The sequence below is a fragment of the Anabrus simplex genome, chromosome 2 (assembly GCF_040414725.1).
Source record: "Anabrus simplex isolate iqAnaSimp1 chromosome 2, ASM4041472v1, whole genome shotgun sequence".
In the NCBI taxonomy this organism is placed as follows: domain Eukaryota; kingdom Metazoa; phylum Arthropoda; class Insecta; order Orthoptera; family Tettigoniidae; genus Anabrus; species Anabrus simplex.
Window position 1 is genome coordinate 1,140,417,331 of NC_090266.1, and position 144,179 is coordinate 1,140,561,509.

The window sequence follows — 144,179 nt, forward strand, 5'->3', positions numbered from 1 at the left end:
ATGCTGGGTATGTACCTTAATTGGGGACACGGCCGCTTCCTTCCTATTCCTAGGCCTTTCCTGTCCCATCGTCGCCATAAGACCTATCTGTGTCGGTGCGACGTAAAGCAAATAGCAAAAAAAATATCTGTCTGTGTGGGTGCGACGTAAAGCCACTAGTGGCCTTCTTTGACAAAGCTGATATATATAATAAAATCAAGAAGATAGTCTACGAATTTGTGCATATGAAGTTTACATAAAAGTGTGCCACACGAATAACATGATTTATGATCTAAAAGCAATTTGTAAGTTCACACAGACTTCTCCACATAACTCCCACGCAGCCGCTTTGTATGTGTCCGTTCCTTTCGTAAAGCTGATATTACAAGCATTTTATTCTGCTCACGGAATTCAGATTGTTATCTATATGAACATCCACCAATTCTGAAATAATTTGGTTGTCAAGGAGTTTGAGCGGAATTGTTTTGTAATTTTAAGTTGGGTTTGCTATAATTTCACAAGAATGGAAATCTTTTTTCTTGACATTAACAGCACTAGTGCTCTCCACGAGTTTCATTTCTGAGTCTGTGTAATTAATACGACCCTCGCGTAATAACTTCCACATCATGGACAATAATGTCACAGCTACAAGTTCCGCAAGGGTGGATTTACCCAATTACTTTAGCCTGATGTGTCTCTTGTGTCCATTCCCGTGAATTTCAGCGACTGGCCACTGTATTCCTCCCACCAGACAAGACCATTCCTACGTTTGAGGCAATATTTTATATTGCTTTGTTTGCAATTTAATAGTTGAGATCTATGAGAAGATGTTTGATCGGAACAAAGAAGGTATGGATTGAGGGGTTCAGAACCATGGTGGGCCAAATCTATAGGGAGATATTTGAAGAAAGGAAGTCTTAAAGTTTTTAATAAATAATTAACTCCTTTGAAGTACTAATGTAAATATACTGTGAAAACAATCAATTTATTACTCATGCTTGAAAATTACATATTAATTGTTCTTAACATATAATTAAAACACTATCAGTGTGGATAAATTGGCCTAAAAATTCAAACGATGAATGAGGAGCATAATCATCACCAGAAGCTTCAAAATAATTACTTATTTTCATTTGTTAATTGATTGCTCAAAATTATTTAATATAACAATTCTGTGATATGGGCTTGGTTCAGTATGGCTGTGAATCCTTCACTTTATACTGTGCAACGTATGTGCGTTCTTAAAAAATGAAAATAGTGGATATGCACATTGTTTGACCGAGCTCGATAGCTGCAGTCGCTTAACTGCGGCCAGTATCCAGTAATTGGGTGAGAGTGGGTTCGAACCCCACTGTCGGCAGCCCTGAAGATGGTTTTCCATGGTTTCCCATTTTCACACCAGGCAAATGCTGGGGCTGTACCTTAATTGAGGCCACGGTCACTTCCTTCCAATTCCTAAGCCTATCCCATCGTCGCCATAAGACCTATATGTGTCGGTGCAACGTAAATCAAATACTAAAAAAATCACATTGTTTGCCATGTGTTACACTCTTCATTGCAGAGTTCTGTCGAACACTTTATTTATTATCCCAACTAAATGAGTACTCTTACGTTTGTTCAAGATTCTCTATTGTTATTTTTTCAAATTAGTACATACATACATACATACATTATCATTATAGACTGCTATGCCTTTCAGCGTTCAGTCTGCAAGCCTCTGAGAATTTACTAAACGTCGCCACAATCTCGATTTGCAACTAGTGTTGTGGCCTCATTTAGTTCTATACCTCTTATCTTTAAATCGTTAGAAACCGAGTCTAACCATCGTCGTCTTGGCCTCCCTCTACTTCTCTTACCCTCCGTAACAGAGTCCGTTATTCTCCTAGGTAACCTATCCTCCTCCATTCGTCTCACATGACCCCACCACCGAAGCCGGTTTATGCGTACAGCTTCATCCATCGAGTTCATTCTTAATTAGCCTTTATCTCCTCATTTCGTGTACCCTTCTGCCATTGCTCCCACCTGCTTGTACCAGCAATAATTCTTGTTACTTTCATGTCTGTTACTTCTAACTTATGAATAATATATCTTGAGTCCACCCAGCCTTCGCTCCCGTAAAGGCAAAGTTGGTCTGAAAACAGACCGATGTAAAGATAGTTTCTTCTGGGAGCTGACTTCCTTCTTACAGAATACTGCAGATCGCAACTGCGAGCTCACTGCATTAGCTTTACTACACCTTGATTCAATCTCACTTACTATATTACCATCCTGGGAAAACACACAACCTAAATAATTGAAATTATCGACGTGTTCTAGCTTTGTATCACCCATCTGACATTCAATTCTGTTGAATTTCTTACATACTGACATCAATTTAGTCTTCGAGAGGCTAATTTTCATACCATACTCATTGCACCTATTTTCAAGTTCCAAGATATTAGACTGCAGGCTTTCGGCACAATCTGCCATTAAGACCAAGTCGTCAGCATAGGCCACACTGCTTACTACATTTCCACCTAACTGAATCCCTCCCTGTCATTTTATACCTTTCAGCAGATGATCCATGTAAACTATGAACAGCAAAGGTGAAAGATTACAGCCTTGTCTAACTCCTGTAAGTACCCTGAACCAAGAACTCATTTTACCATCAATTCTCACTGAAGCCCAATTGTCAACATAAATTCCTTTGATTGATTTTAATAATCTACCTTTAATTCCATAGTCCCCCAGTATGGCGAACATATTTTCCCTCGGTACCCTGTCATAAGCTTTGTCTAGATCTACGAAACATAAACACAACTGCCTATTCCTCTCGTAGAATTTTTCAGTTACCTGGCGCATACTGAAAATCTGATCCTGACAGCCTCTCTGTGGTCTGAAACCACACTAGTTTTCATCCAACTTCCTCTCAACGACTGATCGCACCCTCCCTTCCAAGATGCCAGTGAATACTTTGCCTGGTATACTAATCAATGAGATACCTCGATAGTTGTTGCAATCCTTCCTGTTTCCTTGCTTGTAGATAGGTGCAATTACTGCTTTTGTCCAATCTGAAGGTACCTTACCAACACTCCACGCTAATTTTACTACTCTATGAAGCCATTTCATCCCTGCCTTCCCACTATACTTCGCCTTTCATCTGTTCCTGCTGCCTTATGACAATGGAGTTTATTTACTATCATTTCCACTTCCTCAAGCATAATTTCACCCTCATCACTTTCCTCCTCCCCATGAGCTTGGCTGTTTGCAACACCACCATGATGATTTCCTTTTACATTGAGAAGATGTTCAAAATATTCCCTCCACCTCTCTAGTGATTCCCTGGGGTCTACTATTAGTTCACCTGAATTACTCAAAACACAGTTCATTTCCTTTTTCCCACCGTTCCTAAGATTTTTTATTACTGTCCAGAAAGGTTTCCCTGCTGCTTGACCTAGCCTTTCCAGGTTATTACCAAAATCTTCCCACGACTTCATTTTAGTTTCAACAACTATTTGTTTCGCTCTGTTTCTTTCTTCTACGTACCAATCCCTGTATGCCTCGGCCCTTGTTTGGAGCCATTTCTGACAAGCCTTCTTTTTACGTTTACAGGCTGCTCTCACTTCATTATTCCACCAAGATGTTCGCCTTTTCCCATCTTTACACACAGTTGTTCCTAGGCATTCCCTTGCTGTTTCTACTACAGCATCCCTGTATGCCACCCATTCACTTTCTATATCCTGAACCTGCTTACTGTCTACTGTTCGAAACTTCTCACTAATCATATCCATGTACCTCTGTCTAATTTCCTCGTCCTGGAGATTTTCTACCCTTATTCGTTTGTAGACAGATTTCACTTTCTCTACCCTAGGCCTAGAGATACTTAGTTCACTACGGATCAGATAGTGGTCTGTATCATCGAAAAATCCCCGAAAAACTCTGACATTCCTAACAGATTTCCTGAATTCAAAGTCTGTTAAGATATAGTCTATTATGGATCTGGTGCCCCTAGCCTCCCATGTGTAGCGGTGGATAGCCTTATGCTTGAAGAATGTATTCGTAACAGCTAAACCCATACTAGCACAGAAGTCCAGCAAACGCTTCCCATTCCCATTAGCTTCCATAACTTCCCCACATTTACCAATCACCCTTTCGTATCCTTCAGTTCTATTCCCAACTCTCGCATTGAAATCGCCCATTAGCACTATTCTACCCTTGCTGTTGACCCTGACCACGATGTCACTCAATGCTTCATAAAATTTGTCAACTTCATCCTCATCTGCACCCTCACATGGTGAATACACGGACACAATTCTTGTCCTAATTCCTCCCACTGACAAATCTACGCACATCATTCGCTAATTTACGTGACTAACAGAAACTATGTTGCGTGCAATGGTATTCCTGATAAACAGCCCTACCCCAGACTCTGCCCTCCCCTTTCTAACACCAGTCAAGTACACCTTATAATCTCCTATCTCTTCCTCATTATCTCCCCTTACCCGAATATCACTTACTCCTTGCACATCCAGATGCATCCTCTTTGCTGACTCAGCCAGTTCACCTTCTTTCTTCCATAAGCCCCATTAATATTGATAGCTCCCCATCGAATTCCATTTCGTTCGCCAAGTTGTTTCCAAGGATTCCCTCGCCTGTCAAATGGGAGTGGGACTCCATTACTCCCATAGGTCCGAGGCTTGCTTAAAGTGTTCTGATCTCGGTAAATTCATGAAGCAGGATGCTGCCCTACTTGCACATAGTCCAAGTGAGGATCTCTCCTCTAACGGGTTATGGACCACCGGTGAATAGTATAGTCCTAGTCGCCTGAGCACAAGGAGGCCCACGACTCAGAATATGTCCGAGATGCCCACTCCCATTCAATAGCAACTGGTATCCCGACTCTCAGGACCATTTACTAGGCCACTCAGCCGTTGCCCATGGTTCACGAACTAGGACGTGACTACAGTAACCCACAAACATGAACCAGTACGAATATTAAATTTGTTCATTTTTACAGCACCTTCCCTGAAACCCCTATCAAAATATTCCCTCCACCTCTCTAGTGATTCCCTGGGGTCTACTATTAGTTCACCTGAATTACTAAAAACACAGTTCATTTCCTTTTTCCCACCGTTCCTAAGATTTTTTATTACTGTCCAGAAAGGTTTCCCTGCTGCTTGACCTAGCCTTTCCCTCGCCTGTCAAATGGGAGTGGGACTCCATTACTCCCATAGGTCCGAGGCTTGCTTAAAGTGTTCTGAGCTCGGTAAATTCATGAAGCAGGATGCTGCCCTACTTGCACATAGTCCAAGTGAGGATCTCTCCTCTAACGGGTTATGGACCACCGGTGAATAGTATAGTCCTAGTCGCCTGAGCACAAGGAGGCCCACGACTCAGAATATGTCCGAGATGCCCACTCCCATTCAATAGCAACTGGTATCCCGACTCTCAGGACCATTTACTAGGCCACTCAGCCGTTGCCCATGGTTCACGAACTAGGACGTGACTACAGTAACCCACAAACATGAACCAGTACGAATATTAAATTTGTTCATTTTTACAGCACCTTCCCTGAAACCCCTATCAATGTATTTGCTCCGCATATACATTATTTTTAGGCGCTCAATTTCTCGTGTTGTTTCTTCAACATAAAGGTAACTATTATCTTTAAATTAATATATATGAGTTTGTTACATTCCTAAGCTTGACCATAGCATTCTGGAAGCAATAGCTCAGACTCGTAACTTCTTTCCATGTAGTTACTAGCGGTCCATTGTTCGACGCACTAGTGAATGGTCGGCTATCCAAAGTACTTTGTCTTATCGTATTGATAAATAACACCTCCTGAAATTCGGCTAATTGTGTGTGTGTGATTCACTTCGTTCTGCAAATATTGGTGCTTAGTGGTTGATAATAATGGTAATCCACAGCCTGTTTCCAGTGATTGACCGGGTCAGGAATAGAATGAGTGAAGCACCCCCATCTAGCGGCGAGGATAGGAATTGTGCCGGCTGCCGAAGACTGTCACACTCCTCTGGGGCAATGATTAATGAATGACAGATGAAATGAAATGATATTGGAGAGTGTTGCTGGAATGAAAGACGACAGGGAAAACCCGAGTACATGGAAAGAAACTTGATCCTCCTCCGCTTTGTCCAGCACAAATCTTACATGGAGTGACCGGGATTTGAACCACGGATCCCAGTGCTGAGAGGACGGCGAGCTGCTGCCTGGGCCACGGAGGCTACTCTTTAGTGTTTATTAGTAGTACACTAATAAACTGTAGTGATAATCATTTACATTTTACACCAAGTAGTTGGTGTTCGGTTGATTAGGTGCTCTACGTTACGGAGGTTAGGTTTATAGGCCTATTTTCTCTGGTTTCTGTTTCTTTTTACTATTTGCTATATGTCGTGCCGACGCAGATAAGTCGATAGGAAAGTGTTAGTAGTCGGAAGCAAACTATCGCGCCCTTAATCAAGGCAATAGATCTCCAGTATTTATCTGGTGTGAAAATGGGAAACTACCTTCAGGGCAGCTAACGGTGTGTTTTAAACCCACTAGCTCGAGAATGCACGCTCATAACTACGTGATCCAAACTGCGCTGCCACTCGTTCGGTTTACATTGTTTCGATTTTGGATTGGGAGGGGGGATAGGGAATTTTTATCACTTCCTTTTCGAAATGCATATTGGTTTGTAGGTGGAATACTTACAGCTGGGATGAGTGGCGCAGGCATTTGAGGCCCTGGCCTTCTGATCCCAGCTTGTCAGGTTCAATCCTGGCTCAGACCGGTGGTATTTGAGAGGGTTCAAATACGTCAGTCTCGTGTCAGTTGATTTACTGGCACGTAAAAGAACTCCTAGGGGACTAAATGCCGGCACCTTGGCGCCTCCGAAAACCGTAAAAGTAGTTACTGGGACGTAAAGCCAATAGCGTCATTATTAGAATACTAATAAATGCAGATTATTATAAGAAGTTGTAACTTCCGCAACTTTTACAATCGAGCAGGCAATATATTCTATATTTCGTGTGAAATTTCAAAATCCGTTCAAAGTCCGTCTCATCGGTTAAATGGTCATCGTTGATTTCTTAGGTTCAGATGGCCCCGGGTTCAATTTCCGGCCGGGTCGGGGTTTTTAATCGCGTAGGATTACTTCTATTTATTTATTTATTTATTTATTTATTTATTTATTTATTGAAGAAGATGAACAATATAGGCTTTCGCTCAAATTCATGTTCCCATTACAAAACAAAAAATAAATAATAACACTAAGTCTGCTATGTGGTCACTCAAATGTGCGGAAAACCGGGCCACATGTGTCACTTCTATTACTACCATAATTCTAAAATCCTAATTGAATTTTGTAACACCTCACTCAGGCGGAAACCAGACCACATGTGAGATGCCACCCCTATCTACTATGTGGTCACTCACATGGGCGGGAAATCGGGCCACAATTAAGCGCCACCCCTAAACTAGTATTAGTATTAGTATTTTTTGAACATAAAAGCAAGAAATAATATTAATAACAATCAAAGTAGGATAAGCTAACAACCTACTACTACTGTCCGGCCGTCTTATCACCCCTGGTGAGAAGAAGACCGCCCTCCCAGTGTTGACACGACCAGCCCTAATAGGATTACTTGTAGTGATCCGGCGACTGGGGGCTCGTGCTTGTCCCAACAATGTTCTTTTCATATTCAGAATGCACACTGCACTACCAAACACCAAAGGAATACGCAATTGTGATTAGCCTACATCCCTCCATATAGGGTTGGCGTTAGGAAGGGCGTCCGGTCGTAAATCAGGGCCAAATTCCTCTGGTGTGAGACAGTTTACACAAGCGATCCCACAGATGTGGGAAAAGTGGTAGAAGAAGAAAATGATGATACAAGATCCGTTCGAACTCTTACGAAGGTAATCATTCCTTTAATTACATAAGAAGATACGGTAGTAATTTTCTTAAGAAAAGAAGTTCAAGAGAATGCACAATATTTCACTGGCGAAACAGTTAATAGTCTTTGGATTGTTGTCAATTATTTAGCTGCTCTTCGTATTCGAATATTGAACTGTATGCATAATAATAACGTTAACAACTATAACCCAACTGTGCGGTTCGAACACCACAAAGCACGACCAGAAGACGTTAACCTAGAGAGAAAGTAGCTTTATGAACCCGTAATTCATTATTACAAATCCATATACAATATTAAAGACATTGTCAGAGCACGCGGTAGCAAATCCGGACACTTCGCGGACACATGGAAGAGTTTTCAGCTACCCATGGTCGACATTCACGAAATAGTTACGGTAGCTCTCCGGGTTCCCATGAAGCTCCTGAGGCACAACGTATTCAGTGTATAATGTCGTTATTGACAAAGCACTACGGTAATCTATTTTAATGTGTTTTATATTTTCGTAATTACGTATTTCCTGTGTTTATTCCTATGTAATGCCCCTATCACATTTTATCTGCATTACCATGTCATTAATGGCAGCCTTTTATTACAGGAGGTTGGTTTTTAAAATAATAAACCTTTATATAGAGTATATTGACGTATTTAGTGTAACTACACTTTTATATACTTAGCTGCTATTCATATTATTTTATCTCTGTCATTCTTATTATTACATAATTAAGATACGCGTAAGTAGAATTGTTGTGTAGTTATTTCATCAGTTAGTATTGTCCCCTTCAAAAGTGGTAAAAATCATTTACTGGAGAATATTTAATTCTACTGTGTGTTGGAACATTATTTCGTGAACCAGGAAGGGAGTTTTAGCACTTAGAGTCGGCTGAACCAGTCACCAGGTGTACGGAAATCCCAGCCAAGGACGAGCAAGGGGGAGAGAGCAGATACAGCTAGTCAAGTAACCTTCGAATCAGCCGTGAGTGCCACGTGACCAGGCGAAATGTGTGTCAAGTGCTCGATCGATATTAGTGAAGGTTTATGACGTCTGACTATGGCAGCCAATCAAGTGGTCAATTTGGTGAGAAGTTAATGAATTAACCAATCGCTTATAATGAAAAGACGCACCCCTGTCTTAAGACGGTGAATTATGGATTTTCCTAAGGAAATTTTACTCTGAAATTTCTACCTCTGAACGCGACGTGTGGAGGATTACTCTGACTTCAGCTACGGACGTGAGAAGACGCATTTTGCTTACTGGGGAACTTCGTCTTATTTAGAGCCTACAACTTGTTGCAACAGCAGTTCAGATATTCACGGATTCTACCTACAATTCACCAGATATTAAAAGATAAGTTACCTTTCCATCTCATCAAACAGCGGTGTGTGTTTTAGACTTGTCTCAGACGTAATTTTCAGTTTCAGCTTTCACAAGAACTTCCACAGAAGAGATCATTGGTTCGAGTGCAAGTCAGGATGCCTGCCTTCTTACGAGATGAATGGTGTGATTTCCAGCGCGCCAGCATGTCCTCGATGTACGAGTAAAATGTAAAGCAGTCCAGACGGGCGTGACCAGGATCGATGGTGCGTAACGTGGTAATTCACTAGGTCATCAGCCCGAGTCCTACGATCGACAGTCACCACCAAGTAATATTTAAACATTGTTATTCTTTCTTTCTATTTATAAATGTAAATTGTAATGATATAGCCTCTACTTATTTGCTTAGAAAAAATTCTATTAGTTAGAATATTTCCACCTCTTCCTTCTTGGTGAAGATAGTTTGGGAATGAGTGTGTATTTGAACCTATTAGCTTGTTTGAGTGAATGCCATCGAGAAGTGTTTCAACTGTCCCGAGTTCACTGTGGCAGGAGAGATAAAAGTAATATGACCTCAACTTTAAACTAGGACTATTTGAATATTTTTTATGCTTGAATTGAGATCAAATGGGACAGTAATTTCGTGGATTCCATTATATCAGAGTTCATTCCTCGATTATACGATGTACGGTTGGATTTCGAGTGCAATAGAGTCATCTGTGATATTGTTGTGCAGTAGCTTCCGCATGTATGATCTTGCGCGGTCAGGGATGATAATAATAATAATAATAAAAATAAATTAACCTAATTATCGCGTAAAAGAACACCTAAGGTCATGAGCATAATATTAATTATTATTGAATAAGGTTGATGTGCGCTCATTTATAGTAATTTAGGCCTGGGAAATGGCAGTATCTGACCGATACATTTTTATATATTTGTGCTGTGCTGTTATAATTATTTGACTGGTAGATGGATATTATTGAATTTAATAGATAAGTTGTGTGTCCATTATTAAGTCAATTTAAGAAAAAAATATGTTACCTGACGTAATTTCTTCGTTGTGAGCGTAGATTAATTGAGAGCCACAATTATGGTGGAGAAGTAAAAATAAATACCGCAGCCCATGAACCGCGTGCCGGAATGTTCATTCTGACCTGTGTTTAAGCAAATTTGACGATGATTTTTGGATGATTTTTGTTCGTAAATTTTCCCTATACATCGTCGTATAACTGAGTTCTTTAATAAAGTGATAATCAGTGCTCTGTCACATTTCAAGTTGATGAGAGGAGGTCCCCACGATATTGTCATCATGAGAATATTTTCCCTAACTTTGACTAAACATGAAAAATAATAATCAAGGGCTAGTATTCGTGTAAATATGTATATAATGTTTCCATGTATCTCTGTGTGAGTGTAGTGTGTGTGATTTGTCTGTATTTTGCTTATTGTAATTTTTCAATCCATATTTATGATGATGCTCTTCGATGTTTCGTGGATTTTTTGGCTGATTTTATGCCAACTTTAATGGTTCATTATTTGATTGAATTTAAACCTTTAGTGAATTTTATTCGTTTTTAAGGAAGAATAGGATCTTATCTAACGAATACACATAAATAAGTATAGGCCATGTCAGTGGATTGAACTCACAAAATCGAAATTGTAAGAGTAATATAACTAATTATTTTCAATCAATGGATAAATGTGGGTTGACATGATGTCAAGTTCCGAGTTATGATGTGAAAATCAATTACTAAATAATTATAAAAGAGAGTTTGTTAACTAATTTAAAGGTCAAGGAAGACGATTTGACCATAATTTCATGAGAGAAAATATTTTATTTAATTTTCAGAAAGGATTGAAAATGATCATTTTCAAACTCGATCTAAGTTAAATCCATTACAGAAGGAAATTTTATTTTCAGATTATTTAATTATTTATGGGAGAGATAATCTCAAATTAATTATTATTAATCACTTCATTAATTTTCAACTAAAAATATAAATATTATATTTACAGATTCAGGCATTTGCTGTTTCGTTTACCGATGGAGTGTCAATGTTGATAACGACATAAAAGAAGACAAGTCAGATAAAAATTTCCTAGATTTTGTAAATTATTGTAGAGTTTGAGAAGAGCAGTAGTTGTAATAAATGTGTAAAACCTATTTAGCTTTCTCTTATTTGCCACTAGTTCATCATCTATCCCTGCACTTTAAAATTTTCGCACAGCCGATAAGCGAACGATCTACCCCCTGGAGAGCCTCGCTCACCGGCCGAGCTGAGCCCGGCATGACGGGTGCAGTATCTAGCTTGACCCTCCGTCGTTCAATTCTTGTGTAGAATACAGTATTTCTTTTCCTCTGATATATATTGTACCGGAAAAAACCGCTACGTGAAAGCAAGTTCGAAGTATGAGAGTTTATTTTCGCGTGAGGTGAAGGATAGGCAAGCCTGCCGAACTCCGCTGACGTACACAGTAGTGACGTGGCTGTCTTGGGCCGGCTTCACGCAGTAAGGCATGACCATATATGGTGATGTTCCGACCCATCTGTAAAGTCTATGTGAAGTTAAGGCACAATTAGTTTTGCAGCACCAACGTTGAGGCCATAATAACAGCTGCAAACTATCAAATTCTTGAGCAAATCTACCATGTACTTTAGGAGTTATAGAGGTGGATAATGTCCACGTTTCGAGATGCTTCATCACCTCCAGGTATAAAAGCAAGGCGAACTAGGCTACATAAAGCAGTAATCCTCCACCGTCTCTTTGATACGGGTGACGGGTGGAGCTCTATAAGTACGGCAGCCCGAACCTATATCCAGTCGGGACTTTGTATTTCAGTGGGACGATGCTCTGACTGTCTAGTGCTCGGCTCCAGTGCAAGTGGAACATAGCATTTGTCTTCAAGTGCCATATTAGGACTTGTGTTTTCCTTAATAACAGTGGTGTTCTAAAGGAACATAGAACATTTTCACGTGTGACAATATCTCCAAGAGTGCAATTTTTCCAAGTGTCATATTGAACTTGTGTTTAAGTAACAAACTGTGGGAACATAGAATATTTCCGAGTGCCACATTTGAAATTGTGATTTCATAACAAACTGTGGGAACATAGAATATTTCCGAGTGCCACGTTTGAACTTGTGTTTCCGTAAAAATCTGTGTGGGAACATAGAATATTAATGCTATATTTGAACTTGTGTTTTCTTCTCGTGAAGTTCTGAGAGAACATAGAATTTTTCTGTGCCACTTTTAAACTTGTAGATTCTTCTTCGTAATAATTATTCACAGACAGTGTTAAATATTCTTCAAGTGCAATTAAACTTGAATAATTATTGACAGACAGTGATGAACAGTCTTTGAGTGCACGTAAGACCAATAATTAGTTACAAACAGTGTAGAACATTCTCCGGGTGCCATTAAACTTGTTTAATTTATAATGAACATGCTAATATGTCATAAACTTGCACGACGAACTCTAAATATTACGTTCAGAGTTGTGTTCCAATCATAAAAATGACGAAGCCAGTCGGTTAGGAACAGCGATAATACAAGTTAAGCGATCTAATATTATATTTCAGACTGTCATGCCAATATAAGGGGACTTGGATCGCGAACATGACATTGTAAATTTGTACATAATTTTTCCAAGTACCAATTCAGCTGACATGCAACGTTTGATCAGTTACTCAATTCAACTGACGTCTTTAAAAGCGTCAATTTCATGAACCTTTGTGTTTCAACGAGGTGTTTGAGTCAAAGATTCAAGTGTCAATTTCATTAACATTTGACGTATTCCACTTATCATGAATCAATGCAGTATTTAATGCAAAAATGCATTTACTCGACAGTGATACAAGTGAGTTGAATACCATACGGGGGACTTGTGTGCTCGTCATGCCTCACCTCTCTGTGTTCTCGTGTGAGATCGACCCCGCAACGTGTGCATCTAGAAATATGAGAACTTCCGGATCCTCCAGAAATTCGATAAATTCACAAACGTCGATAACTTCGCATCAAGGACGGGCGTGGTTCCTGTCCAGGCCGAGCCCAGTAATCATCCCGGAGACCGATTTTTCACCCTGCTATGGCTCATTCCACGTTAAGAAAACAGTATTGCTCTTACGTACCCACAACGAGTGAACATACCCCCTCTGAGACACCCGTAATTCCTTGTGATTAAGGGGTATTAAACTGTACTTTGTAATGTATTGTGGAAGATAGGTAAAAGGGATGAAGCTTTTTTGCCTGTGAGATATTAAAATAATTATATAACATTTTATTTTTCATAACTACATTCGTAGGGAGGAAGTACAATGGCGGGAACAACCATCGCTTCGTTGCCTTGCTTCATTTGCCTTCTATGTTGCTCTAGTACAAGCATCTGTGAACCGCGGGCAGCTCAATTCTGTAGTGAATTCACGTACAATGTTTCTTTACTGCATGTGAGTTTTTGGGATGTAAATCTGTGCGTACTTGTCTTCTGTTGAGTGATAATTATAGGATTCTTTCTTTAACATTAATACTGTGATCCGTTGTAGTCATCTACAGTATTAATTGGCTGTGTCTGTTTTCTAACCTTTGTATCAGTGCGAACTTGCCTTGTGTTGAGTGAGTATTATGTGATTAATTTGCCCACTTGTGTGATTTCTTTTAACATTAATAATGGTTTATCTGAATTATGCGTGAGAACGGCCATAAAATAAGCAGGGAGAGATACTTAGGAAGAAGAAAAAACAAACTGTGCTTAACGTACTTAATTACCTTTCTCGAAAGAATCCAGATAAAAGTCTCAGCTGGGTGGTTAAAGAAATTGCTGAAGCAACAGGCATTTCTGAGAGGACTGTTTTTAAAGCTCGATCAGCAGCCACTACAGGACCTTTGGCTTCTCCAATTAAAACAAGAGAACGTAAAGCACCACAGAAAGACAGCAGGTCAGTCAAGTTCAATTATTTTGTTCGCAGTGGTGTAAGGTGTAAAGTGTAAAGTGCACGAGTTTTTCCTTAAAAACCAACCTCCAACCTTGCAGCAAGTCCTACAGTCTGTGAAGAATGATAAAGACCTTCCCGAGTTCAATAGAACAACTTTGTATCGGTTGTTGAGAGACATGGATTTCCAGTACGAAAGAAAGGGAATTCAGCTCGTTTGACGGAAAGAGAGGACATTATATCTTGGCGTCACAAGTATCTACCAATAGATAAGAAATATCGAGACGAGGTAAGGAACATGTTTTACACTGAAGAGTCATGGGTTAACACAGGGAACGCTGTTGGGAAAGACTGGAGAGATAGGACCATTTCAACTTCATGGGATGCTTTCCTGTTAATACTCTCTTGCGGTCTTAAGTCACCTACAGATTGTGGTCCACAGTTCGCATTAGTCCATGCCGGTAATGAGAATGGGTTCATGCCAGCGGCGAAGTACGTGTTTCAGTGCAAGAAGAATACCGCAGATGCTCAATACGAAATGGATGGTGATTGTTATGAGGAGTACTTTAAAGAACGTCTACTACCGAACTTGCCACCAAACTCGGTAATTGTTCTTGACATTGCCTCGTATCACAACCGCAAGAAAGAAGCTCTGCCTACGAAGGCATGGAAAAAAGAGAACCTGCGGTCGTGGCTTCGAGAACGTGGTGTAGTATATGATGAGGACATGCTGAAAACAGACCTGATGGCTCTCGTAAACAGTGTGCGATGAAAATACGATCGCCACAGGATCGATGAAATGGCAAGAGAAAATGGTGTCACGGCTCTTCGTTTACCACGATACCATTGTGAGCTGAACCCTATTGAACTTGTTTGGGCGCAAGTGAAGCACGATGTTGGTATGAACAACACCACGTTCAAAAACAAGGGAGATTGAAAGACTCATCGATGAAGGCTTTCTATGGGCATCTACTGAAAATTGGGCGAACAACATGAAACACGTGAAAAATATTGAAGCGGACATGTGGAAATCTGATTTCATCGAGAATGAAGTGGAGCCCTTCATCATTGCTGTCGGCAGTGAATCTTCGTCCGATTCAGAATGATAGAGGACTTCAGCCTGCAGCGGCAGGGAAGTAACCTTCGGTGAGTACCGAAAAGTTGTCTAATGGCAGATATTTTACTTTGGGTGTATATTGCATAGTATTTGCGTGTGTTCTATTATTTTCATACTGCACAAATGTTGTTACTGAAGATTTTGATGCTGGTGTGCAGCGATAAGTCATGGCATAACTTGTATGGATACAAAAATTCGTCATGTGTTTTGTTCGTGCTTGGTTTTGTTATTTAGCTGTCCTTTGTTAAGCGCATTTTAATTACCGCTGTTTTCTTTAAGACCGCATTTAATTTTTACTATTGTCTTATGTTAAGTGATATGACAGCACAGTAAAACCCCGCATTGCCTGGTGAAATTTAATAATAATAATAATAATAATAATAATAATAATAATAATAATAATAATAATAATAATAATAATAATAATAATAATAATAATTGCCTTACGTCCCATTAACTACTTTTACGGATTTTGGAGACGCAGTGGTGCCGGGATTTTGTCTCGCAGGAGTTCCCTTACGTGCCAGTAAATCTACCGACAAGAGGCTGAAGTATTTGAGCACCTTCATACAGTACCGGACTGAGCCAGGATCGATCGAACCTGTCAAGTTGGGGTCAGAAGGCCATCGCCTCAACAGTCTGAGTCACTCAGCAGGACTGGGGAAATTTATTTAATGCATCCTTCACCCTTCGAGTCCATAAAAATGTTGTCTTTTTTCTCCACCGATTTACCATACACTTCAATGCTGAGGTTTTTTATGTGCAGTAGTTTACCTCTGTACAAACCAAAAATGGCCCCTGTAAACTCCCCGTCACCTCTAGTTCATACAAATTATTTGCAGCGTAGTTTATTCCGCGTGTTATCTTGAAGTTAAATATTTAATTTCACACATTTATTTGCCGCCGTTTCCCCGTGATTGTGTTGCGCAAAGCCGTTCGATATGGCAACCCTGTTGTCATAAGAGCAATACTGTTTTCTTAACGTAGAATGAACCATACAATGCATCAACTGAACTTGTGTAAAATGTGATATGAATTTGTTTAAAATGAACAATAAAACCAGATTTTCAAAAGAATACAAATTCATTGAACGAATAGCCTCTCTGTACCAACTCCAATGCTTACGTACCACCCCTTAGAAATATTCCATGCTCTTCAAGGTAGTACCTGCGGCTAAATACATTTCTTGCTGGTACAATATATATATATATATATGGCTTATACGTAATCAGCCAACGGCCGCAGCCGTGTTGAAACACCGGATCCCGTAAGATCTCCGAAGTTAAGCAACATTGGGCGTGGTCAAGATTTGGATGGGTTGCCACGTGCTGTTAGTGAGGGTAAACGAATGGAGGAGCGGAAAGGAACTTGCCACCCTACCGTACGTAACATCCGGCTCAGGCACACTGTTGCGGAGGTTCAGACGTGCCTTCGGGCAGAACAAACCCGTTACCTTACCTATACGTAATCACATAACACGCTATTTTATTTCTGTTATTTTCATATGATATCATAGTTCTGTGAAGAAGGTAAAAGAATGTCTGAGGGAGGCAGCTGTTGGCAAACCCATTATCCTTAATTGACTAGGAAAACGTCGCACGGGAACAGTGCGTACATTAATGTCGAAGCTTGATAAACACCCTGTTGCCAGAAGATCAATAAAGATCCATTTCTTCTTCATATCCGCTCTAAATTTGCGAGATTCTAGGACAGAGTTTCGGAAGGCATCGAGCGTACGCAGAAATATTTTTGAAATGAATTTGACACATTAAACACTTACGAGAAGGGGAATGAACAAAATGGGATGCCAAACAATTTGTAAATACCTGTCAAGACAACAAATTAATTTAATTACAAGTGATAAAATGTCAACAGAACCGTGGGAATCATACAGGGAAATAGGTCATAAACATTGCGTGGGGGGAACTTATATTCAAGCGACGCTTAGTCATTTAGGACCTTTCAGAGTAGTGGTAAAATTATGAGACCAGAAAGTTAGTGATCTCCAACTTTGCAAATAGTGTGAACTTCAAAAAAGCTTGCAAAACGAGTCAGATGTCAAAGTCGGCACATACTGCATAATATAGTACCTCCCTAATGTGTTCGCGCCAAAGCACGGGTATTTATAAGCTTGAAGTGGCAGGAGCTGATCATTCTTTCATTCGTGAGACCCTATTCTGGACCCGTGTTACTCGTGGAGCAGAAATTGCGCGTGCCGTAGTTACTCGGCTGGTGATGCTATAAAATATTCAACAAGGGACGGTAGAAACTAAACCTCGGTGTGGGTTAAGGACCCTTTAGGTTTTTAAAATCGAATAAAGTCGGAAAAGTTGTGCTGCGGTGGACTAGCATAATTGTCCAGATCGGAGGAAGAACACGTAGAAATTATGCACATCTCAGTGAATGAACACAACTTTATTTTGAACGTTTGGAGACCAGGCGTGCGATTATATGTGTGGAGGCTGTAAGACGAAAACGGTCGAGAAAGATCCATTGTCGTCGACAAGGAATGTGATATTGGACGCGAGTGCTAACCTGCAAGAAATTAAATATATGCATTGTGGTTGTAAAAATTCAGTGTTAGTGTGTGATAGTAATTAAGATTATGTTAGCAAATAAGTGATGAGCAAGAGGATTTACCTGTGTTACCACAGAGGATTATTATCCTGGAAACCATGTTCTGTAAAATGAAGGGCAAAAGCCACGTGCGGGTCGGCATGCTGCGATGCCCTAAAACATCACTACCATCAGCTACGCAAAAGGTCTGTTCATGAGTTTCTTCATTATTCGAGGGCATATTGCGTTGTCGTGTTAATGTGTACACAACGGCTCAAATTTCTGCCGCTGTTTCTTATGTGAATATATAAATACTCTTATTCATAGGTCAATATGTCGCGTGTGTATACAAAAGGTAATATTGTGTGTAAATGTTTATGTCTAATAATAACAAAGTATAACATGGATGTCATAAAATCTCCTGCGTGTATGGGGTAAAGATTATTCAGATCCCAGGTCAAGTCATTAGAAGCGCCGTGGGTAAAATTCTATGTGTAATAAAAATAAAGATAAAAATGAGTGATGCAGATTTGCATGTGGGTATCGGGTAAATTTCCGTTATGCACAAGTTTAAGTCGAGATCAGCGTAGCTTAGACACGATCGGGCGACGTGGGGGTAATAGTGTTACAAAATGATGATATAACATAATGAAGGTGCTTGTGCGTGTGTGCAAGACTTGTCTTTATATAAGTGAATTATGTTGCTATTCAGATTGCAATAAACTACAAAATCTTATATTCAAATGCAGAAGAACAACAATGCGATCAAGTTACACAAGCTGACAGCGAATATGTTTAGATTATAATCTAAAATCAAACTTTCAAGGCTTCTTAGGAAATAGATTGAACATATCTGTTGCTTCTACAATTATGTCTCTCATTGTTTAATTGGTTTATTATTGATTGCCATATTCCGTTTACTTCACTTTGTAAAATTTTCATGGGGGTTTTTGTAACCCCCAGCAACTACAACTCCTTGGCAACCCCCCTGCTTCGAAAGGACTATATAATATTTCGTTAACGGATATGAAAGCGTCTATTTCAGACTAAGTATACACCTGGAGAGTAAGCTGTATCATAATGCTACTTCTACTTTTATTATTGGAGACTTAGGAAACTAAACGATATAAAAACCGAATAGTAAACGCACACACAAAGTATCTTGTACTCCCGTGCTAAGCGCGCCAAAACAATCAGCTGGTTACAACATGTAATGCGCGTGTGCACTGGACTGACTGAGTTCTCGAATGCTATGCGAAAATCATTGCACCTGTAGGCAAGGGCTGGGCTTTTTGAAAAACGCAGTGCATGCCAAATGATGCAAGAATATTAGTGCAACGTATCGATACCATCACACACCAAATTCACAAAAATGTACTGAGCGAGTTTTGTAATTACGCTCTTCAATTCCCGTATTCTGGAAACTACGATCAGAATCGTAACTCCTGCAACGGCCAGATCCTATTCCTACTATAGCTTTACAGCAGCCATTCCCAATTTGTGGTCCGCAGACCCCTGGGGGGCCGCGACGATAATCCAAGAGGTCTCCAATAATAATGTAAGTTGTAAGCATTTAAAGATCGAAATTTGTCTAGACATGTAATTCATAGAACATTATTCTAAATTAGGAAGTTTGTCTTCACTGTTGTATAACTTACATACAGTATATGTAACTCTTGGCCGAGAAATGGTAGGCCTACATGTTGGCAGTATCTTGTAAAGACCTTGTGACCATGACAGCCTCTATACCCTACAACTTCTAGAAAGGAAATACTGCGTTTAATGCGTTTCGTACCTGTCTGAGTGTACTGTTTCTGCTCTCTCATAAGTAGATACGAAGTACAGAAACGGAACTAATGTTGAGGTTTATCTTCGGTTCGGGTGACTTCGCTTGTAAAACGCTTGGTCTTTGAAAAACAGCACCATTCGTCCCATTGAAACAATAAAAAGTGGATTTTCTCAAGTACGTTTTCCCAAGTCCATACTTTTGTAATTATTAGCCAAGTGTCAGACAAAGGCAAAGTCACCTCCGTACAGGCCATGAAGGACCTTGGAGGAGTGGAAGGTAAAGTCTTCCACCATTGTTAACCGCGGCACGTGATGGGATAGAGTGGTTAGCTCTACGCCCGACCGCCTTTGCCCCCAGGAATTAACCTGGTACTCATTGTTGGTGTAGGCTGAGTGAACCTCAGGGCCATATGCACCTCCGGAAGTGGAAATCTCGTTTCTTAAATATGACGACTTCCTGACGGGGATTCGAACCCACGTCATTCCGGGCGAACCGAGCACGCCTTTACCGCCTCGGTCAGGCAGCCCCTCAAGTGTCAAAAGGTCTTATAATTTCTGTCCATGTACCGTGGGATTCAGCCGCCCCTTCCAATTTACTTTTGTGCAACCTAACTAACGTGCGACATGGTTATAAGGTGGTTATTGACCTTCAGGCGTACTGTATGGTCTTCACGTGCAGTGGGCACATTTTGCACACGATTCTGAACCCTACTAACAGGTTATATCATCCGCTCGCAAAACATGACGCCTTAAAATCATGTAGCGACGTACCTTTGACCATGTAAGTATGTTAATGTGTCCTGCCTCGTGACCGAGTGTAACGAAATGGGGGAATCAATGCATAAAACTAGGCAACGGTACAGTAATTAATGTTTCAAACACTGAACCGGATGGCGTATGTACTTTACTCTCATCATGCTACCAGCATGTTCCCAGCCCTATAGTGTAGCAGATCTGGTTAGGCGTTAACGCAGTAATCGACGGAATGTGCCATTGGCGTTTCGAATCCTGCACCGTTCAATTTTGTTGCGTCGTTATGATGTTTGAATATGTAAAAACAGGCTCACGTTTGCCACATTCAATTAATAGTAGAACACCGGGCGCACTATTTCAATCTTCACGGTTTCATATGCATAAAATGTTCATAACAAAATCTTAGGATTTAAAATACTCTTTTATATTTCAGCTTTATTTTTACGAAATTCATTCGCTAATGCTTCACGATCACTTCCGCTGATATCTCAATATTTACTGGTAAGGCATGTCTCACGTTACTCTATTGATATTTCTCCGGGCGATTTGGCCGTGCAGCTGTGAGCTTGCATCCGGTAGATAGTGGGTTCGAATCCAACTGTCGGCAGCCACGAAGATAGTTCTCCAAGGTTTCCATTTTTACACCAGGAAAATGCTGGGGCGACGTAAAGCAAACAGTAGAACGACGCTGTTATTCATCTTGCACATTTGCTGCGATAAAATGTGTTCAGGGCAGTTGTGTTCCTATTATTTCCGGTCCGTATGTGTCCGGCCTGCTAATTAATCGGCACATCTTAGGGCCACAAACACATTCATTCACACATAATTTGCATGAAAGCGGGTATTGAGCTTACATTACGTGCGGTACGTATAAACGAATATTTAAAAACCTGAAATCTTCGCCCCGGAACAGAACATCCCACTTCATACGTAACCCCTCTTCGCCGCGCCTTCAACAACTACGCTACGGCTCCTAAGAGTACCCTGTGCAGCTTATAGCATGTATTAGGTTTATTGCGTTTACAATATCAATTTATTGCTTCGCCGGCGTGTCACGTTTATATGATCTAGAAGACACACGCATGTCTTCCAGTGTTTAATACGAGTATAATATTACGCCGTCCTATTTTTTTGAGGCGGTAAATAACAACATATCCGGTTGTGTTGTCTGAGCCTACCGGCGGGGCACATGCATTCAGGACTGAATTAATATTACGGGTTGCATAAAACTACATTGGAAGGGGCGGCTGAATCACACACGGTATCTGAAGTATATTTATGAGCTTTAAATGAGGTTACATTTAAAGGAAGGTAAATATTTGCCCTAAATTATACTAAAGCAATCAAAGATATTAACATTACAAACATATGTGCTTTAAGACTGATTTCAGTATTATTCTCTGTGGCGGGGGATCCTTGGACATGAATGCGTTATGCCAAGGGGGCCTCAGACACAAACACCTTGGAAAACCCTGCTTTAGTGTTGCGAACCAACAGACACAAAGCCGGGTTAAAATCTGTAGCAATTGGATGGACGTTAAATAAATATCATTAAAATATTTCGTTATAACAGGACCTCTCAGGGTGCATGTACCAGTGCATTGCGCTGTGCACGGTGCAAAAGAAGACTTCGCTTGGTTGACCAGAGTGCAGACCCCCACTCCTCGATTTGGAGCAATGGTGCTGTCTCGCTATTTTCCCACACATGTCTCGCTCGCTCCACCTGTCTCCCTTTTCCTCACTTGCTCCACAGCGCTCCAAATCCGAGACGAGTTGAGCTGAGCTTAGCCCATTAGTCCAGAGACGAAGAGTTGGTACGAGCCGAGCCGAGTGGGACCGAAGCACTCTGCACAGGAAAGCTGCGCTTCAGTTTGCACGCGTGAGATTTTGGGCGTTTGAGAGGCCCTGCGCTATAATATGAGATGCTTAGGTATTTCATTAACAGCTTTAACTGTGCGATAAAATTGTGAAGACCGATGTCCGAGGAAGGTCAATGATTTGGCGTCCCATGGGCAATAAGCTTGAGTTATTAGGAAGACGATCGTTAATGACTTTGAAAATTCTTGAATGAATCGATAGTAATTAATGGAGAATTCATAAAAGCGTTTAAATCTTGTCAAGATTGGTTCAAGGTATCATGTATGATACTTTGGATCTATAAATTATTTCCATGAAGTGTGAAACACCAAGTGTTTAGGACCTGTAGTATCATATAATTTACAGATACCGCTACTAAACCTCAAGAGCTTGTTGAGATACGGAGCAACAGTAGGTTGCCGCACCCCACTGCATATGGGCGCCAAAAACATTCCCGACATATCTGCAATGACTTAACGTAATTAGTTTGTCCGCTTGTGTATCTTGTTTTCTTTTATATTGGTAGTCATTTATAATGCGTTCTGAAAATGTATGACAACAACCACTCTGAAAAAAGTGAAGTGATGAAGTTGCTACGTGACAAAACACATGGGTATCTTTTGTCATACCTTCGGTCTGTATCAAGACAATTTTGCTTCTTACTGTATACTGAAAGAATGACGCAAAGTTTTATTGTTTTGTTGTCATTAATGCTTTCACGGCCCGTACTTAAAGACATGATACTCTATAGGCTTTTGGGCTTATGCCGTGTCAAGAAAATAAAGTGAAATTCTTAACGTTTCGCAGGGAACTGTGCCCTGCGTCATCAGAAGAAATCTCGACTGTCCACGAGAAAGGCTTCTTAAACAATGACACTTTAAATATGAAACGTTATAACTGAAGTGGAAAATGGTACGTTCATTCGGCACCAGGTGGCCCCCAGGGCGTGACAACGCTAGCGTTCGAAGCGGAAGCTGGCCGAACCATCACAATCAGTCTAAACGGTTCACATAACGTGTTTGCGTAACACATGACATTGGCAGGTGTATGGCATAGTTACAAGCCTGGAATGGAACATCTGGCGACGAGGAACATACGAATTTGGAAAACAGCGAGACGAAATAACAATAGTGAAGGGACCAGGAAGGGAACTACCTACGTAAATTCTAAATGGCTGGCAACCAGGTGTTACTTAATTGATAGAGTTCAGCTTAAGCCACGAAGGAGAGCGGACGCATGAGTAGAGAGCTCGGGAGTGGGAGTAAGGAGTGAGTGCTGAGTGCAGGAAGCTTGTGAGGAGTTTGACAACAATGATTGGAGTAGATCAATACAGGGCGGCTATTGGAGGATGGCAGAGGAGAATCAAGAAAGAAGAAGTAAAATCAGGTGGGTGTAAAGTAGATTTGGTAATCAAAGGAGAAGTAGTGTTAACAGCGGCGGTGGTTATAATGTTGCTACTAATTGGAGGTGTAGAGCCGAACCCAGGCCCGACATCTAGTGGAAATGAGGGATGGGAAGACATAGAAGAATTCAAAAAATGGGTAAAAGAGACGGTGGTAGAAGTGTGCCCCTTTGAGCAAATTAAGAATATGATCCAAGAACAAACCAGGGAGTTTTGGAAAAATGAAGTTATGGCTGCGAGAAATGACGGACGATATAACATCACAAGTGAGAAAGAACGACGAGGAAGTGGCAATATTAAGAGAAATAATAGGACGACTGGAAGAGGAGACGTTGAAATGGAAAGCGGAAGTGAATGCCAATACATTGAATCGCAGGAAGAAGTGCTTATTTATTTATGGGGTGCCTGAGGAGTCGAGAGAAGACAAAGTACGTACAATTTACAAAGTAGTCGACTTAATACAGGGGAAATTGAAACTTAACTTTACCGAACTGGACATAGATGACGTACAGAGAGTGGAAAGAACTAGGGGCAACAGGACTATCAAAGTAGAATTGTTTTCTACGTTGATGGCTGATGCTGTGATAGGCAATGCGACTAACATGCAGAGAGAAAAAATATGGATCAAGAGAGACGTGGGATGGGAGGCTATTAGGAATGAGAAAATACTCAGAAAACACAAGATACGTGCGATAAATCAAGGACTGAGAGCTACTATTAAAGGACAAGAGCTAGTGGTATCAGGCAGAAATTGGAAGAGGAACTGGTCTGTGAATAGACTGCTGGACTTAGAAATGAAGATTAAAAAAGACGAAGAAAAAATGAGCAGTGCAACGAGAGGTGGGGAAGTGAGGAGAGATAACAGTAACAGTGTAATGTGTGAAGTGGGTCAAAGAGAGGCGCCAAGTGAAAATGTAACCATTAACAGTGAAGAAGTTCAGGAAGAGGCGACAAGTGAAAGGGTGACCATAAGCAGTGAGGAAGAAAGGCAGGGGAGTGAAAGCAGTGAAGTAAGGGAAGTGACGGGTAAAAAGGGTGACGTCAGAGGCAACCGGAGGATGTCTCAATAGGAGTTGGGAAAGAGGCAAGGGCAGAAGATTAACGGAGATGATGGGAGCTGAAGGTGGAGGCAAAAGAACACAACGGAGTGAAGATGGTGATGAAGTGGCGGTCAAAAGAGGTGGCAGAGAAACAGGAAAGTATAGAAAACTGACAGAGATGTGGGATTCAGGTAGAAATGGGAAGGGTGTAGTCACTAGGAGTAAAAAGAACAATAGTATAGGGAGTAGTAAAAATAAAGATTGTTAGATGTAGGAATGTAGTGTTACGAGTGGGTGGTATTTGTAGATGTTGAAATGTGGTGTTGGAAGTATGAAGATGTAGTAATGTAATTTGGCTATTTGTAAATTTTGGTTTGGTGGAAGATGGAGTTTTCGGTAGGTAATTATGATGGGTAATAGGATGAGTATGAGTGTATGGTAAAATGAGTATGGTAGATGAGTGTGTGCTAGAGATGAAAGGTGGTGTTGGAAATAGAGGTGGTATATGTTGAATATGTTGAAATGTGGTGTTGGAAAGGTATGAGAAGTAGTGGTGCACTCATGAGTAAGTTGTAAATGAAGGTGGTTTGGTATTCAATGTGATATGAAATTTGGAGATGGAGAAGTGGTGCTACTTTTCAATGGCAGATTTTAAGTGTTGAGATGGACGAGAACTGAGAAGTGGTGTTTGTTTAAGTGTTGAGAGGTATGTGAATAGAGAATTGGTGTTTGTTTATAAACTTTGGTTTGGTGGACGTGATGACAAATGGATGGTGGACGTTTAATTATTGCTATATTATGTGAGTGTTAAGTGATGATGTATTGGTATTAAATTGCAGTAGAGACGGTAATTTATTGCTGAAATGTGGAGATGGAGAAAGGGTGGTATATGTAATAGCAGAATTTAAGTGCTGAGAGGGACGAGAATTGAGAATTGGTGTTTGTTTGTAAACTTTGGTTTGGTGGACGTGATGACAAATTTCAGGTATGGCTTTGTATTTAAATTGATTAAGCATGGCTGACAAGGATAAAGTTGCAACGTGAGCATACGTGAGCATGAATACGCATTGGCAGAATGTAACGTAGGTCTGGGCTCAGCAACCTAGAGTGGGTCAAGTAAAATACGGTAGGAGGAATGGAATGTGCAAGGGTTTGCGTGTCTAGTTAAGAGAGGCATGAAGGTCTTTGACATTCTTAATACTGCTGATTTTATTTCAACTTTATTATGTCCTTTAATTATGTTTATTTAAACTACACATTCTGGGAAGACAACAGGAATATTCAGCAAAGACGTTGGACGTGGCATGAAAGGGCCGAGGATGACTACCGTGGTGACTCTCACTTTGGGGGTTACGTTTCCGGAGTATCTGAGAAATTTCATGGCATGTCCATGGAGTACGTTTGATTTTTTCTTTCTTATTAATAATGTTTTGTTTGCTCATTTTTGTTCTCTGCGTGTTTTATTTTTCTTTTCTTTTTTTCTGTACAGTATGTAGAGTTTGAAAGAGTGAATTTTGGCATGGGCTGAACATGTTATTTTTCTCATTTAAAGGATCAAATGGGTATTATTACTGTAGATCTAGAGAAAAATAATAAAGTATCATATCATATCATATCATATCATATCATATCATATCATATCATATCATATCATATCATATCATATCATATCATATCATATCATATCATATCATATCATATCATATCATATATCATATCATATCATATCATATCATATCATATCATATCATACTTAATTGATAGCGGCAGAGTTTGTCCTGGTGACACTAACATGAACATCGAATAGCCATCAATTAGTCAAAATTCAAGTTTTATATTATCCCAAGCTTATTTACTTCGGAAAGGAAACTCCAAATACTTACGACGAAGATGAATCTGCCAAGAAAAAGCCAAGACCTCCTGCGCCAATAAAAATCTGCTCGTGCCAGAAGAGAGTATGATCTCCGTTTGCCTCAAATTATGAATAATATTCAGATAATGTGACGGCTTGAAGGATGAAGGGATCTAACGTTTGTTCAGTGCGAGACGTGCAATACAGTTCTATGTTTTACTTGACCTGCTTCAGTTCCTTCCATTAAACAAGAAAGTGAGACTGCAAAATGTTGATGTAGAAATGTTACTTTATGTAATTTTTTAAATATTGATTTCAACAGGAAAAATTGATTTCTTAACCATGAAAGTGCAAATAAAATCGATATTCATTACACAGGTCTATTATGAAACACGTGTTATATCATTTATAAGTAATCAAGTACCAGAAAGCATTTGCTGAATATCACGATAGTGAAACACATAGAATATACAAAAAGTATAATGGAAATGGAAATGTCCTAGTTGGGTCCTGAGGTATAATATATGATACCAATATTTCCAAAAGGCGAAAAACAAAATTATTCCAATTTTTAATCGTTTATCATAGACTCAGTACACTCTTGAAAATTAATGTTCTGTGAAAAAGTCAGCCATGTTTATCCTCAGGACTGAAGAGGATACGTGCAGTACAGACGATGTCACATTCAGTTTCCACCTTTGTCCTTATTTATTAACTGTTCTGTGGTGAGAGATCCAGCAATCAGTGAACACGATGCATAATTCCTGACCAACTTTTTCCTGAACGATAACGAACTGTAGCTGCCTTCTTCACCGGGTGGGCAACGAATTAGCAATTAAAAAGGAAGTATTTCGTGATTTAATTTCAGTTTGCACATAGTTCTTTTTACGACATTTTCCCATTATTTCGAGTGGTAAGCGTTGAAGCCTTCGGTTGATTGGGTCCCGGGTTCGATTACCGGCTGCACTTGGTATTTTAAACGCGTCTGGTTAATTCCTCTGACACAGGAACTGGGTGCATATGATTGTCCCCAACACACTCTCATCTTCATGTACACACAATTAAATACACTACGAACCATCACGAAAACGCGCAATAATAAGTACCCCCTCCACACTGGGATTGTAGTCAGGAAGAACATTCGACCGTAAAAATGGGATTAAGTCCACATCTACGACCCAATTCACACCTGTGATCCAACAGGGCACGAGAAAATTGGGGGAAGAATATGATTGAAAATATTATTGATTTTATGTCCTAATAAGAAGGGGCCTACCTTTACGGGATCCGGTGAGACCTAGGTACTGGAATTTTGTCCCACAGGAGTTCCTGTACGTGCCTGTAAATTTACTGACACGGGGATGACTTATTTGAGCATCATCAAATACCACCATACGGGGCCAGGATCGAACCTGCCAACTTGGGCTCAGAAAGTCAAATTAAGATTTGGAGTGTTGAAATGGAGTACATCTATTTCTACATTACACAAACTTTTAATTCTATGTGGCACCAAATTTTACTTTGAAAACACCCTCAATAACTAAAATAAATTATTTTTAAAATGTATTTGTTATTTTTTATCAGCGGCTTAACGTCGGACTAACACATCTAAGGTTTTCGACGACGGGAAGACGGGAAACAGCTAGGATTGGGAAGGTAGTGGACGTGGCATTACTTAAGGTATAGCCTCAGCATTTGCCAGTTGTGAACATGGGACACCACGGAAAACCATCTTCTTGGCTGCCGACGATGCGATTCGAATCCACCATATCCGGAAGGCAATTTCACAGCTACGCGACGTTAACCGTACGACCAACTCTCTCGGTGATAACAGCCTCATTATGACTTTGTATACTTTCGATGCTCCATACTCCCACGATTCAAATAGCCTTATTTTGTTACCATACTTACTGAACGTGTCCTATATTACTTGGTAGACTTTAGTGTAATTTACCTTGCTGACCTTATTGAATAGATTCCAAACTAATATTAGAAAAGAGTTTTCCCTACCTAGAGAGCTGTTCGTGCGGTTAGAGGCGCGCAGCTGTGAGCTCGCATCCAGGAGATAGTGGGTTCCAACCTCACTATCAGCAGCCATGAAGATGGCTTTCGGTGGTTTCCTATTTTCACACCAGGCAAATACTGGGGCTGTCCCTTAATTAAGACCACGGACGCTTCCTTCCCACTGTTAGACCATTCCTATCCCATCGTCACCATAAGATCGTTCTGTGTCGGTGTGACGGAATCAAATTAAAAATAGAATCTCCCCATTTTTAGCATGCAGGCTGTCTGCAGAAAAACGTGCCAAACATTGAAGACTTTTAAGTAAACATAATTCTCACACTAAGTAGGTCAAAAGGAGATTATTACATTCGTCAGCACTCTAAAATATCCTCGGAAAATGTGACGTTATTAAGTTCTGAAATGGGAATTGCAATAAAAATTCCTAATTCCTTGCATTAGCGACATCCGTAAATATTCATCACATACGTCGCCCAGAGAGGGGACAATTACTGAAAGCACATTGACTCTGATATGAACAATAATAATAATGGCTTTACGTGCCACTAACTACTATTTTTACTGTTTTTAGAGATGCCGAAGTGCCGGAATTTAGTCCCACAGGAGTTCATTTACCTGCCAGTAAATCTACCAATACGAGGCTGACGTACTTGAGTACCCTCAAATACCACCGGACTGAGCCAGGACCGAACCTTCCAAGTTGGGGTCAGAATGTCAGCGCCCCAACAGTCCGAGCCACTTAGTCCGACAAATATGAAAATCATTCCCTTGATATGCATACCTACACCTAAGACACCGCCATTCAACACGCTATATTTTCATGTCTGGAAAGCAAAAAAAGTAGTTGAATATTTGTTACTTTTATCAGAACATGAGAGATATGTCGAAGCAACATACATACAGTCGGTTCGGTTTCTATCACCGAGACTTCACTCCAAGCCATTCTTCTCTTTTGAAAGTAAAGCAGACTAGAGCGCTTTAACACTTAAAATATTTATGATGCCAGATTTGCAGTCGTAATTTCACTCAAGTGCCTGAGTGCGTACTATTTTAAGGTACCTGCTCACATGATGTGCTGTAGAATTCGCCTGCCGAGGCTGCACCGGGCGGCTTCCCCCAGATAAACTCCGTAGACTCTTCGATAGAATTCAAAACGGGGTTAATGGATGGCTTGGCACACATCACGAGCTCCAGAATGTGCCATCCCCTTTAATACGATGTCAGCCCTTCGCACTACATAGTAAATAACTTATAAAAACTCCAAATACTTCGCGTCCTTTTAACAGGTACACTAATTTAGTGGAATTTTGCCTGTAAACAGATTCTGTCCCCCACTGTTAATCTGTTAGCTACGAACAACGTAGGTATTGGATCCACGTAATTTTTATTAAGGTTGATTGTCAAGGTGGTTTAGGACAGCTTCATGTTGTTCTGTTTCATGTTTTATTCATAATATACAGCGTACTTCTTCCTCGACTCGAAAGTATTATTACTTTCCTTCTTACATCCCATTTTAAGCCATTAACAGATACTTCAAAGGAGAGCACGCATAAGGGCCAGTCAAATTCATAACAATAATATTTGTTTTTACGTCCCACTAACTACTTTTACGGTATTCATAGACACCGAGGTGCCAAAATTTAGTGCCGAAGGATTTCCTTTGCGTGCCAGTAAATCTACCGAATCGAAGATGACGTATCTGAGCATCTTCAAATACCATTGACTGAGCCACGATCAAACTTGCTAAATTGGGGTCAGAAGGCCAGCGCTTCAACCGTCTGAGCCACTCAGCCTGTCGCCAGTCAAATGAAAACGGATTGCCTGCTAAAAAGCATAGTAGAATATTTCGCACATTTAAAGTAATCACCAGAACGGTCAAGATATTTATCCCACCGGGTAATGAGATGATCAGTCCAATTCTTGAAAAATCTCGCGGGATATCGACGAAAACACATCTATACCCACCAACATACAGTATTTATACCACACACACACGTCGTCATCCGAACGAACGTGTAAGAGATTCATCGGTAGTATTGTTAACTGGAATGAATTATCTTAGTTTGTTGCAAAATTATCGAATGCCACAATTTCAAAGAGAAATGAAGAGAGAGTTTATTTTTCAACAGGATGGTGCACCTCCAGATTGCCATCGCGAGCTTACGTCTTATCTCAATCGCACCGTGACGTGATTTGGAAGTGGTGAAACTATTGATTACCGAGCTCGATAGCTGCATTTGCTTAAGTGCGGTCAATACTCGGTATTCGGGTGATATTGGGTTTGAACCACACTGTCGGCAGCCCTGAAGATGGTTTTCCGTAGTTTTCCATTTTCACGCCAGGCAAATGCTGGGGCTGTACCTTAATTAAGGCCACGGCCACTTCTTTCTCACTCCTAACCCCTCCCTGTCCCATCGTCGCCATAACACCTATCTGTGTCGGCACGACGTAAAGCAACTTGTAAGAAAAAAATGAAACTACAGATTGGCCACCAAGATCATCCGATATGAAGCCCGTGGATTTCTATGTGTGTGGCTACGTTAAAACGCAAGTGCTTCTTCCTGCAAGTCGAAATATACTGCGAGTTCGGATAACAGAAGAAGTAGCAATCGTTGATGTGACATAGCTTGACAAGATATGACATTTTATTCGCAGAATTTCAAATAAAATCACCTACACGTATGTCCTGTTAAAAACTAAACCATATTGATCATTTGTAATACATGTTCGCGAATTTGAAGCTGTTTGAACTGAATGTTTTTTGCATTATTAAATAAATCCGATGTATACTTCCTTTGCAATTGAAGTTTTTTCTTGTATAACTAATTTAGGGACACCGTGAATATCTCAATTTCAGGAACGTTATATTGACAAAGTTGGAGAAAAATAATTCCATCTATTCAAAAAAGGATTAATGAATAGTTTGCATCCAGAAACTGTGGAAGTTTTAACCCTTTCTTTCTTTCTATCTTTTTTTTTTTTTTTTTTTTTTTTGGAAGTTGCTTTGCTTCGCACGGACACAGATACATCTTATGGCGACGATGGGACAGGAAAGGGCTAGGAATGGGAAGGAAGCGTCCATGGCCTTAATTAAGGTACAGCCCCAGCATCTGCCTGGTATGAAAATGGGAAACCACGGAAAACCATCTTCAGGGCTACTGACAGTGGGGTTCGAACCCACTATCTCCCGAATACTGGATACTGGCCGCACTTAAGTGACTGAAGCTATCAAGCACGGTAAGTCTTAACCCGAATCTCCGTAAATCCTAACCTATCGACTGTAATTTATAGTCAAACTTCATCAGAAACGTAACATAAAAGTGCAGTGCTTCCCCAAGATTTATCAAATTCCATGCACATAATAAAACACACTTGAATACGTGCCAAAATTCCCTTCGAATTCAGAGAATAAATAAAACATTGGATACATGTGCTCAATGAAAAATTCACACCAAATTATCTAGGTAGTTCAAATTTAATTAGGTGGTTTTCCGCCCGTGTAAGGTGCCGCCAATTAAGGTAGATTGTAGAGTTATTCATGCATTCATGCATAAACCCACCCATGCATTATTTCACCGACTTGAATGCTCTCTCCTGAGTTGGTGGTTATCCGCGACTGGGAGAGAATAGCTCATTCATCCATGCATGCATGACAATATAATTCAGTCATGGAATCATTCATTATCAACTCATCCATGCATTCATGTAGCCATATGCATAGTGTCTGTGAATATGTAGGAGAACTATGTACAGACGTATACCAAATAAATAAATAAATAAATAAATAAATAAATAAATAAATAAATAAATATTTAATACTGCCTCACTAGGTGTTTACCTTCTACAAGTTGCGTTACGCCGCACCGGCACAGATAGGTCTTATGGTGACGATGGGATAAGAAAGGACTAGTAGTGGGAACGAAACGGTCGTTGCCTTAAGGTACAAGCCCAGCAGATGCCTGGTATGAAAATGGGAAACCACGGGAAACCATCTTAAGGGCTGCCGACAGGTGGGTTTGAACCCACTATCTCCCGAATGCAAGCTCACAGTTGCGCGCCCCTAACCACATGGCCAGCTCGCTCGGTCTCAATAGGTCTGTGCATATAAGCATGCATTGTACTGAATTATACTAAAGCGGATAACTTCGAGAATAACATTGCGTAACATTGTATACAAATGCTAGGATATGAGCGAAATATTTTAATTTATGTTTTCGTACTTTATTTTATATTCGAAGTTTAATTTTCATTGTAAGAGAATTATGAGAAAGGACGGTAATTGATTACGACTTTCGAAGACAGGAGGAAGTGCTTCTCCGGAGATGTATTTGATAGTAGCTGCGATTCTCTTCACGCCAGAGAGGCATACATAACAGCTACACTCAGCTACTCTAGAGGCAAAGCTGTACAGTCGATAATAGAAGCCACAATCGGTTTCGGATATCGAAGATCCCTTTGAGGTTCGTAACATTTACGTAATACGCAGAAGCGCGTCGTTGTTCGCTGCTTGCTACTCCTAATCCTTCATCTCTTTATGTGGCACAATCCATTTGTTCTAAACGAATAATTCAAGAAGAATGTTATTTTTCAACAAAATCAGTTCTAAAGTAAATTTTTCCGTTTGTTAAATGCATTACAGTACTTAGCCCTTCTAATACACACTTCGCCATACAAAGAGGTGAACAATTGAAGAAATGTTACAGATGAGAACAGCCGTTAACCAGCTGGAGCTATTCTTGTCCATTCCTCAATCACAGAGGATCATGAATGAAAAAGCATTTTATTCCAAAAATAGATAAATCGAATCGATATATACATGTCGAGTTTTCAGCCCGAACTTCAATTTGATACTTGTCAGCAGTCAGAAAATGCCCCGGTATCACTAAAGAAGCTATTAGGGCAGTGCTCTCCCTAGGACCTTTTTAATGGGCGCACCACCCTGTCATTTTTACAGACCACCCAGCTAACATAACTTATATATCTGCTAGTTACATAATATAAATACGTATTTGAGTCATTGGGTGTTCGAAATTAAAAAAAATACTGCAAAACTGCTTATTTAAATAATAAACCCTCATTACTGTCGGCATAATTGCTTCACTGTCATTCGATTTGCTTTACGTCGCACCGACACAGGTGTTACGGCGACGATGGGATAGGAAAGGCCTAGGAGCGGGAAGGAAGCATCCGTGGTCTTTATTAAGGTACAACCCAAGCATTTGCCTGGTGTGAAGCTGGGAAACCACCGGAAACCATCGTCAGGGCTGCATGCACTGGGGTTCGATCCCACTATCTCCCGGATGCGAGCTCAAAGCTGCGCACCCCTATCCGCACGGCCAGCTTGTCCGGTATATGTTGTTCGTGATAATAACAAACAAATAGATCAAATATGCCGTTAATATTTACTTGTCTGATATTGTTAACGTCCTGAGGTCAATATAATGAAATGGTATCCTATTTATTTTCTTACGTAGTATTCCCTATCCGGCTCCTCATTTTTACCGCCAAACAAACCAAACCAAACCCCATGGTGCAACAGCCCCAAAGGGCCATGGCCTACAAAGCGACCGCTCCTCAGCCCGAAGGCCTGCAGATTGCGAGGTGTCGTGGGGTCAGCACGACGAATCCTCTTGGCCGTTATTTTTGGCTTTCGAGACCAGGGACGCTATCTCACCGTCAAAGAGCTCCTCAATTCTAATCGTGTAGGCTGAGTGTACCTCGAACCAGCCCTCAGGTCTAGGTAAAAATCACTGTAACTTCCCGGGAATCGAGCCCGGGGCCTCCGGGTAAGAGGCAGGCACGCTACCCCTACACCACGGGGCCGGCTTAATTAAGGTACAGCGGGTTCGGACCCACTATCTCACGGATGTAAGCTCACACCTGCGCGCCCCTAACCGCACGGCCAACCCCCCCCCCCCCCGGTGATATATCAATAGAGTGACGTGAGACATGCCTTACCAGTAAATATTGGGATATCAGCGGAAGTGATCGTGAAGCATTAGTGAATGAATTTCGTAAAAATAAAGCTGAAATAGAAAAGAGTATTTTTAAATCGTAAGATTTTGTTATGAACATTTTATACATATGAAGCCGTGAAGATTGAAATAGTACGGAAAACGATTGTTAATATTTCTAGGAAGTATTTAATTTGTACATGTATTTATTTTTTGAATTTATTTGAATACGTTTATTTGCCTATAACAGATGCTTAAATCGCCCAAAAGATCTAAAATATAATTTTCTGTCGAAGCTACTTACGGTAAATTATTTTATTTTCCTTACTTACTTATCATAATAATAATAATAATAATAATAATAATAATAATAATAATAATTTTCACGTCCCAATAACCACTTTTGAGGTCTTCAGAGTTGCTGAAGTGCTGGAATTTAGTCCCTTACGAATTTTCTTAAGTTCCAGTAAATCTACCCACACAATTCTGACGTATTTGAGCACCTTCAAATACCAGTGGATTGAGCGAGGATTGAACATGCCATTTATTTATTTATTTATTTATTTATTTATTTATTTATTTATTTATTTATTTATTTGGTGGTAGTATTTAGACTCTCGTAACAGGCTGTGTTACCAATGTTGTCAACCAGTTCTAAAGCAAACAGTGAGCACACTTTCCAGTGTCTCATCTCTGAGGCACTCAGTACTGAAATGTTCCAGTGACGGTGCGTGACCCTTATCAACGTGTTAGAACAGAAGTTTTTAGAAACATGGAAAAAACCATTCATGTGTACTAAACATACACAAGTCAATCCTCTCTGTATATCTGCATATATATTTCTTCTTGTAACTGAGTGCTATCCGCCGATTTTTGGCAGCAAAATTGTCTATAACAGAATCATGGAAAACCGGATTGTTCGTACAGCTTTTCAGGAGGTTCTTCTCAATTGAAATTAATTAATATTTTGATCATTTTTATTATTACATGGCTTTTATCCGTTTCATTCCCTATAAAGATCGTTCGACGCAAGCAATAGGAGCAGGAATAATCCAAATTAAAAGAACAGAGTTTGGTTATTTAAGGTAATGCCACATTTAATCCTGAACTTGTTACCGGTATATGTTTATAAAGTTGTAGTTTGTAGGACTTTTTCATCTCTGTTGATTCGCAGTGGGCCGAAAACCCGGTTTAGAGTACCAACACCTTGAAGTAGCTACCATATGATTTAACTTGATACTCGTAGGGCTGAGCAGGGAAAGAGGCAATGTATATTTCAAACAAGTCAAAATAAAAAATATAGGAAGAAATTCTAGCTTATCCTGTAATTCACAGTACAGTCTGAATGGTCAGCGTACTGGCCTTCGGTTTAGAGGTTTAGAGGGTCGGGGGTTCGATTCCAGGCCGGGTCAGGGATTTTTAATCTTTTCTGATTAATTATTCTGGCTCGGGGACTGAGTTTTGTATCCGGCTCAACACTTTCCTCCTCATATTAACACAGCACACTACACTACCAACCATCACAGAAACACACAACAGTGATTGCATCGCTCCATATAGGGTTGGCGTCAGGAAGGGCATCGGGTCGTAAAATAGGGCTAAATCTATATGTGCCACACTGTTCGCACCCGCGACCCCACAGGTGTAGGAAAAGAAGAAGAAGACGACTTTACAATACAGTCTGGCGTATGATTTTTATTTGTCAATTTCCACATCATCACTTTTTAGCATTTTAACTTCAAATTAATTTTCATTTCACGAAACTTATGAATGTTTGTCTGTGCACAGCTTCCAAAACAAACAAAATTTACCACGTTTGTCATTCAGAAATCCCTTTAATACATCGACTTTGAAAGCACAATATTTACGGTCATTAATGTTAGTTAGCTAAATGTTGAATTTGCTTGGCCCCTAAAAGGTAGCTCGTGCTCCACCAGTAAATAAACAGCATCTATTAGACAACTAACTATATACCCGTTTACTTAATTTTTGTTAATATACAGTATTTGTCCCGATTAATTTTGAAGACAAGGATTAGGGATTCCTCTATTCTAGTGCTACTGAACTTCAGTAAAGCTATTTTGGAATTAACATGGTCTACAGACTGTTCATGTCGTTTCTTTAATACATAATAACTGTTAACACCACTAACTCTCTTTGTTGTCCAAACATTCGTATCTGCTGTAAATAAAATGCAAGTTCAGAAATACAAGGAACACGATTTTCTTCAGTCACATAGCCATGTATCATTTGTGTACCAGAAATCATTAAAATGGCACATTCCAATTGATTACTGTTAAGTTAGCCTCTCGCGAGCATAGTTGCCATCATGGTCAGCTCTGTGCAGTGTTTCCGAGTGCATCGAATGCTCAAGCACGCCCCGACTGAATTCAAGCTCCTCATTTTTGCCTCTGAGAAACGGTAAACAGATCGCACTGTCGGCATATCTTTATCATTCGACAGATGCAAAGTTTTCGTTACTTAAAGTGATATTTATGCATAAGAGAATCAGACTCTATCGTTGTTATAATTTATAATATACGGCATTAAATAAACAATCTATATGCCGTAACATTATATAGTCATTCGTTGATCTTTCATTTAGATAGGGTTAGCCCGGCTAACACGGCAAAGGTGGACCCGCTGCGAACGAAATGTGCCCATCTCTGACGTAGATATTACGCCCCATAAAACAGAAATCATCAAGAACATAGGTTCCTGCTGTTTCCTGGTAGTGACCCCCTGTCCCATTACGAGGGGTAAAAGATTCATGGACGATACTTAATGACCAGCTTAAAAAAGGTATTCACCGTATCATTCTAAAATAATATGACATACTTTATAACGTGAATATTTACTAGTTTGCGAACAACAGTTGGTTCTTGATCTTCATTAAAATTATAAGAGGTGGCAACGCGGGATATCATTATTCATTCATTCGCACTCTTCCATATCGTAAACATGAAAAACTGTTTGTCAGATGTTGATACATTACAGTCTTTAAATTAAGTACACAAGCAACTTCAAGGACGAAATCAACGTATCGTCGTTGCCGGGAAAAGACCTCCCACGTGAAATATTTTAGCTTAGAACTTTGGCCGGTAAGGTTCTGTCATCTAAGGTTCAATATTGTGTGAATGTTGTGAAGGTAGTCTTGCTCTTCATAATGTATGTGCTGCGGGTCAGTATATCTCCAAAAATATTATCACATAGGAGGTTTTGGCCCGGCAACGACGATATTCTGACCATGTACGAAGCAATTCAATCCTTTGCCAGACAGGAACAACTGCAAGAGGAGCAACTCTATCATTTTCCCTCTTCGCAATCCCTCCAAAATGGAAAATGAGGACAATGAGTTTCTCTCATCGGTTGGTCGGCAGGCGCGCCCAGCTTATCTGCCTCCTTATTAGAAAACCTCAAGACTGAATTCTTAGAAAATCAATTTGCTGATTTCAAAAACCTGAAAAATTATTTTGACCTTCATATCAATCCTATGCACGTCCAATTTGAAAATATAAGTCTGGATTTGCAGTTCAAACTAATATAAGTCAAAACTGATACGATTTTTAACCACATCTGTCACGGTGAAATTGTCGTAGATGTATTTGGATATCCTTCAGTTGCTAAGCACTGTACATGAAAGTAAGGTTATTTGCAGATCGAATTACGGCTACATTTGCTTATAATAATTTGTTCGAGGAACTGTTTTTACAAATGAACTATGTTTAGTCGAACTACTGACCCGGTTCATTTGACGGCTATCTTTGGCGAAGGTGAAAATGGCTTCAACTGAAATAAATTTAGATTTTACAGAAACAATTGCAAATATAAGAGAAATAAAATAATGCGATTCATTATTTGTTTTCTTAGTCTAAAATACCTATAAACCGAAATCAGTATTTGTCTAAGAGTCAGCAACCATCACTGCAATCATTGTCCGACTGTGTTTCCATCTATCGGTTCCTTCGGAACTATGTGGCGTTTACTGGATATTGCGGGTTGTCCATCAACCGGCTCCGGACATGCTTTGTGAGAACTTATTATGATAGCTTGTAATGTATTTATATTCAGGGAGTGCCAACATGCGCAGTACGGCAAGATTTTCTCTTCGATTCAAATACGCCATTCGACTTTGTTGGAATATAAATCTTAATACACAAAACTTGTTGTATATTTTATTTGAGATGTTTAAAAAGAACAAAATTTGAGAAAAAAACACCCCTTTGTTGTACGGTGCTCCGGATATTTACCCCTGAAACCTTAAAGAGTTTATTTGATACAGCACGTTGACATCTATTAAACTACAGTACAAAGCCGGTAATACGAACTAAGTATGGCTGTGGTCTGTTGAGCTTACCAGGGAAAAGCATGTAGTACTTTATATCGCCGTGGCGCCTCGAAATAACGTCACCGTACATGACAATGTTGTGGGGATTACTACTGACACGCAGCGCATGCATTAGTTACAACGAATATTCCTTGATAATAATATATACAAAACTCAACCGCAGTTGACAGAAACTTTAGGGGAGAAATACTGACGCGCAGCGCATGTATCACGAACGACTATTCCTTGATATTAATCTATACAATACTCAACGTTAGTCGATAGAAATTTTAGGGGAGAAATACTGACCCGCAGCGCATGTATCACTTATACGAATATTCCTTGATGATAGCCCACACAGTACTCAACCGTAGTTGACAGAAACTTTAGGGGAGAAATACTGACCCGCAGCGCATGTATCACTTGTACGAATATTCCTCGATGATAGCCCACACAGTACTCAACCGTAGTTGACAGAAACTTTAGGGGAGAAATACTGACCCGCAGCGCATGTATCACTTGAACGAATGAAAATGAAAACCTACAACCTGTTTTCCAGTCATTGACCTGGTCAGGGATGTAATGAATGAAAGATATATAGGCTGTTATTACAATGGGGTCGCCACTCCCAAGGTGATTTATTAATGAGTGATAAATGCTATGAAATGATAATGGAGAATGTTGCTGGAATGAAAGGTGACAGGGAAAACCGGAGTACCCGGAGAAAAGCCTGACCCGCCTCCGCTTTGTCCAGCACAAATCTCACATGGAGTGACCGGGATTTGAACCACGGTATCCAGCGGTGAGAGGCCAACGCGCTGCCGTCTGAGCCACGGAGGCTCCCTCACTTGAACGAATATTCCTTGATAATAGTCCACACAGTACTCAACATTAGTCGATAGAAACTTTAGGGGAGAAATACTGACCCGCAGCGCACGCATCACTTAGAACGAATATTCCTTGATAATAGTCCATACGGTTCTCAACATTAGTCGATAGAAACTGTAGGGGAGAAATACTGACCCGCAGAGCATGTATCACTTAGAACGAATGAAAATTAAAACCTTCAACCTGTTTTCCAGTCATTGACCGGGTCAAGGATGTAATGAATGAATCATTTATATTCCATAAGGACGTTGCGGTCGCCATTCCCAAAGTGATTTTTATTAATGACTGATAGATGCTACGAAATAAGAATGGAGAGTGTTGCTGGAATGAAAGATGACAGGGAAAACTGGAGTACCCGGAGAAAAATCTATCCCGCCTCCACTTTGTCCAGCACAAATCTCATATGGAGTGACTGGGATTTGAACCACGGTATCCGCACTGAGAACGAATATTCCTTGATAATAGTTCATAGAGTACTCAACCTTAGTTGACAGAAATTTTCTGGTCAGAGTTCCAAGCTGAAATATTATCACATAGTGGTTTTCTCTAGGCACAAAAGCGATATACAGTACACTATATAGTTGCAGCCTTTCAACCACGTGCCAACGTAGGAGGTTTAATTCTTCACGCCAAAAAAAATCACAGATATTTCCCGCGGAGCGAATGTTGCTGTGTTTTTAATTATATATGCAGGTACCTATATAGCGAAGAAAATACTGTAAAGAAGTGCATTACAGAATATAAAGAGAAATGCCGTTTATTATGAAAAAAAAACCTGTTTTGCAACCGCAGAACAGAACACAATACAAAATTGCTCACAACATTTACCATTTCAATTATCAAAACCTGTACTTATATTGGCTACATTGCACTACAATTTAATTAACAATGTGCTGTATTGCCAGTTTATTTTAATTCTATTCCACTGAATGTTAGTTTAAATAATAAATTTGAAGAGCATTACTATGATTAAATCTTTTTTCTTACACTGAATGTGGGATTTAAATGGTTTATCTTCTCTCATGGATTCTGTTGGGAATAACTGAAATTTCAGTTTCATGAGGTTTTGATTACCGGGGATGTACTGTAAGAATATACCAGGTATCTGTCGGAGAAGTTAATACTGTAATATGAAACCTAACTCTAACGTTTCCATGTCCACGCTGCCAAAATCTTTATTTGGCTTATTGATAATGTGAACAGAAAAGCAACAACAACAATTTGGCTGCACTGTTGAAATCCGCGTGTAATATATTCCGTTTAATTTCATATTATTACTGTATTAACTTCTCTGACAGACCCCTAGTCAATTATTGCACTTCAAACCCGGTAATTAAGATTCCACAAAACTGAAATTTCAGTTAGTCCGAACAGAATCACTGCGAGAGGAAAACACATTTAAATCCCACATTCAATATAAGAAGAAAAATTAATCATAGTAATATAATTCAGATTTTTATTATGCTTTCCTTTCTTACGAGTTGTTATATGCCGCACCGACACAGACAGGTCTTATGGTGACGGTGGGACATGAAAGGGCTAGGAGCGGGAACGAAGCAGCCGTGGTCTTCATTTAGGTACAGCTCCAGTATTTGCCTTGTGTGAAAATGGGATACAAGGTAAAACCACCTTCAGGGCTGGCGACAGAGGGTTTCGAACCAATTTATTATTTAAGCTAACATTCAGTGAAATACAATTCAAATAATTATTGAATAATACTCGTATATTCTCAGTCGATATATGAAGATTCGCAATAAAAATCCTCTGTTTTATTAATCAGAAATGAAGGAAAAGAGATCGCTCCAATTTATGTATCCGACTGTTTGTAGTCATAACGATTGTGCGTGCAGGTGCACAAGTCAGTAAACCAAAACCTTGGCACATCGATAGTTATCAAATTGAGAAGTCACTGAATGGGTGGTCGTGTAGCAGAATTCAACGACTGTTATAGAGAGAATATGAAGTGGTCGTCCATCAACACAAGGCGCATTCGTTAATATCATTGATGAAGTTGTAGGGGAGAACAAATATGAAACACAATCAGTTAGAGGAGTTCAAGAAGTCACCAGAAACCTGCCACCGCAATGACAATGGATACAGGAAGATGGAGGTACAGCCCACATCGCGAGGAGTCACTTGCTCTTCTGCGACAACTCTTCGAAGATCGGATAAATACCCGTAACTTTCCCACTCCTCGGAACTCACGCCCCCACTTGCCTACATATGGGGCATGCCGAAAGAATCCGTTTTCTGGTCAGACGAACCAAGTAGGGACGTTCGAAAGTTACCAGAGGATAGGCTACTTTCATTTTTGGGCATATGTGTCATTACGGCAATCTGTGTTCATCAACCTGCTGGACAATCTGCAGGAACGATATGAAAAGTACGCAAGACCTGATGGTGCACATTTTGAACACATTCTGTACCAACGCAGTTAAATACGTGTCGCCGCTTTCACCTTGCAAGTTATGACGACGTATCTTGATGTTCATAACATGTTTGTGATTTCAGCACTAGTTGTCTTGCCACATGCCGAAATTATCGTATGGTATCAGCCACCATGTGCAGGAATTTATATTTAATGCTATCTAGGTGGTTTTCCCGTCAATTTTGACGCGTTCCGTTTTGTCCCACCAGTTTGAAGACGAAACAAAATCTATCTTGGGCGATTTATGACCAAGTTTTTATGAATATTGTCAGGTAAACACCAAATATGTCACCGCAGACAATTTACATGCCGACATCAAAGTCGAATAGACCTTCTTCTAATTTTAAAAAATTCTACTGCCTTTTCCGGTGTTGAACCAACGATCTTGTCACTGAAATGGCCACGGATACAGTAAGATGGAGATACAGCACACATTGTGAAGGGTCGCTTGTCTACATAGTATGAGGCATGCTGAACAAATAAGATTTCCTGTCAGACGAAGAAATTAGGAACGTTCCAAAGTTACCAGTCAATTTTTGTGTCATCACGTCAACCTATGTTCATCAAAATGATGAAGATTACACAGTGATAATAATAATAATATAAGGATACAATCTTTATTAGAGATTTGTGGTAATCAAATTATTTCATTATGTTACTTCCACCTAATTACTTTTGGCCGCCTTCAGGAACTGAGGGCAAGAATCGTTGACGGCATGTGTCTGATATCACCAAGACGATCAGAAAGTTACTTTTATATGATGTGGTCATAGAGTGCACGTTATTTGAATTATATATGTTCCTTAAAATTGTTGGGACTTTGAGATGGAAAGTGTACCTTTTCATATTTTTCTAGGGTTGATGTGAAGAATTTTCATGCTTGTGCTGATGTACTCGTTTTCTGTGTGCAGTAAATGTTTACCAACGCTTCCAAGGAGGTAACCTATCTATCATTCAATCTGCAGTGAAGGCTATACCTTTCATTACTTCATTATAACATAACCGAGATTATGATGAAGAGATGCATACTTGTGATACGTTTCCTCGGATAAATTGAGTGTTTCGCTTGGAAGAGATGACAAATATCAATGATTCTAAAACATTTTAATCACTGGCTGTTGTCATGTTCGCCCTTATTTGAAAGAGAGACTGCTGACACATAAACTTCAAGATTTATAGAACTCTCATCCCATACAGCACCCACCTGATGATAAAAGGCTTTCCTCCCACTCGTAAAACACAAAGTAGTTATTAGGGGAATTGGGATCCATAAGTCCCCTCAGCTGGGAATCGCATCATCCTTTTCCGCTTGCTCTTTTGTGAAATTAGACATCAGATCACGGATATTACTTCTCCAGTTTACCAGGGCTACTGCTTCGTTCTTACCTGTTATTTCCTTGAAACGTTGCCTAGTTATTTTATATTTTGTTGGTTTCCGAGATATGACCAGTACGAAAATTACTATGCAACTAAGCATCCCAAGCTCAGTGTTATGCATTTTGCTATCGAAATAAATATTACGGTGAAGAACTATTTTACATGTATTGATGGATAAATTTGGTTCTAGAGGCCTTCCACACTAAATGCAAGTTCATGAGCCACCGGTTTGTGTAGTAATTACCGGACGATTTGACCGTGTGTTTAGGGCCGCGCAGCTGCGAGCTTGCATCAGGGAGACAGTGGGTTCGAACCCCACTCTCGGCAACCCTGAAGATGGTTTTCGTAGTTTCCCATTTTAACACCCGGAAAATGCTGGGTCTGTACCATAATTAAGGCCACGACCGCTTCCTTTCCAACCCTAGGCTTTTCTTATCCCATCGTCGCCATATGACCTATCTGTGTCGGTGCGACGTAAGGTTAATTGTAAAAAAATTGTGTAGTAATTAATATTGTTTAACTACGTGTCATTATTTACTAAGTATATACACAGTGCTTATTGAATTTCATGGACTCAAGTCGTAAGATATAAAGATAAAAATGTATTACAAAGTAATCAATAATATATCGAGCTGTGAAGTAATATTAATTATACTGTTTATATTCTAGGAAGAAAACAATAATTCTGTTTAGACCAGCAAGCATATATTTAAGAGCTATTATAATGAAAAACTGACCTCACTAATGATGTATCACGTAATTTCAGTGTTAATTTCCTCCATGTCACCGATATATCATACATTTTCACCTTCTTTCCTTCACTGAAAATAGAATCCATAGTTCTAGCCCTTCAAGCAAGAAGATCTTAGGAATATGAGCTACGAATTTTAGGTAAATAAAAAATAGTAAAGTATGAGAATATATTCTTTATTTATTCCTAAAAATCGCAACCCCTCTCTTATTCATCGAATGCAAAACGTACACTATGTGCATGCACGATCTTCACGTTCACTGGAACCCGGTTCACACTGAATCTTATTTGGTCCATTTATAATACATTTTCGTTGCTTCTCCAATTTCCCAAACGCAAAGGACACACTAAACGTTTATTACAATGTGTCGGCATGATGCCATATCCGGTCGATGAGATAAGCAGTTTGCCTTTTTTACCACTACGAGCGCCAATGTGAGTTAATACAGAGTTTCACTTCAGCCCTTTTAACTGCATTCGGTGCGGAAATTTATCCAAAAATGAAATACGCATAAGGGTATTGAACCAAGGACATTACGTAAATAATTATGTAAATATAAGTTAATTTGGCTATAATTAGAATCAAAAGGAAAACCAGTAAAAAAACGATGCTTTTAGGCTGTTTTCCGGAACTGCATTTATATCGGAACTGATTTCCGAAATTTGAAGGAAACTGCTTAATTTTACATTTTTCGTAGTTTGCCTGCTAAGGAATGTTTGCAACATTTAAAAAGGTCGGAAAAAGAGATTTCAGGTACCCAGAAGACTGACAGATATAAAGCCGAATAGGACGTTAGAGGCAGCTACTCCCCAGCTCTTGGTAAAGCCTGCTGAAACGTTACGAACCGCGTGCTGACTCGAGAGGGGCTAATGTGAAAGGAGCAAAGCTCGTTGCAAGGTAAACTGAATGATTGTATGTTTGTACATATGGATGTCTAACTTTTAGTTCCTTTCCCTGACATGCGATTGGGGATTAGGTGAGAAGACATATATAGCACAATGTTACGGCCAGATGCCCTTCCTAACACCAACATCAGTTGAGGAACTAATGAAGATGATATTCATGAGGGTGAATGAAAATGAGTAAGGATCTGGAGGAAGTCGACTGTGGCGTATGAATGGTAACTGTCCCGGCATCTGTCTGGAATTGAAAATGGGAAACCACTGAAAGTCATTCTCAGGACACCCGAGTTTAGATTTCGAAAACACTCGTCACCGAAATGCAGAACATGGCTCCGTAGCCGTAGCACGTTAACACGCACGGCATCCCTGTCCGGTGAGCTGAATGACTGATTTCTTTTATTACCAATCATGGAAATTTTATGAGAAAGGTCGTACATTTCATTGGCCAGTTACCGCAGTGGTTAGCCTTTGTTACCAAGGTTGCTGGATCAAATTTTAGCATAATCTGTCTACATGTACGGATGCATGAATGTATTAGACACATTTAATAGCAGGTTATAGGGCTCTTGGTAGGGTGCATATTTTGCACCACAGGCATCCATCAAAACTACTGCATTATATCCGGGAGACAGTGGGCTCGAACCCCACTGTCGGCAACCCTGAAGATGGTTTCCCGTGGTTTCCCATTTTTACACCAGGTAAATGCTGGGGCTGTACCTTAATTAAGGCCACGGCCGCTTCCTTCCGATTCCTAGGCCTTTCATAATCCTTCGTCGCCATAAGACCTATTGCGTCGGCGCGACGTAAGGCAAATAGCAAAAAAGAAAGAAAACTATTGTCGATTTGAAGGGCTTGAAGAGCATATCATTATGTCACTTTTGAGCACGTAATATATTTCAAAATGTACCAGTTGCTAACTAATTTATATTACTACGTACGACGTTGTGCTTGCCAATGCGAAAGAATTTTCGGGAATTGAAGACTGCATAAAGTTTTAACAGCACTCCATTTTTAGAAGTTTCATCTTTAGAGGAAAATTTTAAAAAATATTACATATAATTGGGACTCTTGAGAAAGATGAATCAGAACAAGAAACGTGTACCAATTTCACTCTGTAGTCTGACTAAAATGTGAATCAAATATTTCACATTCTTTAGTTCATACAAGCGTGATAACAAGTGCCTTTGATGCATCTGTTAGTTTGATCCATCTCTTAACAGCATAATTGCACTAGTATTTACAATTATTTCAAAATATGGACTATATCTCCGGATTCTGAATACTGGGTCATTCCCGCACTTAAAAAAGCCGAGGGAATGGATAAACACCAGAATCAGTGAAATCTGACGATGTCTTGGAATGAACGTCTTAAGATAAGTTGCTGATGTAATAGCTTTGTGTTATTTAATAGACTGAAGATACTATGGTCAATAGCCCTGGGTATTTAGTTCATGATGAGGTAATCTGGTAAACTACAAAAGAGTGCCTGTATATGAGAGTGTGTGTGTGTGTGTGTGTAACGGGTCGATATTAAACTGTAAAAGTAGAAAAACATAGAAAACCACTTTATGGATGGCCGGGAGTGTGACTCTAGACTACTTCTCTTTTACATTGTTCCCAAGAGGACGATTGTGCGCCGTTTCAACCCTCATACTGCAATTTAAGTCCTCTACGGCGCAATTGAGAGTCAAATCTCGCCACAATTAAGGCTTTCCAGATCTACCCCGGAGCGTCTCTTTGTGATATTGTTTTGTTAGTAGGCTCCCTTTATCCGAATAGAGTAAAGAAGGTGATTCAAAAGGTTGCTCCGAGCTCGATAGATGCAGTCGCTTAAGTGCAGCCAGTATCCAGTAATCGGGAGATAGTGGGTTCGAGCCCCACTGTCGGCAGCCCTGAAGATGGTTTTCCGTGGTTTCCCATTTTCCACACCAGGCAAATGCCGGGGCTGTACCTTAATTAAGGCCATGGCCGCTTCCTTCCACTTCCTAGGCCTTTTCTATCCCATCGTCGCCATAAGGCATATCTGTGTCGGTGCGACGTAAAGCAAGTAGCAAAAAAAAAGCAAAAGGTTGCGCAGAAAGAGACGTAGCCCACAGTGGGGCTGAAATACAGTACGACATCATTAATCCGTACTAATTGGGGCTCTAGGTTTTTCGAATTAATAAAAGTACGGATTAAGCAGAATGACTTATTAACTGATTCAATGTACACATTTAAACACCCTGTTCAGTAAAAAGAATGTGTACAGTGCAGAATTATAAATTTTAGAAATACCATGATTATTTAGAATACACGATATAATGCGTTACACTACTAGTCCCTACGAATTACAGAATAAGTAGTGCAGTACAGAATTAGAACAAGGCAATTAAGGCACACCTACACTGACCACGCTTGACACGCTTACTGGTTTGAAGAATCTGCTAATCTCCTGTTGACTTACTTTGACTTTAATTTCTTTAATAATCATCTCACGCAGATGCCTCAATTTTTCGTAATATTCAGATATGTTTTCATAGTAGCCATTTTCAACGTATTTAATGACAATATTTACGTGGTCTTTAATTTCATTAAGTTTTTGATTAGGGTTATTAATATCTCCTGTTTCATCCTGGTCATATTAATTTATAGACGTTATGCCTAAGGCGTTCATATTAACCCGTTAAATTCGCCGGCTGTCAGATACTAAAATAGCAGAAATATACGCTAATAACGCACTACTTAACGTACTATGAGTCATGCTGTATTTAAGCAAATTTAAATGCCAACTGTTATACATAAACTTGATTCCATAATCTGAAGCAGAGGGGAATAACACCCATCCAATTACGCTACTCATTGGGTCACTAATATATTTGATTACTTATTAATTAAACTTCATTAAATAGGTAAACATAAGCACAGCTACCTTTGCAGTACACAACCCTAAGGCCCCGAAATTATACTTTTTAAATGTTTGTACTATATTCGTAAAAAATAAAGCACAGGCGTTTTACCTATGATTCAGTCTCTATAACTAATTGGCATTGGAATTGGATGAGTTTTATTTGAATAAACTTATGAAAATAATTATTCTTGTCAACATTATGTTCTTGCTCGAAAAAATTGTACTCCTCTTGGAAAAGTACTACAGTTTGCAGCTGACGCCAAAGGTAAAATTTCCATTTAAATTACACCAGGTGAAAATGAATTAACAACTTTATTTCAATATTGGAAGAAGCTTCTTTCTAGCGCTGCAATAACACCACCCCCTTACTTACAGGCTACTACTACCAGTCGTGGCGCATTACGCGGTTAACAGCTGCAAGTTTTCAATCTCCAACCGGTGATTACATAACCAGTATTGTTTTCAAAGATGAAACTTCATTTCATTCATCCCACTAATGTCCAAGTATTTAATAACATGTTAACAAGAATGTCCTGCGTACAAGTGTAGTAGGTGAATAATAATAATAATAATAATAATAATAATAATAATAATAATAATAATAATAATAATCCGCCTTTGTGATGTAGTGATTAGTGTGATTAGCTGCCACTCCAGAAAACCGGGTTCGATTCCCGGCTCTGCCACGAAATTTTAAAAATGGTACCAGGGCTAAAACGGGTTCTACTCAGCCTCGAGGAGTCAAATGAGTACAGGGGGTTAGATTCCCACCTCATCCATCCTCGAAGTGGTTTTCTATGATTTCACACTTCCCCTCCAGGCAAATACCGGGATGGTACTCAACTTAAGGCCACGACCTCTTCCTTGTCTATCTTTTTCCGATCTTCCCATCGCCCCACAAGGCCACTGTTCAGCATAGCCTGGGAGAGGTACTGGTCCTCCTCCCCAATTTTATCCCTGATCCAAAGTCTCACGCTCCAGGAGACTGCCCTTGATGCGGTAGAGGTGGGATCCCTCTCTGAGTCCGAGGAAAAGTCAACCTTGAAGAGTAACGGATTAAGAAAGAAATAATAATATTAATAATAATAATAATAATAATAATAATAATAATAATAATAATAATAATTTCGTGTTACTGTTGGTAATATGGTGCAGGCTTTGTAAGGCAGACTCTTTGACGAGTGTGGGTGGTATCTGCCATATATAGGAAACAACGCGTTATTGTGGTGGAGGATAGTGTTGTGTATGAGTTGCAGTGATGTTGGGAACAGCGCAAACATGCCGTCCCCGAACCACGGGAATTAAGCATTTAAGGTTAAATTTCCGACCCGGCCGGGAATCGAACCCGGGTCCCTCAAAGACGAAAGGCACTACGATGAAAATTTAGACAAGGAGGAGCAGGTAAGTACGCCTTATTTATTAACATTTCCGATGTTTGAAATTCTGTATCCTATTTTATTGTTGCAACCGGAAGATATACTATATGAGGTCTTTAGAGGATAAGAGTGAGGGACTGTGATACTACGTCACCTGTTTACTAAAAAGTTCAAACTATTCACTTCAGTTCGCTGGTTGTCAGACACTAAGGTGGGAGAATTCATTACTGAAGAAGGATTCTTTAACTTCCTGGATGTTATGTTGTATTTAAGCAAATGCCTCTGATTATTGAGAAACTTGATCCTCCCCCGATCTGAAGCAGAGGGGACTAACACCAAACAATACGCTACTCATCGGTTCACTGATTCTTTTCTTTTTTAATTTTTAATGAATATATATTAATGTGAGCTAGGAATGAAAAGGAAGGTTCCACTGTCCAAGAAAGGACTTCATTTGAGAAGTCATCAAAATATGACAAGATTACAATGGTAAGTATAATTCAAAGCTCACCGATAGTTATTCTGAAACCCACTTATATTCCAAGTCAAGAACCTTGTTACAATGGTGTATGTTCGACCAAAAAGACATTCATCACAATCATGTTTATATAGGAAAACTTACAATCGGAAAGTTAAACATTTTCATCAAAACAAACCCCATGGTGTAGGAATCTAGAAGGGTCATTGCCTACCAAGTGTAGCCTGAATGCCTGTAGATTATTAGGTGTCGTGTTGTCAGTACGACGAATCCTCTCGGTCGTTATTCTTAGCTCTGTAGATCGGGGCCTCAATTTCACCATCAGATAGCTCCTCAATTGTAATCACGTAGGCTGAGTGGACCTAGAACCAAACCTCAGATCCAGGTAAACATCCCTGACCTGTCCGAGAATCGGACCTGGGGCGTCCGGATAAGAGGCAGGCACGCTACCCCAACACCGCGGGGTTGGCAAGCATTCTCATCACAAAGCAATTAATCACATTTAAGCGCACGGATATTTCACGATATTTCGGAAGACTGTAAATTTATGTTTCTACGAAAGCAAACATACTTTTCAACGAAAATTTCTTAAGGAAGGTAAAAAGACTCAGTTTTCAAATTATTTGCACGACCTTTTATTTGATATCTTTAATGTATATGTGAACACTAGATGCTTCTGAAAGATGTGAAAAATTGCCATATTAATACTGGTGAATAAATAAATAGTCCTCCTCTGTGGTGTAGGTTCTAGTATGGACAGCTGCCACCTCCGGAGGCCCGAGTTCGATTCCCGTCTATGCCAAGAAATTTGAACAGTGGTACGAGGGCTGTAACGGGGTCCACACAGCCTCGGGAGGTCAACTATGCAGAGGAGGGGGTGTGTACGAATCCAACCTCAGCCATCCTTTGAAGTGGTTTTCCTTGGTTTCCTTACTTACCTTCCAGGAAAATGCTGGGATAGTATTTAACTTAATGCCACGAACTCTTCCTTGTCTATCGCTTCCAGTATTCCCATCCCCCTTGTTCATCATAGGAGGTGAGGCCACCTGGACGAGGTGCTGGTCCCGACCCAAGTCTCACGCTCCAGGATATTGCTCTTGAGACGGTAGACTGAGTCCGAGGGAAAAAAACAACCCTGGAGGTAAATGGATTTAAAAAGGTAGAATAAGAATAAATAAATGGAGAGCTGAAAAGGAAGCCTCTGAAATAGGGTGTTACAGACTAATATTGAAGGTAATGTAGGTAGATCAGATCACAACTGAAGAGATACTGAATAAAGTTCGGGAGAGGGGAAAATTTAAGCAGGAAAGACTATAGATCGACAGTACATATATTAACGTTTACTCACATATGCCTACGCGTGTAACAATACAAGAAAACTATGACTCTTTATATGATACTTCTCTCTGAGGCTGCCTCCTCCACGGAAGGGATTAAAGTAGAGGTGAAGATATCGGCCTGATCTAAAGAGGGAAGAGAAAAGAAGAGGGAGGGAGGGAGGGAGATACATTTCATACCACCAGAAGTTTCTGACGTTCACTTCTTTTTTCAAAAGAAACCATTTCTACGGGTACAAAGCCACGGAATTTTAATTAAGTCTGTTTTAGGTTACACGTTCCACTCATGCGTAATTGTGGTTGCATATGAAGCAAGGCGCATTTTGCCAAGTATCGAGTTCTAAAAATGTACGCCTCTAGTATCCAGATAGATGTACCTACAGTAGCCGTCAGTTTATGTAATTAGCCTACTCATTCGTGTATATATATTCATATATATTCTGTAGAAATTCTTCAGCCTTGTGCAAACGGTAGATGATGTTGCCGCGTACGTTTAGTTGTCAATGAAAGTACGTTGCAAAGTGCTTTATAGGCAAAGGTATATAATATGTGGTTGAATATTGAAAACTGTTCGGTAAAATCGAAGTCAGAAGACAAAAACTAAAAGAGAAATAAATCTCTTGTCTCCAAGAACAAAGCAAACATGTCGTCGTTGTGTTATCTAAGTTTCAGTATTGCATGAACTGTATAAAATTTTTGTTCCAAGTGAGACATGTGTTGCGGGTCAGGATTTCTCCCCTCAACATTGTCATATAACGGTATTCCGAGGTGTAACGACGACGTAAGCATGCAGGCTTGTCATATTATCAGACATCATAAGCACACAAGACGGAAAAGCTTAATATTAAATGTGATTCTCCACTCTGTTGAACGTTGACGGCAAATTAGCAAACCTGTAATTGAACCGCTGAGAGCAAGAAGGGAAATATTCCACTAGTCCCTACGTTTTGGAAACCAAGAAAACACTTCACAGGAATCGAACTAAAAGTTGGATAAATATACTTACAACTGCTATGTTATTCATTGTAAGCACAATAGCAATATTCCACTAGCGGTTTGTTCTTCAAATCTTTATATCAGCTCAGATACGTTTTCCAAGTTGGTTCCCTTCTTGGTCTCAACTGAGTAAAATAGTAAGGACAATACACAAACAATTTTTCCACTGTTACTTACAAGACTTTATTGCCCTAAAACACACAAAAGAATCGATTATATAAGTTATAGAGACATACTTAATTTTAAACAGCAATTCTTCACCCTTTGTTCTTTTCAGAATTTCTTAGTCCTTACTGTCACCATCTTCGTGTGACTAGTGGTAGCTAGTGACGGGCAGTCTGAGAATGGATCTCGAGACTTCTCGAGACTAGCGCATGCATTATTTCTCGCGAGAAATTTCGAAAGATCCCGTGAGCGCTGTCCCCTCATTATGTGTCGAGCAGCGTGTCATTGGCCTACAGGTAGTCGCTGCTGAATGTTGTTTGCGCTGAGTATTGGAATAGTCAACCACGTTCCTTCTCCATTCCGAAATAGGTGTCAACAAGCGACAAGGGCGTTCATTTCTACCGAGGTCAATTCGTCGCAGTATAAGATAATTTTAAAGGATTCGCTTTCTTGTATTGTATGCAGCGGTAAGTACACGAATGAGTAGGCTAATTACCTAAACTGACAGCTACTGTAGGTACATATATCTGGATACTAGAGGCGTGCATTTTTAGAACTCGATACTTGGCAAGATACGCCTTGCTTCATATGCAACCACCATTACGGATGAGTGGAACGTGTAATCTAAAATACCCGACTCTGCTCCAATTTTTCGACAGGGTAGTGATACGCAATGCTCGTGAGATACTCCTAAGAAAATGGAAATTGCAACACCATGAACGCATTGGTCGTTTGTGTTTATTTGCAAGATATGGAACGATGCCATGTAGGTTTGTACACGATCAAAGTTTCAGACCCATTGGATTGTTGCTACAGGTCTCCCCACGTGATTGGTCGTGGAGGAATCGTCTCCAGTATACGGACTCTGGTGTAGCGTAGTTGATTTGCAGTCTGTGCAGTGAAGTGTTCCCCGTCAAACATGCCTCGGCGACAGAGAAGAGCACGCTATCAACAACTGTCGTCGTTTGAGAGGGCTCGGATAATTGGGCTGTGTGAGGCTGAATTATCGCTAAGGACTGTCGTTGCACGTGTTGGCCGACAGGCATCTACGGTACGACGTGTATGACAGCAGTGTTCAAATGAAGGTACCCACACTCGTAGACCTGGCACTGGCCCAGCGCGACAGTCAACTGTGAGAGAGGATCGCCGCATCATTAGAATGGCCCGGATGGAACCCCATTTAACAGCAGTGCAAATTCGAGCAGCTGTGGCACCCGACGTTACACAACAAACAGTTGGTAATCGCCTGCGTGCAGCTGGCTTACGAGCCCGTGTCCCTGCAGAAGGTGTTCCATTGACCCCACAACAGCGACGTGTAAGGCTGGCCTGGTGTCGAGAAAGATCGACGTGGGTCGACGAATGGCATAGGGTCGTCTTTAGTGATGAATCGCGCTTCTGTCTTGCCCGCAGTGATCGCCGGATTCATTAACGCCGACGTACCGGAGAGAGGAACCGCCCAGATCTTATTGTCGAGAGGCACACAGGGCCAACACAAAGCATTATGGTCTGGGGAGCTATTGGCTTCAATGTGAAATCACAATTAGTGCTTGTTGAGGGCGCTATGACTGATCGACAGTGCGTTGATAGGGTACTCAATCCAGTGATTGTCCCTTTGATGGCGAACATTGCTAATGGGATGTTTCAGCAGGACAATGCCCGGGTTTACACTGCACGCATCTCCAGAGAAGCTCTCCACGACATCACAAACTTAGAATGGCCCGCCAGATCCCCGGACCTCAGTCCTATTGAGCATGTGTGGGAAATGATAGGTCGACAACTGGCCTACCATCCTCACCCACTCACAACTCTGGAACACCTGACCCGTGCAGTGCAGCAAGGATAGGTCACAATTACTCAGGAAGCGATCCAGGGCCTTATTGACTCCATGCCTCGACGAATTCATCAATGTATTGCACCTCGTGGTGGACACATCCTGTATTGACTGTTGTCTAAACTTGCGGTCAGAGAGACTTGAAAGTGTAATCATCTAATCACAACCGAACACTCGTCCTGCGTGTTCAATTGCAGCAATGTAGCACCACTTCTTCTGGGTGTTGCAATTTCCATTTTCTTCAGTGTTTTTACCGGGTTACTGGTGCATGATTGGTTGAATATTTTCCTTTTTCAGCTTAACAGATGCGTTTTGAAACGAAGAACTACGTGGCTATTTCAGCTCATTATTTTGAAAAAGTGGAACATTTCCTTTCCTGGTCTCACCGACTCATTTATATAATATAATGCGAAAGGATTTCATCGGAATTTGATTATTATCATAACGCTTCTGCATTGTTGTAAGGATTACGTTATTTAGTAAGTCCTAGACATTGTTGTGAAAACGCTGTTTGTTTCAAGAGATGCAACATTTTAAGTGGTATTTGAAATGAATGTGTAAGTTGCGACACATTTAAACCATTTAAAACAGTTGACGTTCAACCGGTATGCAAAGCATGTTGCGAGAATGTCTAGCTGATAGCAAGCCGGTCATTTCACTTTCCAGCTGCGAGATGAACAGCAAGCGGAGGGTTGTATTTTACCTCATATACAGCATATTCCACATGTTTCATGTACAAGTGTTAACTTATATATAAATAAAATTTAATTGAATTTATTCTATTAAGGGTAATAAATTACGTCATATGGGATAAAACGAGCAATCCCATTGACCACCTAATTTAGTTCCAAACAGAACAATACGCCGACTGCTGTATAAAAGAAGGCCCTGCAGACAGTGAAACCTGTCTCGTGATAGTGGACAGTGCTGGAATGTTCGAATCCCACGCAAGTATATGTACAGGATGGTCGGAAACAACGTGAACAGAGCAAATGAGAGTTAGAGCATTGGTCATACTAATAAGTAATTTCAAAAATTACGTCATATCTCGTGCTGTTGTCATTTTATCAGCTGAGATTATCCAATCAGATCGCTTCGCGGGCGAATTTAAATGGAATTTACGAGGCAGTGTTGCTGCTTTTACAGAACAGCGAATATGCCGAAAGGGGTTCTAGAAATGTGTTTACTAGTTTGATAGAGCTAACCAAGACTCACAATTTGAATCCTCTGCGGGTAATTTAGCCCTTCAACTTTCGGCACGATTGAGGAATTTGTATAATTTTATGTTTCCCGCAGAATGAGGACGGCTACTTTGTATGCTAACATATGTTTCAACAGAAAAATACGAGGATTGGGTCAAAAGTCGTGACAACTATTTTTTTCTTGTAGATATTTGAACGGATCACAAACGTATACGTGTCGTGTGGAAGTTCTGCAGGCATAGTGTGTATGCAGTACAACAGATGGCTCTGTGATAGCTGGTAGTAGCGCAGCAAGGGCAGTGATATCAGTCAGTTGGTGAGTGTCGTGCGAGATGGAAGTAACCTGTGTTGAGCAGCGCGCTTACATCAAAATAGGGAGAAATGCGATGGAATGTCACAGTGAATTAGTGGAAGCCCTTGGGAATAACGCCCTACCATGCCGTACAGTAGCATGGTGGGTATGAAAGTTTCAGCAAGGACGTGTGTCAACCAGTGATGAGGAACGTTCGGGACGACCTGTCAGTGTGCGGACTGACGTGGCACGTGCCATCATCGCGCAGCTCCTCGATGAAGACAGACGATGGACGCTACTGGAGTTAGAGAGGGCAAGTGGAAAAACCACATAAAGCAGAGTGTGTAGGGCAGCGACGTTGGGGATGGGAAGAATTGGAGCACCCACCGTACTCTCCCGACATTTCGCCCTCTGACTTTGATCTCATTCGAAGGATTAAGGAACCGCTACGTGGTAGGCGGTTTGCAACACGAGAGGACATTGCTAATGCTGTGCCCCAACAGGTGACTCGATTCACACATGGTGCGGCAAATGCTGAGGCAGATGGTATTCAGTGCCTCCCACATCGTTGGCAGCGTGTGTGTCAGTAGCAGGGGACTACTTTGAGGGTCTTTATGCTCAGATTTGTCATGTCAACTTTATGTGTACAGTGTTGTCATTCTGTTGCACCGGAAAGGCCATATTGCCCTGTATACTACCGTAATGAATTAGTGTGTTACGATATTTCCATGCTATTCATTGTCCACACATGTAGTTAACACCTTGTCCTTTCGTCTGTATATGTCACATTTTCCAACCGGACTGGTATCTTCAAGAAAAACAGTATTTGCCATGACTTTTTCCCCAACCCTCGTATATTCCAAAACACCAGGGATGCTTCTGCAGCTTTTGGAGTACAATTCAATCCACTGTGTGTTATATAAAAGCACGCTGAATCAAACCTCCAAAAATAGAAACTACAGTTACTTGGAAACAAAAAGAGGAGATTGCAATGCATTTGAGGATAAAACTCAGGTTAATGGATGAAATGTCCACATGGATAGAATAGTAATTTGAGCCAAATTGTTTTCGGTTAAAATGTACGGCCTGACCATGTCATTGGACCGAATGTATCGGACGTACTGTCTGTGAATCAATAGAAACACGAAGAACACATAATTATTCCTATTGCCTTTCATTTCGTCATACTGTGATATCACGCCAGTTCTACTACTCATTAATCACTGCTGCCTGACGAGACAGATAGAACTTTCAACCAGTCAGTTTGTTAAGTAGAACTCAGTTATGAAAATGAAAATCCACAGCCTGTTTCCGGTCATTCTACCGGGTCAGGAATGGAATGAATGAAGCCCCCATCTAGCTACGAGGATATGAAAAGTGCCGGCTCCCGAAGCCTGTCGCACTCCTCCGGGGAAATGATAAATGACTGATAGATGAAATGAAATGATATTCGAGTGTGTTGCTGGAATGAAATATGACAGGGAAAACCGGAGTACCCGGAGAAAAACCTGTCCCGCCTCCGCTTTGTCCAGCTCAAGTCTCACATGGAGTAACCGGAATTTGAACCATGGTATCCAGTGGAGAGAGGCCAGCACGCTGCCGCCTGAGCTATGGAGGCTTCTCGGTTATAACGAGATTAAATGGGCTTGAAAAAGTGTGTCGTTATAAACGAGTGTCGCAGTAACCGATATTAGTATTATCAGTCTAGTGAGGTGGAAAATGAAAAATTCAGTAACATAAACTTAATTAGGCTTCATCCACATCGTTCCGTCCAGGTTTTCGTAGCCGCTGAATTTTTGAAACTTTCCGTTCAAATGCAACAACAATTTTATCTTTGTTCATTCAAATCTTTTCGACTGCGGAAATAACAAAGCCAAACTCACGACACGCGTTAGATTTTTAAATTTCATTTTCAATTTGGTGAATCACATTAATGTTTTCTTCCAATATTAAAACATTTCTTTTAGCAGTCATACTGCGTTAAAATGTCTGCACTTAGAGGAAACTTCCAGTCGAAACTGACCGCACGCAGGTACCGATAACACCTCAGGAATTCGGTAGGATTACAATGAGGTGGGGAATCAGCTTGTATTCCCGAGGTGTATGACAAAAGGGGACAGGAAAGAAATTGCCAAGTTGGCAAATTTCAACGAAATATTTCAAAAAACACTTTTGTCCTTAGAAAATCTCATTCCAAACTGAGGTTGAAAATGACGTTATATGCGAAGTAGACACATACACGTTTGTCGTATTAAGCAAGGCTGAAAAACACATTTCTCATGAGGAATATATCTATACCACAGAAAACATGACGTTATAGACGAGTTGTCGTTGATACCGATGTCGTTATAACGAAGTTCAACTGTATTTTAATTCAGCCATTCCAAGATATTTTGTTACATTATGCTTACTGTTACATTACACATATTATTTAATCTGTATTTCAAATTCAAGTTACATTCAATTCTCTCAACTATTACTGCTAGTAAAAAAATAACTGCTTATATTAATTAACCAACGGCATATAAATGATAAAATGCACTGATGTACAGAACGCGTCAACTGTGAACATCGCTAACACAAAATGAGAAAGATTTTTAATTTTAAATCCTTATTCCTATCGTAATCATTGTCATGAGAATGCGAATCACAGGAATGTGAAATTCCATTTCAAAATTTCCGCATAACGTGGCCAGATATCACCAGACCATCATCAAAATATTGCGAGTAATATATTGAATACGTCCGGTCAGTCAAAACCAGAATGGAATACAATGTAATATAGCTAAAGTTTATTTTCTTCACCGTCTCTCAGCCTTTAAAATATCAGCGTATAACGTAACATTTAATCAGTTGGAATAATTTCACAATTATTCATTGTTAAGACAGTGGAAATCTTGTAAATTTTGGTCTAGGAGACCTTAGACTTTACCCTTTTTCTTCTTCTTCTTCCTATTGTTGTTCTCCTTATTCTCCTTCAAGTACAGTAGCCTGTCTCCCAAAAGCAGGTGATGGCCCTGCCGAAAGTACCCCTGTCTTCAGCTGATGTAAAATTTGTTATGGATACTGGTCCCGTCTTTTATGTTTCGTAGGCATGGTCTTTGAACTGAGCAGTTACTCGCCTGTCCATCTATTATCAGTTACAGTGGAGAGCGTTTCCTCCCTCTCTGTACGTGACCTATATAAAACTCCTCCCTGGCTTTGATGACGTCTGTCAGCCCACGTTGTGTTCGTGCTCTTCTTAACACCACGTTATTAGTTACCAGAACGGTGCAATATAGTCTAGGCATCCTTCTATGCAGTCACACTTCGAAGGCTTCTAGATATTATAATCAGGATGAAATTTCGAGAGTACCGATCTTTACACGATATATTGCTAGTGGTTTAACATCGCACTAACATACACTGACTGACAGAGCAAATGCAACACCAAGAAGGAGTGGTTCGAAAGGGATGAAAGTTGGGGAAAAAACAGAGACGGCACGGACGAATAATTGATGTTTATTTCAAACCGATATGCAGGTTACACAATGCGCACGGCATCGACTCAGTAGGATGTACGGCCACCGCGAGTGGCGATGCACGCAGAAACACGTCGAGGTACAGAGTCAATAAGAGTGCGGATGGTGTCCTGAGGGATGGTTCTCCATTCTCTGTCAACCATTTGCCACAGTTGGTCGTCCGTGCGAGGCTGGGGCAGAGTTTGCAAACGGCGTCCAATGAGATCCCACACGTGTTCGATTGGTGAGAGATCCGGAGAGTACGCTGGCCACGGAAGCATCTGTACACCTCGTAGAACTTGTTGGGAGATGCGAGCAGTGTGTGGGCGGGCATTATCCTGCTGAAAAAGAGCATTGGGCAGCCCCTGAAGGTACGGGAGTGCCACCGGCCGCAGCACATGCTGCACGTAGCGGTGGGCATTTAACGTGCCTTGAATACGCACTAGAGGTGACGTGGAATCATACGCAATAGCGCCCCAAACCATGATGCCGCGTTGTCTAGCGGTAGGGCGCTCCACAGTTACTGCCGGATTTGACCTTTCTCCACGCCGACGCCACACTCGTCTGCGGTGACTATCACTGACAGAACAGAAGCGTGACTCATCGGAGAACACGACGTTCCGCCATTCCCTCATCCAAGTCGCTCTAGCCCGGCACCATGCCAGGCGTGCATGTCTATGCTGTGGAGTCAATGGTAGTCTTCTGAGCGGACGCCGGGAATGCAGGCCTCCTTCAACCAATCGACGGGAACGGGAAATTGTTCTGGTCGATATTTGAACAGCCAGGGTGTCTTGCACATGCTGAAGAATGGCGGTTGACGTGGCGTGCGGGGCTGCCACCGCTTGGCGGCGGATGCGCCGATCTTCGCGTGCTGACGTCACTCGGGCTGCGCCTGGACCCCTTGCACGTGCCACATGTCCCTGCGCCAACCATCTTCGCCACAGGCGCTGCACCGTGGACACATCCCTATGGGTATCGGCTGCGATTTGACGAAGCGACCAACCTGCCCTTCTCAGCCCGATCACCATACCCCTCGTAAAGTCGTCTGTCTGCTGGAAATGCCTCCGTTGACGGCGGCCTGGCATTCTTAGCTATACACGTGTCCTGTGGCACACGACAACACGTTCTACAATGACTGTCGGCTGAGAAATCACGGTACGAAGTGGGGGATTCGCCAACGCCGTGTCCCATTTATCATTCGCTACGTGCGCAGCACAGCGGCGCATTTCACATCATGAGCATACCTCAGTGACGTCAGTCTACCCTGCAATTGGCATAAAGTTCCGACCACTCCTTTTTGGTGTTGCATTTGCTCTGTCAGTCAGTGTATTTAATGATTCTGTCGTCGTAAGGATGGGAAAGGGCTAGGAATGGAATAGTAGCTGCCATGGCCTTAATTAAGGTAAAGTAGGTGGTCCATAATTCGTCCCCTTAACAGATCTGGACCTGTAAAAATTCAGGAATATTATGGAAAAGGCTAGATATTGGTATGTATACTACTGAATATATTACCCACTTATAGGCAAATTACAATGAAAATTTTATAACGTATGGTAGTCAATATTTGACATGAACATAAACACTACAAAAACTAAATTACCAAAATGTGTTCGTTATTTCGTCCCCCACCAAATTTATGAGAAGTACAATAAATTTTCCTTTCTACTTTTACCAAACATTTTCCCTATAATAATTACTTGAAGGCCATTTATGGAAAAATGTTTTCTTGGTATTTTTTTAATATACGACCTAGTCCCTCAGCGTTGCTCGTGGGATGTTAAACGATTCACTTGCACGTTTGTAACCCATTATATTGTCCCTCACTGCCTTAATAGCTTATTTCTTAGCCTCCTTATCCCACGGTTTGCGGTTTTCCATCTGAAAATATTAATAAATATCATAAATAACAAATAAAATGAAGGGTGACGAAATTACGAACTTTTCCCGATTTATCATAATGGCCGCTACAGTAACTCGTGCCAACGACGTCACACCACACGATTGAAATGCAGTCCAGTATTTAATACACGTATCAGTGCTCACTCTAGGGATAACAGGCTCTTAATTTGAATGCTGCACTAATTATGCTTAACATGAAAAGTGAATCCTCCTTGTACACGGAAATTCAACGTGGAGCACATAACTAACTCTCACAACACGACAACGGGATGAGGCTACGCGTGTGCACGCGGCTAAACATTGGAACCAACTGTGCAAACTGGAAATCCCTACGGGGATGAAATTAGATGCGGTTACGAAATTTGGCCCCCCTACATTGCAGCCCCAGCATTTGGCCAGTATATAAATTGGAAAGCAGAAATAACAATTTGCGGGGCTGACGACGATGGGGTTCGAACCCGCCATACTCCAGATTAACCAGATTTAGCCCTTCATTATCATTTGACCTTACTTTGAGGAAAATATTATTAGCACAGTAAATTACCCCATTTCAAGAAATGTTCTGGTCTCTGTTTAGCGGTCTAACTTTTCATTATGAAACCTCTAAGTTACAGTGAAGCATGGATGGTTAGAGAAACAAACACACACACACACACACACACACACACACAGAGAGAGAGAGAGAGAGAGAGAGAAAGAGCAAGGCAACGATATTCAGACTCAGTTTCTAATGATCTAAAGACAGACCACGCAGCTAGCTGCCAACAGAAAATGCTAGAGCAAACGCGGGGAAAACGCGGCGCAGGGAGCAGTGCTCCAGTTCAGGCAGGTAAAGGAGCACAGTATACGACCTAACGGAAGGTACAGCCTAGCTGCTGCTTGCACGACTACCACTTACAACTAGTGAAGGGGCGCGTATCTAAAAAGATTTAAATTTTAACTGTTTTGTTGTGCCTAATATCTAATTTTATGCACTGCATTCGATTATGGCGAGGAAACAAAATAATATAGTTTGTATACAAGCATCATGTAATCAGTTACGGATAGTGGAAGCCTTTACTTTCCATCCCTCCAAGGGCCTTCATGGCCTGTGCGGAGATGACTTTGCTTTACTTTTTATCATGTAATCAGTAATCCTCTTCATTCAATTACGTTATATGTAGGAAAATATTGAAGGGGACAGTCTGGAGATGAACATATATTTTTACTTAATGAATGGACCTTTATGGAAATTTGTGGGAATGTCACCTAAATAAAAGGTGGCACATCACGAAAATTTATTTCATATACAATTAATTAACTTTTTCAAAAAAATTGAAGATATCATTTGAAAGTTTTAAGTATAGTATTTGCATGTAATTTGATTAATAAGTTAACGAAATTTTGAAATTAGGAAGATAATACCTCTTAAAAGCCATGAGTATTGATTTTTCTGTACATAATTTATAAAAAGAGATATACAGTACTACAATTTGTGTAATTTTTATAATCTAATATTTTGGATTTAAAGATCCCTTCCACTTGAAAAATTATTTAATACAAAGTTCCATACACAGGCTTCCTAATACAGCTGTGGTTCATATACCGTGCAAATTTTGTTACATTTCGCAGAATATTATCGGAGAAAATGGGAATAATGTGTAAAATTGTAATTCGTGGGAAAATGAAAGCAAAGCAGACGCCACGCCCATTTACGCTGCGTGCAGACTGGCAAAAAAGCATGATTAAAGTGATAAATTATTTGAAGGCAGCGTAACATTCAATTTCAGTTGTAAAAAACTTTTCGTCACTACGACCAAATTATCGAATTTTATCTCCAAACTATCTCCTTAATTATTTTGACATATGATAACTAAATACTCCCTTGAACACTGTCTGTATTAATAGAAATACTGTAGGCAACATAAAAGCTTCTTTATAAATACAGCATAAACTATAAAAAACAAACAAACTGTACGATTGTACTGTGTAAGCATAATATAATCAGCCAGGTACACTGCTGTGGCTTTGCTTGAGTCTTGTCTCCGCATATCGCGATCTATTTTTTTCTTTTACAAGTTGCTTTACGTCTTACCGACACCCAGATAGGCTTCTTATGCTTTACATCGCACTGACACACATAGGTCTTATGACGACGATGTGATAGGAAAGGCTTGGAGTGCGAGGGAAGCGGCCGTGGCCTTAATTAAGGTACAGCCCCACCATTTGTAGAGTATGAAAATTGGAAACCGAATAAAACCATCTTCAGGGGTACCGACAGTAGGGTTCGAACCCACAAACTCCCGAATGCAAGCTTACAGCTGCGCCATCTAGTCTTAACAGCACGAACTTTTACAAGTCAGCTGCTCTCTGCTCTTCTCGCGCTTATGCCGTTAGCTCAAGGAACGGGGCTCCCTCATTGCCCGCCTATGTTGTAGATTAGAAGTCCTCAGCTAGGCACCCATTGAGGCTAGCCCAGTGCGGTCGGGCGAGCCTGACGTAAATGCGGGCAGCTTACGTAGCAAGCATACGTCACAGTGAAGCTTTAAAGATATTCCTGTTTGATTCTTACTGCGTTCGATATGAACAGTCAGTATTATCTAAATGTCCTGACTGACAGATTCATCATCGCCGAGACAAAACTGCTGGACATAAAGAAATAAAATTTTGGGGATACATTAATATTGAAATGTAAGTACTCGCTAAGGGAGGGTTTTAAGATATTCCGTCGATAAAGGGATGAAAAGGGTGGTGAATTGTTTAAATGAATATATCTTTATCTCAAAAACTTAAAGGTATACAGACATAAAAATGGGTATTTGGGTTGTGTAACTTTTATGGAGATACTTATATCTCAAAAACGAAAGATGTTACATTCATGAAAAGTGGTATCTATGATCTCCTTTAAATTAAAGAAACACATATTTATTTGTTTTTGGAAAATCCAATTAATGTGGGGGGAGGTGGAAAATAGGAATGACAATTGGGGTGATTTAAAAAAAAGACAGTATCTACAGTATATCTGAGAAACGTACATGTTACAGACGTGAAAATTGGTATTTAGCATCTCCTGTAAAAGAAAAGAATCATAGTAATTTGTTTTCGAAAAGTCAACTTCAGGCGAACTGAAAAAGGAGGTGAATGTTTAAAATGAGCATATCTACAGTATATCTAATAAATTAACCTGTTACGGGTGTGAATATTGGCATTTTAATGTATTTTAAAAATAAAGAAACCTCAAGTTTTTTCGGAAAAACACTTAAGGGGGGAGTACTGAAAATGGGGTTGAATTACTTTTATTAAGATAGGGGTTTCTCAAAAACTGAAGATGGTGAAGACGTGAAAATTGGTATTTGGTCGCTCCTTTAAAAATAAGGAAATATTTATTACTTGTTTTCGGAAATTCACTTAAGGGAGATGAAAGAATTGAAAAATTAGTTAATTTATATGTATGAATATACATATATCTAAAAACACTAAAGATGTTACAGACGTGAAAATTGGTACTTGGAATCTCCTTTAAAAATAAATACGCATTTAGGGTGGAAAATCAATTTGGGGCTGGGCGGAGGGGGGTAAAAAGAGTTGAATTCTTTTTATGTTGATACATATATCTCAAAAACTGAAAATGTTACAGTTGTGATAATTGGTATTTGGAAGCTCCTTTATAAATAACGAAACACGTACCTTTTGTTTTCGGAAAATCCACTTAAGAGGACAGGATGAATAGAAGTGAAAATAATTCCATTCTTTTTATGGGGATACTTATATCCAAAAACTGAAGGTTGCAGAGGTGAACATTGGTATTTGGAACCTTCTTTAAAAATAAAGAAACACGAATTTATTTGGGGGCAGGGAAATAAACTTAACTGGGCGGCGGGTGAAAAGGCGCTTCAATTCCTTTTATGAGGATACTTATAAGTAAAAAACTGGAGATGTTACAGACATGAATTGTATTTGGAATATTCTTCCAAAGTATCGGAACACGTATTATTTTATTTTCGTAAAATCCACATAAGGGCGGGAGGGGTTTGAATGTATTGAAAAATAAGTTGAATTCTTTGTGTGAGGATACTTATATTTCAAGAACTGAAGACGTTACAGACATGAAAATTGATTTATTGAATATCTTTTAAAAATAAAAAGGCACTTTTTTTCAGAAAATCGACGTAAGGAGTTGAAAAGAATTGGAAAAAGGATGATTTTTAAAATGAGTACCGGTATATCTACAGCATATGTCAAAAATTTAACATGTTACAGACAGCAAACTTGGTATTTGGAGAGTCCCTTTAAAATACAGGAATATGCAGTTCTTGTTGTTTTCGGAAATGGTACTTAACGAGGGTTTAAAGACGTGAAAAAGTTTGAATTTTTGTTATGAGGATACTTATATCTAAAACCTGGAGGTGTTACAGACGTGTAACTTGGTATTCGGAGTCTCCTTTAAATATAAAGGAATATGCACTTTTGGTTTTTGGAAAATCGTCTTAAGTGGGGGTGGGGGGAATCTCCCTTAAAAATAAACATGTATTTTTCTACTTGAGAGAAGATTGTCTCTCACATATACATTTCTGTGCCCAATGGTCATCTTACCCACACAAAAAACACAAACGTTAACAAAGAGTTTCTGGGGTAAATGAAGCTCAAATTTTCGGTGAGTTTTTATACTTTACGACTTATCAAATAATGTCTTAGTACAGTACCGAGGAACGATTACTTTTTCCAATTACGAAATCCGCGGGAGTGAAGCCACGGGTAACTGCTAGTTTCCTTATATTACATTTACACATTTGAAGAAAACTGATACGTCATAACTTTTGTGTTTCGAATTACAAAGATACAGGGTGCAAGCGAACAAGTTACAATTTACAATTACTTGGATGGGAATGACGGTATTTCCATTACAACGTAAAATTCCTGTCGTTCATTCAGCAAAATTTTATATATTTACATAATTCAATATGTTTACTGCTCGATTTTGGACTGTGTTGTAGTGTTATGCGACTTTCCTGATCACTGAATTTCTGAAAATAGTATTTAAAACTTTTCAGGCGTCCTCTAGCCCCTAAATGACGAGGAGTTTCATCACTAGTGAGGAAATAGGTATTAACTGTCCAAGACTAAAGTATAACACAATGTAAATCATCTACCAAATCGATATACAGTATGCCGGCTAATAAATTACCTAATTGGTGTTATTCCCGGTAACCATTATTGAAGTTTTGTTGAGTTTGTCAGATGATTTAAACCCTAACAACCACAAGCCACAGCTTATCCACCTTAACTCCGTATTTTATTAGAAATAATTTTAAAACACCTCTTATAACGTAATATTGAACACTGTAATTCATTACGTACAGTGCAAAAAATATTTGAAGTTGTAACTCTTTATTGCATCTGTTTAAATTATATAAAATTTTGTAAACACACATATATATATATATAATTTCTTACAACGTAAATTGAAAATGATGTGGATTTCTGTTTCCATTAGAAACTCGGGTATCGCAGCAGTGATCGAGACTGACTGGGATAACTCCACCCAAGAACGTCACTCTAGAGGGAAGCATGTGCTACTCGCCTGGCTGCCCGCGGGACGAAATGCTCAGCGTGAGCACCTCTGTTGTAGAGTGGTGCAATTATTTTACAGCGACTTGCAAACTGATCGCTGAAAGGCATAACACTCTACATTGAACATGTTCTCATATGTATAGTGCGAGCCTCAGACATCTCCGTACAGGCCATGAAGGCACTTGGAGGTGTAAAGGCTTCTACTAACCGTAAACTCGTCACTTGATTGGGTAGAGGGTTAACTGTACTCCTGGCCGCATTTGCCCTCAGGAATTAACCTAGTACTTATTTTTGGTGTAATCTGCGTGAACCTCATGGGCATGTGCACCTACGGAAGAGGAAATCTCGTTTCTTAAATTTTTCGACTTCCTGACGGGGATTCGAACCCACGTCCTTCTGGGCGAACGGAGCACGCCTTTACCGTCTCGGCCAGGGAGCCTCTCTCAAAAGTAAATTACTGGATTAATACTTAGCCGGTTTCAGAAGGAAATTCTACACTCAAGGAAATCACAGTTCCGCTATTGTTTACCGAATAGCGTGGAGTGATCACTAGGAAAAATAATTCATTTCACTTTTCACTAAGTTCAGCGGAAGTTTACTACTAAACTCATATTCAAGATTCATAAGCTTTAGACCGGTTCTCACCGGGATGATACACTGGGCTGGTGCATCACCAAGTGAACTTCCTGTAATGCGGTTCTAGATCGCTTTATATAAACCGAATCGGCACACTTCGCTCCCCCTTCACGCACACTAATTTCAGTGGCTTAAAAAAAGTTCAGCGATTGATATTGTTCTTCTGAATAAAGGCCCAAAATGCATTCAGGTTTTTATTTGTATTTAGTGTATGGTTTTAAGTGCCGGGAGTGTCCGAGGAAATGCTCGGCTCAGCAGATCTGCAGCTGCTTTTCCCGGTACATCACATGTGCCGCTGTATTTGATCTTTGTCCGAGGGTGTGGCTGTATTTGTACGGGCTAGGAACGGGGAAGAAGCAGCTGTGGCTTCGAGAAATGTATCATCCCGGTAATGTTTGGGCATTTGAAATGAAAAATCATGGAAAGCAATTTCGAGGATGGCCGACAGGCGTTTCGAAACCACATGCCTAGCAACCATAACTTCAGTCACAACGCAATGAGCTAACCTTCTTTGTAATATATTCAGTAAGGTAACTGCACAAAATATGTATTTCCTATACAGGGTGTACTAGTAAAATGCTCAATTATTTACAGAGGACCAGTTTCGATGTTGACGGCTCCACAGTAAACGGGCCCGTCTCTATGCTGGAGTGTGCGGGACGCACACCGCTGGACGTCGGGCAAAGAGCCCTGCTGTTCTTAGCCTCCGGTATACAGTTTGCCGAGAAACGGCAACCCCTGAGACGGCTGTAAGCTCCGCCGACAATTGTCTTGCAGGTGCACTCCGATTTCGTCGGGCGGTAAAGGCCAGATATCGGTCCTGCTGTGGGGTGGTTACACTTGGTCGACCTGGTACTGACCTACGACTAACATCTGTGTCTCGAAATCATCTCCAAAGCCTGAAAATGACACTTTATGGCACATTCAAGTATACGGTGAATTCGGTCTGTGTCTGGCCTGCTTCCAGGCCGCCGAGTATTCTACTCGGCAAAGCGGGGTCGAGGCTACACTCGCACACTATAAGAGGGCAAACCCGACTGAGGGAATATGGGGCGCAGGCACTGCCTGTGTTTACCTTGCGGTTACGCCGCTAGTCGAAGCAGGGAACACTCCTTTCCTATACAGAGCGAACACGTAAGGTTGGTAGGTGCATATGTCGTGCGATTTGCGGTCTATTTCCTGTTGCCCTGCTTACTCGGAACTTATGCTTAACTTTTGGACACTAGTGTATGTATGGAAAGAAGTTTAAACTTGTACGTGTGCGTTTTGTTCTTGATCCCCCATTTCAAATCACACTCACTCCCACTTGGAATTTTCAATCTTTCCAGGGATTTCTGGTAGCATGTTTCAAGTGACAAAAGTGCCTCAATCATTGATGCCTACTTTCAGTTTTATACGTCCCTTCATAAATCATCATACTACGACTTCCTTTATTGGCATAGAATCAGTGGCGTATTTCGTAGACAGCAGGCACGTCATTGTTCAAATAACATAATATTTTTTTAATAATCCCTCTGAGCGAATAATTGAACTATTCTCATTCTCAGGATCGGAAGATGACTTTGAAGATATTCTCAGGGGTTTATACACACATAATCTAGGATTCCACTTAGTAAATTGCTCCTACATTACTACAAGTTTAAAATAATTAAAACACAAGGAAACGATTATAGAAAATTTGTGTAAATAAGTGTATACGTGTGTTAAGGGTAATTTCCTGTATGATATGAAAATAAATAAAATATTATTGAAAGGTTGGGTGGGTTCATTTTACCCAAATGTGTTGTGAAAAGAACACTGCACAGAATTTTCTGGTCATCTTTATGTGCTCACCGCTTCTAAGATTAATAATCTTACGTCTGCATAATTTGTTGTGTCTACAACATAATTTAGCGTTCACTGGTGGTGATATTTGATGTTTTAATTCACCTTCCTTAATTAGAATGGTATTCATACCTCATTAACTCCTGTGTTGGGAAAATGTATTCTGAAAATAATACGATTTCTCTTTAAGATTAGATCTGAAATTATTTCTTTATTCTTCTCTGTTGAAGGCTTATTAGACGGTAATTATTTATTTAAGCGCGGTTTAAAATAACTTTCATGGCACGTATTATTGATTTTATGAGTAATATTCCCAACTCAGAGTTATTTTCAAATTCCTTTCCACTGATATCTCTACAGGACCTTAGTTAAGGGAAGATAAGGATTAAACATCGAACATTAATTCACAATAATCACAATACATCCATGCTTTTTATACACAGTAACTGTTCCAGAATACATAGGAGGGAAATTGAATCATTCTGAATGAAATACGAGTAACATAAAACTAGACAACTTCACTTCAGAACAAATGGAAGCATACCTATGAGTGTGAACTTACGCACAACAAGAGTTCACTCTGTAATCAATGGGCAGCAGATTACAAGCTCTGAGACACGACCTAGTAGATCAATACAAGGTCAACAGCATACACTGAGTACCCAAGCTCTAATTAACTTAAACTCATATAGGAAGTGAACTTGACAGCTGGGCGTAGTCTCTGTGACAGGAACTTAGAAATTATCGCCAAATAGCTCTGACCGCCTGGCGTCGGTGCAGAGAGAGGTTCCAATCTAGCCTCACTTTCAGTTAACTTTTTGTTCGATCTGATCGGATCGGAAAAATAACCCTCCCCGCTTATTGAAGCTGAAGTCTTTTCAGATATAGTCTCTAACATGATTAGAACAGAGAAGACTTCCTTGGAAGAGAGCCTCACCACATGTAATAAGGATATCAACCGACACGTCAACCTAATGTAATTAAAGTTACAGTTACCTCCGTAGCTTCTCATTATCTATGATATTAGAGTATAATTAAATTGTTGCAGAGAACAATTACATTTACTTCATAGTACATAAATGAATTTGGGTTCATTACTTCGTATTTACAACAGTAACATCTTAAAAAGTGAATTTTGTAGAATCTAAACACTGAAACATTCTCTTTTCTAGCACTGTAGCTCTCAAGGCAGGGAATAAGAAAACCCAGTAGAGCCCAAATTATCCATGTCAAAACAGTTCCGGACCGCATTTTCACACCAGAAAAAGTCGGAACTGTATCTTCATCGAGGCCAGGCTCCCTGCTTTACCGGTTCTAGAGTTCTAGTCCCGTACTTTACCATCGTCGCCATAAAGCGTGGCGTAAAAACCATAACAATGTTTTACGCTGGTAAGATTATAGGAATTCAAACAACCTACACTTGCTTCCAAGAATTAACAGGCGTCCAACTTAGTGGAATAAAATATCCGACTTTAAAAACTAAGGAGAATTTGCTTTACGTCGCACCAACACGCATAGGTCTTATGACGACGATGGGATAGGAAAGGGCTAGGAGTTAGAAGGAAGCGGCCGTGGCCTTAATTAAGGTACAGCCCCAGCATTTGCCTACTGTGAAAATGGGGAACCACGGAAAACCATCTTCAACGTTGCCGACAGTGGGGTTCGAACCCACTATCTCCCGGATGCGAGCTCACAGCTGCGCACCCCTAAACACACGGCCAATTCGCCCGGTTTAAAAACTAAATACTTGAACTTCACACGACTAATTTTTTGTTTTAGAAAAAGAACACTGAAACCCATTTCTGCCAGCCAAACAAATTCATGTCAGATAAATGTTGAATCCAGTTACGGCAGTTCTTATTACTTTCACACCTAAGGAGAGTAACTGATCCGTTAACAGTTCAATACAGTCGAAATAGCTTTCTCTGATACTCATATCAGAAAACATTAAACAAGGAATACACTCTATAAAATAATTGTGAAGTTTCATTTAATAATAATGTTATTCACTGAACGTCCCAGTAAGAGTTGTGATGACAGGGTGTCGCAACCTACGTTACAGAGGCTTGTCACAATTAGCACCCTCAAATGGCATTGACCCCAAATGGAATCGGACCCGGTATCTTCGGAACAAGCGTTCACCGATTAACTGCTTGTGCAATCGGGGTAGGCAGTTTTGCATATAGTTGTAAAAATAACAATACAGTTATTATTATTATTATTATTATTATTATTATTATTATTATTATTATTATTATTCCATTGCATCTAAAGTCTACCGCACAATGGTCAGACATGTGGCCCTTTATAGATCTCAATGCTAGCCTACAATATCTAAGCATGAGAAGCGTTTATTGTCCCTGGCGGCTTAAAGTCCCACTGACACACTGAAGGTTTTCGGCGACGCAAGAACAGAAAAGAGCTAGGGCTGGGAAGGAAGCGACCGTGGTCTTAGTTAAGGTACAACCCCGCATTTTAATGGTGTGAAAATGAGAAACCACGGGAAAATATTCAGGGCTGACGACGGTCGGATTCTAACCCAGTATATCCGGAAGGCAAGCTCACCGTTAGGCGACCATAACCGCGGGGCCAACTCGCCCGGTAGCATGAACAGACACTTCATGCAATGGAAATGAAAATGCTGGGATTGTCCAATGTCTTCCCTTGACTAGACCCGTGATGTGTGGAAGTAATTCAAAGTTGCTTCAATGACAGAGAAAATTTGTGATTCACACCTGCGTTTTTATGGACATATACTTGGTAGAAGTTGAACCTCAGATGCAAAGATTGCCCTGCAACTGAACGTGGAGGATCGCCGACCTCGAGGGTGACTTCAAAAACGCTGTCTGGACCGGGTAAGAGATGACATTCGGTTCACGAAATTTAGCCCCCGGGACGCTATGGATCGATTGACGTGGAGGAAACATTGCAAGAAGGCGGACCCCACGTAATAGGGAAAATGCAAAGATTATTATTATTATTATTATTATTATTATTATTATTATTATTATTATTATTATTATTATTATTATTATTATTATACCGGGAGGTACGCCTCATCTTTGCTCATTCAAAATAAGCGCCTTAATGAACTCCTCTATCGAACAAAAGGTGAAACTGATACAACATGAACTTGGATCTTTAATCAGAAGATGTCACTACTGAAATATTAAGTAATTATGTTATTGTGAAGCATCCTAAACTGATTGAATTTCTCCTTGTTTTGTTTCAATATACATAAAGAAGTTTGTACATTTTTCCACAGATGACACTACGAAAATACTGTGATCATGCACTCTGGTGCAAGGTGGAAGACTTTATAACTTAAAGAAGTTTCGTAGTTCTTGGTTTGCATAACTGTATCTATGTTCATTTATTTCTGGATTGGCTACACTTCTTTTTCGTTCCGCCTGTTTTGAATCTGGCCAATCATGAATTTTTGTAATTAATTTTCAACCAATCCCGCATTTCTTGTTCACTTTGGATTAACCAATACAAATTGAGAGGGTGTGTCCAGATTAGTCTTGGATTCTCTCGAACCTTCCCTGAGGGTATATAAGTTGCGGCTTTTCGAGTTTCATTGCCTATTGATCGTCGTCTTTCTGAGTGTGTGCGTGTGTTAAGGCAGGAGGCGGGGCGCCTCTTTCTTCGGCCGGCAGAACATCTACCAGGTAATGGCCACATAAAATCAATCTTTCTTGCTGTTTCCGCATACTTATCCGAGGGGAAGGTCCGAATTTCTAACTATGTAACCGCTTTAATGTAAACTTCTTCCTTTTAGTATAAAAAAATCATTAAGTCTTATAACTGTAAATCGGGGATGGAGAGTGAGTTACGTCCTCGAGCTCCCCTTCATCTTGGTTTGAGGTGACTACGTTTTCGTAAGTGTTTTCTTCCTGTGATGTATTAAAGTTATTTCCATGCGAGCCACCTTAGTAGTTTGGGACTAGCCCCAGTTTCATCGGCCGAGAGCCCTGTAGGTTGTTAATATTTCATTATCGGGGAGCGCAGTGTACGCCTCCATTCAGTTTGTGTTCGGGCCATTTATTTAACCTGCTCTTTTCCGCAAAGGCCCAGTAGGTTGGGTACTAGATACCCCTGTGTAAAACTATTTCCATTTGTAAATCAGCCCTTGTGAGGCCAGTGAGTGTAATATTTGGATGTGATGTGGCCTTGAGTGGGCTGTAAGAAATCGACAGTATGTTAGCTCTTTTCAAATTTTTGTAATAGTGAAGGGTGCCTCTGGAAGGCTAGATATTGTAATTTTGGGAGCAAGGGCTCTTGAATGAGGGGATTTCTGCCCTTGACTAAATTATTCCTCATTTGGTATAGTAAATGTTGTAAACTTGAGCTCGTTGCTAAGAAACTGTAAATTGAGGACTTCAAGCCCAGACTTGCTAAATTCCCAATTCTTGGAGTGTTTCACCCTTATTTGGCATTGTACCTGAGATATTATTGTTATTTTCAACTAGTGAATATTTATTAAGTGGAAAGTTGTTAAGTTCATTAAGTTGTTGTTTTTGTAGAAATACAACCTTCAATTCAAATTTTAAATTGATTTCGATATTGTAGATAGACCCATTCACCCCAGCACATTCTTTAACCCCTTTCTTCTCCACGGGTATCCCCGTGACAATTATTATTATTATTATTATTATTATTATTATTATTATTATTATTATCATTGCATCTTATCGGCCAAATAAGGACCACGTCATTTCAACTGTTTCCTTTCAGCTTTAATTTTAGTCCAGTATTCCTTCATTCGTAGACGGTGTTGCTCCTTTCGCTTTTTCATCCATGCCTTTCCAGGTTTCACCTTCAACTTTGCTTGGAAACTCTGATATTCCTGGATTTTTTTTCTTAAGTGGGTGACCCTCCTGGATATCTTCAAGTGAGATCCCAATCTCCTGCAGATCATTCTGAACCTCACTGAACCATGCCCCCTTTGCCTTTTACCCTTGGAGGAAAGTGAAAATGCGGTTGGATAACCGTGTTGACTTCATTTGGGCCATGTGTCCATAAAAAGCAATCCTCCTTTTCCGCATCACGTCGGTTATTCTCTCCACACGCGAGTAAAAAACCTGGTTGTGCCGTCTCCTAAACTCTCCACTGTCTTTGGCTGGTCCTAAGATTTTACTCAAATCTTCCTTTCCTCAGCCTCCAATTTATTCATCATGCCTGTTTTGCTCATGGCGAGACATTCAGCAGCATATAGAGCCTCTGGCCGGATGACAGTGAAATAGTGTTTGATTTTTGCATTCATAGATATAGATCTTATGTTATAGAGATTTTTAGTCAGAAGGTAAGCCATTTCTATTTTATTCATGCGTGATGCAAAGGCTTCTTTCCGTACATGCTATGTTCTATCAATTTACCAAGATACTTAAATTTTTCAACCCACATGACTTTTCCGTGAATCCCTTCTAGCTCACTTGGGCCCAGTTTGATATTTGTAATGAACTTAGTTTCCTCAGATGAGATCTGGAGGCCCACCTTTGAAGTTTGGGTTTGAAACTGGTAGATCTATTTCGTAGCCACATCCAAGGAAATCGCAAAAACCGCAAGATCGTCTGCAAATGCTAGACAGTCAACTGAAATGTTCTTGTTTTTGTGGCCAAGTCTGACTCCGCTTTGGTCTCCTTCATAACGCAGTCGAACAACAGAGGTGACAGAACATCTACTGCCTAACTCCTGCTCGTATTTCAAAGGTATCTGAAGTCTCTCCTCCGGACTTCACTTTGAGATCGTGTTGGTGAGAGTCTGTTGGTTGATCGCTATTTTTTTTGCGTCCAAGCCAAATTCCTTCCAGATCTGAATTAAGGTACTTCTGTCAATTGAATCATAGGCCTTCTGAAAGTCAATGGACGTTACTACGAAAGGCTTGCTCCTTAGTCTATGATATGAAAGGACAGATTTCAGATTCATAACCTGCTCCACACATAACAGTTATTTCCTGAAACCTACTTATTAATCACTCAGCTCTGGATCTGTCTGTTCTTCTGCCCTGATCTGAAGATTTTTCGAGAGCATTTTGTAGGTTATGAGAGGGAGGGATATGCCGCGATAGTTGATAACGTCCAACTTGTCGCCTTTCTTATGAAGTGGGTGAATTAGGGCAGATATCCAGTCACGTAGAAGTCTTTCAGTATTCCAGATTTCATGTATGATGTCCCTTAATTTCTCCACTGCATTGTTACTAGCAAACTTCCACAATTCAGCTCTTATCTAATCTTCACCCGGCGCTTTATTGTTCTCCTCAGATTTGATGATATGTATGATTTCCTTTTTCGTGGGTGGGGCTGAAGCTGGGTGGACTTGTGTTTCATCTTCAAATGTGAATCTGGATATAGGGGCGTCGCCGATTATAAGGAGTTCAGAGTATCTTGCAAGGATCCGGCAGTTTTCCTTGTCGTTAGGGGCTAGTTTTCCATTGAAATCTCTGAACTGTGGGCTCGGTGGGTCGTATTTCGTCAAGTTGCTTTTCAATACCGTATTTTATAAAAGTCGCATGTATTGTTCTTCTTGAAATAATGCTCAATTTGAACCAAGTGCTGTTTATCAAGAGCACGTTTAAAGCTGCGGATGGCTTTTGCTCCACACTTTCTCTCATTCATGAAGTTCGTCCATTTGACTTGGTTCTTCAGCGAGTTCCATTTCTGCCAGGCGAACTGTCTTGGCCACATCGCTGCATCGCAGTCGCTGTTCCACCAAGCATGCTCCTGGGCTTAGTAACCTGAACCATCTCTTCAGCTGTTTCGATCAGGGCCTCGCGCAGTCACTCCCAGTTCTCTGCATCCAAGGATTGTTGTTTCTGCGTGAACTCATGTCTTTCAATCGTTTTGGCTCGAACTTTCCGTGTTTTTCTCGGGAGCAGTTTGATTTTTATCTTGGATAGGTAGGTATCTGAGTCCAAGTTTGCACTTCTTATAACTTTCATATTCAGAATTTCTCTTTGAGCCTTCCGTGCGGTCACTACATGATCAATCTGGAATTCACCAAGATGGGTATTCGAGGACTTTCAGGTCTTCTGTTTCGTGGGCAGGTGTTTGAAAGCAGTAGACTTCATTACGAGGTTAAAAGCCTTACACAGCTCTATTAGCATTTCTTCATTACGATTTGCTCTCTGGCGAGCAGGATAGTTTCCAACGATGTTTTGGCACTTCCTTCCTTTTCCCAACATGGGCACTGAAATCTCCAAGCAAGATGATGGTATTTTTGTCTGGAATATTGGATAATATATCCTCCTCAAGTTCTTCCCAAGATCTATTAGTTCCCTCCGGGTCTCTCTTGTTCGCTTGGTTGATCGGCGCATAAACGTTCACAAAGTATACGTTTTGTTTGTGCTTCGAAAGGACAGAGTCTAGGCTCTGCACTTCACAGAGGTGAAACTTGTGATTGAGTCCAGAACCTTTTGTTGACTACAAATCCTGTGCCGAGGTGGGGACAGTTTCTATGACATGCTTACCACATTTACCCTTGAAGATCCTATAATCTACAGATTCAAAGGCTTGCTCATCTGTAAATCTCGTTTCCTGAAATGCTGCCATGAAAATTTGCTGTACAAGTATGATATCTGTGAGTTGTTTCAGTTTTCCAACCTTCTGGCGAGAATTGGCGTTAAAAGTAGCAAATAATTCTTGGCTCTATGTTTAATCTATCGTAGAGTCTTCGATACCTCCAAGAATGTCGGTGCAGGTTCCTCAGAATCCGAAGGCCCGCTAGCGTCGTACAAGATAACGATGGATCGGTTACCACCTGGGGTAGTAGCTTTAGCTGAAATTTCCTCCATGCTTTTCACAGTTTGAAAATTGTAGACTGGGGTTGGTGATGTTTCGCACCAACCGAGGTACTACCAAGGTTATTCTTATTCTTATTCTTATTCTTATTCTTATTCTTATTCTTATTCTTATTTAATCAAAATTGTAATCAAGAAGCACATGAGTGCTATGACTTTGCGGTGAAGAGGAGTTCCTCAATGTACCAGTAAGTCTACCAGCTTGAGATTCTTATACACTGACTGACAGAGCAAATGCAACACCAAGAAGGAGTGGTCAGAACTTTATGCCAATTGCAGGGTAGACTGACGTCACTGAGGTATGCTCATGATGTGAAATGCGCCGCTGTGCTGCGCACGTAGCGAAAGATAAATGGGACACGGCGTTGGCGAATGGCCCACTTCGTACCATGATTTCTCAGCCGACAGTCATTGTAGAACGTGTTGTCGTGTGCCACAGGACACGTGTATAGCTAAGAATGCCAAGCCGCCGTCAACGGAGGCATTTCCAGCAGACAGACGACTTTACGAGGAGTATGGTGATCGGGCTTAGAAGGGCAGGTTGGTCGCTTCGTCAAATCGCAGCCGATATCCATAGGGATGTGTCCACGGTGCAGCGCCTGTGGCGAAGATGGTTGGCGCAGGGACATGTGGCACGTGCGAGGGGTCCAGGCGCAGCCCGAGTGACGTCAGCACGCGAGGATCGGCGCATCCGCCGCCAAGCGGTGGCAGCCCCGCACGCCATGTCAACCGCCATTCTTCAGCATGTGCAAGACACCCTGGCTGTTCCAATATCGACCAGAACAATTTCCCGTCGATTGGTTGAAGAAGGCATGCATTCCCGGCGTCCGCTCAGAAGACTACCATTGACTCCACAGCATAGACGTGCACGCCTGGCATGGTGCCGGGCTAGAGCGACTTGGATGAGGGAATGGTGGAACGTCGTGTTCTCCGATGAGTCCCGCTTCTGTTCTGTCAGTGATAGTCACCGCAGACGAGTGTGGCGTCGGCATGGAGAAAGGTCAAATCCGGCAGTAACTGTGGAGCGCCCTACCGCTAGACAAAGCAGCATCATGGTTTGGGGCGCTATTGCGTATGATTCCACGTCACCTCTAGTGCGTATTCAAGGCACGTTAAATGCCCATCGGTACGTGCAGCATGTGCTGCGGCCGGTGGCACTCCCGTACGTTCAGGGGCTGCCCAATGCTCTGTTTCAGCAGGATAATGCCCGCCCACACACTGCTCGCATCTCCCAACAGGCTCTACGAGGTGTACAGATGCTTCCGTGGCCAGCGTACTCTCCGGATCTCTCACCAATCGAACACGTGTGGGATCTCATTGGACACCGTTTGCAAACTCTGCCCCAGCCTCGTACGGACGACCAACTGTGACAAATGGTTGACAGAGAATGGAGAACCATCCCTCAGGACACCATCCGCACTCTTATTGACTCTGTACCTTGAAGTGTTTCTGCGTGCATCGCCGCTCGCGGTGGTCCTACATCCTACTGAGTCGATGGCGTGCGCATTGTGTAACCTGCATATCGGTTTGAAATAAACATCAATTATTCGTCCGTGCCGTCTCTGTTTTTTCCCCAACTTTCATCCCTTTCGAACCACTCCTTCTTGGTGTTGCATTTGCTCTGTCAGTCAGTGTATTTTAACACAATTAAATACCAGCCGTGTCCAGGATTTTACAACGAAACCCTGAGCATAGGAGGCTATCGTCAAATATACTACCGTGTGCAGCGGTTAGTCCTAATTACGAAATTGTACATTTACGCTTTATTATTTTGCAAGTGGTTTAACGCCGCACGTAATCAAGACAGTTTTACTGGGGACGATGCGGTAGGAAAGGGCTAAGGTAGGGAATGAAGAAGCTGCTGCCTTAATTGAAGTAGAACCCCCGTATATGTCTGATATGAAAATGGGAAACCACGAAAAATCTTCGTCTGTAGGGTTCGAACCCACCATCTCCCGAATACAATCCATGTACTCCTTTCCCTGTTACTACATTAAACACTACAGTTTAACTTACTAACTATTTCAAACCGATTTCTTAATCGTAGTTTTTTCTTTAAAGATTATTTATTTTGTTCTAGACGTTAACAGAATTATGTAGTCTAGGGCAAACAAGTAAACAAGTAACAAGTAACTCACCTCCCTAAGATGTATTAGTACTTACATTTGTGTCGTCAGTCTTTGTAGAATTATCCTACGATTACAACATATACTTTGAATTAATTTAATTTATCGAATGAATGAATTGAATCAAATGAATGTTTTCATTATTCAATCGTGTTCGTGCATAAATGAACGAATAAGCACTCTTCTCATCCAGTCGCGGATAGCCACCAACTGGGGGAGAGCATTCATAATTGAGTGGATGAATGGATGTATGAACTGTATAAAAAAGTCCTCTCTCACAGTCACGGATAATCACCAACTTCGGAGAGAGTTTCATGAATGACCGAATGAATGAATGAATGAATGAATGAATGAATGAATGAATGAATGAATGAATGAATGAATGAATGAATGAACGAATGAATGTGCGCATTCAGTTCACATGCAATCTATATATATATAAAATAACTTGTCCTGACTGACTGACTGATTCATCATTGCCGAGCCAAAACTGCTGGACATACAGAATGAAATTTTGGGAATACGTTCATATTATAAAGTAGGTGCTCGCTAATGGAGGATGTTTGGATATTCAGTCGCTAAGTGGGTGACAAGGGGGGTGAATTATTAAAATGAGTGTATCTATATCTCGAAAACTGAACAGTTTAAAGACATGAAATTTGGTATTTGGAATCTCCTTTAAAAATAAAGAAACACGAGTTTTTAGTTTTCGGAAAATCCCATCGAGAGGGTGAAAAAGGTGGAAAATGGTTTGAACACCTCTATGAGGAGACTTATTCTCAAAAACTGACGATGTTACAAACATAAAAATTGGTATTTGGAATCTTCTTTAAAAATAAAGGAACACGTATTTTTGTTTTTGGAAAATCCAGTTCATGGGGGTTAAACAGGACTGACAAATATGGTGAATTTTTAGACATTTTTAAAATTAGTGTATCTATATCTCAAACTTTAAAAATTTACAGATGTAAAAATTGGTATATAGAATCTCCTTTAAAAATAAAGAAACACGTGTTTTTTGTTTTCGCAAAATCCCATTCAGGGGATGAAAAAAGGGGGGATATTGGTTGAATTCCTTTTATGAGGATACTTATATCTCAAAAACTGAAGATTTTACAGTCATACAAATTGGTAACTGGAATCTCCTTTAAAAATAAAGAAGCACGTATTTCTTTCTATTTGAAAATTCCACTGAACAGGGAGTGAACGGGAATGACAAACGGGTTGGAATTAAAAAATTATATATATATCTAGGCCTACAATATATCTCAGACACTTAAAAGTAAAGAGATATAGATACTTTTTTCGGAAAATACACTTAAGGGGAACAAAAAGAGCGGGTGAATTTTTAGAATGAGCATATCTACTGTGTATCTCGAAAACTTAACATGTTACAGAAGTGAAAATTGGTACTTTTAATGCCTTTCAAAAATAAGAAACATGTATTTTTTTTTCGGGAAAACCACTTGGGGGAGGGGAAGGGGTGAGTAGAAACGACTGGAAAGTAGGTTGAATTCTTTGTATTAGGATACTGATATCTCAAAAACTGGAGAAGTTACAGACGTAAAAATTGGTGATTGGAATCTCATAAAGAAATGCATATTTTTTTGTTTTCGGAAAATCCGCTTAGGCGGGGTGAAAAAATTGAAAAAATAGTTAAATTATTTGTATGAGTCGACATATATCTCAAAAACTATAGATGTTGCAGACATGAAAATTGGTGTTCGGATTCCCATTTAGAAGTACACATATTTCTTTGATTTCGGAAAACCCAATTAAGGGGTGTGAAAGAATTGAAAAATTTACTGAATTATTTGCATGGGGTAGTTATAACTTATGAAAAGTTAAGCTGATGCAGACGTGAAAATTGGTGTTTGGAATCTCCTTTAAAATAAAGAAGCACGCATTTCGGGGGAAATCAATTTAACGGAGGGTGGGGTGAAAAAGGAGTTGAATTATTTTTGTGAAGATACTTATATCTCAAAAAAGAGATGTTACAGACGTAAGAGTTGGTATTTGGAATCTTCTTTAAAATAAAGAAGCACGCCTTCTTTTGTTTCCGGAAATACACTTGGGGGGGGGGAATTGAAATAAACGTTGAATTATTTCTATGAGGATACTTATATCTCTAAAAGACAAGGATGTTACAGAGGTGAAAAATTGGTATTTTGAACATGCTTTAAAAAAAGAAACGTATTTTTTGTTTCCGGAAAGTCTACTTAAAGGGAGAGGGGGTGGAAGAAAGGGAAAAAGAAGTTAAATTCATTTTATGAGGGTACATATATCTCAAAAACTGAAGATGTAACAGACGTGAAATTTGGTACTGTATTTTGAATCTCCTTTAAAAATAAAGAAACACTGACATTTTTGTTTCCGGAAAATCCACTTATGGGGTTGAAAATAATTGAAAAAGTGGGTGATTTTGAACATGAGTACCGGTATAAGAACAGTATATGTCAAGAACGTAATACGTTACAGACATGAAACTTGGTATTTGGAAGGTCTTTTTAAAATACAGGAACACGTATTTTTTTTCCGGAAAAGGCACTTAATGGGGGACGAAAAGAAGTGAAAAAAAGTGATTAATTTTTAACGATGATGCTTATATCTCACAAACTGATGATGTTACAGACGCGAAAATTAGTATTTGGAACCTTCTTTAATAGTAAAGGAACATGTATTTCTTTTTGGTTTTGGAAAATGGGAAAGACTGATAAAGGGGTTAAATTCTTTTTATGGGGATTCTTATAGCCTATCTCAAATAATGGAAATGTTAGGAAATGGAGATAGATATTTGGGATCTACTTTGAAAATAAACATTTCTTTTTCGATTTGAGAGAGGACTGTTTTTACTTTAGGGATTTTCAGATAATGTCTTATTACAGTACCGAGGAACGATTACTTTTATTATTTTACGAAATCCACGCGAGCGAAGCCGCGGGTAACTGCTAGTTTAATAATAAAATATTAATAATTATAATTAGGAAAAAAATAAGGACACTACATTTAGTATTATACTTAAATATACTAGTAATCATATTCATTTTTCTGGTTGCCCCCTCCAAATTCCTTTCTGCACGAGATGTAGTACAGAGTTACATATTCTCTGTTAAACATGTCTTATCCTTCATTATTATCTTTATTGCTTGTTTTACTTTTTCTTGTTTCCTCTTGCCACATACTTTCTGGAATTAAAAAAATGCAGTTCTTCCCGGTGAAATCCATTCGTTATTTAATAATTCTTTCTAGTTTTCCTTTGTATTCTCTTCCTGGATATTTTACTCTAAATTGCTTCCGTCTCTCTAGAAACTCTCAAAAGATGCACCTCATCCATTATTTCCCCACAAAGTAAACAAAAATTCTCATCATGTTTCTCTCTCTGACCCTTGTTTTAATGACTGTTTAAGAGTTCATACAACTGTCGTGGAAGTGAACGTTGTGGTATTCAGATTCCATCTCACTTTTTATATCTAACTGATGCATCTCCCGGAAAGTGCTTGAATTGAAATTTGGAGTGTCCCTTTCTGAGGTCTGATTGTATGAGATGACGAATGGTGTTGGAAAGCTTGGAGGTAAACTGTCAACAAGTCAATGGATGTGAGGAAATTCTATGCCGTTATCACTTCCTGGACGTAAGGAATTGCATGAGTCGCAAAACTAAAGGCCACCACACACAGAAATCTAACCTAAGCTACGCTAATCTAAGCCATTCCAAGTTAAATTTTACACATTACCAAGGAGGCGATTTTCATGTGCAGAATCACTTCTTTTCCCGGCGTCTAGCAGTCATTTCACGTGCGTGGGTTTCGTGAATTACTTCACTACATTAACTATTATATTGCTTAATTGTTTCTGTGCTTGTTAATTATCATGAAAGGCAAAGGATAAAAGAATGATTGAAGAGATAAAAAATATACTTGTCTGTCAAATTATTATTGAAAGGCAACTGTTGGCAAGAAATAAATGAAGCTGTGGAAATTGACTGTACTACCATTTATTGCCTTTACATACATTTATTATTTCGGTGCTTTATATTCGGTTTTTATTAATAGACAGAAGTTCATGAAACTGATCCTGATTTAGATGAAAGATAATTTTATTTCCTCATCATTTCCATTTAATGCTTGAATCAAATACTGGAATTCACCATGAATTACTCTCCCTCCATTTTAACGTATACAGTGTCTTCTCCTCTTTCTGTTCATTTATTTCTCTTGCTTCTTCTTCCTCGACAGCAGTCGATAAAACAAATTTCCTTTTCAAATCATCCGCCATCTTAAAACAGCCGCCTAACATAAATTACCTTAATTTTTTGTACATGACATAGCACAACATAGTTTAGCTTAGCTCCTTATTCGTGACATGGCACAACATAGTTTAGCTTAGCTCTTTATTCGTGACATGGCACAACATAGTTTAGCTTAGCTCTTTATTCGTGACATGGCACAACATAGTTTAGCTTAGCTCCTTATTCGTGACATGGCACAACATAGTTTAGCTTAGCTCTTTATTCGTGACATGGCACAACATAGTTCAGCTTAGCTCTTTATTCGTGACATGGCACAACATAGTTTAGCTTAGCTCTTTATTCGTGACATGGTACAGCATAGTTTAGCTTAGCTTTTTATACGTGATATGATACTATAGAGTTTAGCTTAGCTCTTTATACGTGATATGACACAACATAGTTTAGCTTAGCTATTTATTCGTGACATGGCACAACATAGTTCAGCTTAGCTCTTTATTCGTGACATGGCACAACATAGTTTAGCTTAGCTCTTTATTCGTGACATGGCACAGCATAGTTTAGCTTAGCTTTTTATGCATGATATGACACAACATAGTTTAGCTTAGCTCTTTATACGTGACATGGCACAACATAGTTTAGCTTAGCTCTTTATTCGTGACATGGCACAACATAGTTTAGCTTATTTATTTATTTATTTATTCACGAAGCACAAGATACAGCTAGACTGAGCAAATTTCACTTGCACTGTCAACAGACTATTTAACAAACGTAAACTTTCATAATAAAATGTAACAAACATAACAAAATATGACAAGATCAGGTACACAGCCTACTAATAACAACTGTCCAAATCGAAAACAATGAGAATGTCCATGTTCATAGCCAAGTCGTTGTGGGTCAAGATGATGGTATAATCCCTTCACATCAACTTATCTTTAAGAGACTATTTGCACCCCTCTCGAATATGCTTTTATTTGATGCTGTATCAAGCTCTTGTCTCCTATTAATATTGTTAAAGAGTGTTGGGAGGCGGATTAGGAAAGATCGTTGGTATTGAGTGCTGAGTGTGGGGAATGTGGAGAAGGTCTTTGGTTCTGGTGGAGCGAGAAGGAACACGGAGAGAGAAGAGTGAGACAAGATGTTCCGAGCGGTAATGCCCATTTAAGATTCCGTGGAAGAAACTCAGGTCAGCTACCTGTCGCCTGATATGCAGCGGTGACATATTCACTGCCATTAATACCTGCATACGCGACATGGCACAACATAGTTTAGCTTAGCTCTTTATACGTGATATGACACAACATACACTTAAGAAAATTGAAAATCACCGAGATCGATAGCTGCAGTCACTTAAGTGCGGCCAGTATCCAGTATTCGGGAGATAGTAGGTACGAACCCCACTGTCGGCAGCCCTGAAAATGGTTTTCCGTGGTTTCCCATTTCACACCAGGCAAATGCTGGGGCTGTACCTTAATTAACGCCACGGCCGCTTCCTTCCCACTCCCAGCCCTTTCCCGTCCCATCGTCGCCATAAGACCTATCTGTGTCGGTGCAACGTAAAGCCAATAGCAAAAAAGATGGAAATTCCAACACCAAGAAGGCATTGGTCGTTTGTCAATATATGGAACGATGCCATGTAGGTATGTAAACGATCAAAGATTCAGACCCATTGGATTGATACTACAGGTCTCCACACGTGATTGGTCGCGGAGGAATCAACTCCAGTATACGAACTCTGGTGTAGCGTAGTTGACTTACAGTCTGTGCAGTGAAGTGTTCCCCGTCAAACATGCCTCGACGACAGAGAATAGCACGCTATCAACAACTGTCGCCGTTTGATAGGGCTCGGATAATTGGACTGTGTGAGGCTGGATTATCGCTAAGGACTGTCGCTGCACGCGTTGGCCGACAGGGATCTACGGTACAACGTGTATGGCAGCAGTGCTCAAATGAAGGTACCCACACTCGTAGACCTGGCACAGGCGCAGCGCGACGGACAACTGTGAGAGAGGATCGCCGCATCATTCGGATGGCCCGGATGGAACTCCATGCAACAGCAGTGCAAATTCGAGCAGCTGTGGCACCCCACGTTACGCAACAAACAGTTGGTAATCGCCTGCGTACAGCTGGCTTACGAGCCCGTGTCCCTGCAGAAGGTGTTCCATTGACCCCACAATAGCGACGTGTAAGGCTGGCCTGGTGTCGAGAAAGATCGTCGTGGGTCGACGAATGGCATAGGGTCGTCTTTAGTGATGAATCGTGCTTCTGTCTTGCCCGCAGTGATCGCCGGTATCGTGTACGCCGACGTACCGGGGAGAGGGGCCACCCAGATCTTATTGTCGAGAGGTACACAGGGCCAACACCAAGCATTATGGTCTGGGGAACTATTGGCCTTAATGTGAAATCGCAGTTAATGCTTGTTGAGGGCACGATGACTTGTCGACAGTACGTTAATAAGGTACTCAATCCAGTGGTTGTCCCTATGATGTCGAACATTGCTAATGGGATGTTTCAGCAGGACATTGTCTAGGTTAACACTGCACGCATCTTCAGAGAAGCTCTGTGGGACATGATGTGTGGACAACTGGCCAACCGTCCTCAGCCACCCACAACTCTGGAACAACTGACCCCTGCTGTGCAGCAAGCATGGGCCGCAATTCCTTAGGAAGCGATCCAAGGCCTTATTGACTCCATGGCTCAACGAATTCATCAATGTATTGCAGCTCGTAGTGGGCAGATCCTGTATTGATTGTTGTCCAAACTTGCGGTCAGAGGGATCTGAAAGTGTAATCATCGAATCACAACCAAACACTCGTCCTGCATGTTAAATTGCAGCAATGTAGCACCACTCCTTCTGGGTGTCGCTATTTCCATTTTTTCAGTGTAGTTTAGCTTAGCTCTTTATACGTGATATGACACAAGACAGTTTAGCTTAGCTCTTTATACGTGATATGACACAACACAGTTTAGCTTAGCTCTTTATACGTGTTATGACACAACATAGTTTAGCTTAGCTCTTTATACGTGTTATGACACAACACAGTTTAGCTTAGCTCTTTATACGTGATATGACACAACATAGTTTAGCTTAGCTCTTTACACGTCATATGACACAACACAGTTTAGCTTAGCTCTTTATACGTGATATTACACAACATAGTTTAGCTTAGCTCTTTACACGTGTTATGACACAACATAGTTTAGCTTAGCTCTTTATACGTGATATGACACAACATAGTTTAGCTTAGCTCTTTATTCGTGATATGACACAAGACAGTTTAGCTTAGCTCTTTATACGTGATATGACACAACACAGTTTAGCTTAGCTCTTTATACGTGATATGACACAACATAGTTTAGTTTAGCTCTTTATACGTGTTATGACACAACATAGTTTAGCTTAGCTCTTTATACGTGATATGACACAAGACAGTTTAGCTTAGCTCTTTATACGTGATATGACACAAGACAGTTTAGCTTAGCTCTTTATACGTGATATGACACAACACTGTTTAGCTTAGCTCTTTATACGTGTTATGACACAACATAGTTTAGCTTAGCTCTTTATACGTGTTATGACACAACACAGTTTAGCTTAGCTCTTTATACGTGATATGACACAACACAGTTTAGCTTAGCTCTTTATACGTGATATGACACAACACAGTTTAGCTTAGCTCTTTATACGTGATATGACACAACATAGTTTAGCTTAGCTCTTTATACGTGTTATGCCACAATATAGTTTAGCTTAGCTCTTTATACGTGATATGACACAACATAGTTTAGCTTAGCTCTTTATTCGTGATATGACACAACATAGTTTACCTTAGCTCTTTATACGTGATATGGCACAACACAGTTTAGCTTAGCTCTTTATACGTGATATGACACAACATAGTTTAGCTTAGCTCTTTATACGTGATATGACACAAGACAGTTTAGCTTAGCTCTTTATACGTGCTGTGACACAACACAGTTTAGCTTAGCTCTTTATACGTGTTATGACACAACATAGTTTAGCTTAGCTCTTTATTCGTGATGTGACACAACATAGTTTACCTTAGCTCTTTATACGTGATATGACACAACATAGTTTAGCTTAGCTCTTTATACGTGACATGGCGCAACATAGTTTAGCTTAGCTCTTTATACGCGACATGGTGCAACATAGTTTAGCTTAGCTCTTTATACCTGATATGACACAACATAGTTTAGCTTAGCTTTTTATGTGTGATATGGCACAGTATAGTTTAGCTTAGCTTCTTATTCGTGACAACGGCACAATACAGTTCAGCTTAGCTTTTTATTCGTGACATGACACAACACAATTTAGCTTCTCTTTTTATTCGTGACATGGCACAACACAGTTCAGCTTAGCTTTTTATTCGTGACATGGCACAACATAGTTTAGCTTAGCTTTTTATTCGTGACATGGCACAACACAGTTCAGCTTAGCTTTTTATTCGTGACATGGCACAACATAGTTTAGCTTAGCTTTTTATTCGTGACATGGCACAACACAGTTCAGCTTAGCTTTTTATTCGCGACATGGCACAACATAGTTTAGCTTAGCTTTTTATTCGTGACATGGTACAACACAGTTCAGCTTAGCTTTTTATTCGTGACATGGCACAACACAGTTCAGCTTAGCTTTTTATTCGTGACATGGCACAACACAGTTTAGCTTCTCTTTATATTCGTGACGTAGCAAAACGTAGTTTAGCTTAGCTCTTTTTTCGTGACATGGCACACTATAGTTTGGCATTACTTAGCATAGCGTAGATTAACGTAGCTTATCTTAGCTTTCTCTGTGTGGCTATCTTTATTCTACAGTATAAAGGATGCAGAGCAACCGTCTTCGATTCAGTATGACTCACAGCTACCAAGACCTTACTCCTTAAAAATGCTTAGCGTATGACAAGCAGCGAAATATGTGTCACGTTATAAACTGCCATGTGCTTAACGTACTGCTCGGCAGACTGTGTTGACGACAGGTTGAATGTGGAGAGGACGCGAGACGAGAACACGACGCTATTGCAAGGAAAACTGTCAGGAGCCGCTTTCCTCATCACAAATTCTAGACACAGCACCGGAATTGCTAACAATACAAGCGAGCTACGACGTTGAAGGAATGGTATTGTAATCATCCACAGCATTAATCTGCTGGAATTTAAAGTCATTTCTTTCAGGTTACCCTCTTGCAATTTTCTCTCATCGATACATAAACACAGATAAAGTCTTGCATCCTATACTTAAATGAAAAAAATGCGTGTTCCCTTATGCAGTTTATAGAAACTAAACTACAGAAGTGGTAAAATTTACAAGCATCAAAATTTGAAGTAACTTACAGTATGTACTTGTTTACTGATCATGGAATTTCAGTCAAGTAAGTAATAGAACGGTACTTCGTGGGTGTTGTTAATGTTCATTTATTGTATTTGCTGTATATATGTTAATGAAGTATTCTAATCTTTATAATTAAGCAATTAAATAGTTCAGGTCAGAAGACATTCTGATATTTGTAATCAAGCAATTAAATGCTTCATGTTACAAGTTTTTCTAATCTTTGTAATTAAGCAATTAAATGCTTCATGCCACAACATTTTCGGGTTTTTGTAATTAAGCAATTAAATCCTTCATGTCACAGGACTTTCTGATCTTTGTAATTTAGCAATTAAACGATTCATGCAACATGATTTTCTGCTCTTCGTAATTAAGCGATTAAATCTTTCATGTCACGAGATTTTCCGATATTTGTAATTAAGCAATTAAATCCTTCATGTCACAAAATTTTCTGATCTTTGCAATTAAGCAGTTAAATACTTCATATCACAAGCTGTTATGATCTTTGTAAGTAAGCAGTTAAATGGTTCATATCGCAAGGTTTTCACACTGCACAATTCATAACCTATTTTGTATTTTTTACGTCGTAACGACATAGATAGGTCTTACGGTGACGGTGGGATACGAAAGGGCTAGAGACGGGAGCGAAGAATCCGCGGCCTTATTTAACGTATAGCCCAGTAATTGCCTGGTGTTAAAATGGGAAACCAGGAAAATCCATCTTCAGCGCAGCCAACAGTGGGGTTCAAACCTACTATCTCCCGAAGGCAAGCTGACAGCTATGTGACCCAAATCGCGCAGCCACTTCCTCAGTTATCTAAATTTTAAAGAAATATCTAACTTGAAATTCATCAGTAAGAAAGCAAATATACAACATATGTTACGAAATACTAGGATCTGTGAGTGCAAATGCATCATGCTCATGTGTGAACCTGTCTAGTTAGATGATGCTTTTAGTTCACATAAAAAGAACACTCTGTATCTCAAAGTTTCCCCAAATTGACTTGTATACCAGCTAGCTGAAACATCTTCCTTCATAGAAGACTTGATAAAATCCGACACTAATCCTGCTACTAAAAGGTTCCTGAAAGAACGACTCCAGAAAACTGCAGAAAAAGGCCCAGAATACTCCCACCATGAACAATTATGAACTGAAATCGGCTAATTTTGAGCTGCGTCACCTCTATACGATAAGAGCAATTCAAGGCTTTCATCACCGTATTTGTAATAAGAAAGGTTTACACCACGTATACAGCGACTATGTTTGTGAAATCTGTGGTTCACATTGTTCACTATACCACCTGTTTGATTGCACACAAAAACCACTTCCCCTTTCTCATTATGTGAAAGAAGAAACGTTGTACTTAAAGTGAATTTCTCTGTTTTTAAAACCGTATGTACACATTGCGTTTAATATTAAATGTTTTATGCTTCACATATTACAGCTGGTGTTAGTGAAATTCTGTCATTTCAACTACAGTCATAATAGTGTGCTTCTACTATTTGTAGAGAGGAGAATGGTTGTGTCGGCGTGATGTGAGAGGTATTCTCACTTCCGTCGCACCAAGGCAGCCACGTTTAGAATCCTGGCTAGTGAACGTGGGATTTTTCAAACGAAGAATCACGTCTCTGTTGGTCGGATTCCACGTAGGAATGCTTAACATTTATTAATAAGAGTGTGCTTTACACTTCTGATTTGATTTTGATATTTATATGCATCAAAGTACTTAGCGGGATGTAAAAATAGCATATTATTATTATTATTATTATTATTATTATTATTATTATTATTATTATTATTATTATTATTATTATTATTATTATTATTATTATTATTATTACATTTTCAATGTAGTCTGTGGTCTAACATATGTTGCACTGACACTTTTCAATGAATCTTCTCTCGTAGGCACCTTGAGTGAATATCTATATATATAAAATAACTTGTCCTGACTGACTGACTGACTGACTGACTGACTGACTGACTGACTGACTGACTGACTGACTGATTCATCATCGCCGAGCCAAAACTACTGGACATAAAGAAATGAAATTTTGGGGATATATTCATATTAAGATGTAGGTGCTCGCTAAGAGAGCATTTTGGGATATTCCGTCGCTAAGAGGGTGAAAAAGGGGGTTGAAGTTTTAAAATGAGTGTATCTATATCTCAAAACTTTAAAAGTTTACAGATGTAAAAATTGGTATTTAGAATCCTCTTTAAAAATAAGGAAACATGTATTTTTTTGTTTTCAGAAAATCCCAATAGGAGGGGTGAAAAAGGGTGAAAATGGGGGGAAATGGGTTGAATGCCTTTAATCAGGATACCGGTACTTATATCTCAGAAACTGAAGATATTACAGATCTGAAAATTGCTACTTTTGATCTTTTAAAAATAAAGAACCACGTATTTTTTTGTTTTTGGAAAATCCAACTAATGGGAGGGTGAAAAGGCGGGTGAATTTTTAAAAACAGTGTATCTATATCTCAAAACTTTTAAAGTTTACAGATGTAAAAATAGGTATTTAGAATCTTCATTAAAAAAAAAAGAACACGTATTATTTTGTTTTCGGAAAATCCCAATAGGAGGGGTGAAAAGGGGTGAAAATGGATTGAATGCCTTTAATGAGGATACTTATATCTCAGAAACTGAAGATATTACAGACCTGAAAATTGGTACCTTTGATCTCTTTTAAAAATAAAGAAACACGTATTTTTTTGTTTTTGGAAAATCCAAACAATGGGGGTGAAAAGGGGGGTGAATTTTTAAAATGAGTGTATCTATATCTCAAAACTTTTAAAGTTTATAGATGTAAAATATGGTATTTAGAATCTCCTTTAAAAATAAAGAAACACGTTTTTTTTGTTTTCGGAAAATCCCGATAGGAAGGGTGGAAAAGGTGAAAAAGAGGTTGAATGCCTTTTAATGAGAATACATATATCTCAGAAACTGAATATATTACAGAACTAAAAATTTGTATATTGGATCTCCTTTAAAAATAAAGAAACGCGTATTCTCGGAAAATCCAATGAAAGGGGGGGGGGAGAATTCTAAAATTAATTGACTTAATTGTATGAGAATACATACATCTAATAAAAACTAAAGTTGTTACGGACGTGAAAATTGGTATTCTGATCTCCTTTAAAAACAAAGAAATACGCGTTTTGTGGGGGAAACCATCTTGGGGGGCGGGAGTGGAAAGGAGTTGAATTCCTTTCATGAGGACACATAAATTAAAAACTGAAGAAGTTAGATTCGTGATAATTGCTATTTAGAAGATCCTTTACTATTAAAGAAACAAGTATTTTTTTCCGGAAAATACACTTACGGGGGGGGTGGGTTGAAGTGTGAAAGGAAGTAAAAAAAGCGAATTATTTTTATGGGGATACTTATATCTCAAAACTCAAGGTAATAGACGTGAACATTGGGGTTTGGAATCTCCTTTAAACATAAAGAAACACTCCTTCTTTTAATTTTTTTTTGGGGGGGGGGTTAAATAAACTTAACGGCGGTGGGGTGTAAAAGGAGGTGAGACCAATTGATTTTGCTGTTCATAATGTACTTACAAGGAGCCTCCGTTGCTCAGGCGGTAGCGCGCCGGCCTCTCACAGCTGGGTTCCGTGGTTCAAATCCCGGTCACTCCATGTGACATTCGTGCTGGACAAAACGGAGGCGGGACAGGTTTTTCTCCGGATACTTCGCTTTTCCCTGTCATCATTCATTCCAGCAACACTGTCCAATATTTCATTTCATTTGACATTCATCGATCATTGCCCCAGAGGAGTGCTTCGGCAGCCGGCACAATTCCTACTGTCGCCGCTAGATGGGGCTTTATTCATTCCCATCCTGACCCTGTCGAATGACTGGAGACAGGCTGTATATTTTCGATGTACTTATTCTGATCATGAACCGATCTTTTTAATCTTTCCTGGGTTCGTTTTCAACAGGCAACTTTTCCTTCGGAGAACGTTCTTATATTACAGTAGATTCTCCTGGCATATGAATAAAAATGTAATCACATTTGAAATAAACGATAGGAATGAGATTGACCGTCCAATTGTTCACCTCCATAATAAGGTCAATAATGCACGGAAGTATGTCATTCGTATCGCCAGAAATCCCGCACACATGCCTACGCGCGACAATGGTGCTGGTCACATTCTCAACAATGACAATGGCAGCAGATGTAATTTACCGCCAAGTAGAGGTCTTGCATCTTGCTGTGGGGTCCAGAACATCTATAATAATAATAATAATAATAATAATAATAATAATAATAATAATAATAATAATAATAATGTTCTGGACCGTCGTCAAATGTGCGGACAGCGGTGGAAACGGGTCCTGGACGGGTAATGACTAAGAATGCAGTCTGGCCGCGGGTTCAGTACCGCCAAGGCACCCGAGACGACACCACGCCGGATCTCCTGAAGGATTTGTTCCATATAAAAAATGCTTATAAGAAAAGATGGCAAAGATTTAGGGACCCAACTGACAGGGTGGAATACCTGGACCTAGCCTGGGAAGTACGAAATCGATTGCTGGAAATAAAGATTGAAAAATGGGAGGAAACTTGCCATAATCTATTAGAAAACGAGTCAGATCGGGAATTTTGGCGGATTCTCGCAGAAAACGTTTCAGATCGCGAATTTCGGCTGATTATATATCTAAAACAACATTCAATTATAAATTTCAGTATAATACCGTAGCGAAGCACGGGTATCTTGCTAGTCTATATATATAAAATAACTTGTCCTGACTGACTGACTGACTGACAGATTCATCATCGCCGAGCCAAAACTACTGGACATAAAGAAATGAAATTTTGGGGATACATTCATATTAAGATGTAGGTGCTCGCTAAGAGAGGATTTTTCGATATTACGTCGCTAAGGGGGTGAAAAGGGGGGGTGGATTTTTAAAACAAGTGTATCTATATCTCAAAACTTTAAAAGTTTACAGATGTAAAAATTGGTATTTAGAATCTTCTTTAAAAATAAGGAAACACGTATTTTTATGTTTTCAGAATATCCCAATAGGAGGGGTGAAAAAGGGGTTGAATGCCTTTAATCAGGGTACCGGTACTTATATCTCAGAAACAGAATATATTACAGACCAGAAAATTGGTACGTTTGATCTCTTTTTAAAATTAAGAAACACATATTTTTTGTTTTTGGAAAATCCAATTAATGGAAGGGTGAAAAGGGGGGTGAATTTTTAAAATGAGCGTATATATATCTCAAAAATTTGAAAGATTACAGATGTAAACATTGGTATTTAGAATCTTCATTAAAAATAAAGAAACACGTACTTTTTGTTTTTGGAAAAATCCCAATAGGAGGGGTGAAAAGGGGTGAAGAAATGGTTGAATGCCTTAAATTAGGATACTTATATCCCAGAAACTGAAGATATTACAGACCTGAAAATTGGTGTTTGGAATGTCCTTTAAAAATAAAGAAACACGTATTTTTTTGTTTTTGGAAAATCCAATTAATGGGGGGGTGACAAGGGGTTAATTTTTAAAATGAGTGTATCTATATCTCAAAACTTTTCAAGTTTACAGATGTAAAAATTGGTATTTAGAATCTCCTTAAAAAATAAAGAAACATGCATTTTTTTCGGTAAATCCCAATAGGAGGGGTGAGACAGGGGTTGAATGCCTTTAATTAGGATACTTAAATCTCAGAAAGTGAAGATGTTACAGTCATGAATATTTAAACTTGGAACCTCCTATAAAAATAAAGGAACACATAATTTTTGTTTTTGGAAAATCCAAATAATGGGGAGTGAATTTTTAAAATGAGTGTATCTATATCTCGAAACTGTAAAAGTTTACAGACGTAGACATTGGTATTTAGAATCTCCTTTCAACATAAAGAAACATGTATTTTTTGTTTTCGGAAAATCCCAATAGGACAGGTGAAAAGGAGTGAAAAGTGGGTTGAATGCCTTTAATGAGGATCCTTATATCTCAGAAACTGAAGATATTACAGACCTGAAGATCGATATCTGGGATCTACTTTATAAATAAAGAAACATGTAATTTTTTTTGGGGGGGGGGTAAATCAACTTAACCGCGGTGGGGTGAAAAGGGAGGTGAGACCAATTGATTTTACTGTTCCTAATGTACTTATAAGGAGCCTTCGTCTCTCAGGCGGCGGCGCGCTGGCCACTCACCGCTGGGTTTCGTGGTTCAAATCCCGGTCACTCCATGTGAGATTTGTGCTGGACAAAGCGAAGGCGGGACAGGTATTTCTCCGGGTACTCCGGTTTTCCCCGTCATCATTCATTCCAGCAACACTCTCCAATATCACTTCATTTCATTTGTCATTCATTAATCATTGCCCCAGAGGAGTGCGACAGGCTTCGGCAGCCGGCACATTTCCTACCCACACCGCTAGCTGGGGGCTTATTCATTCCATTCCTGAGCCGGTTGAATGAATGGAAACAGCCTGTGGATTTTCAATGTACTTATTCTGATCATAAACCGATCATTTTTTAATCTTTCCTGGGTTCGTATTCAAGAGCCATATTTTCCTTTGGAGAACCTTCTTAGATTACAGTAGATTCTTTTGGCATATAAATAAAAATTTAAACACATTTGAAATAAACGATAGGTATTAGATTGAACGTGCAATTGTTCACTTCTATAATAAGGTCAATAATACACTCATGTATGTCATTCCTATCGCCAGATGTACTGCGCACTTGTCTACGGGCGACAATGGTGCTGGTCATACTCTCATCTATGACAATGGCAGCAGATGTAATTTACCGCCAAGTAGAGGTCTTGCATCTTGCTGTGGGGTCCAGAACATCAATAATAATAATAATAATAATAATAATATTAATAATAATAATAATAATAATAATATCTAAATTCAACTAATTTCACCCACAATAATAATAATAATAATAATAATAATAATAATAATAATAATAATAATAATAATAATAATAATAATAATAATAATAATAATAATAATTGTACCGGGCGGTACACCTCCACGCCGCTAATTTAAAAATTGCGCCAGGTGAAACTCCTCTGCTGGAGGAAGTCTGAACTTTATCTACGCTGTTAATTCTTTACCTTCTCAGAAGATGTCACCACGAGGAAAATTTTGAGTTTTTGAACTGTGTCATTTTTGATGTGTTTTTGTTTCGCTTGAAGTAAGAAGTGTGAACTTTCTCTTCTAGAGGATACTACTGAAGATCTACAATAGTGCAATCTAGTGCGGAGTCAAAGAACTATTTTTTTTGGAGAAAATTTAATTTCAAGAGTTTGTTCTTTGTTAAATTTCTTTCTGTCATTGTTTAATTTGGCAATATTTACCCCTTTCTTCCCCTTGTTATGAATGTATCCAATCCCGAATTTCTTCTATTAATTTCTGACCAATCTGGTGTATCTTCCCCCAACTTGAATCTGTTGCGGGGTCCTACCCAATAAAGAGTTTGTGGGAGGGTGTTTTCTTTCCCCTAACGCCTAGAACCTTCCACGAGAGGATATAAACTGCTGATTTTTGGGTCTCCGCGCCACTTCTGTTCCATCTTTCAGTGTGTTAAGTACATAGCAGGGGGCGGGAAGCGCCTCTTTCTTCGGCAGCGGTCAACAACAAGGTAATGGCCGATTAATAACTTCTTTCTTTGCTAGCTCAGCAGTTTAACTTTCGGGGCGGGTTCTAAGCGTTCAACCATGTAACCTTTTCCTAAAATGTAACTACTCTTTTCATATATTCTATTTTAAAACGACATATCGGGATAGAGAGTGCTTAACCCTCTCGAGCTCCCACTCACATCATCTTGAGGTGAACTTATTTTTCTCAACCAATTCTTCCGTAATGTAATGTAAATTGCTATTAAGTCACCTCTGTAGTATGGGATTAGCCCTTGTATTAACGGCCTAGTGCCAAGTAGGTCTTAAGCAAAGTGTATTAGGAGTGCAAATTCGCCTCCTCTCAAATTGTATTTTAGAGGTCATGTATTAACTTTCTTGTCATTTAACGGACCTCAGTAGGTTGGGTATTTTACCCCTGTGTATACGTCCTTGGAGGACAGCTTAAAAGTGGAGTTTGGAGTGGCCTATGATAGGCTTGGATTTTAAGGGGAAGCTGCCCTTTCTTGAAAATTGTGTTTCTGCCTCAAGGAGGCTTTTGGGTGTAATTGGAAGCAAATGTTTCTGGCATGTTTGGGGGTTTTCGGCCCCTTTGTTGTATGGTGTTCATTGTAAGGTTGGGCTCATTGCTCAAGAATTATGTTTCTGACTTTTGAAGCCCCAAATGGGGTACCTATGTAAATATATTTGTCAATCGTGTTTCGGCTACTAAGTACCTGTTCTATTTGTTGTTACCTAATTTTGAAAAGAAAATATAACCTTGTTAAATTTTAAAATTAATTTCACTTTAGTAGCTTGAGACCTATTCACCACCCAGCACCTTCTTTCATGCGTAACTACCACCAAAACACGGTAATAATAATAATAATAATAATAATAATAATAATAATAATAATAATAATAATAATAATAATAATAATAATAATAATAATAATAATAATAATAATGTTCTGGACCGTCGTCAAAATGTGCGGACCGTGCTGGAAACGGGTCCTGGACGGGTAATGACTACGATTGCAGTCCGGCCGCGGGTTCAGTACCGCCAAGGCACCCAAGACGACACCACGCCGGATCTCATCAAGGATTTGATCCACATTAAAAATGCTTATAGGAAAACATGGCTAAGATTTAGGGTCCCAACTGACCGGGTGGAATAGCTGGACCTAGCCCGGGAAACGAAATCGATTGCTGGAAAAAGTTTGAAAAATGGGAGGAAAGTTGCCGTAATCTCTCAGAAAACGAGTCAGATCGCGAATAACGGCGGATGATATATAAAACGTTAAGCATTCAATTATAAATTTCAGTATAATACCGTAGCGAAGGACGGGTATCTTGCTAGTTATATATAAAGCAATCCTTTATTTACAGATAAGAATTATTATCAGAATGTTGTGTGAAGACGAAGATGTTCAACTAATGTTATCATCAATTAATACTAAGGCAGTGGGGAATTAGTTTGTCAGTTTTCATTGCTGTGACCAAGTGTGTGGCTACACGGTTTGCTTCAAGTAGCTATCAGTATTCATTCGGGAGATAGTGGGTTCGAATCCCACTGTCGGCAGACCTGACGATGGTTTTCTGCGCTTTTCCGTTTCAACACTAAGCAAATTATGGGGCTGTGACATAATTAAGGCCACGGTCGTTTAATTCCTAGCCCTTTTCTCTACATTATCGCCGTAAGACCTGTCTATGTCGGTGCGACGCAAAACAAATAGTAAAAAATATTGTAGTGTTATCTATACTAGTGTGTGCTGTTGCAACTCCCTAATGACCGGATTTGAGGAAGAAGCACTAGTACTGGAGATGGAAACCAAATCATTTTTCATCGGGAGTGGAAATTAGGCATTTGCAGTGTCATAGCTAGTCTCCGAGACTCAGTTCATCAGATAATGTAATTAGCCAGATTGATGGTCTCTTGTATAAGTTACGGAGTGGGTGAAAGTAAATGTTGGTATAATCTAATCTGAAGAAAAGATGTGAGTTCCTAAATTCATAGTCATTTTCGGATAGACGATATTTTAATTTGTATATCCAATTACTCTGGGTAGGTAATAGTAGCACGGAAATTTGCTGTCCTGACTTATGATGTATTTAATATGAAGGTATCTCTCAGATGGCTTCTAGTCATCTTCTGCCACCTTTCATGCGCCCAGCCAGTGATATGGAATGTAGAATTTAGGATGTCACAAACTGAAGGATATGTTCGAATTTGGCATGTATCAATTTTGGCAGAGAAATTTGAGATTCTGTTGAATGAATCATGGGATCGAATTAATTCTCCCATAGACATAGAAAATTCCTTCTGATTCGCACTGCTAATTTGAGGTGCTGAATGTCATCGATGAGAGGGTTATATGCTAATGAACTCTTCTGGTCTCCCTATAAACTCCTAGTCTATTCAGTGATTTTTAAGTGATACGCATATCGAAACCTGCTCTTGGATGAGTAGACTCTAAATATATTTGTCGTGACGTAATCAATAGTGTAAAATAAAATTGAAAAACTCTTTTGTTCTTGCTATAAACCACCAGTATATTCAATTCTTTTAATTATATGCATATCTAAACGTGCTGCTGGATTAGTAGAATCTAAATATGTAGCCCTTTACCCGTGATGGAGGAACAAACAAACAAACAAACAAACAAACAAAACAACCCGACAGCTAAAAACTTCTGGTAGATCTTGAGTTGACCTAAAGTGGATAAATATAACAAAATATGGTGAAATAAATGACATTAAAGACAGCGAACCCCCTACAACTTTATTTATAAAATTACATTATGTCATATCTTGAATCCCAGAGAAGAGTAACCTAAGTCCATATTTGGCCAAATTTAGATTACTTTTCTGTTTAAATTGGTTTACAGTCATATTTTGCTGTGGGAATAGTGATATAAGTCAAGGTTAATAGCGAAATAACGAAATATTCATAAGAAGTTTTGATATAAGTAATTTTGTTGTGGTTTTGAATGGAGTAAGGAGGTACATCTAAACTTACGTCAATAATCATCGGTAATGCCTTTTATTGCCTTTCCCTGGAGCTCACGATGTTATAATATATTATATTACTGAGCAAATGTATAAATGAGTATGTACGTATGGAGCAATCACAAAACAAACACATACAGCAATATACAGTAATATTAGCTCCACAGTGGTTGGAGGATTTGTTTACAGTTGTTATGTTATTGCGTACTTATGTACATCGTTTGGGATATCATAGTCAACAGCCCCATACTCTTAGTTTGCGTTAAGGCTATCTGATAATTCGTGTATTTGTAACAAATTAACGTTAGGATTGGGAAGGCAATGATCGTGGAAAATGCTATGTTCAATCCTGGTAATCGCATAGAATAGAAGCGAAAACCAAGAAAGGCCACATATGGAACGGCTCAGACCGGCAGTTTAACACATTTATTGCCACAGTTATGTCGCTTAAAACTGAATACTGAACAAAATATTATAAATATAGTGGTTGCGATACCGGTAAAATATCCCAGGCGATCTTAGTCAGCATTCTAAAATGACCAAAAACATGTAAGACTTTTGGACGTTTATTGGAACACTTCAGGATATCTTGCTAGTATCTAGCCCTTTCACTATCATAAAACCGCAGGGTTCATAATATAAAGCAAGAGTAGACAATGAAAGATAGGTTAGAAGGGGTGATAGGGCGGATCCTGGGAGCAAATTGGAAACATTGAGAGACTCAGCTGGTTCCCGTTGACACCACGCTAATCGTTACAATTTTCTACGTCTCAGGCGTTTGGGGGAACTGCTAAAAACTTTTTCTTGCCCTCTACGCGGGGTGCGTTAGCCATGTGGCATGTTTACTCTCTTCTACCGAATGTGATCACAATCCGAATCCTCGTCACTGCATGTGGAATTTTTGAAATTAAAGCCACGTTCCGGTGCTTCAGATTCAACGTACAGCTGGAGATTTCGTGGCTACGAACTTGCTCGTCGTCGTCGTCTTGTGGAGCGGGGGTTAATACGCTCGGCTACATTGATATGTAGGAGAGTGCATACACTAGCTCTTACGTCCCACTAAATTCTTACACCATTCTCTAGTACACCGAGAGGAGGGCTTAGCCTCAGCCTGGTGAGTGTGCAAACAAATTATTATTATTATTATTATTATTATTATTATTATTATTATTATTATTATTATTATTATTATTATTATTATTATTATATAAATCTTTATTATAGACTGGCATGCGTTTCAGCGGTCAGTCTGCAAGCCTCTGTGAATTTACTGAACTCCGCCACAATCCTCTATTTGTAACAAGCGGTGTGGCTTCTTTTAGTTCCATACCCCTTATCCTTATATCATTATACACTTAGTCTAGTTATCGTCGTCTTGGCCTCCCTCTACTTTTCTCATCCTCAATGACCGAGTCCATTATTCTCCTACGTAACCTACTCTCCTCCATTCGCCCCTCTTACCTGACCACCGAAGACGGTTCATGCATACCGCTTCATCAATATCGCTCTTTCCTAACTTAGCCTTTATCTCCTCATTCCGAGTACTCTCCTGCCACTATTCCTACCTGCTTGTAAAAGCGATCATGTTCACTACTTTCATATTTGTTACTTCTAATTAATGAATAAGATATTCTGAGTCCACCAAGATTTCACTCCCGTAAAGCAAAGTTGGTCTGAAAACAGACTTGTGTAAAGAAAAATTCGTCCAGGAGCTGACTTCTTTCTTACAGAATACTTACTGCTGATCGCAACTGCGAAGTCAGTGCATAAGCATTGCGGAACCTTGATGCAATTCCACTTAATATGCCACAATCCTGGGAGAATACACATCCTAAATACTTGAAATGTTCTACCAGTTCCAGCTCTGTATTCCCAACTCAGAGTTTTCTTACCTGCTGATATCTCTTTGGCCTGGGAAAGGGTAATTTTCATATCATACTCATTGCACCTATTTCCAAGTTCCAAGTTATTATACTGCAGACTTTCGGCACAATCTGCCATTAAGGCTAAGTCGTCGTTATAGGCCAAACTGCTTACTACATTTCCACTTAACTGAATTCCTCACTGCCACTTTAAACCTTTCAGTAGGCCTACATGACCCATTTAAATTATGAACAACAAAGGTGAAAGATTACAGCCCTGTCTACCCCTGTATATACACTGAACTAAGAACTCATTCTACCATCAAGTACCTCTGCAGTCCAATTGTAAACATAAATGCCTTTGCTTGCTTTTAACAATCTTCCCTTAATTCCATAATACACCAGTACGCCTAACATCTATCCCTTCGGTACTCTGTCATGTACATTCTCTACATCCGCGAAACAAACATAACTGTCTATCCCTCACGTAGCATTTTTCAATTACCTGGCGCATACTTAAATTCTGATTCTAACAGACCCCTCTATGACCTTAAACTACACTGGTTTTCATCAAACTTACTCTAAACCACTGATCATACCTCCCTTCCAAAATGCTTCTTCTTCTTGTTATTTGCTTTACGTCGCACCGACACAGATAGGTCTTATGGCGACGATGGGACAGGGAAGGGCTAGGAGTGGAAAGGAAGCGGCCGTGGCCTTAATTAAGGTACAGCCCCAGCATTTACCTGGTGTGAAAATGGGAAACCACGGAAAACCATCTTCAGGGCTGCCGACAGTGGGGTTCGAACCCACGATCTCCCGAATACTGGATACTGGCCGCAATTAAGCGACTGCAGCTATCGAGCTCGGTCCTTCCAAAATGCCAATGAACACCTTGCCTGGTACACTGGTCAATGAAATGCCTCGATAGTTGTTGTAATCCTTCCTGTTCCCTTGTTTATAGAAAGGCGAAATTACTTATTTCATCCAATTAGAAGGTATTGATATTCCGTGCTAGTCTTATTACTCTATGAACCCATTTTATTCCAGCCTTCCCACTATATTTCACCATTTCAGGCCTAGTTTCATCTATTTCTGCTGCTTTCTGACAATGGAGTTTATTTACCATCCTTTCCATTTACTCGGGTGTAATTTCACTAATATCATTTTCCTCTTTCCCATGATCTTGGCTGTTCACGACGTGGGGCTGTACGTTATTTAAGGCCACGGCCGCTTCCTTCCCACTCCCAGCAGTTTCCTGTCCCATCGTCGCCATATGACCCAACTGTGTGCAACTTAAAATAAATTAGAAGTAGAGAATTATTATTGATTAATGCATGAAGATTCTGTCCCATTTTTAACATAACAATAAATTGATATTAGTTACTTTATCGAAGCATGATAAATAATAGTGAGATATGGTTAATGACCATCTCAGTGAGAAAAAAATCTTAATGGTCATTGAGGCGTAATGGTTACGTTTCCCGAATCCGCTTGCACTTTATCCCACGCGATAAATAAGCTACGCTAATAATCAATACAAGCAGCAAGTGAAATGAAAGCATACGATAAACCTCACGGTAATTTAGCTGTGTATTTTTTGTGTCATTTGTTTCAGGTGATGCATGCGGGTCCAAGAGTTTATTGATGATTTTGTGTGCTTAATGTGGTTTTTGTGTTGCCCGCTTTAGGAGCTTGTCGTTGTAAATAGTGTATAGAAATGACCCGCGATAACCGCTTTTTGGGACAAGATGGTGGCTAAGACGAATTTAGTAAAGCAATATTATTAACTCTTGGGGTTATTACAACGAAAAATCGCTGAACAGACGGACATTTTTGTTTTATGTTTGTGATGATAAAAGCTGAATTAATTAAATTGCGAAGATTTTAAATACTATATGTTCTAGATTTAAACTTTAAAAAATATATAAAGAAAACAAAATTCATGCTAGTAGACAAAAATAAGCCTACAGGTAGAAAACACTTAAAATTCAATAACACAACGATAGAAAAAGTCACAGAATTCTCCTATTTGGGTAGTTAAATTACCACTGATATCTGATCCCTTTTATACATCAAGAAAAGGATAGTGGTACCAAAACTAGCCTTACAAAATAAGAAAAACTTGTTGCTAAACAATCATCTCACTTCGGAGACCAGAAAATCATTTCTCAAGACCTTTGTTTGGAGTTAGCTACTGTATGGATGCGAAAAGTGGACGTTAGGGAAACAGGAGGAAACAAAACTTGAGACTTCTGAAATGTGATTTTGGAGAAGTATTACAAAAAAAAGTTGGATGGATAAAGAAACAAATGACTTTGTTTTAAATAACGTAAAAGAGTATCGATGTTTATTAGACACAATAATGAAGTGAAAACAAAGTTCCTCAGACACGTACTGAGACATCACTCCCTTTTGCAAACCATCATTGAGGGTAAAATACTGGGGAAGAGACCCAGGAGACGAACAAGTATGTCATACATCAAGAACTCCGTTGGTGAACTGGCAAGTTGTTCATACAGAAACATGAAGAGGCTAGCAGAAGATCGACAGATGTGGCTACAGCGACAAGGCATTGCCTTTAGTAGATTGTGATGATAATGGTATTGTAGTGTGTCTAGCGTCTGTTCACTCGATAGCTTATTCTAATTGAATGAGGTGAATGACATCCAAGCCCATGGACTTCACAGTGTTCAGTAAATGTGTGTTCATTGAATTTTATGTTACTTAGATTTGTGTATCAAAATATGTTATAAATTAATTCGGTCAGTCATGGATAGTGAAATGTGGAAGTCACCTGTGCAAAATGAACTCCGATGGAGATGTTAAGCCGTGAAGTGTCACAGCGGCCGTCTCATGTCAGGGTCTGCATTTGAATGTCCAGAGAAACACTAGAAAGTAGTAATTATATAAATTGCAATAAGGATAATAGGGCCTATGTCTCCCTCGGCAACATGTGTGTTCGTTGTTGTTCTAGTACACTGGATATTTCTATCAGGAGTGCCCCTGCAATTAAAGTAAATACAGTATTCACATTAAAGACAGTTCAGTAATTTTATTTAAGATCAATTACTAGTGGTTAGTGTGATTAGATGCCACCCCCGGAGACCCGGGTTCCATTCCCGGCTCTGCCACGAAATTTGAAAAGTGGTACAAGGGCTGCAACGAGGTCCACTAAACCTCAGAAATTCAACTGAATAGAGGGGGTGTCGATTCCCACCTCAGCCATCCTCGAAATGGTTTTCCGTGGTTTCCCAATTCTCCTCAAGGCAAATGCCGGGATGGTACCAAACTTAAGGTCACGGCTGCTTCCTTCCCTCTTTCTTGTTTATCCCTTCGGATCTTCCCATCCCCCCACAAGGACCCTGCGCATCATAGCAGGTGAGGCCGGCTGGGTGATGTACTGGTCCTCCTCCCATTTGTGTTCCCCAACCCAAAGTCTCACGCTCCAGGACACTGCCTCTGAGGGGGTAGAGATGGGGTCCATCGCTAAGTCACAGGGAAAAACCAACCCTGGAATGTAAACGGATTGAGAAAGAAAGAAAGAAAGTGTGATTTGCATTATTTCTAGTAGTGTAGCTTGTAGAATAGTAGCCCTTATATACCCAAAGAAGATGAATACAACACACGGTCTGCGACCCTGAGGTGAGAGAAGAAACCAAGAACCCAAGATATCACCCACTCGTGCTCATTAAGAGAATTCAAAGGTAACGTATGGACATATCAGGTTAGCATTCTTACCAGAGTTCATGGTTATCTCCGTGCAGTATGGGCGCGGAAGCATTGTGGCACGTGACTGTTTTTCGTAGCCTTTTTTGGTCCATTGGTCTTAGCTCCTCGAACCATGAATGCTGAAGCCACTCAGGCAATATTGGATTATACCATGCCACCAACCTTACTGCAACAATTTGGAACTGGCCGTTTCATTTTCAACATGACAACGCACTCGTTCGAGAAGCGAAGGTCATAACCGAGTGGTTTATCGAAATGATAATTACCTGATCTAAACCAAATTGAACAGTTCTTCGATGAGTTACAGTGCCTCTTGACAGCCAGACTACCTCAAAAAGGCTACGAACTGTTCACCATGCCGAAGGAAGAAAGGAAGAAAATACCAGCAGACATCTACCGAAACTCAGTGGATAGGTGGAGACTCAGGTGGCGATGGTCCGACTCACTGGCCAGTACCGAGGAATTCGGTTCAGAGAGTACCGGGTTCGATTCCCGAGCAGGTCGGGGATTTTAATCGCGTCTGAATAATTCTTCTGGCTAGGGGACGGGGTATTGGTGTTTGTCCCAACACTGTTCTCTTCAGATACAGACCACACACCACACTACCATCCACCACAGGAAGACGCAAGGTTGGCGTCAGGAAGGGCACCTGGCCGTAAAACATGGCCAAATCCGCTTGTGCTGTACAGTTCAGATCCGCGACCCCACAGGTGTGGGTACTTTTTTTTTTTAATTTTGCTACCGTACTTATTTACCCTCGCACTAGAACATCCAATGTTTTCGGCAACGGATGTATGGGAAAGGGCTAGGACTGGGAAGGTAACGGCTTAAATAAGGTACAGCCTTTGCCTAGTGTGAAAATGGGAAATCACGAAAAACCATCTTCACTATCTCCCGAATGCAAGCTCACAGCTTGCGCGACCGTAACCGCACGGCCAACCCGCTTGGTCAGTACTAGTTTAATAGGATTGTAATTTATCATCTCAGCGTTAGCCAGGAACTGAAATTTGCGTTGAGGGGGACATTTTAATACTAGCTGATATAATTTTGAATCGATTTGTTTACAGAATACAGGTGTACTGTCCATGGTGGCTGTCCCGAAAGACTCTAGCAGTTTTTGTACAAGTATCCAAGAGGCAAAGTTTTTCCAACACATGAGCCTCCATTCGATTCCTTGGCACTACAGCCCTTGAAGGGCCTTGGCCTACCAAGCGACCGCTGCTCAGCCCGAAGGCCTGCAGATTACGAGGTGTCGTGTGGTCAGCACGACGAATCCTCTCGGCCGTTATTCTTAGCTTTCGAGACCGGGGCCGATATCTCACCGTCAGAGAGCTCCTCAATTCTAATCATGTAGGCTGAGTGGACCTCCAACCAGCCCTCAGGTCCAGGTAAAAATCCCTGACCTGGCCGGGAATCGAACCCGGGGCCTCTGGTTAAGAGGCAGGCACGCTACCCCTACACCACGGGACCGGCTTTCCTAGCATGAAGGAATATCATAATATTTATCACTTACTCGACCATTTTGTCACAATTTATTCCAGATAACTGTCCGATGATTTGATACCAAGGCGAAGGAATACATTTTTCAAAGTCCAGAATGGCAGTATACCACTGTTAATACAGTATATAAGTCATACTACCTCAAATTATGTTATTCATTTCCCTCAGTAGCCCCAGAAGAAGGCAACAATAAATTTAATCCCTTGTATTTGCTGTATAGAGGATCATCTATCGAATTACCTGTGTGTCTGTGGTGTTTATAGTGGCATCTCAATTTCTAATTCCCTTTTGCTGAAACTAAGTAGGACGCTGCCTGATCTTATACTTTGGTAACATTTATATATTGGTTTAGATCTGATGAGAAGAAATAGTAAATAATATCCCCCGTGGAGACGGACAGCAAGATTCTAATCCACTTTCCTCTCTCATGTTCTCGAGGCCGTATATGCACCGTTCCAAACCTTCCAATTGTGTCTTAAATTAGTAGCATTATCACAAATTGAGTCTCGGAAGAATGTTAAATTTTAAACACAAAGAGAGTTTTAATCAAGCATAGAATGTATGTTATCATGTCCACATGAACATATGATGACGGAACTCATCCCTCAAAATACAGTACGATTCAAGAACTCCCAGGCTGTACTATACAAGTGAATATTTTTACGAGCTGCGGGTTGCATTCTTAAACACTCGTCGTGTATTCTTCCAAAGAAAAAGAAATATGGTTTTGTGATATTTTGATTGAATAGAAATCTGTGAACGACATGAACGTTCTCAGAAAATGTGAGTTTGAGAAGGCTCTTTATGTGCCTGGAAACGTCAAGTGTGATATCTGAAATATACAGTACAATAAAAGGTACAGGCTATCTAGAAAGCAACTATCGAGCAAACTGACCGTGCGGTTAGGAGCTTACACTCGGGAGATGGTGTGTTCGAACCGCACTGCCGTCAGCCCTGAATAAGATTTTCCGTGGTTTCCCATTTCCACACCAGAAAAATGCTGGGGCTGCACCATAATGAAGGCCACGGCCGTTTCCTTCCCACTCCTGGCCATTTCCGATCCCATCGCCGCCAAATTGTAAAAAAAGGTATAAAAGCAACTACTCATGCTCTTCACACACTCATAGCGCAAAGTTGGCTGGTTAATATCTCGTTATAATTTCGCGTGGCTTTTTCTAGCCGGGTGCAGCCCTTGCAAGGAAGACCCTCCGATTAGGGTGGGCGGCATCTGCGATGTGTAGGTAACTGAGTGTTATTGTGGTGTGTGAGTTGCAGGGATGTTGGGAACAGCACGAACACCCTGTCCCAGAGCCAAGGGAATTAACCATTCAAGGTTAAAATGTACAACCGGAATCAGTGACAATTACAAAGGCCATTTAAAACGAAAAAGCCGGAGGCTATAAAATGAAAACCTGTACCGTTATTTTAAAAGATTTGCTCAGCACTGTTGAGACACTTGTCCCAGTACGACACAGGCGGTGAAAGGCCGTCTCCTAAAATTCCTGGAGCTGCGTTGTGAACCAGTTCCGAACGTACTGCTTGACGTCGGTGTCCGAGGTAAATCGTTTGCCTCTCAGAGCCTCCTTTAGCTCACATTGGATTTCACCCTGCATGCTTCCACTGGAGACTTTGTCGTTTTGACTCGGGTTCGAAGTGATGACACCATGTCTCGTCTCCAGCGACAACTCGTGACAGGAACTACTTCCCTTCCTTGGCAAAGCGCAGCAGATGTTCAAGAGAGAGGTCCATTCGAGATGTTTCCTGTGCTGATTGAATTACGTGAGGCACCCATTATGCGCACTTTTAACGAAATTTCAGCCTGTCCTTAATGATGGCGTGAACAATTCCGACACTCACTCCGATCTGTGCGGCAATGGCTGCTACAGAAACTCGCCGGTCTTACATAATGAGGGCATCCACCTGCTAGGCAATGGCATCGGTAATGTGGTGTAGCGTTACAGACCGAGCATCATTGGCCAACGACATCCGTCCTTCCCCGAATTGCTAGTACCTTGCCTTGACCCTTGCAACGGACATGCAGTGGTCTCCGTACACTTGTGCCATACTTCTTCGATGAATTTCAAATGTGTACACGAATTTTAAATTGTGCGATCAAGTAATAAACATTAGTATCTATCTATCTATCTATCTATCTATCTATCTATCTATCTATCTATCTATCTATCTATCAAGAAGTTTTCATTCCCCACACTGAAGGAGTGGGGCGGGCCACAGAGAGGGTTACACTCTACACCCCTTTTCTTTTGAAGCCTCTGTTACACTGTTGTTAGCACGACAGGGTGCAGTGGACAATGAGCGGGTGAGCGTGCTTGCTCTCTATTCAAGTGGTGTGCACCCATGTCTCTCCAGCGGTGAGTTTAGGGCCTCAGCACTGTTATAGGGACCGCACCTTCTTCCGCAGGAAATTGCACTACGAACCTTTTAGTAGTTTCCATTTTATAGCCTCTGATTCATTTCCTTTCGAATGGCCCTCATATTACTGAAAGAAGTCTCCCCCTGTCCCGTTTACCCGCTTGAATGAAATACAACGTCACGCCAAATTCTATAATTTTTGAGCTCTGGTATCGAGTAGAGACATCGTTAGCGATAATAGGTCGATGCAAACTAAGCAATAGTTTGGCTGGTCCTTTCCAATGCCTGAATTCGGAGGCTGACGCTGGCGCTTCAACCATGGTCGTGGACAGGTTATTTCGAGTGTTTAGTTTTAGGATTAGATTACCATTAGAGATATGGCATTTTCAACAATACAGAATCAAGTACAAAGCTGTTCTTTAATATATTTTACTGTATGGGTCGTAAGTTGTATTGAAAGTATTATTTTTAAAAATCAACCATTAAACCGAAAAGAGCCGGGCTGAGTGGCTCAGACGGTTAAGGCGCTGGCCTTCTAACCCCAATTTGGCAGGTTCGATCCTGGCTCAGTCCGGTGGTATTTGAAGGTGCTCAAATACGACAGCCTCGTCTCGGTAGATTTACTGGCACGTAAAAGAACTCGTGCGGGACAAAATTCCGGCACCTCGGCGTCTCCGAAGACCGTAAAAGTAGTTAGTGGGACGTAAAGCAAATAACATTATTATTTATTAACCCCAGAACACTAACCCTATTTCGCCACACATTATTACTAACCCTTCGTAAATTTGACTATTCCAATTTATAATTGTTATATTTTCTAAGTAACAGCTTATGTTTGGCAAGATTTTGGATATTTAGAGTTCCTATAGTGTCGTAAACTTAACATGAATCAAAATACGAAGATATAAAATAATTTTATGTGGTTATTTATTAAATATAGAAAACTTTACACACAAAAAATATTAAATGAACACGTTTTATAAGAAATGAATTTTATAACACAACATATTCAAATAAACCCTTCAAATTATGAATGTGTGTTATTTTCATCACAAAGAAACCAAAACTACCAAGAAAATAAATAAAATAAGTATAAATGTAATAAAAGGCATGAAGACACATTATACTTTTAAGTTCACACTATCACTAACCGTTCGTCAATATGACGACACCCACCCAATTATTACAAGAATGAACAAAGATATCAACAATCGCACATGCCACAGTCAATAACTGCTCGATAAAATCAGCTACACAAAATGGTGGCAGGTACGCATGCGCGGAAGGCAATAAACTATACCGTTGTGCTACCTACCGTCGTCAAATTTACGCAGGGTTAGTGTTCTAGGGTTAAACCGAAAAGAAATTAATCAAATAGCTTTAAGTAAATATGAAATCGTATTTTGCCCAAACAATTTTAATATTTTCAAACAGTGGAATTTGAATTTCAAATGTTGTGTACAGGAATTTTAAATTATGCAATCACGTAATAAATATTAGTAAATTTCTATCTATCTATCAAGAAGTTTTTATTCTTCACCCCACCGGGCGAGTTGGCCGTGCGCGTAGAGGCGCGCGGCTGTGAGCTTGCATCCGGGAGATAGTAGGTTCGAATCCCACTATCGGCAGCCCTGAAAATGGTTTTCCGTGGTTTCCCATTTTCACACCAGGCAAATGCTGGGGCTGTACCTTAATTAAGGCCACGGCCGCTTCCTTCTAACTCCTAGGCCTTTCCTATCCCATCGTCGCCATAAGACCTATCTGTGTCGGTGCGACGTAAAGCCCCTAGCAAAAAAAAAGATTCTTCACCCTGAATGTGTGGGGAGGGCCACATAGATGGTTACGCCCTCTCTCTGACAAATATTACTTAGACCACAGTAAAGGAATATAAAACAATACATTTATCTCCCAATGGTACTCAGTGCACGTTTTGGAGGCATATACCAACAGTTCGACCCGTGTTGACCTAAGAAAACACTGCAGCCACGTTAGTTATGAAATAACGTGTCCACAACTGAGAAGGAAGCGGGTGCACTGTTCCACTACAGAGGGCAGGTGAGGCTACGTTTGATTACAGCGAGCTACCATCGCTGATGATGCATGTTCATGAGCACTGGACGCAAATGAGCAAATCTCAATATGAGAGACTGTACATTACAAATACAACAGTTCCGAACCTTTATATTCCGCAGAGTTCACAGTTGAAGTGGGATGAAATGAAAATGTTTGAGGCAAGAACGAAGTCCAGTGTCAATAAACGACCACAGCGGTATATACTAATAACTTACTACCGAGCTCGATAGCTGCAGTCGCTTAATTGCGGCCAGTATCCAGTATTCGGGAGATCGTGCGTTCGAACCCCACTGTCGGCAGCCCTGAAGATGGTTTTCCGTGGTTTCCCATTTTCACACAAGGCAAATGCTGGGGCTGTACCTTAATTAAGGCCACGGCCGCTTCCTTCCCACTGCTAGCCCCTTCCTGCCTCATCGTCGCCATAAGACCTATCTGTGTCGGTGTGACGTAAAGCAAATAACAAAATAATAATAATAATAATATACTGACTTTCACTTCCAGTGAGGTATACCAATAATATGCCCCTAGCAATAATTTATTTCTAAATAATGTGTCAATTGCCTAGCTTTCCAGACTGATTAACGATTGGACATTCTTTGGAGCTCGAATTCGCTAACTCCCGAACGCAAGTTGATCTAAACCACGCAGCCACTTGCTCGGTCGATATTCTTGGAAGAGAACTTAAGTAACAGACATTCTCTGAAGATCGCTTTAGTGTGCTAAAAAATTAATATTAATGAAATTGATAGTGGAACCCGTGCAAGCCCCGCAGTGTACAAGTAGGAAATTTCCGTAAACACGTTTTTAGAGTTTTTCTCAGCATAATGGTATAGAGTGCCTCACAATGAAAGCTTTAAGACCTCCCGAAGATAATCTTCAATAATTTTTCTGGGGTGCGCAAGCAAGTGACCAAAGAAACAATTGTGAAGGTCGGCCTTTCGCAATCACCCGCTACACGTCAAGGCTCGATTGCAATGAGCCATTTACTAGCTACCAGCAGGCGAATTCACTAGTTGCTAGTAAACTCACCCAGTGCAATCATGTTCAGAAGGTAACTGGCAGAATGTAAACTATCCGCAAGAAATGTTGAAAGCCGGGCTACTTTATTCGTTACTTGCTGGCGTGTGGGTGTGTTAGCTAGTAAGCTAGACGTGTATTACCACAGTTGCTAGTGGACTAGCTGGGAGTATCATGGTGGTTCCTGGTTTCAGTGTCTTCAAAATTATTTTGAGACTAGACTGTACCCATTCTGATGATTTACTGCAGATGGTACTCGTAGATGGAATGCTAGAAAAAGTCCTAGTATTTTATATTCCAAAACACAGGGTACTGATGATAGTCGTTAAGAAATTCCACAATATTATTTACGTTCCACTTCATTTTTAACGCAAGAACATCCAAAAAAGTTCAGCAAATGAAGGAAGAAACAACAACAAACTCGCTAGCTAGTTGGCTATTGAGCAAGTGGGAAGTTTTGCGTGTCATCATCACTATCACACTAGCTTCTAAACTCGCCGCCTAATAGCTAGTAAACTCATTCAATGTAATCGACCCTTTAAACAAGGTTTAGGATACTAGGGCTTGTGACTGTAATGCTTCTAAACTCGCCGCCTAATAGCTAGTAAACTCGCTCAATGTAATCGACCCTTTAAACAAGGTTTATGATACTAGGGCGTGTGACTGTAATGCTTCTAAACTCGCCGCCTAATAGCTAATAAACTCGCTCAATGTAATTGACCCTTTAAACAAGGTTTATGATACTAGGGCGTGTGACTGTAATGCATACAATAACAACGTGTAACACATTATACCTGAGGGTGACGTCATTATGTGTATACCTGGCTGGTATCATGCCTTTTATACATCAGTGACTTTTGCTTCAGCAGTCTGATTCAGGGTGTGGGCTTGTTACTATGCCAACGAATACTGCCTGTAAAATACCTGTGTACTATATTTAGTAAAATGACTTGTAACCCTCGTGCTGTGATACAGATATTGTTGAATGAGGTGATGAAGAACTACCAAGGGGACAACACGCCTACAACATACATCGATAGGCGTATAATCTACTGTAACGACATGTCCGTATGGCGAAGCTATCATGTGGGAAAGACAGACATTGCGGTATGATAGTTATGGAACGTCAGACACTTTATTTGAAAATAGTGATATCTCCGGGATTCTAGCACACAATGTGACAACCAGTTCCAGTTTCTATCAACCAACGTCTCCAGAATAAAGCGGAAAATTATTCGTGAACGGTTTTCTGAAAGGAAAATGCAAAGTGTTTATGACAGTGTCAAGATTGCAGGGAGAATCATTGAAGCAACTGGCTAAAAATTCGAAACATCGCCAGAAAGATTGAGGTAAATAATAAAGGCTCAAATTCGCGAACATACGTACGCCAAATTTCAGAGTACGTGCAACATAGGATACGCAATTCACTACTGGAATTGAAGGAAGTTGGCGAAAAAAGCAGTCATCTTACAGGACATTCACACTTGTTAATGCCACCAATTCAAATGCCGTTATAAAATAACATTATGCTAGATCCCAACGATTGTTACTAGGCGCGATGATACTGTTGACACCACTGTGAGTATTGGAGTTTCTGCGCAAAGATGCACCTATCATTTCTTCTAATGCAACCGATGCCGACATGGTGATCAATTCGGACGAAAGTCGATTTAAGCATGAATTCACGTCAAATACGACACTGCCAATGACAGTGCTGTTCAATGCGTTGCATGTACTGAACTCTCCCACTCCATTCAAGGGCGTATTTCCATATCATGACGCTTCTCAAAGAAACGGTACATCTGCTTTCAGGAAGCGAGTGGTAAATTCGGCAGAAGTGTTCCCAACCCACTACAGAGTAACGAAGTGCTAAATAGAGAATGAAACTCAGCACCAGTGGTAAGATGTCAACAGCTCTCGTGGTGTCCTGTATCCTTAAAATACCTCTTTCATTGGAAATTTGATTTACGTCGCGCCGACACAGATAGGTCATATGGTGACGGTGGGACAGGAAAGTCCTATGACTGGGAACGATGGGGTCGTGGTCTTAATTAAGGTACAGCCCCAGCATTTTCCTGGTGTGAAAATGGGAAACCACGGAAAACCATCTTCACGTGTGTCGACAGTGGGAGTTGAACCGACGATCTCCGAATACAAGCTCACAACTGCGCGCCGCTAATTGCATGGCCATTTCACTCGGTGCGTTAAGTACCGAACCGGAACAAAACGTGAATTGCTCCTCGTGATGAATTCGTGGTCTGATCAAACCGACACAAATTTGCTTACGCGACTCCAGTCACATAGCTGTGACCTTGCAGTAGGGGCTAATGTGTTCGAGCCCCACTGTCGGCAGCCCTGAAAATGGTTTTCCGTTTTTTCCAACTTTTACACCAGACAAATGCCGAGGCTGTGACTTAATTAAGGTGATGGTCCCTTCTTCCTCAGTCCTAGCCATCATCACCATAAGATCTGTCTGAGTTGGCGGGATGTAAAACTATTCTTAACAAAAGTAATAGTCAAAATAATATTCATGAAATGAAAGAGATTGGCGTTAAGGGATTTTAAACTAACGTATTTCGATCCAAATGACGTGCTACAACAGTAAAATATTTCAATATCCACTTCCTGTTAAAATCCTTCCACAGTGTGCTCATAAGACCCGCTGATTAATATCCGAATTAAAAATCTTAAATATGCGTTTTCCATTCCAATGATTACGATGAAAGGAAACACCTTCAGAATACATCAAATTATAAATCAACGGAGAATACATTTTATATGAAGGTGATTTGTTAATGTAGACTTCAGATTTTCAGATGAGTTTGTTCAATTAACACTTGCGTCCTAGGAAATGTCCTCTGGCTGTGATTGCGTGAAGCTAGAACACCGGATGGCACGCTCCACCCAGCACTTGGCTAATGAGGTAGACACCGACCAGCTTGAACCTCTTGAGGGCGTGGCGTGCTGTCACCACCTCTTACAAAATCCAGAACTAGGCCCTGACTTCAGTTACACTTGAAGTAAAAAAACCAATATTTGATCAACTATGGAGCGCATCACGGAGGATCACTTGTGATGGACGCTGAAAATTGTGAAGTTGCTCCTATTATGTCATTAATCACAATAACTGCTCTCAAAAACAGTAAACAAGAACTCACATCAGAAGTTTACTGAGTTCCCTCATGTAGCTCTAGTGGGACTTAGTTGTTTAATTTTGATAATATGTGGTTCCTATGAGAACAATGGACTTGACCTGATTTCAATCTGACTTTGCTCTATGGAAGAGAATGCACCTTGGACCTACGCTATTGTGTTCGTAAGTTGGAAGTAATAAATATGAATTTAATGAGGATAATATAATATGGTAGTAATTTGAGGGGGGGAAGTGGTAGGAGGATTTTCGGAAAAGAGGAGATAAAGTCTTATTTTTAATTATCTCTTTGAAGGTGGGCTCATGTGCATCGAATAAAGAAGAATAAATGACTTAGGAAAAAAACTGACCAGACCATGGAGGGCAAGAGAACTAGATGGAGATCAAGAAGATGATTTTTGGTCAGTTTCTTATGATTTAATGATAAGAGCAATAGAACTTGTGAAGAAGCCATAAAATCAGTTTGTTGAGTTTGGTAGACATCGCTTTTTAGTCATAGGGGCGTATAGCTTATCACTCAGGGAAATAACGTTGTCATTGGTGGATGGTGTTCCTGTTACAGAAAGAGAACACAAAGGATGTTTGAACGAGATTGTAATGATGGAAATGGAGTGTTGATCCATTTTGTATGTCTTATACGTCTGATAAACATAACTTATCGTTTGAAATTAATACGATTGCTTAAAATAATTTCATGGTTTTGGGGGTATTTACGAACTGCAGTATATTTGAGTAGCCTGGGGAAAGCCGACCACATAACTCATTATGTAAATATACAGAGTGAAGCGAAATTCGTGCACTCGGGCGTCGCAGAGCGATTCCTCACATCCCAGCAATAAAAAAATGTCTCTCACAAAAGTTCGTCCTGCGAGTATATCCGGCAGAAAAAGGATGTTGAAAAGTGGCAATCTGACAACACTGTAACCATATGTAGGGTAACTACCTCTGTCAGCACACGGTAGTCGTGCCGTACGGCTGGTGCCGTGGATGGAGTTTTGGGTTAGCATGCAGGAGGTCGAGGGTTCGATCCTGGGTTGAGGCGCATTTTCTTACTAATTTCCATCGGACATTACATACTGTAATACAGTAAGACACCGTTTCTTAGGTCACATGTATCCTGCATTTACAAAATTTTGGAACGCTGAACACGTTGTAACGCATCTGGTAGATGAAGTGGTGCGAATTAATTCACGCCCACGACGTGGAAAGGGCGTCTTTCAAAGCTGACCAGTGAAAAAGATTGTTCGTCCATTTCTAGGATCGTAGTATGTAAGTGCAAATGGTTCCTAGAGGACCCGCTGCAATCGCTGTTGACAATTAAGATGCCAGATACCATACCACCTGGACTACATTTACGAAATAGAAAAACATACTCCTCAACCCAGGATCGACCCCTCGACCTTCTGCATGCTAATTCAAAACTCTGCCCACTGCACCAACGATACCGTACGACTAGTATATGCTGACAAAGGTAGTTACCCTACATGTGGTTACAGTATTGCCAGATTGACACTCTTCAACTTCCTTTTTCTGCCGGATATACTCGCAGGACTAACATTTGTGAGATACATTTTTTATTGCTAGCATGTTGGGAATCGCGCTGCGACGCCCGAGTGCTCGAATTTCGCTTCATCCTGTATAGTGTATAGTAGAGTCGAGTGCACGAAATCTTGACTCCATAGAAACAGTCATTTATGTAGGTAATGGAATCTTACTACGCCTCTTCTCCGCCAACACCAGGCCCTTACCTGGTTCTAACAGTTCCCTTGTGTTCGCTGGCAGCCTACCCTTACCCTTGGTTCGCAGCATCTATCGAGATGAAGATGGCTAAACGAAAAAGGCAGTCCGTTTCAACCCCTCAGGTTCACATTTTATTCACACATTCCCTTTTATTTCTCACTTAGAGCTCACCTTGTTCGTGAGTTAGTGTTTGTTTGCCGGACCAACAACGGGCTGGCTAACAAAGGTGTTGGTGTGGCCAACAAATGATAAGAAAATTCTGATATCAATGGGTAAGTAAGTAAAGTCGTGTCCTCATCCTGGGGTGGTGCAGCTCTTTTCTGGCACACCCCCAATGGAGGTGAGCTGCATGTACCATTTCAACCACACACCAGCCCTCCTGCAAGTTTTCTAAATTTCTGACAGTACCGGGAATCGAATCCGGGCCCGCGAGGACAGCAGCCGTTACGCTACGGAGGCGGACATCGCTTAAGAGAAAACACTAAAGAAAACCAGATGCGTCGATAACTTTCCATGCTCTGGACTGTACGTTCGTAGCTTGTGTCAACGAACTTGTTACGACCGACAGCTAACTAAAAAATTCACATTATCGTCCGCGAAACATCCCATCCTTAGGCATTATCCTAAAATAAAAACATATTCCAAAAATCACTTTGTTATTACATAGAAGAATCGTGGTTTGTGGAGCAAGTACAGAAGTACAGGGAACTGATGAAATTCGCTAAGGCTTTTAGCAACTTCACAAGAAGTGATTTCACATGACAGACGATACTCCGGCATGAGGTCATCTTTAACATTCTTCGTTACTTTTTAACGTCATTTCATAGTGTGTCCTTGAACTACTTCCTACAAATGGCAACAGGTGTTGTCAGCAGATAGGAATTAGACGGAACATTCCTTAGTATTGTTTACTGTATGAAGAGGATTTGTCTCCAAATAAATAATAATAATAATAATAATAATAATAATAATAATAATAATAATAATAATAATAATAATAATAATTTTACCGGGCGGTACACCTCTACGACGCAAGTTCAAATCTTGCGCCAATTGAAACTCCTCTACAGGAGAAACTCTGAACTTTAAAAACGGAATCAACTCAACTGTTTATCAGAAGATGTCACTGGGTGTGTTTGAATTGCTTTTGTTGATCAAGAAGTGTGGACATTCTCTAACAGATGTCTCTACTAAAAAAACTATGATCATGCACCCTGGTGCGAAGGGAAGAAACTTTTTGAAGAAATTTTGTTTTCGAAAGTTTGGCTTTAATAAATTTTGTTCTTTCATTTTTTGTGTTGGCAATATTAATCTTTCTTTCCGCCAGTTTTGAACTCAGCCCATCCCGAATTTCTTTAATTGATTTTTGACCAATAGTGTCTTTCTTCTTCGATGTTGATGTATAACTTATTACTACCCAATAAAGTTGAGTGGGTGTGCCTTAATTATTCATAAAAGGTCTCCAAGCTTCCACGAGGGTTTAAAAACTGCTGATTTTCTCGGCTCTTCGCCACTTCAATAACATCTAGCTTAGCGTGTGGATATGTAGCAGGGGGCGGGAAGCGCCTCTTTCTTCGGGCAACAGATCTTCAACAAGGTAATGGCCATTTAAAATCTTTTCTTGCTAGCTCAACAGTTTAACTCGCGGGGAAGGTTCGAAACCTTGAATATGTAACCCATCTGTTTAAAATGTAAATCCCATTTCTGTCTATGTAAAAACTACAAATCTCTTTAACTGTAAAACGGGGATAGAGTGTGCCTTAACCTCTCGAGCTCCCCTTCATTTTGAAGTTGAGGTGACTACGTTTTCATAACCGTTTCTTCTCTTCCTTAATGTGTTAAAGTATTCTCATACGAGTCACCTCCCTAACTTGGGATTAGCCCCTGTGTAATCGGCCGAGCGCCACTTATGTTTTAAAATGTGTATTTAGGAGTGCAAGTTCACGCCTTCAGTCCTCACTGTACTTTGGGCCAGTAACTTAACCTGTTGTTTTTCTGTCATGCGAAGGCCCTGCAGGTTGGGTACAAGGTACCCCTGTTTCTTTGTAAGTGTGCCTTGAGGGCAGTTAGAAGTAAAGCTTATTGTGGCCTTTGATAGGCTTGTAAAATTGAGAGCGGGTCTGCTCTTTCTGGTATTTTGAAAGGTGCCTCGGGGAGGCGTAACATTTTGATTGCTGGGAGCTAGTGCTCCATGTAATTAGGGGCGTTCTGCCCTTTGGTATTTTGTGGTTGTGAGCTGAGAGCTCAAGGATTGACGAATTTGGGCTCGGAGCCCAGAATTTGCAAAGACCCCTTAACTTGTGCTTTCTTTTGTAAAGTTGCATTGCACCTGATTTTCTTTGTTATTTCACGTAGTGAAAATTGTTAAATGTTGTTATCTGTTGAAAATATAACCTTTATTTAAATTTTAAATTCATCTTTAAGGCTTGTTGTTAGACCCATTCCAGCCCGCACCTTCTTTCAACTCTGCCTTCCACGGATAACTCCGTAATAATAATAATAATAATAATAATAATAATAATAATAATAATAATAATAATAATAATAATAATAATAATAATAATAATAATAATAATGTCCTCCTCTGTGGTGGTTAGTGGGATTAGCTGCCATCCCCGGAGGCCCGGGTTCGATTCCCGGCTCTGCCACGAAATTTGAAAAGTGGTACGAGGGCTAGAACGCGGTCCACTCAGCCTCGGGTGGTCAACTGAGTAGAGTGGGTTCGATTCCCACCTCAGCCATCCTGGAAGTGGTTTTCCGTGGTTTCTCACTTCTCCTCCAGGCAAATGCCGAGATGGTACCTAACTTACGGCCACGGCCGCTTCCTTCCCTGTTCCTTGTATATTCCTTCCAATCTTCCCATCTCCTCGCAAGGCACCTGTTCAGAATAGCAGGTGAGGACGCCTGGGCGAGGTACTGGTCATCCTCCCCAGTTGTATGCCCGACCCCATGTCTGAAGCTCCAGGACACTGCCCTTGAGGCGGTAGAGGTGGGATCCCTCGCTGAGTCCGAGGGAAAACCGACCCTAGAGGGTAAACAGATTAAGAGAAGAAGAGAGAAGAGAGAAGAGAGAAGAGATAATAATAATAATAATAATAATAATAATAATAATAATAATAATAATACGTAACCGTACATGAATAGAACCGCTAACCCAAGGAGCACATCAAATATTGTAATAAACATAAAAATAATCAATATGTAAATTGTATAGACTAGTTATAGGACGACACTGGTAATATATTCAGCGAATAATAATTACATGATGGTTGTACTCGTATAATATTTTAAGGTTTAAGTCTGCAACCGGTGCTGTCATAAGGAAAGTCTGTTGAAACACAAATGAGACGGTTGGAGAAATCTTAGGACATTCAGCTCAGTACCGGGAGAGAGCCCGAACAAACACGCATGGGATGTAGAACAATCAACGGAAACACTAAACTGTGATATACCGTACGTTTTTTCAACCATTTGCTTGACCAATTAGGGCCAAGAAATATCTGCATATTTAAATTAACAAGCAATGAACCGACAAAGCCTGTTCAACGGTTGGTACATACGGACTTTCCTCTAAGCCAACGTGGTGTGTACGGCCTCTATTTAAGGACGCACAGTCTTACCTAGATAGTGAGCAGATGTAGACGTGCTGAGGCGGGTATGCCGGTAAAGTGGGAGTGGAGTGCGAGCGGTGTGTGGAAGTAGGAAGACGAGAGTGAAGAGGAGGATGATTGGTGTAGATCAATATCGGGCAGTTATCGGAAGTTGGCAGGGGCGAGGGAAGAAGGAAACAGTCAGGAATGAAGGAGGTGAAGTGGAATCAAGATTCAAGGACGAGATGCAATAGCTACTTGCTTTACGTCGCACCGACACAGATAGGTTTTATGGCGACGATGGGATGGGAAAGGCCTAGGAGTTGGAAGGAAGCGGCCGTGGCCTTAATTAAGGTACAGCCCCAGCATTTGCCTGGTGTGAAAATGGGAAACCACGGAAAACCATTTTCAGGGCTGCCGACAGTGGGACTCGAACCCAAGATCTCCCGGATGCAAGCTCACAGCCGCGCGCCTCTATGCGCACGGCCAACTCGCCCGGTAAGGACGAGATGGTAATGGTGGCAACGGTGATTATGCTATTGTTAGTCATAGGGGGTGTGGAAGTAAACCCCGGACCGAATCCCAATGGCAACATGAGCTGGGAAGATGTGGAGGTAATAAGGAGGGTGGTTAGGGAGGTGGTGGAAGAAGTATGCCCATTTGAACAAATTAAAAATGTGATGAAGGAACAAGTGAATGAATTTGAGAATATGAGGCGATGGATACAAGGAAAAAACTGATGAAACAAGGACTAAAGTAGGAATCAACGAGAGAGAAATTGCATCATTTATGGAGAAAATAAGGGACATGGAGGAAGAGGTGGTGAAGCTGAAGGCTGAAATAGAAAGCAGCTGCCACGAACGAAGGAAGAAATGCTTATTTATATATGGAGTGCCGGACGAAAAAGGAGAGGACAAAGTTTTGACGATCTACAAGGTTGTAGAACTCTTCCAAAAAAAGGAAGAAAATCAACTTCAGTGAAGTCGATATAGGCGATGTAGAAAGGATAGGCAAAGCACGGGGCAACAGGCCGATAACAGTGAAGTTGCTTTCCGCCCTGATGGCGGAAATAGTGATAAGAGGCGTGGATAATCTACGGAGCACGAAAATCTGGATCAAAAGAGACATGGAAAGAGAAGGGATGAGGAATAATAAATATGTTTAAAAAATACCCCCCAAAAAATTAAGAACGCGCACACGTGTAGCATTATTCTCAGTAAGATTCGAACAGATTAATTTTGAGATATTCAGATTCTTATTATTCTTGCTCATCGTGCTCACTGTCTTCACGTTTTTCTTCTCGCTCTTTGCACGTGATTCAACGTCGCACTAACATATTGAAGATTTCTGACGACGCAAGGGATAGGACTGGGAAGGAAGCCGTTGCTTTTTGTTTAAAGGGGCCTAACATCTAGGTCATTTTAATAACAACAGACCTGCCGTAACAAGAATTGCTGATTATGAGGTTGTCAGTGCTTTGAGTATTTGGGATCTATTGTCACAAATACGGGAAACTGTGAACCTGAGATCCGTAAGTGTATTGCGATTGCGAGAAACTCAACAGCAAAACTTACTCGCATCTGGAAGGAGACCTCCATCACTTCCTTTTTTTTCTTTTTCTAGTTGCTTTACCTCGCACCGACACAGACAGGTCTTATGGCGACGGTGGAACAGGGAAGGGCTGGGAGTGGGAAGGAAGCGGCCGTGGCCTTAATTAAGGTACAACCCCAGCATTTGCCTGGTGTGAAAATGGGAAACCACGGAAAACCATCTTCAGGGCTGCCGACAGTGGGGTTCGAACCTACTATCTCCCGAATACTGGATACTGGCTGCACTTAAGCGACTGCAGCTATCGAGCTCGGTCCATCCATCACTTCCAAGACAAAGCTCACCCTCATTCGAAATCTGATCTTCCATATCGCGAACTATAAAGCAGAAACTTGGATGATGAAGATAGCGAATCGCCGCAGGATTGATGCTCTAGAAATGTGCTGCTATAGGAGATTACTGCGAATACCATGGATAGCACACCGTACTAATGAATCGATCCTGCAACAGCTCGGCATCAGAAAAAGATTGTCGACCCTTATCACCCCAAAACAACTCGGATATTTTGGTCATATTGCCAGAAGGAAGGAGGCAATGGAAATATTTATCACAGAGGGAATAGTCGACGGCCGAAGACCTACAGGGCGTTCACCGTTACGATGGATGGAAACGATCAATGGCTTGACCACGATGAGCTAACAGCAAGCAAGTCACCATGCCCAAAGCAGAGACCCCTGGAGGCAGATCACCAAAAGTGTTGTCGCGTGATACCACTACACCCTTACGAAGCATTGGACTCAAAGAGAGAGAATATCTAGGTCATCAGCGCTGGGAAGAAAGCGGCCGTGGTCTTAACAATGGTACAGCTACAGCGTTTGCCTTGTGTAAATATGGGAAACCACGGAGAACCATCTTCAGGGCTCCCGACGGCAACTGCCTTATCTGACTACCGTCCTGTTGTAAGAGTCACGCATCATCTCTTCGGTTGAGATACAGCTGTACGTGCAATATTAATACAATATATGTCCGACATAAACATAAATCTTCATAAAAACATTCCAAATATTATACATGATTGTTTAGTGCAACAAGTGTGAGTTCTACAATAAAGTATCGTACATTCAAGTAGACACCAATTCATTATATCGGTTTACATTAAGGATATAATGAGGTAGTCTAATTAACGCGAATGCCAAATAACGTGTGTTAACAGAGACAGTTACATGAGTCGCTGTTATGGGATGGATATAAATTAGACAACGAACGTTAGGAGTATGCCATTTATGTATTAAATACCATCGTGTGTAAATACTGTCAATATATTCTGTGGATATGTGTAATTGCGTGGAGCGAGACAACAACCGAGGACCAACGGGTGCAGGAAGATCAAATACAGAGGATGATAGTGTTATGATAGAGTATCTAAGCAAATGGAACACATCTAGTAAATATCAGGAGGGTCATGATACATAACTAATAAGGTATGATACTATCAAAGCAATGTGTACACGGAAGCTATGTAGATTAGAGGGAATACAGCAAAATGGTATGTAATATCTATATATGTGTGTGAGTTTATTTATGTTTTTAGAGTATTTGATTCAAGTTAATTTATTATCGTAATAGGATGTTAAACCTCGGTATGATATTCCCAGTTTATTTAAATTATTTCAGCAGGTAAGGTCATTAAGTTTGGATATCGTCAGCCCATGATCCACCCCTGAGAGTTAAACAGAGATCATGCTAAATTATAGTAGTATTTATTATGTAACTCAGTTACATTGGCGCCCACACAAATTTTCTTTATTGTGATATTTCAACGATCCGTATCTCCAGTTTGATAGATATTGTTTGTAAATTAATTTAGTTCGGTGTAATGTGTTGGGGGATCAATACATTCCAATATTATGATATTTATTCATTTCGAAAAAATATGGTCAAAATAATTGTGCAATTAACTTCAGTTTCAATAATAATTAACGATCACATATGACAATAATAATAATAATAATAATAATAATAATAATAATAATAATAATAATAATAATAATAAATGAGAATAATAATAATAATCAATAATAAATAATTATTAATAAATTATTATTATTATTATTATTATTATTATTATTATTATTAATTCTTCAAATAGGATTCTTCTTTGTTTCTTATTTCTTAAAACTTACTTTCTCAGGGCTTGAACCCGAATATATTCTTCAAAATACTCAGAAAATTGTGTTTAATCCAATTCGGTGAAGTAACCACAATGAGTAATTCCGACTTCCGGTATGCTTTCCTCTGCGGAGACATCGCTTAAGCGCAATAATGACACAACTGAAATAGATGACGTTCTGAGTTATATTAGTTCAAAACTTAGCTCAGTACTAAAATGCAGAAATCATACGATTAATTTACGGAATAAAATATAAGCGGTACTAAACGGTTCGCAGGGGTGTAGCTAGTAATAAATGTTATAAAAATTGACCCCTCATCTTCCTAGCCATGACTTGAATGTTTTGAGATGTGCCACTATTGCCACAATGCCCTTTTTTATAAATTACTAGCAAAACCCGACAGACGTTGTCCTGCCTGTGTACATTTATTTACATCAGCATATACGAAACTAATATCGGTCGTTTTCGATTACTTTTACATTTCAACCTCTCCCCTTGGGCTGGGAGGGGTGTCCTGCCCCACACTATTTGACAAAAGCAGAAATAAGTTTTAAGGAACACATCATAATCTTCACATACTGTTGGGTAGGCAACCCGCTGATCGGACTTGTCTTGCGGTTTGCTTATCTTCACCTATTTTATTTTTCACCCCTTAGTGCCGAACTACCAATCAGATTTCGTTCAAACTACTTCATTATCCCTCTCAGATATAATAAGAACAAACTGTGAAAATTTCGGCGAAATCGGTCCAGTAGTTTTTGAGTCTATTAGCTTCAAACATACCGACATCCAATTTTATACCGGTATATATAGATTTTGGACAGTCTCGGAATATCGTGGCTTGTAATAATGAGACAACTTACAGACAGTTATCAAGAATTACACATTCGTATTTTGTAGATGTGGCACTGTTGCAGTCCAAGAGCGATAAATAAACACTCGTTTGAAGTAAATGCAATTAACTACAGATATGACTGAACGATTTATGGGACCTATCTTACGAAACCATAATACATAACAAAATCAATAGTAACACATGTATAATAATGACGGCTCTATTTGCTTGGTACTTTTCTTAGTATTTGTTTCACGTCGCACCGACACAGATAGGTTTTATGACGATAATGGGGTAGGAAAGACCTAGGAGTGGGAGGGAATCGGCCGTGTCCTTAATTGAGGTACCGCCTCAGCATTTGCCTGGTGTGAAAATGGGAAAGCAAGAAAAACAATCTGCAGGGCTGCCGACAGTGGGAAACAACAAAGTAGCAAGGTAGGCAAATACCTCTTGCCGACTGTGCTGTTTGTTTCACCAATGGGTGAGGGATGTACTGATGCCAGTATTTCTCGGATCTGAAAAATGGTGCGGATGAAAATTAATATGAAGCCAATTTGAAAGGGAGGTGAAATATACCGTGGAAGAATGAAATAATGATCAATTTTTCTATCTTTTCTTTTTCTTGTGCCAGATTCATCGAAGTTTCGCGGTCATAATGGCAAATTTTGTTTTCTTGGTTGCAATGAGGAGGAATTGAAGCCGTACTCAAACCGTACCAGTACCTGAATATCAACATCCAGGAAGTTCATATTCGATCAGATCTGCACTGGCCCTCTATCTTACCCTGCATCACTAGTTTCAGAAACATCTACATATTTCCGTAATATTTCGAAATATTCGAGTTTTAGATTTTTTTGACGGAAATCCGCACCTCGGTTTTCTTCTGCTTCCTTTCGAGAATCCCGAAGGGAAGACTTCCATACCATCGCAGTTCCGTTTATCAGCTTTTACGTCGCACCGACACAGATACCTCTTATGGCGACGATGGGATAGGAAAGGCCTAGGAATTGGAAGGAAGCGGCCGTGGCCTTAATTAAGGTACAGCCTCGGCATTTGCCTGGTGTAAAATGGGAAACCACGGAAAACCATCTTCAGGGCTGCCGACAGTGGGGCTCGAACCCACTATCTCCCGATTACTGGATACTGGCCGCACTTAAGCGACTGCAGCTATCCAGCTCGGTGTTCCGTTTATCACTCTTAACTTATCTGCCTCTCCATTTCCAACTAAGCTCAAAATTTCTCCAGATTTACTTCGAGCAAGTCGTAGAGGGAAACAATAAGGGTTGGGTGAAGTCAAGCGTTGGAAATTTCATGGAAGGAAACACACTCTCCCGATATGCTGTAATGGATCAGATTTCCTGCACACAAGTGTACATATCCGCCTTTCCTGCAGGATGTCATGTTCCATGCTTGGTATAGAAAAACATACGTGGAAAAGAATAGAAAATACAGCCAGAGATGATGATAACAGGATGTACCATTCGATTTCCTTTTTTTACAATTGGCTTTATGTCGCACCAACACAGTTAGATCATATGGCGACGAATTCGAATTTGTTCCAAAACAGCATGGAAGATGAAATAAAGTCAACTTACGGCTGGGAGGTGGGGAAAACAAAATTGAACTCCGCTCGGACGTGTTAATATAACTTGAAATACTAATTTCCTATTTTCGTTTACAATGTGAGGCAATGTTCTCACTTGGCATGATCCCAGACTGCTCGCAGTTCTTGTGCTCGTAAGGCATTCCTTGTCCAGACACAGAACAAATAAACTACTGTACTGCAACAAGCTTCTAAGAGCGTGTGATGCCAACTTAAGTGAAAACCAGTGCAGGACGAACACGATGAAGTCATGGACAGGAAATGGGGCCTGCTCCCCCGTCTCACTTCAGATAGCAAGTTCGCAAGCGAGACAAGGGGTTGTTTCTCCACCCTGTCGTGTGTACACAAGGAACGCCATTTCTTCTCGACCAAGTTTCTTTCTTCTTTCTTGCCCATATACTCTAAATATACTCTGAATATATTTTGTGGACTTCCCTTGTGTTATTGTATTCCTTATCTTCACGCTTCTTGCTCTGTGTTACACTGCCAGTCTTCTATAGCACTGAGACAACGTTTCTTCCGTCAGACTGCTCTTGTAATATTCCGTTGTTATATTGAAACTCTTCAGTAGAATTTCTTATATAAAGAAATATTTCTTGAATCTAGCCCATTTTCTTACTTTAAAGTGACAGTTTTTGAAATGTATAATATAAATTCACTTCGAAATATGAAAGGAAAAAACAAAAATGTTACCTTAAAATATTAACTCTCCACAGTTAACATTTCGTTCTTTTTTTAAGCGCTAATTTGATATCCATCGAAATTTTAGATTATGTCGTGTAATGATAAGACTTCTCCTTCTTTTCATTTTTCTTTTTATTTCTTTTTCACCGGGCGAGTTGGCCGTGCGCGTAGAGGCGCGCGGCTGTTAGCTTGCATCCGGGAGATAGTAGGTTCGAATCCCACTATCGGCAGCCTTGAAAATGGTTTTCAGTGGTTTCCCATTTTCACACCAGGAAAATGCTGGGGCTGTACCTTAATTAAGGCCATGGCCGCTTCCTTCTAACTCCTAGGCCTTTCCTGTCCTATCGTCGCTATAAGACCTATCTGTGTAGGCGCAACGTAAAGCCCCTAGCAAAAAAATATTTATTTTTCTTATTTTTCTCCTTATTTCCTACCTTTCCCCAGTTGCTTGCGGTTGACGTTAGATATGGATTACACTGTGTTTTATGGTCGAATACTCTTAATGACACTAAACTGACGTGGAGGGATGTACCTAATATTGCGTGCTTCTAGGGTGATTAGTACGGGGCGGATTTCTATGACCTAAAATGTATGAAATATGTATGCATGTATGACCTAAAGAACATACAAATATGAGCTATAAAATTCAAAATATAACTTAATGAGTAGCATCTACATTACATACAGAAACACTTATTATGATCTCTACAGGCTGTGATTAATGCAGAGTATAATAGCTTTAATTATTCGAAATCCTTAACCTAAAAATCAATTATAATGCTGAGTAGTTCATGAACTCTTTAAGATTACAATATATATTCTTAGGCAAGGTTGGACTCTGTGGAAGACAAACACTACAGTTACTTTAATTGTTCAATATTCAATCAATTGTACTTAATACAGAAACAATGCGCTATTTGAATTTAGCTTTAGTACCTAATCTAGTCTCCATTATCAGAATTGTTGCAATTTATGACTTGATGCATCTTAAGTTTTTTGAATGAGAATCCTCTCCGGTTGTCGCTGAGTATCGTCTTGAAGACAGAGAAACTTCTTCTGACAACATATGATGTAACAGGAGCGTACTTTAATAGAGCTAAACTTGGAGAAAATTCCTGGAAATCTGCCGGCAAATGACTGCAGAATTGCATCTGCTTTCGTTAAACGAATAGCCTGGTTTCCAAGAATTGACCCAACCAGCAAACAATAGCTGTTACTTGCAAGAAACATTGCATACACTACTCTTAAATGGTTCTTCAGTAGAAGTATGTATATTACAGTCTATCCTGAGAGATAATTTCTAAAGCTTACTGTTTCTTAAAAATCGAAATTCAAATGAAAATTACCAAAATGTGTCGTTAAAATGAGATTCTGTATAAAATTAGCCACAAAACTAAAAAAAGCCTAAATAGGCATTTATATGTCCGATAAAACACGTTTAATTTTGATTATCATGCTTGGAAATGTATTGAAAAATACATGGCTATATAATATAGTGTTGAGGAAGAAATATGACTTGCCATAGAAATCTGCCTCCACCCCCCCCCCCCCCCAGTGATTAGCAATGGGGTGTGGTGTATTTAAAGGAAGATATGTTTTAAGGCAGGCACGGAGCTAGAGGAATTAGCCGGACGTGGCTGAAATCCTCGTCACGGCTGCGAATAGAGCCCAGGCCAGTACGCTGACAATTCAGAAATACAGCCGGATTTTTCGGCAACTGACTGCATTTTTGTTTATTTCTTCCTTATTCTTCTTTATCTGTTTACCCTCCAGCGGCGGATTTTCCCTCGGACTCAGCGAGAGATCCCACCTCTACCGCCTCAAGGGCAGTGTCCTGGAGCTCCAGACCCTTGGTGGGGGGGTTCAAGTGGAGAGGATGACCATTACCTCGCCCAGGCGATCTCACCTGCTGTGCTGAACAGGGGCCTTGCGGGAGATGGGATGATTCGAAGGGATAGAGAAGGAAGAGGGAAGGAAGCGGCCGTAGAATTAAGTTAGGTACCATCCCGGCATTTGCCTGGAGGAGAGGTGGGAAACCACGGAAAACCACTTCGGGGATGGCTGAGGTGGGAATCGAACCCACCTCTACTCAGTTGACCTCCCGAGGCTGAGTGGACCGCGTTCCAGCCTTCGTACCAGATTTCAAATTTCGTGGCAGAGCCGGGAATCGAACCCGGGCCTCTGGGGTTGGCAGGTAATCACACTAACCACTACACCACAGAGGTGGACCAAAACGAAATATATGGATGACTATTTCATCGAATGCGCAGATAAGTAGCAAAATTATACAGAAATGTAAAAGGTAGCTCAGAACAGTGTAATGTGAAGAGCTGCATCAGGCTATTCTATGGAATGATGGCGGGAAGGAAAATAAATATTTACTTCGTTAAACACGAGATTACACATCACCACAATGAAATTCTAGTGAAGTTAAGTATTTATTTTCCTGCTACTGACAGCAATATATCATTTAAACAGATACCGCAGTGTTTTATTCATTTCCTGATAGCTGATAACAAAAAAGGGATAATAAAACGTATGCTTTTACATAAATTAGTCGAGTAATTCAGAACAGTATAACGTACAAATTCATCCTGAAATCCGGTCCATATTATTTCTGCACCAATAAATACCAATAGTGTAGATATTGTATGAGAGAACAGTTTTTATATTCACCGATAACATACTCATGTTACTTATATTAAGAACATCAAGTCGATTAAGACCTGGCTTTAAACACCTGCTCAGTTCAAATGGTGTCTGAATAATAGAATGTAATCGAGGGATACTTAAGGAAATTAATTCCTACTACCATTAAAGATGGGGCTACGAATTATTATTATTATTATTATTATTATTATTATTATTATTATTATTATTATTATTATTATTATTATTATTGGTTGCTCTGAGTGGTCGAACGCTGTACATACTGGCACCCTGAGAGATAATAGAGACAGTAAGGGAGGTAAAAATGGAAGACGCTTGTGTTTGGATATTTAGTTTTTTCCTGTAGTCGACCTCAGTGATGCAGTCGCATAGTCATTGACCTCTTTCACCAAAGGCAGCGAGCTCGATCCCAACTAGGGACGGTAATACTGAAGAAAGTTTAAATGGGATAACTCCGTACCGTTGAGATCCAGCACATAAAGAAATCTTGTGAGACAAGGTTACAACATGCGTTAATCTATAATAATAATAATAATAATAATAATAATAATAATAATAATAATAATAATAATAATAATAATAATAATAATAAATAATAATAATAATAATAAAAATTAGCATTTTGGCCATGGATTTTTCAATAATTAGTAGCTTTAAAGCCTCCACTGCGAAGTAACGGATTAAAGAGAGACCGCTTTCAGCCATGTTAGAGCAAGTTTTCCATGACCATTCTTTCCATAGATACATACATACATACATACATACATACATACATACATACATACATACATATATACATACATACTATGACCTTCCAATGACGTGTAATTACATGTCAGGAAGTCATTGGAGGTCATAAGGTCGTAAGTATGAGATGCGTATGGACGGTATGGATGTAAGTTAAATTGTTGATGCACGGCGAATTATATATATATTCGTAATATATGAGCCGACACAACTCGCGAATTGATGGTAGATCTTATGGAAGAGAATCGGTAGATCAAGCTCAGAACCCCGTGGTATACATCGGACCGCGTGAAAAACAGTGTAGTCGCAAGCGGGTATCAATAAATATTTGCAGTAACAGCTGAGAACAAGAAAGGCCAGACATTACATCTAGTATTACAGACGTCAAGGAGGCCATGGATTGAGCCGGAATTACAGTACATACAGTTAATCATCTAACAGGCGTGTGGTGTGACGTACTTCAAGTGGAGAAGAATAAAAAATAGTAGCGTGTGTTCCTTTGTGAATCTCCGTGATAACGTTTCCTCAAATGTCAAAACATATGTAAAGAAGTCAGGATCGTAGTTATGTGTTCATGGAAAGCAGCCTCATTATTATTATTGTAAATAATGAAGTTAGAATTTGTTTCAATGTTAATTCTTAAGTAGCAGAAAAAGATTGGAAAGCAAATAGAGAGCTTAGCTCTTGTATGCGAATTAAAGCCTTAAAATTTTAGAAGTCGAGGCCTAAATAACGTTTGATAAGCTAAATATAGCATTGAGCGACACTAATTTTATTCAGGCCAGTATTAATCTAAAACAGTGGACTTGCAAATCTGTATGAATCCGCTCTAATTATTTTGTTCAAGTTTCAGATTGAACCCAAGATGTTGCCTATATTTGTGAATAAGAAAGTCCATATAGAGGAGATGTTCGAGTAAACCAGTAGGATCCTGGTGGATCCGCACCCTGCCGACATGAATGAGATGGCTGAAAAAATAACCTGACGACCAATACCTGTGGAGAAGCGAGGAAGTCAGATGAGTAGTCGAACCTTGCCCTTCTTGTTTACTTGTAGATGCTTATAGTAGAAGTAGATCTTTTTAAATGTCACACAGGTGATATAAAGTGAAATAACTTGAATGTTCTAACGGTGTTGGTTTAACGTCATATAATGCTACTGCGTATATTAGAATAATGTTTTCCGTCGGTGAATATTAGGGTTAGACGATCTTTCCTGCGTTGTTTTCCGTGTTAGTGGAACAGCTGTGAAGCGAGTGTGAATTTGAATGCTACAGGTAAGTTGAAGTATCGATGTGTGAAATATTTGATGTGGTGATCTTATAATATGGAATAATTCCGCGGAGTGTTGTGATATGTTTGTGGATCGATTCAGTGATGGTTGTATGAATAACAGTGAAGCTCTTCAAAGATATTTTAGCTCATTTATGTAGGAAATGATGAGTATTTTCGTTATGTGGTGGACATCGTGTGGCGTAAAATATGTAGGGTCAGCTAAAGGTGTAGTTGACGGTATAATTAGAGAATGATTTATTGAGTGGTGAATTGCGGTAGTAATTTAATTCTTTGAGATGGCCAATGGTTAGGATAGTGTTATTGAGAGGTATTTCCGCCGCGTCTGATTGAGTTTATTAGATGAGCGAGTTTCGTAGCGTTGATTGAATGTCTTTTGAAGAGATTGGTTAGGCATACGAGCTGACTTGAGTTTAATTTTGTATCACATGGATAGCGGAATGTATTTTACGAACACACGAGTAGGATCTTCGACAAGCCACTCGAACGATAATTAGATTGTGTGAGTATTGTCACCTGTACTGTAGATCAACTTGTAGCATTGCTAGATGTAGTAAGTTGGCGCTGTAGAGGTATTTTCCAGTAGGATGGAGTGGAGCCGATGCAACGCAGATCGTCTGGCATTTGATCGTTCACTTATTTATAACAGTAGTTAGTACTTTATTTCAGGTGTGGCCATATGATGCTGTTGGTTGGATGGAAACATGCAGTTATTTATTTATGGAGCAATAATACTATTATTATGTATTTGAAGGATTTTCTGTGTTTATCATGCGCCGTTAGAAAATTCAAGTTATTATTCAATTAGTTAGAAGGTTATAATGAAGTAATAGGAAAAGTAGAGCAGGGAGGACAGGTTCGTCTAAATAACACGTCAGCGAATGAACAAACAAGATGAATTAATATAAACTGAAATTGCTGATTTTCCATTATATTAATTTACATTTATTTAAGTGAACCAGTGTTGTATAATGGTGAGATTTTAACTTAATGACTGACACTTATTTTTCAAGATGGACTTGATTCTTTAAATACGGTGCGAAGAAATGCACAAGGGTATTTTTTTTACGTTGCATATTCAGTTGTTCAACTGTAGTCAGTTAATTTCATTTTATTAAAATTATTATACTTCCAATTTCTCATTGCAAATTTTCATTTATGCCCAATTTAAGTGAACTTATTATTTTGTGACTGATGTTAGATCATTACCAGATTAATTATTGATAGGATGTGACCGCTTTCTTTTCGAAGGGCCATGCCCAGAGTGGAGGATCATGTAAACTACTGAATTCTAGTCGAGCGTATTATGAAATTCATTGTCATTTCCGAATTAGGCGTCCCACGAACGGTCACAATACATACATCTTTATAGGCTTTTATTTCTTCCAGCGTTCAGCCTGAAAGACTCTGTGAATTTTCTAGTTGCCTCCACAATCTTCTATTTTGTCTAGTTTCGAGGCCTCGTTTAGTTCAATACCTCTTTTCTTTAAATCATTAGAAACTGAATCTAACCATCGTCGTCTTGGTCTCCCTCTACTCCTCTTACCTTCCATAACAGAGACCATTATTCTACTAGGTAACCTATCCTCCTCCATTTCAAGTTCAAATGAATACTACTGACTAACTTAACGTATGGAGCACTGCTGCTTCTCTCCTATTACTAACCCCAATTAACTACAAATATAGAGATCAATCTGACATCATAGCCATACAGTTTATCAGACAAACTTCACACACGCAAGGCCATTACAAGAATAACAACTACGGGAACATGCTACAACACCAAAGAGGGGGATCAGAGGCAGAGATAGGTTGCCGAGATAAATACGCGTACATTGTGGTGGTGAGACCGAAGTTTCAAATTAGGTTGGATTGGCGAAGTTCATCTTACACCTTGGATTTCAACGCACTAAAGAGTAAACCCGAGGTAGGAAATATGGCCAATGACCTTAGCTAGAATAGAATACTCCATATCCCCCAGTTTCGGATCACCTGGGGAAGGAGTCATCATTTATTGTAATCCAAAATGTGTTTTTCTACACGCATTATTTTCCCTTATTTTCCCTATTACTACATTAAACATTTACAATTAGACTTATTAACTGTTTCAATCTAATTTCTAAATTGTAGTTTTAGTTTAATGTTTATTTATTTATTTATTTATTTTTTCCTAGACGTTAAAACCCGTCAGTGGTTTCTATATGAGCAAAATGCTCACGGTCATTGAAAATCACCTGCTCTTTTATACAGCATGTAGTTTGGAACTTGAGCCCTGATGTACCTTCTTACTGCAGTTTTGAGAGAAGGACGGATGCATTGAAATGCACATCTGTGACCTTGAGAAGGGACACAGAGGGAGGAATTATCAGCGACCGTCATGGGTGAGCATTTTGCTTCACGCGCGACCGATCACGTTAGTGCTAATTTCTGTGTGTGTGTTAGTTTCGCTATTGTTGTATGTTGTTTCATAGTTGAAACAGTTCTTTGCAGCTTATTGTATTAATGCGTTGCGGAATTAGTGTGTGACGATGGCTTCAAGTCGTTATATTTTAGCTTGGTTTGATGAAATTCCTAGTGATCAATTCGAGGGCTGAAACAGTGATTTGGACTCCAAAAGTGAACAAATCGACATAAAATGGATACTGAACAGTTCGAAACGGAAAAATGTCCTGATGGAACTGTACCTGGAGAGCAATGTGTAGTTGGTGAACAACATATGTTGGAGGTAAATGGCAATTTCATGTTAAGTGTCAATGTTTATATAGGGAAAGATAATGTGACAACGTGGGGCAGACACCGACCAAGAAGAAATCCACGCTCACGCACTTGTACTGAAAATATAGTGACTCATTGTCCCTGTGTAAAGGGGATTGCGAAAGACGCACACACTATTGCAGAAAGTTGGGAATTTTTTTACAGCACACAAAGAAGTCTTGTGAGACAAGGTTACAACATACGTTAATCTATAATAATAATAATAATAATAATAATAATAATAATAATAATAATAATAATAATAATAATAACTTAGAATTTTGTCCATGGATTTTTCAATAATTAGTAGCTTTAAAGCCTCCACTGCGAAGTAACGGATTAAAGAAAAAAGACCACTTTCAGCCATGTTAGAGCAAGTTTCCCATGTCCATTCTTTCCATACATACATACGTACATACATACATACATACATACATACATACATACATACATACATACATACATACATACATACATACATACAACTTTATAGACTTTTATTCCTTCCAGCGTTCAGCCTGAAAGACACAGATAGGTCTTATGGCGACGATGGGACAGGAAAGGCCTAGGAATGGGAAGAAAGTGGCCGTGGCCTTAATTAAGGTACAGCCCCAGCATTTGCCTTGTGTGAAAATGGGAAACCACGTAAAACCATATTCAGGGTTGCCGACAGTGAGGTTCGAACCCACTATCTCCCGGATGCGAGCTCACAGTTGCGCGCTCCTAACCGCACGGCCAACTCGCCCAGTAATTAGTGTTCTTTATAACCATTTGAGATTTATTCTTATGTTAATTTAATATGTTAATACATTTACGCTTGAAATCGGTTGGTATTTTCTTTATGTAAACACGTCATATAATACCGTCAGCATTTATTCAACCCGCGACCACTCGCGTTACTTTCATCCTAGCGACCACTGGCGGGTTTTAACAGAGTTATATAGCCTAGGACAAACATGTATCTCACCCTGCCTAAGATGAATTACTGTTTCATTCTCTCATCAGTCTTTATAGAGTTATCCTACCCTTACAACATATATTTTGGTCGACTCTTTGGCAGGATGCTCAGCGTAGTGGCTTTAGGTTCAGAGGGTCACGGGTTCGATTTCCAGCCGGGTCGGGGATTTTAGCCTTCATCGGTTAATTCCAATGGTCCGGGGGGCTGGGTGTTTGTGCTGTCCTCAACATCCCTCCAACTCACACACCACACATAACACTATCCTCCACCACAATAATACTGAATTACCTACACATGGCAGATGCCGCCCACCCTCATCGGAGGGTCTGCCTTAGAAGGGATGCACTCGACTAGAAATAGCCACTCAAAATTATAATTATAACATACATTGTGAATTAATTGAATGACTGAAAGAGTGGCCATGTGAATTGTTGAATGAATTACTTCATGACTGAGTCGTATTCGTGCATGAATGAATGAATAAACACTCTTTTTACCTCGTCACAGTTAGCCACCAACCGGGGAGAGAGCATTCATGAATTAGTGGATGAATTGAGTAAAATGGATGATCTTGGCTATTTGCCTGATGCTCTATGGGAGGGAGGAGAACATACATCCTGTAGTCTTCCTTACTTGAGTGAGTAGCTTTAATTAATGAGGTATCACTTTCGCTAGCATTTTCTTCTTATTAATTTTAGGCCGCGCCCACGCAGACAGGTCTTATGATGACGATAGGTGAGTAAAGGGATAGGAATGAAAAAAAAACGTCCGTGGCCTTAACTAAGGCACAGCCTCATCATTTATCTTTTGCAATGAGGGAAAAATACGAAATACCATCTTCAAGTTTGCTGGCAGTGATGTTCGAACCAACTATCTCCCGAATGCAAGCCGACAGCTACATGACCAGCCAGCCTGCTCGGCTCTGGCTTAAGTAGAGTAAAGGCCCGCTCACATCTAGCGGAAGGGAGACGCGGAGAGAAGTTCCGAGAAGAATTTCTCTCGTATGCACTCATACCTACCGGAAGCGCGCCTCACCATTTGGATAGCTGTTATCATCATTCTGTCACAGTAGTGTGTATGAAGCGTGACTCAGTCGATCGCAACTACTGGATCGCTTGTTGGCTCTTGCTCTGTTGGCTGAAGATGCTGAGAGGGAAGAACAAAGGCAAAATCGAAGATTTTGGGTTCACGACATAAATTTATCCAGGAATTTAAATGGTGAATTTTGTACATTGTTTCAATCGCTGTTGCGCGATGAAGAGAAATTCAAAGTGTATTTTCGAATGAGCATTGAGAAATTTCAACAGCTATTTCAGCTTGTTGAAGAACATTTAAATAAACATTTCACGTGATTTCGTGAACCTATATCAGCGACCCTATGACAAGTTGTATGTTTAAGGTGAGTTAATTATGTTGCATCTTTTAATAGTTCTTAATGTTCCATTTATTACAAAACTCTAGTGGCATGCATATAATAAACACAACTAGAACTACATGATAATATATATTAGATATTAAAATCAGCGATGTACTAGTACTCAAGTCGTTCTGTTAATACATATAATTTTAAATAATTACGAATAACAATGTAATTTATTACTAAAAGTAGTAACTTAACAGTTTAAGCGTCTCTCAGGAATGTGAATATCCGTAGGGGAAGCAAGCACTGTGCTGTGTACCGCCAGTGTACCGCATGGACTCGACGAAAACATCCGACTACTTTACGAATGTTACCGATGTTATATTCCGGCGGGAGGAGCGGAAGAAATATTCCCACCAAGCAACTTCATTGTCTTCGGCGCGGCGCGTTTCCCCTCCAGTCTGTGCAAGTGTGAGCCACTGCACCTAATACGCAGTGAAAGAATATTTTCCGCCTTCGCGCCGTGTCTCGCTTCCGCTAGGTGTGAGCGGGCCTTAAAACTCTACTTTCTTAATTCAAGGACTATGTTGATGAATTACCAAAAAAAAAAAATTGGGTACAGATGCTCTACGTAGAACCAAGGAGTTAAGTTCAAGCTGCCGCAGGACCGTCCGATGATTTCCGAATCACTTTAGGAGTACATCAAGGCTCTGCCTAATCACCACTGCTGTTCATTCTCGTGATGGACACTGTTACATCAGACCTGCACAAGCCAATACCACCGACACATCTCTATGCTTATGATGACATGCTGGCTGCTGAGAATAAGCTTGATCTCCAGAGTCATCCAGAAGAATGGAACAACCGACTAGCGCAATACGGCCTGCGCCTCAACAAAAAGAAGACAGAATGCATGACATTAGATCCTCGAGAAGTTGGAACCATCCACGTTGACAGTGACGATCAACCACGAGTAGAGAAATTTAAATATCTTGGCTCCACAATCTCTGACGATGGCCGACTTACTGACGAGACACTGCCTGACTGAAGTGGCGAATGACAACGGGAGTCACCTGAAGGACCATCTGAAATCTAAGATCTACCGGACTGTTATCCGTCCTCTCGCTCTCTACGGCACTGAGTGTCGGCCTGCTACGAAGGAGGTAGAACGTCGTCTAAGCGTCATGGAGACAAAGATGCTGGCATCACCAGACTGGATCGTATTTCAAACGACGAAATTAGGAAAAGTTTTGGCGTTTCACCGATCCAGAAGAAAATACACTGGATTGGGCATGTTTTGCGTGCAGAAGACAATACACTGGCAAACTCAGCGTATACATTGGAAGTCGCTGGAAAGAGGCCCAAATGATGACCAAGAGAGCGATGGACCGATAGAGTGCACAACGACCTGAAAGCTGTAAGACTACATCCAGACATGGCCCGAGACCGAATTAAATGGAGACAAAGAATCCACAACGGACCCGGTTACCAGGCGGGACAAACGCTAAATAAGAAGAGGAATGATAAGAAGAAGAAGAAGAAGAATTCATCAACTATGTAGTCCCGTTTCCTGATACGGGTCTGTGATGAGGTGAGATGAAATGATATGGCATTTTTATGGCTTCAAACTCAGTTGAACCAATGAAGATGAAGTAAATGATAGCGAACACAATTGGGTAAGAGTTGGAAGGAATCGGCTGTCGCCTATGAATAGGAATTGTCCAGGAATTTGCTTGAAAGTGAAAACTGGAAACCACAGACAACAATTTTCAGGGCAGCTGACGGTGGGGGTTCGAAGCCATCCCCTTTCCGAAAGCAAAGCTTTCGCTCCATAGCTGTTGCGCGTTAACACGTAAAGCCACTCCGCTAGATTAAAGCAGCATACAATATGTTACGTATATAAAATAATATACTAACATTCATAGAAATACAGTATCTCTTAATCGTTTCTGAATTATGACAAATTCCAAGTGTTAAAATGAAAGTTACGAAAACGATGATGGCAGTGCTAGGAAGTAGCAAGTGACATACAATAGGAATTCATGAAGTTTCTTACTAAACTGTAAATTATATTACTGACAACCCTGACTTTTTATGTCTCTTGAGCATTCACGTACCCCACTTTAATGCTAGGACAATTGTAACTTTTCAGTATAAAAATGTCAGAACAATAGCTCAGAAAAATTCTCCACTCTACAGGATATACAATGTCTACAATAGTGCAGTTCAGAAAAATTATTTTTTAGACTTCTGTCTACCTCTAGGCCCGTTTATAAAACAATTCACCATCCCCGTGAAATCTTTAAATAACTTTTACTTGTATTTGAACCACAAAATGTACTTCAAACCTTTTACATTAAGCCTTATCCCATAATTTTAATCATAAGTTGTATAAGTTAATTAGAAAAAAATAATAGTTTAGGTATGAAATAACGTTGTTCATTTCTCATTTTATTGTTTCTTGTAAATATTAAATTAGACGTCGGTTTCTTGGATTCAATACCAGCCGTGATCGGGGATGTGTGTGCGGTGCTGAAAATATAATTTACCATGTCGTACATGGAAAGAGTGGTAGGACGTTCCCACGCAGCAAACTTTAATTCGGCAATGCATCAACCCGCCTGCCCAAGGAGGAAAATTTGAACCTATTCTTTGAGTTGCCATGAGCTTTTTATTATGACCTGCCAATGTCGAAAAGGTATAACGTAGATTGTTATTGATCAAAAAATCGCTTACAATTTTTTTATTTATAGTTTGCATTATTGTACATATTATCTTTAATATGGTGAAAAATTATTTTTCCCTACTACTTAAAACATATTTTTTGTAAATTTATTTATTTATTTACAGCGCACTACAAGATTTATAATCCTAATTACAATGGCCATTGTTTGCATGTGTATATTTTTCAATGTTACAAATCAATCTAATAATCTAATATCTATACTATTCTAATATTATATTTACAATGAGAAAGAAACACTTTCCATTTACTTTGCGACGTCTTCATAGCGATGCTTGCATTGACTATTAACCAGACAAAGTGACTTAAAACCCACAATAATAACCCTTACGTTGTTGTCAGCAATCTGCAAATACGTAACAAACGAAATTCAACATTAGACGTTAGAGCCGATACACTTGTCCGAGAATGTGATCAAAATACGCCGTTCTATACGATATGTCGTAATAAGCGAGTTTTAAAATAAAATTAATATAGGATTTCGAGGGGACCGTTAAGATTTCGCCATTATATCCAATATGCCGTTAAAGGCGATGTTGCAATAAACGGTTTCAACTGTAATAATAATAATAATAATAATAATAATAATAATAATAATAATAATAATAATAATAATAATATGTATGTTCAGTCGTCAGCCCTAAGGCTGGTTGGATCTTCAACAGCTCCGCCATCAGCTGCCATAGATTGCCTGGACATCACTGAAGAGGCGTACTAGCGAAATGAGGAATGAGGTAGTTTCCCGTTGCTTTCCTCACCGAGCCAGAAGTTGCTATTACATATCAGTCTGCCTAGCCCACTGAAATGCATGCATCAACTGACCCTATGAGCGACATTTTCACACCATTCATAGCAGGGACTGGCTGCATAAGGAATGGCCTTACTAGCATCACTCATACCTCAGTCACTTTCATATTGTCAAAGCCAAGGATAAGACTGAGACAGGTCAATGAAAGTAACAAAATTGCTCTAGCCTATACCAGAAGACATAGTGCACTGTAAACACTAGGTCCTGCCAGCAAAGGCAATACAATTTGAAAATTTTGCGCACTGAGGATATTTCATGTCCGCGCTATCATAGTATGGGATGAAAATACAACAATATACTGTATGAATGCCACAGTTCAGAGTCCGGCTCTTTGCCAAACTTGTCAGTGTATTGGTTTTTGGTCTTAATAACTACCTTTTCTTTACAATTTATTTTACGTCGCATCGACAAAGATAGGTGTTATGGCGACGAAGGAATAGGAAAGGCAGACTGGGGAAGGAAGCGTCCGTGGTCTTAATTAAAGTATAATACCTGCATTTTCCTGGTGTGTAAATGGGAAACCACGGAAATCCATATTTACGGCTGCCGACAGAGGGGTTCGAACCCGGTAATATCTTCCTCATTCATACACAATATATCACACTACCAACCGCTCCAGAAATAATCAACAGTAAATATCTCCCTGCACATCACATTGACGATAGGAAGGACCTTCGGTACTAAAATTGGGCTCAATCCATGTGTAATGCCAATCTCAAAAATGTGAGAAAATGCTAGAAAGCAAGAGAAGAATCAAATTAAAAACAGGAAGCCGGAGAAGAGTAAGAAGTAGAATGATACTGATCACTCAAGGGAAATGATACTTCTACATTGTATAACTATAAAACCAAACCCCGTGGCGCAAGAGCTCCTAATGGCCATGGCCTACCATGCGACCTCTGCACAGCCCGAAGGCCTGAAGATTATGAGGTGTGGTGTGGTCAGCACAATGAATCCTCTAGGCCGTTATTATTGGCCTCGTAGACTGGGGCCACCATCTCACCGTCAGAGAGTTCCTCAATTGAAACCACGTAGGCTGAGTGAACCTCGAATCAGCCCTCAGGTCCACGTAAAAATTCCTGACCTGGCCCGGAATCGACCCTTTGTATGATGAAACCATTCTTTTAGCACATTCCTTGTGTTGACATTGATTAAACAGATTATGAATCAACCTTTAGAACTAATTTCTATCACTAATACCATGTGGTGCAAAGAATGCTCTCAAATTCCTCCTCAAATCAGCTTACCGACCTATGGATTGAAATCGTAAACGATAAATGGAATCTTCTTGGTGTCTCTGAGGTATCCGTATACTGTTCTCCAGAGTGTTTAAGAAGGCACTCTCCCTCTTTCACGGACGTATTGAATTCCAGATTTCTGGATTAAAAGCAATGGTGGGTGAGTTCTTCTTATGTCTAGGTGGGTGGAAGGGACAGAGTTTAGCGAACGAAATCCGAGGAATTACTGAGTACCGTTTCCCAGTGAAGATGATTCTCAACTTTCCTACTCAAGTGGCAAATCCCTTCCTGCGTTCTTATGAAATGTTTATCAAACTCTATAGTAACGGAGCATGTAACGTAGTATATCGCACATCAAAGGTTTCGAATACATTTATGTACGGAAGAAACCCTGAATTCAAACAGCCGTAAGAAAATCTAAAATGTGTTTTTGTTTGTCTTTTGTTGATATACTCTATAGACCCACACATTAAATTCAAAAGAGAGTCCAATGTTTACATATCATTGAATTATTTGGACCTTAAAATGACTAGGAATCACAATCGCCTTGCATATGGCATCTATAGAAAACCCACTCAAGCGATTAATGTAATAATACGGGTCTCTTTTCACCCGAATTCTCATAAGAAAACTTCCCTTTACAGTTTGATATATAGAGCCCTGAATATTCCGCTCTCCAAGTATAATTCTAATTAAGAGTTCAATAACATCTACAAAATGAATCTAGAAAAATTGGCTACAACGAAAGCTACGTGAATAAAATCATCACTAAGGTGAAAAATAAATATGCCACCACCTTACAGAAAAATATTGCCGACATTAAAAAGAAGTACATTATCTTCACATAAAACAGTAACAACATTTTAAAAGTCGCTAATATTTTCAAGAAACGTAACCTCCAAGTTTCCTTTAAGACCATCAATACCAATGCTAGATTTCTCTACAATACGAATATCATTAATAACAATAACTGATTTTTAAATTCGGGGTTCTATAGAATGAAATGTAATCAATGCCGGGCAAGCTGTGTAGGTCGAACAGGCCAACATTTTAATACTCACTACCGAGAACACGTCACTGCAAAGAAATACAATGGGTTCTCGGCCATGAGTGAACACATGGACGATTTCAATCACGCCTATACTTCTACTGAAAACGACATGAACACAATGAAGATCTTACAGAAGGGCAAATTATGAGACATCTGAGAAGATATCCACATTCACTTGGAACAAAGATTTAATGCAGCCTTCAACCTCAATGAAATTTCGGAGAAAGTCAATGTCTTATACGATGAAATCATACATTTTCATAATAAGTTCAATTTGTTGCTATTACCATATAATACGCCGGTCTCACGTACGCATTCCATTTCTCACCCTCTTTGTTCGCATTCCCCCTCCCATTCTGCACACCCCTCTGCCGATAACATTGTTCACTCTCGCACAACGACGAAGGATTTGAAGACTTAGTGTCATCTTAGCCAGCGTACAGATATGATATAACGCAAGCACAGAGCTGTTGTGAGTTCTATGTCTGTTTTTATACATTTTATTACATGCTTCTTATTTTCCTAAATCCTGCTTCCCTATTTTTAATATTAATCTCATTAATTTTTCGTTATTCTTCTAGATTTCATATCGCATAACATGACTGGACGGCAGTTGATTTTCCACTCAATGGTCTGGGTGGCATTAAATCAATTTGATGTACAATTCGTAACATTTCAGAAGTGTATATATTAAATGAAACAACAGTTTTACTGAATCAACAGTAATTACTTTTGCATGAAACGAATTTTAAGCATAGAAGAAACTTTTAATTACATCGTCGTCATTTACTACGTAGAACTGTTTTGAATTCAACACATTACATCTAGCGACTTCTTCATCTTGATGATGATTCATCTCTAATTCATTTGCTCATCAGTGTATTAGGTAGTGTTCATACCAAAAGAATTCCGTAAATAATAATAAACCAAGCTCGGTAGCTGCAGTCGCTTAAGTGCTGCCAGTATCCAGTGTTCGGGAGATAGTAGGTTCGAACCCCACTGTCGGCAGCTCTGAAAATGGTTTTCCGTGGTTTCCCATTATCACACCAAGCAAATGCTGGGGCTGTACCTTAATTAAGGCCACGGTCGCTTCCTTCCCACTCCTATCCCTTTCCCGTCCCATCGTCGCCATAAGACCTATCTGTGTCAGTGCGACGTAAAGCAACTAGCAATAATAATAATAATAATAATAATAATAATAATAATAATAATAATAGCCTAATAATAATAATTTTACAATTTGCCTTACGTCGCACCAACAGCGATAGGTCTTACGGCGGCGATGACCTTGGGCATAATTAAGGTACAGCCCCGGCATTGGCCAGATGAGAAAACGGTAATCCACAGAAATTTTTTTCAGGGAACCGTACAGTGGGGTTCGAACCCAGTATGTCCCCAATGTAAGCTGATGACCTCTTTTCGGCAATAATAGTAATAAGAATAATAGTATAAT